The sequence below is a fragment of the Nuphar pumila genome, chromosome 8, assembly GCF_984573655.1.
Source record: "Nuphar pumila chromosome 8, dmNupPumi1.hap1.1, whole genome shotgun sequence".
Lineage (NCBI taxonomy): Eukaryota > Viridiplantae > Streptophyta > Magnoliopsida > Nymphaeales > Nymphaeaceae > Nuphar > Nuphar pumila.
In genome coordinates, this window is record NC_143256.1 from 113,579,467 (window position 1) to 113,718,534 (window position 139,068).

Genomic DNA, 139,068 nt, shown 5'->3' on the forward strand with positions numbered 1-139,068 from the left:
TGGATTTGGTAGGAGATCCAAATTAGCAATTTTGGATTTGAGTTAGATTAGAAAATACATTTTTCAAAATGTACCAACATCCATTTTGGTTCTTTTAAATTTGGATTGGATCTAGAAATAGATTTGGAAAAAAATGACCGGACCATATTTTGGACCCAACCCAAAGTCCTTATAGGATGCCAAATGTAGCATATAGGGGTCAATGGTTCACTCTCAGCCTAGTGGGGTGCCATGTGCCAATGTGGGGGCCCACAGGAGGTGTGAAGGTGATCAGGGGCATAGTGTCTTTTACACTCTCTTTACATTAAGTGGTGAGTCCATAATACGTAGAGATCTTTCAGGTGGGTCACATAACATTTAAGTTTAGAATAATTATCTAAATAAAGAGAATTAGGAGATTTAGCAAAATAGAGAAGTTACCAGAGTTTGGTAACTCTCTTTTTTACTGAGTAGGTAAATGAAATTTAAATTAATTAATTAAATAATTTTAATAGAGGATTCTAGAAGAGGGTGGGATGCCGCCCTAGTGGACCCCATATGGTAACTATGTTAATTACCTAGTTAATTAGGTTAGTGAGGGTTAAAAAATAAATAAGAGAGAAAATAGGGGGTTGACCCTAGTGGGGCCCCTAAGGATAGAGATGAGAAACCACCTCTCCCCTATTTTCTTGGGATTGAGCTAGATGCCCCTCCCTTGTAGGGCCCACATTGGAGAGAGAGGGAGGTGGTTAGGGAAACCACCTCTCTTTGTTAAGAGGGATCTCTCTCTAATCTCTCTCTTATCCCATCGCCCACCCATATCTTTTTCTCCTCATTTTCGAATTCACTCTCTTCTCCAGCCTTTCTCACACCTAGGTAGGTGTTCCAGCAGCCATTGAAGTTGCACCAAGGTGTCATGATGAGAGATGAAGGCCTCAACCTGACCAGAAAAATGAGAAATGTAGGATTCACTTTGCACTTAGACATAGATAAGGTATAAGTGCATAGATCATGTGTCTTATGGGTTCTTCAGAATGATCCATGGGTGGATCAGACCATGAACCTTAGGAAAGGAGTTTCAATAAATGTTTTAAACTATTATTATGTTTTTAAAGATTTTGAAAAAATCTATTTTCGGCGAAAGTATGCCCAAGTGCCCTATTTTAGGTAATCGGATAGCCAAAATTGCATAGTTTTAAATCCTACATAAGATCTGATTATTTTTTTGGTAGATCTTTGTATTTTTTAAGTATGTTAGGATGTTATGACTATTGTACAAGCCGTGTGACATGATTTAAGAGATCTAAAATATGTTTTAATTGTGTTTTACCATAAAAATTTGGTTTAAATGTAGTTTTAGAAAAAAAACATGCTTAGATCTATTGTCATATTTGCATTTGATGCTAGATTTTCATTAAAAGGGCATGTTTGTATGATTCTTTGATGAGTTAAGAATGTTTTTGATGTTCTTGCATGGTGAAAAATTAGACAAATATGTTATTATATGTGTTTTAATGTGAACCATGTGATATTGATGTAATTTATAATTAAATGTGGTTGCTTTTTGGGTTCTTCCTAACTGTACTATTTTGGTAGAAATATTATACCGCTCAAACGGATTGGCTTCTGATGAAACCCTTTGATGAAGACCTTGTAGACATATACAAGGTGTCCTAGTAATTACGGATACATCAAAAAAAGCACAGATTAAAGGCTATGGCTACTGTAACTCTGGACAAAAAATGTGTTAGGGATGCAAAGTTGTTTCTGGTAGTCTGTAGTGTGGAAAATACAATAAATTGGAGATTTAGTGTATCTGACGAATATTTAGATATGTTGTGATGGATATATGAATAGATTTATGAAAAATAATCTAAAAATTGTATTCTTTACCTGTGAATCTTGAAAGTTCACTCAAGATGAGTAAGTTTCTAGGTTCTATAGAAAATCTAGAATTGGACTTTCTCATACAAAGTTTGGTCCAAATATTTATAAAATTCATGGTGACGATTTTTTTAAAGAAAATAGGTTATTTTGAAAGCTAACACATGTAGCTATCACTCAAAAATTTGGGAGGCTAAAACTCCTCTTGAATTAAAGTTGGTGACAGTTTTTTTGAAGAACTGATTTCTGCCTTGTTCTGTCAGAGTAAAAAAATAGGTTTCAGTCCGTAATTTATTGTGATCAAATAAAAAGAGTCCTTAATGGTATGTCTTTGAACTTGAAAGCTAACACATGAGTGTGTGATCCTGATTTTTTGTAGGTTTGGTTCTATTCTGTGTACAAACCTACAATGTCATGATCAATAGATAAATTTTTGTTATATATAGTCCCTGGTTGGGACAAGTTTTCTTGTAAACTTGCATTTACTATTGCTTGCTTGTATTTTTGCAATAATATGCATGCGTTATCAACAAGTAAGCAAGTATGATGTATGATGTGCTATATTCAAGCATGGTTATGGTTGATACATGATGACATGATGAACTGCATGATTAGCCTAGGTGATTGGCATGATAGATGGACCATGTTAGTGTGCAAAAGCATACATGTATTGCTATTTGCTTCTATGGTTCATGTTATGTTATATGCATCATCTTAAGGGTGTTATATAGTATGATTTGGTATTGTAAGTCATGTAAGGCATGCATACACTACCTCACAGGTGAGCTTGAGTTTGGTGAGACCATTTGAGTGCAGTTGCACCATTGGTTATGAATAATGTTAAACATACTCAAATACACTTTTTTGCCTCAAAGAGACAATGCTCTTGGGTGATCCCTAAGGAAGAGTACATACCTTGAGTTGTTTGAATGGGCTATATCTAGTTGTACTTCAAAAAAGTTTAAAGATATGAGGTTTATGCCTTGTGAGGCAATATGTTAAGCTACCCAAAGCGAAGCTTAGGGCTAAGGAGCTCAATGTCGAGTTCACCCAATTTTGTAGTGAGATAGTGTCATAGCAGCTAGTAATCCATTTGAACCCAAATATACTTTAAAAAAAGTAGGAGGTACACACGACCAACTGACCTTATATTTTTTTGGAGGGCAAATGCATCTCCTTGATCTCCAGTTATTTGTCGTAGGTAGCCCAAACTGTCAAAGAGGCTTAGGTAGGCAAGTCTAGAATCTCTCAAGAGTAGAAATCAATTTTGCATAGACCACTATGAGTTCTCTAGATCATGGTCTCCTCTAGTGGATGTTTCACAGACTTTTTGAAAGCATGAGAAAATTAAAATATATGACATAATAAACTTGCTCATGTGATTGTTGAGTTGAAGTTAAGTTCTTGGGAGTATACCCTTACTGGACAGTGACAGAGTAACAATGTAATAATATATTAAATGAGGTTCACAAGTATTTAAGTGATAAATGTCAATGCATTGCATGTAGGGTTTGGATTATATGCATATGTTGGTGTAGTTATGATGTAATCTTGATTACTAATAGTGTGGATGCAAGTGTCTTACTTAAGGGTAAGGATGATATGCTATGAATGCTTGTATGATTATGATTAATATTATGGTAATCATGAACTTTATGATATTTGATTGCTATGTTAATACAAAGCTAGAAATTAATTTTTATTGGGAAGATGTATGCTTTGTGAGTTTGTATTCTTTCCATATTTATGTTGTAGGGTGCATCTTACTAGGACCATTGTTAATGATCCTACTTTTAGCATTTTCAGTAAGAAAGTATGTTGGCTAGTGATGGCAGGAGGCGCAGGGTGATGCCAAGAGTCATTTTTTTTCAGGCTTTTTTGGAAGGACTTGAGTTATTTTAGTAATTATGATTTAAGACAATGTTATTATTTTATAAAGTTTGATTAAGAAAGACTAGTGGTTTATGTTTACTTGAGTTAAATCATATGAACTAATTTAGTTAATTTTAGTCTTACACATGTGAGTTGAATATTGTAACCCGCCCAAGGCTTGAACTGTATTCAAAAGAGTCTTTCATTGTATCATTGAAAATTGTGTTAAGGGACCAAAAAAAAACCTAAATTTTTGGTTTCAATTATTGAGGCGTTACAAAAAAAATATTCCATTAAAACTAACCAAAGCCTGTAGACTATTAGGTCATAAAGAATTCAACCACTAGTGCTACAAACAACTGTAAAAGTTTTAAAAAAATAACATTTTCAATCTTAAAACATAAACATTCATTTGCCAAGAGAATGAAAAAGGATTTATAAAGAAGCAAATCACAAAGAAATGAAAAGCACATAAATATTTCTTTGTACAGATGCTACTTTTCAAAAAAAAGATAGAAAAAATCAAATTATTTTAGGAAACAAATGACTTCTCACACTCCCATTCAACATTTTAGAAAGAAAACACTTAGAATAGTGAGTTCTCAATCAACAACTATCTTAAATGGGAATGTAATCTATGAGTGATGTCTTTTTGTCTATTTTGTATGTAGAGATATGCACCTGCAAAGCATCAAGTCTTTCAATTGGTGCTTGTCCATTGTCTATTTGGTTACATCGAGATCTCATCCTTGGACATAGAATGCAAAGGATCCTATGCCAAACCTAGCCATCCAGCTGATGCATCTAGACCATTAGGATTAGTTCACATCCTGAAAATGTGAACCAATCGTAGCCATTAGTTGGACAACTACGATTGAATGTAGGTCATATGATGGGATTCTAATACATGTGTGGCAACTTTTCAGCCTACCTTCTCACATGTCTGTAAAATACTTACTCGGGTCTTTCAGTTTATGACTTGCATGAACCCATAATTTTGCAGAAAAGTAATGTCTTGGTAAATTTATGAATAAAAATATGAAATAGAAAGAATATGCTTATTGACTTAAAATCACAAAAAAATAAGAGTATATTATTGGTAGTAGATGATGAACTGGGTTTATCATAATGTTCATGCTTTATAATTGTTGCCTTAGATAATATTTGTTCTGATATTCTTCATATGTGTTTATTTTTCTTTACCTTAAATGTGCTTTGGTAGGGTTAAACATGCTCTCTCTCTATATCTCTCTCTCAGGTACATAACTAATGGTTCAAATATAGGCTCCATCACGGTTAATTCTAATTTATATGCAACAGGTCTAATAAGGAATTCAAAACCAAAATGAGATTTGGCTAAATCAGAATCCAAATATATATCATATTATCACATCCATTAAAAAAACAGACAAGAAATAGATGTGTTCATCATATTTCTTTTTTTATTTTATTTTATGATGAAGTTCCCCACACAAATGACAGGTTGTATCCAAAGATGGTTGATCAGGTGCAACAACACACTAGAAATGTGCAATCACATTGCACCTGATCCTCTATCATATTTTCAGGCGTGCCTAGAGCCTAGGGCTTCTAATACTTGGTATTTTAAAGAAATGTGGTTGCATGGCTCATTACTATGTCACATTAATGAGGAGCATAGCAAAAGAATCGGATCCACAATCTCCAATAGGATCCACTCTTTTAGTTTGAATATTATCATTTGTTTCAGGTCATGCAATGGGTATTGGATCTATGTAATAGATCCAAACCTAAATTTGGTAATTTATTAGATTAGGTTATTTCCTTAATTTGTGTCTATCGAAATAGGAAACGTAGGCTACTAAGGATTATATTCTTATCATCTATAAATGGGTGGGAGATTTATAGGGTTAGATAGAGTCTAGAAGATTGAAATAATTATCATTTTACTTTCAATTTATTTAACTTTCTAATTATTTTAGTTAATTTCTTTCATTTTCATGTCATTTTTTATTTTCTTGTAGATAGATTGTAGTTTGGTAGAATTTTTTCATAAATCCAATGACAAGTTTACATTAGTTGGTATCAAAGCAAGGATTCATCACCTCAATTCTATTCGAGGGATGATCCTATCGGTTTCATCAGTCACAAGTCATTCAACTCTGGGAATGAACCTTTATGTATGACTCTCTGATGAACCACTTAGATCAATGGCAACCCAAATCACCATCAAACTATATAATCTTCAAGCGACATTATTTGGCCTCCTAATCTTTTCATGCATCAATCCTTGGTGATCATTGTAATATATTAATCTAAGTCACTTGTAAAAGGAAAACTGAGATTAAAATCATCCAAAAATTATAGAAACGAATATTCTAAGCTTTAGATAAAAGTCAAACTTGGGTCTTGTAAAAAAATCAAACACATGATCATAATTATCCATGTACTTTTTGGTAAAAGTCAAAACATGGTAAAATCTAGGATCATAATTGTTCATATAGACTTTTTGATAAAATTCAAACCTAGGGTCATAATTGTTCATGTATACTTTTAGTAAAAGACATTGTCAATATATTGTAGGAGGGCATAAAGGAAAAATAACCAAAGGCTACAACAAATATAGATTTGGATTTGGGGTCCAATATGATTCAACCTGACCCATCACATGCCAACACAATAGAAAGGCACAAAGATGAATACCTAATTGACACCTCAGTTTATTAGGTGTAAACACATGAGGGCCAAGCAACTAGGAATAGACACCTCAAATAAGTGAGTGTTCATGACCATGCTTATACCAATTCAAACACATGGCAAGTCAGGTGTCCTCATCATAGTGGGTCTAGAAAACTATAGATAAAGGTGGGATAGAGACCCTTCCCCATCACTTGAGTCATCCCACCTAGAGAGAGAGAGATGAATATCAAAGTAAGTTCTATTTATCATTTTAAAATTATAGATATATTTTTATCAAAATTATATTTTAAATTAATAAATTTCAAAGTAAGTTAGGATTTACTGCCCTTAGTAAGAGTAAGTTTGGAATTAAGATTATATTTTAATTTTGACTTGTAATTGAAAATCTTCAAAGTTAGAATTTATCATTTGAAATTATAGTTTTGTTATAATTAGAGTTATATTTTGATATGCCATGCATATTTAGAGTAAGTTAAATTTTTATATTTATGATTAAATTATAAGTTGTTAATTGCAATTGGGAGTCAAATTTTGGTTTATTCATTGTGCCTTTTGCACAATTAGAATTATTCCTTCCGTTATGAATGTTTAAGGCAAGTTATAATAATAAGAAAAATTTTGATAGATTTTATTGTAAAGGTATTCTTTGAAAAAGCCTATACCACCTAAGGTTTTAGAAATAATTATTGTAAAGGATTGTTCATACTATGGATTCAAAAATAAAATATGTTGTTTTTTAAAGGATTGTTTATATCTATGTTTTCCGAAATGGATGTGTTTGGTTCAATAATTTGTTTATTAGAAAGATTTAGAGTTTATACTCATTGAATTATTGATTTAAAGTATACGTGATTTTTCAAGCAAAATGGTTTTCAATTTAAAGCATTTGAGAATTTAAGAATGTCCAATCACTTCTGTACTGCATATGTATCAAACTGCTAACTAATTAAATTGTTCATCGATGTATCTTCCGAAGAAGACCTCTGGTGTTGGGTATTAAATGTTATATGACCTATAAACTTACCATTAGAATTCTCTTAACCTGGTGGACTGGTCTCGAGTTGGATGAATACTTTGTCTAGTTAATGGGATTAAGTGTTACTCATTTTTTCGAAAAGAGTAGGATCTACGGTCCATTTCTCTTTCTTGGTTTTGGTTTATTTAAAATGCTTAAAAAATATGAACCTTTTAGCTTGCCTCTGTTTTGAAAATAGATGGGATCCTACACATACAAACTGAGTTCTTTCCTCCTCCATTGATGAGGGATAACTCCAACAAGGCTTGGGCTTTAAATCAAATTTGGATATTATTTGTGTGTCATATACCTCAAACTTTGAGTACCTGTGTGAGCCCTCAGTGGTACCATTGCTCAAAAATAGGAAAACATAAAAGAGTGCAAGCAATTAAATATCTATAATTAGAAAATATCAAACAAAAACTTAAAAATCAAAATCTTAGAGAAAATTAAAGTGTTTAAAATAAGAACTTGAAATATTTCAGAAGCCTAAGATCTCAAAAGATTTGAGAAATTTGGCAAAAAACATGTTTAAAAAGATCTAAGTACTATGAGCCGAATGGGAAACTTGGAAAATCCCAAAAGTTAGAACTTAAAGAATGCTATGGTATGAGCATAAAACAACTTGGGAACATATGAGCTGAAGATTTTACGAACAATGGTTAGGAAACCTAAGAAAAATCTCAAAATCCTAAAAAATTTAGAAAAGAAAGAAAATATCAAAACCTCAAAATGAGAACTTGAAAAATCCTAAACTAGATTTTAGAAAAACATGAAAGATCTTAGTGAGAACTTTTGAGTAAATTCAAAAAAGAGTGACAAAATCAAAGACTTTATAACTTAAAACTAAAGGAAAGCTTGAAAAGTGGTAAAGTGGTAGAAAATTAAGAACTTGAAAAATCTAGGATAATTAAGGAAAAAGTGCATGAAATAACATGAAAGTAGGAGAATAATAAGAGGAGAGCTCATCACGGGCTTAAGTAGCCCTAGGTTGATGATGGTGATGAGCACATGTTGAATCTGCGGAGTCTCGAACTCTTTTGATGCACCAGGATCATGATCCAAACAAAAGCAAAGTTTCTAGATTTTATACAGTTTTTTTTTCAGGGTTTTTGAAGAGCTTTTGAGGTGGAAAGAGGTGATGGCACACTAAAAAAACCCAAGGCTCAGATGCCCTTGGATGGGAGGTTCCAAGGCCTATTTATAGGCCTTGGGACCCCTCCCCCCAGCCTCCCAAGGAAGGGTGCACCGCTGCGGTATTGCACACCTTACCGCTGGGATGCTGATAAGGTATTGCGCATGCACCTTGCCGCTGCTCCAAAAAAAAGATAAGGGGTACTGATCATATTTGATTGCAGATAAGGGCATTGGAAAATTTTCAACATTTTTTCTCTCTTTTTTTTTCTCCTCCTTTTCTGATTTTTTCTTGTTTTATTTATTTATTTTCATTTTCATATATTGCACCCAGAAAGTGTCTCTTGCATTGTCTTCTTTTTTTTTTCACCATAGCCCCTTGATAGGATGAGAAAATATGATCAAGATAAAAGATGAGATGAATGAACAGGTTTTTGCTTTGTATGATGGTGTAACCAACTTAGTCCTTAGAAGCATAAGGTAGATAAACTCTTATGGCGGGGAAGACACAAAGTCAAAGTAGAAGGCAGCTTTGCCATCCTTCAATCAAAAGAGTTTTTTTTCTAAGTAGATCATCATGGTGTTATACTGAAAAAAATAAAATTACACCTACCCCTGTATGATTTATACTTTGTTATTTTTATGACTCACCTAGTGTTTATCTTTCCGTTCCTTTGCAAGTTTATTTATCTAATGTTTCTTTCTCATAAAGGGATCTACTTTCTAGCTTTATTTTCACAATAATGAAAAGAGACAAAATATTGCTAATTTTGCAATAGTGTGAGAAATGGTGCACCTGGGCTTCCCCTAAGTGCAACACCTTTCTAGCAAAAAAATAGTCTTCGTGGCAAAACTTGTAGCAAGAGGGGTAAAAAAAAGTGTTTTTAATTTTGCGATTTTTAGAGTCTTGATGTTTTCTATTTTTAACATTTTCAGTTTTCCTATTTTTTTAGAAATTTTGAGATTTTTTTGAAATTTTCGAGATTTTATATTTATTTTTTAATTTTAATATTTTTCATATTTTGGAATTTAAAAAATTTTAATTTTTAGGGATTTTGAATTTTTAATTTTTTCTAGACTTCAATTTTTTTTTGGAATTTTTTAAGTTTTCATTTGTTTTTGAAATTTTGAAGTTTTTTATTTTTTGAATTTTTAATTTTTTTGTGTGTTTTTTTCAAATAGTTATTTACAAAGACAGATTAAAACTTGACCCCCTCCCAGAAAAATGTGGGAATAATGAATGATTGAGCTTGCATTGTTGGGGGTAGAATACGCACCTGGCTTGAGTGAGTTTGCCATATACCTTCTTGAACTTCTGTTGGGCCAATGGGAAGGTTGGTTCTAGCAAACCTTTGCACTAGTGCACGCAAGATGGAGCCAGGATCCCATGGAAGCCGCTGCTTGACATCCTGATCTTGCAGAGAAAATAATGCTCTACTATTCTTTGGTGCACTCTTCATCAATAGGCTGGCCAAGATCATGAAGTTAACAAATTATTGGCCACAGTTTGCGAGCATTGTACTTTCAACGGTGAGACTCTGTAGCTGTGTGTGCATGGCTTAAAGTGAGCTCTAAGGGAGAACCACCATTGTCCATTCTTTTATCAAGTTGATTTGGCTGCCTTAGACACACTGTTTCAATTCTTGTTGAGATGTCCACCTTCATGCTACTGCCAATAGAACGATCAGGTTTGGCTATGCTCGGTGAGGGAAGAGTTGTATCACCTGAATTTTCATCATGCGTTTGCAACTGCTCTAGGCAATTTGTAGGAGGTGGAGGGGCTTTGTCAACTGATCCTTCAGCAAGGTAAATGAATGGTTCATGTTTCATTGAGACATCCATTTTCAGAGGAGGACAATCATCAGAAGCATCTGAGTATTCAAGATTTTCATCATCCTCGATTACTTTCGCATTGTCCAAGTAGGAGAGTTCTTTGATTGGTTGAGACAAACTCTCAGCTGCTATTTCAGGGATCTTGCCAAAATGTTCTAATTCTTTTTGACTCTTGTCCCTCAGGTTGAGATTCAGAGCCTTGTTCTTCATCAACAACCGCAACTGCATCTTCATCCTTGGATGTACTGAGAGCTTCCTGAGTTGGCTCGGTCATGATCAAGGATCCTATTTTTGGAGGCATGATCATCATTTTCTTCATTCTCGCTTTGATCCTCACACAAAGGAAGACTTTGAATGGGTAGTTCAGCATTTTTCACATCAAGAATCTCTTCTTTTGATTCGGGTACTACGATCACTTCCACTTCCAGAGATTCTATGGGAGTCATTTTTTGTTCCTTTTCTTTATTTTGAATTTCATCATGTTAAATCCGATTGTGGATTGGTTGAGAAGGCTTCCACATGTCGAGAATTTCTTTTTGATCATCCAGATCTACAATGACTGGCAGGATTATGAGGACCTTAGAGGAAAATTTTGTTTTGTGTGAGTTTGTTCATCTAGTTTGATGGTGTTTATTTGCATAGTATGAATTGGAATTTATTGAAAATGCTGTTCTATTTATGTGATTTTAGGATAAGAAAGCACTATTATCACATTACATGATTTTATGAGACTTTTAGAGTCTTTTTTTAATTTTATGCTCCAATCGGACAATAGTTCCATTGAAGTGTGGTTTTACACTCATATGTTTAAATTAGTAAATATTTTAAGAAAAAAAAGGTGCAACCCTTTTAATAAATAATAGAATTTTTATGTACAATGAAAACTTTTTTTTTTGTGTATATATATATATATATATATATATATATATATGGAGTCACTAGAATATGAGAACTAGAAACATGGACATTTTCAACACTTTTTTGCAAATCTAACCACGTGGATGTGCTTGGCATGGTGAATTTGCTAGGAATCAACCATTGGATAGTGTATTTTTGATGAAAAAGTGTGATTTTTGAATGCTCAAATATTTATGAAGATTATGAGTCATTGATTTTAAAGACTTAAAAGAATCTCGTTTATGCATCAAAATTGGATGATTTAAGAGCGGTTTCTAATAAAACCAAACATGTAGATCACATTCGTACGGTTAGATCCAATAGAAAAGAATAGTTCTCATATTCTAGTGATTCTATATATATGAACCCAATTAGTAAATATGGACGATATTAAGAATTTAAGGAAAAAAAGGTACAACCCCTTCAATAAATAATAGAATTTTTATGTATAATGAAAAAAAATTAGGGCCTCAACTTCTCTTGAGCTGCCCTTGCTCTTGCCTATCGAGGCACTAAAACTCCCATCGTGTACCAGATCACATTTCGTGAATCAAAAGGGGAAGCCATACCTAAGCTCTTCTCATGGATGCTAGGGCAATTCAAACATGTCGCCTTGAAGCAATGCCTTCCTCTTAGTAGATTCAACTCTTTGGACAAGAAAAAAACTTTTGAAAATGATCTACTGTACAGGTAATTTGTTGTGCTTCCCTAAAAAATGTTATAATTTTTTATATCCTCCCGATATCCAAATTCACAAATATCCAACATCATTAGAACCCTTTTACCCTTCATAATTATGAATTTAGGCATTTTTGTGATAAAATTGTATTGCCCATTGAATATGTCCAACATCCACTTAAATCCATAACTGTAGGTTTTTTTATGTGAATTTAGACCTCATGAACTCACATAAATTTATTTGTGAAATCACGGTGAAATTGAAACCACCAAAATTACAAATATCATACTCTTTTGCATATAATAAATATTTTTGAATAAAAATATTTGCAAAACATCTCCCACAAATAACATGCTTTTGCATATATCTTGAAATCACATAAATTTATGTGCAAAACACTTGCCATTAATTTCGTCAATAGCTTACTTTTTTGCATATATTGCATGCTCTTGCATGAAGTTATTTGTAAATATCCAAATATCATAAATATTGTACTTAAATATTTGTAAAACTATGACAAATATGTGATATTTTTTATTTTTTATGAATTTCTCAAATCATGTAGAAACCAATTGTGGTCCCCAATCTGCTTATTTCCTTATAATCTAGGGTTTTTTTTTATCTTTTCTCCCCAATCAATGGTCTACAACTTGCTTTCCTTTTGGCTACTAATTTCGGCAATTATTTCTAACTCATTTGCATATATCATACTTGTCTCATATATGTTCTGAAATCTCATAAAGTATATTTATGAAAATCCTACTGATCGAAAAAAATCAGACAGTTTTGTAAAACTGTTTCTCCATTAACAATTGCAAAAATCAAACAATCAATATGATTAACATAGAACTAAATATAGTTGGTTTGCTTGAAATCAGATAACTTGAAGTTTAATAATTATAAAGTTACATTCAATACATGGGCTTTATTACAAAGTTATAGTCAAACTTTAACTTGATCTATTCAATTATAAAGTTTAACTTGATCCATCTAGTTACAAATGTAAGTGTAACTTAATTTATTACAAAGATGCAAAATTGTCTACAACTCAGCTAGTCGAACAAACTCTTTTGGCACCTCTCTAACCAATGTCTTCACCTTTTCATTATCTTTTGTACCCTTGGAGGCCCTTTCCTTCATGTGCTTATAGAACTTGATCATATGATTCCTTATATCCGTGACATCTTTATGAAAATAACCCTTTATTAGCAAATAACTAACAACAACAAACATCTCAAACTAGTAAACAACTGACATATAAACACATACCTGTGTGAAGTTCAATCTTTAGTTTCTACACAAGTACTGCATATATTGTATGACAAATATACAACAATCATACCTATGAAATGAGAAAATACCAAGTGAAAAATATATACATGTACGAAATGAGTTAACCAACAAATGCAAAGTAATTAATCATTCTCTTGTTGAGGAATACCCTTCATCTTCTACGGTGTCTAATCTTTATAACAGTCGGACCCAAATTATGCTAAAAAAAATGAACCTTCAACAGATGCACGAAAAGGATATAACAAACATACACAAAAAGCGAGTATATTATTGAGTAAGTTATGTTATTATACTATTTGTTTAAGGTTTTTATCTACTAAATATGTGTTCGCCATCAAATTGTATAGCCCGATGTCTTTTTTATTCATGTTCATTTTTCAAAGAACCTAGTACTCATTGCCTTAGTTGAAAGGAATTAAAAGTTGCAACATAAATCCAATGTAACATCATCGTGCACATGAAAATTCATTTGTAAGTATGCAAAGTTGTGTAAAAACATACCTTATCAACATCAAGAAAATGATATGGCAAGTCATTGCTCTCCAAGTTGTCTGTTGCCCTACCTTGCTACCCTTTCGTTGTGACTATTTGTTGTAAACAAACAAGGTTTACAAGTTAGTTTTTAATAATCGGTAGTAAAACAATATAAACATCACTTTATAACTCACAAAGAAATACAGAGTAAGGTAAAGGGTCTTCGACATGTTGTCGCTTTCTTTGTCCTCATTGTGAGCCACTTGGATTCTTTTTATGAATTTTGCTAGATGCTAGATGCTACATAGTAAATCCAGTGTGGTAACAAAAGAACAAACAAAATTATATCCAAATGTAACAAAAAAATAAATAAATTAATGTGTAAAACTAACACTTACTTCACTTGCCAAGAGAGTTTATTTGCCAAACTCACACTCTTTCGGTTCTGGGGTGTTCTCTTCTATAGTTTTTCCTTTCTCATTAACATATTCTTAACAACAAAACAAATTGTATATGATTAATATCAAATATACACATGATTTGGGATATTGCTTATACCTCATGTACGATTGACTGTTCCTTATTCTTTGAAACTCAAGACTCTTTGAATCTCTTTCTTTTATAAGAACGTATATGGTCATACATTTCGAACTACCTAGATATACACATAAAGAAGCAACTAATTAAAAAATATTGAATATGCACATAAAAAAGCAATTAATTAAAAAACATTGGATATGTACACAAAGAAGCAATTAATTTAAAACTACTGGATATGCATACAAAGAAGTAATTCATTAAATAACACTGGATATATATACATATTGTTATTCGTGGTGCCGCTTGTTATGGCCAACCTCACCACATACACTGCACTTGTATGGCACAACATCCCCGTGTTCTATTCTTCGTTTATTAATCTTAGATCGCTCTGCTTTGCATATCACTTTTGATGGATAAACATCTATAAGAGTAGGTAGAGCGATGTGCGAGACACTATCCATTATAAAAAAAATAAATATTGATTTCAATAAGATTCAACTTTAAACTACTTGTCACAATAATTATCTGGTAGGTTGCCTTCATACAAAATGCATATGATTACATGTTCGTAAGGAATCCTGCTAACCTAATACTCTTTACAAGAACACAAGTGCTTCTGAAGATCAACATTATAACTGTGAGATTAGCCACATGCTTCATACTATTATCGAAATCAATGCACTACTTGTACACATATTTGTTTTGCCTTTTTCTTTAGTTCCTCTAGTTTTTCATTGACCTTCGGCACCACGTTACTTGTCATATGCTGCCCCATAATCTTTCTTTTCTCAAAAAGTTTCATCAACATGAGACGACACTTTTCAATAAGTAGAATTAAGGGCTTGTCACGTATGGTGAGAATCCATGAATTGAAGCTCTTCACTATATTAGATATTAAAAACTATATCTTTTTGCTTGAAAGTAATAGTTAGCCCAATGTTTCATATGCACGTTTGTGGCAATATAATTGTATGCACATGTGCTTTGTTTCTTAACTTTGTTAAGAAAATAATTGTATTATTGTTTCATGGTTGCTTAAGCTACACTCTACTAAAGTGCACTAAGTGGTGAACCAAATTTCTTTAAAAATTCTCTATCAAATGCTTCATGCAAAATACAATATGACATGTAGGCTATGTATGGGGGGACAACATACATTAAACATGAATTCCTATATGAGATAGTTGTCAATACTTCTCTCTCTCTAAATACATCGAAGTGTATGAATTTGTGGTTTAATACCTCTAAAAACCATGACCATGAATCTTTAGACTCCTTATCAACAACTGCAAATGCTACCAGAAACATTTCACTTATCATTACTATGGGTTGACAACAATATACTTGTGTATCTTCTTTTTAGGAATATGCCATTTGCCATAAGAACTAGAAGGCATCCTTTAAAAAACCCATCTATTCTTCACCGAAAGGATAGAATATGTACTTAAATCAATCTTTCTGATAAGTCTTAATATACCCTAGCGATCCTTGGTACTATTAGATGATCCAAATAGGCTTGAAGTATCTTGAAAGATTGTTCGAATGAACCATATAATGCAGCCTTAATGTGTTCTTGTCCACACCATGCTTGTTTGTAAGTAACCTCCACATCTTCCTTACAACTGATGTCATTCATGATTTCTTTTGAAGTTATCTTCGGGTTATTGTGCATGCATTTGTGAATCACACTTAAAATTCACTTGAAAATCAATTTTTCAACATTACAAGGTTGCCCAGTGATCCACCACATTTGTGTTCGCTATCATACCTCTTTACTTGAAAAAAACCTGCTCTATGTACATTTTTGCAATGGATCTTTAAGGGGCAATCAACCATCATATGAGTGTTCTTCTTCATGCATACGACACTGACTCCGTTATTGAAGCTCTTTAAGAATTTTGCTTTATAGTTATTTCTGATCACATGATCTTTCAAAAACTTGCATTAGTGATGGAGATCATTAAACCTTTTGCCCAAAACAATTTCTAGATCATTTAAGTGTATTGATAGCGATTGGAATTGTTGACAATTATTAAGTCTTTCATTACGCAATTGCTCATACAAATTAAATGTCTCTACTTTAATGATTTTTAATTGTTCTTCATTGTATGAGAACCCATTGAACAAGAACTAAGGGTTCATATTCTCCAATGTCATTGGTGCATTGCTTTCACCCTCTCCTATCAACATGATATATTCATTATCATTGATATCATCTGATTTTGCACTATAAGCATGATCACTACTATCACTAATTGATTGTTCGGTTTTACCACCATCAAAATTCATTGTATCTATCACTTCATTTACTTTCATGCATGCATTTTCAATATTCAAGATTAACCATTAAAATATTACATTCATCATCATACCTACATCTCAACCATAAATTATATCAAAATTATAACTTGTACCTAGTATTGTCGTATGCTCAGGAAGGCTACATGTCATTCAAATTACTGCAATGAAGTTCACTGACATTGGTTTGCCCATGTGGTTTCACATCCTTTATAGTGATTTGTTGATTAAGTATAATATCAATATTGTTCACGGTTTGGGACAGTTGGATAATCGACAAAGGACTTGGATCGATAAATGGTGCCTGAGACAGATGCACATTCTCCACGAGATTCACATCATTTCATTGATTAATTGCTCATTCATTAACTTTGCATACCTCTAAGTAAACATCACCATTAAATTACATCGATTCTACATCCTCCTCCTCAACATCTATCCACATTTCTTGGTTGTTTGAAGAATAACTATATCGGAGGGTCAAAGCCACATATCCAGTTTTACGAGACATCAAAGTCGCAAACTCTTTAAAAGTAATATTTTTGGATACCACTATAGATTTTCAATTAGTGTAATCAGACCTACGATAGTATACTTTAGTCCTTTCAGACACCATCATTGATGGCCTATAACAACTACGATAGTGTATTTTAGCCCTTTTAATGCTTGTGCACAGTGAACCCTAACTCTATTACACCAACACGAGAATAACAAATATTAATGAAATCAAATAATTTGAAGTACAACAATATATATTTCTATGAAAAAAATAGTAAATGTAGTAAACTCTAAATGAAAGTCGATCACAAGGATGATACCACAACCTTGTAGAAAATATGCACGAAGATACACATGTATATATTGTATGAAACTCACCTTTCGAAACTGTAGATGGGGAGGTCGATCACAAGGATGATACTACGACCTCCTCGAAATGCAGGAATCGTCGTAAGGGTTAGAAGTTTTCTACAGACACAAACGAGAAGAATAAACTCTAAAACAAAAATGAGTATATATATTATTCTACAAAATCACAACTATTAAGAAAAACTACATATAATAATTTTTTTGCAAATATGTAACATATTTGTGATTTTGTTGGTTCCCTTTAAGTGGAGTTTCACACATAAATTTATGTGATTTCAAGATATATGCAAAAATATGATATTTGCAAGAGATGTTACACAAATATTTGTATGCAAAAATATTTATTATATGTGAAAGAGTATGATATTTGCGATTTTGGTGGTTTTAGTGTCACCGAGCTTTTGCAAATAAATTTATGCGAGTTTGTGAGATCTAAATTCGCATAAAAAAACCCACAATTCTAGATTTAAGTGGGTATTGGATATATATATTCAATATGAAAGTATAATTTTATCACAAAAATGCCTAAATTTAAAATTATGAAGGGTAAAATAGGTTTTAATGATGTTGAGTATATGCGATTTTGAACATCTAGAGAATATAAGAAATTGTAAGGTTTTTAGGGAATCACAATAAATTATGTACAATTATTTTTTCAAAAAAAACTTTGAGCTCTCCGTACATACGAGGTGTATCAGAGGGAGGATGCCCTTGCTGCATTTATGGGTCCATCACAAATAAACTGCTTTCTCTGACGATAGAAAGGGGAAGCGGTGTTGTTACAAGAACAAAGAATAGACCCCCAACACACGCCTGCCCAGAAGTTTCCTTTTTTAAAACTCCTGATTGGCGAATCGATCAGGGGCCGGGATCGATCTGTGCTTCCCTCTATTTCACCACCTCTGAATGGCTATGCCGCACTTTAGGCACCGCAGGCCTGTCATGCCTTCAGAATGTCGACTCCACATAGCTGATCCATCCATCTATATTATAGCACTTCGCGCGGGGCCACCTAATGTAGTAGAGAGGGAGTCTTAAAGAATAAGGTGCACAAACTGTCTTGCCAACCTTGCTTACATGAGTAGCAGGTCTGAGCTGCAAGCGAATTACCTATCTTGTCTGCAGTACAAGGAAGATGACACAGTAAATCAACAGAATGCCTTGTTGATGGCAGGGATCAGATTTTGGGGAAAGAGCTACGCTTTGTGTCGTGATGGTCTCTTTTTCCATTGTTGTTAATGGCAGCCAAAAGAATTATTTCAATAATTTCAGTGTCAGGCAAGGAGACCTGTTTCAATTTTGTAGGTCTGATTCCAATACTATTAATGCTCTCAAAAAATAGTTTTAACAGCTTTCAATCTAGTGCAAGCATGTTGATCAGTGATTTGAAGTCCTCAGTGATTACATTCAACATCCATGATGGTTCTTCTATAACATATCTGCAACTTGTTAGGCTAGAAGAGATCTAACTATATGGGACTTCTTTGTTTAGTGTACGGTTGATGGCTGGCCTTCCTACTGAATTTATCTCAAAAATTCGTAAAAGGCTGGACTTCATGAAGACTTGTTACCTTTCTTATGCTGGGAGCAATCTGTCTTTTTCTTTCTTTTTTTTATGATGAAGGAAAATCACCAAGAACAGGATCACTTAAATGGGCCTGTCTCCCTACAAGGTAGAACTCCGGGTTGAAGACTGGCATATACCAATATATTGGTTGCTTGACTTTAGAATTTTCCATCTATGGCACGTTATACAAGATGCATTAGGGGGCTTTTTTGTTGTAAGATCCGGATGGGTCTCCAAAAACTCCATGCTATTAAATGGGCTGAGTTGTGCAAACGAAAATTGGAAGAAGGCATTGGGTTTAAGATGCATTCAAGAGGTGAACAGTTTTTTTTTTTTTCAAGAGGCAAGCTGGGTTTAGGCAGACTCCTACCAGTTATACAACTATACCATTGGGTTTTGAACCTGCAACGTCCCAACACAAGGTGACGTGCACTACTGCTCCTACCAGACAAGCGGAGCCCCCGTTGGTAAGAAGTAAACAGGGTTTGCCTTGCAAAGTTGGCTATCAATGTGTTGACCAACAGCTCACTTTGTTTTAAAGAAACAAGTATTTGCGTGCACGCTACTTACTTGGAGGCTCGCACTTGTGGAAAAGCATAGCCTGAGGTTGGAAAGGTATTGCTAACAAACTCAAGTGGAAAATCAGCAATGGATGGCTTGCCCCGATTCCAGACTGATCATCGGGGACGAGCCTCTTCTTTCATTCTTGAATCCTCTAGAGAGTAGGCTTCTTAAACAGTCTATGTGGCTTCCCACTTAGGATAGTTCGCAGAGGAAAGTCGCAAGACATGCAAACATGTGTCCTTTGCGCTCACAACATGAAAGGCCCAACCCAAGTGAAAGCCTGTCAATTGGATGGAGGATGAGGTGTAATGTGGTTGCACACTTTTAGTGTGCTGCTATACCGATCACCCACTATCTTTGTGATACAACCTGCCTACTGTGGGGCCCAACAGCAGATAGTGGGTGATCAAGCGCAGCATCAGGCTTAAAGTGTGCAATCACATTGCACCTGATCTCAAGCTCTTGGGGGTTATGACATCGGCATTCTTGTGAAGAAGAAATAGAAGGATAGGAGTATCAAAAGAATATGCTCTCATGTACCAATGATGTACTTTGGTTTTAAGTACCCTTGTATTATATGTATAACCAATATCTATTAAAATAATTCAAAACATATGACTGAAGCACATAATGCTAAACACCAAAGCAAGAAAAAGAAGTAACCCTCATTGTGAAGGGGCAGGGGCCGTTGGTGGCTAACAACTTCAACATGGCATGGGGGGTTGGGCTGTCTTTTGCATCCTCTTTTAGATTTGCTGCCATTGTCCCTCCCTGCTGCTCCTAGTCCTCTCCAAACCTCTAACGAGAGTTGAGAGAGAGAGAGAGAGCATCCAAATCCCTTTTCCTCCTTTGCTTTGATCCACGTTTCCATCACTCTCTCTCTCTCTCCCCATTTAATTCCCAATGAAAAGGAGGGCGTTTTTTCTATGTTTTTTCTTGTATAAATCTGGATGATTGATCCTCAAATTGCGGTTTTTTTTCCTACCCACCAAGTGTGGATTGTTGGATTCATGTAACGGGCGTTGTAGGCCCCCTGTTTGTTCATGAGGGAGAGTCTCTGGAAATGGGGAATCGAAAACGAGCCTCAAAATCGGAAGCCGTTAATGATAAGAATCGTGCCATTTCTCGTGAGTGTTTGATCTTGACCCAGTGTTTGATTTTTTTAATTTCCTTTTTGTAGTTCGTGGTATTATTTTTGCGTTTAATTTTTGTGATTTTATAGTTTCGATGTTGGTTATGTTTGGAAGCTAAGAAAATTGATGGGTTTTTCTCATTCTTTCTGTGGGGTCTTGGTTTGGCTTGTTTACCATTAGGCTTGACGTTTAGGAATTAAGGGACGGGCCAGGGCTTCCATCATGGAGGCTCTTAAGTGGTGGAAATGTTGCTTAAGCTAAATGGTCAATATGTGGAGGTTTTGCATTTTCAACTTGTACGTATGTTTGTGATCTATAAGTAATTGAGTCGAAAATAACATAAGATCATGGCCTGTGTTTGTCTTATTGATGGGATAGTAGTGAAAATTTGGTTTTGGGTTTCGTTGCAGATCTCAAAGAGTCATATGGGAGTCGGCAATTTATCTTTGAATTTAAAAAGCAGGCTCACCTACCTCCAGTCTTACACTAGCCACACTTATGGTACCCATTGTTTAATCTACTTTTTTGTTTTTTGATCTGTGGACATGGAAATTTCTATTAGATGCCTTGTCATTTCAGCTGGTGGTATTCATGTGACTATGATTGGGACCTTGTTATCAAGTGCTTCCTCTGACTATGATGAATTCATTAGCTTGCCTTAAATTTGCCGCAATGACTTAACAATTCACCAGCTATAAATTTTGTAGGTCAACAAGGACTTGATGTTGAACTTCGAATGCAATTTCTCCTAGGTAAAAAGAGCCTTTGATCAAATCTAAATCCATGTTCATGCTGGTCAAAAGTGCTCTCTTACCATTCTTTCATGTCAAAGATGCCTAAAAAGGTCATAATCTAAGACAGGTTTTTTACTATGTAGGTTGTAGAGATCACAAGTTCCACAGCAAACAGATAGTTCTGTACCATTTGTTAGATTCTGCTTCCCTGTCTTTGTGGCCATGTGCATCCATTTAAAGCCTTCATCCATCCCATAAATTGTTTAAGTTACCAAACAAAAGATGGCCATATCTTGATCACACCTCAATTACCATATGAGATGGAGGTTTCCATGGCAAACCTTGCATGATAATCTTCATGACCCCTGCAAGAGCCCTTTGAATATATTTAGGATTTTCGTTGCCTTGATTTCTTTATACTTAACCTTTTTAATAAAAGAAAAAATGATCAGTTCTTTCTTGATGAGGAGAAAATACAATAATATCTTTTAATTCTCTGCTTCTGTTTAGTTTTCACATTGGAAATAATTCATGCCCCTTTATGCATTCTTCAAGAATGAATGCTCTAGCTATGAATTCTAATTTGTGGAACATAACAATGACTATATATAACCTGGTCTTACATAAATGCTTGGTTTTTGCAGGACTGCATGACAGGCATCAGTTGGAGCTACAGAATTTGACTTTAATGTCACAGCCTTTCAAGACTTCGAAGTATTTTATTCTTTCTACTTTGCAATATCTTAAGCAATCTGCAGTATACATTGTAACAAAAGGAGGGTTGTTGCTGCTACTGGTAATCATTGTAGCTGTATCTGGGCTATATTTCATAACTGCAGATGGGCCTCATGAAAAGGTAAATTGTACCTCTTGTATTTATTTGGTGAGCTAGTCTGTTGTCTCTTGTATTTGTTTGGTGAGCTAGTCCATGATTCCAGTGATAGAATTTATAGTTTTGTGGATGTTACTTATTATTTGGCTAGGCGATAACAGTTGTTTCGAGAACCTCATTAATCATCTTATGATCAATGTAATCTTGTTTTCTTCTAGGATATGCATTAACAAAATCAAGAATGTTGCTTGCTGTAGATATTAAAGAACTTACTATATCATAAATTATCTGACTTGTTACTGACACTTATTTATTTGGTTGGAGTAAATTATGATTGCATTTGTGTAATGATTCTGCAGCTTGTTCAGGAGTTTCTATGCTATCTCAGATATGGAGTATGGTGGGTGGCACTTGGAGTTGCATCATCAATTGGATTGGGTGAATTGAGTTGTCTTTATCTAGTTTAACTATAACACTTATAGATTTTTTGGAACTCTTTGATATTGTTCTTGCTTATTTAAGAGCTTACTTTTTCATTCTAGATACTAAATATTCTTGGTGATTAAATGTAAAATTCTTTTATAGCATATATACTTGTCAGAATTACCACCAACACCACTAAGCACCAAAGCAAATGTTTGACAATTTTTTGGTTGGTGGTTAAGTTAGCAAACATTTTGCTTTGCATCATACTTGGACAGTATTTGAAAAATATGATATACAAACTACATATTGGAAATATGACCATGATATATGTATTTATGTACAAATGCCACTGAAGTCAGATTTTTTGATAGATTCATATGCATCTAATAGATGGTGTGCTTAAAATCAGACATTGCCAGAAACACTCCATTTTGTTGAATATTGGTGAAGAAGGATGGTTTGTCACATGTCAAAAACAAAGGACTTTCCATGACATGGGCTGTGATTGATCTTTTTAGTTGTTCCCTTGTGTTTTCGCTTTTTTTTACTCGTAAGTTTAGTCACTGGATTCATAACTTTGTTATGATCATCTATCCTTGTATATTAACTTAGTTTTCTTCATGTTAAAATAAAAAGTTGTCTTTTCCCATAAAAAGGAAATCTGTCTGTGCTCCATAGCTAAATTATAATCTTTAATTTTACTTATGCTTCTGGCTAGTGACAAGGTATGTTAAACTTGATTAAAAAGGTGAATATGTAAAAATTGTTTTTGTGAAGAAACAATTTCATGCTAAGAAGAGCCATATATAATTGGTCACTCGTTTGTGGCTTTAATCAATTAGTTGGCTGCTACATTGTTAGACACAGGTTCTCATTGTGGTGCTATGGAAGGCGAGAAAGATCAGTTGCATGCTTATGAATGACCTGCCTCATGATTGAGTAGATGAGAAAGAGAAGGATTTAAAATAGCAAATTTTGTTTGAGAATGGGGCTTCTCCATGATGAGAGGTGTTAGGCAGAGGATCCCCTCTCTGCATTTCTTTTGGGACCGAGCTTTGTTTGTGTCTTTACTGGTTTTTTGACCAGTGCTTAGATTCATTTTGATTATACCATGTCCAATGATGACCTTGGACTCTCATTAAGTCAATGGACCACAGCAAGGTTGATAAAAGTTTGTAACTAGGTCATGCCAAGCCTCTTTTTTTTCTCTTCTTTTTCTTTCTCCTTTTGACTCTCATCAAGTCAATGGACAACTTGGATTCTTGGAGTTTAACCTGATGAGGGATGATTTCGAGTTCTGAAGTGCCAGTCTTGAAACTATGGCCCTTTGTGATCAAGTGCATTGTACATGTGCTTGTTTCTTCTTCATTCTACATGGATTCAGATCCTGGAGATTTCGTGGGACCATGCGAAGAAGGTGCTTCTTTTGGATTTAACTAGCTGTGGCAGGGATATAGAAACAGCAGAATTTGGAGGAGAGTCAGCGAGTAAGAAATTAGTCTCTGTTGCATGACCTAACTATAAGCATAAAATCTTAATTGGGTAATATAGAAGTGATAATCACGTATCATCAGAGTATTTTTTCACATCACCTTGGCCTTTTGTGCTCTGGCTGGTGATGGTTGCCACTCTTTCCATATTATGTACTTGTTTTGTTAAATATCAATTAAATCTAATTTTCAAGGTTGTGAAAAAGAACAAATTCAAAAGATCTATGATAAACTTAGTAACAGAGTGATATCACATTCATCATCATAGTTTTGTAGATCAGTTTGCCATTTTGTGCTCTGGCTGGTGATGGTTGCTACTTCTTTTGTATTATGTACTGATTTCATTAATACCAATGAAATTCAATTTGAAGGTTATAAAATAATTAATTCAAAAGATTTATTGCATGCAGTTACTTTTCCATATATATGTTGATGATTTTAAGGTCATTCAAACCAAAAGAAAAGAAATATTTCTTTAAAGTCAAAACCTATCACAGATTCACATGTAATAATTTGATCCGTCGATTCAAGGTTTGTACCCTACTTCATAAGTCATCTTCTGTGGAGTTTCCAGTGGACCTATTGTTGACAATGGTAGCAATCATCCTATACAATACCATGTGCAGGTGGTTGGGTGGTCGTGCCTTCTAAGAGAACTCTAATGAGGGTTGTCCTGCCTTCATGGCCATAGATCTAAAGGAGATCCTATAGCTGGAATGTATGTCGTGTCAGTTTCTACAGCTGGCATGTCTTGAGTTAATTCAGATTACCTTCCCAAGAACTTAACTAAATTTAGTTACCAAAATTTCAAATAGAAAAAGGAAAAAAAAATCTCCTGCTCTCTTTCTTTGCCACCCTCCTATATAAAATTGATTTACCAGATGAAGAAAAGAAAGGATCTCCTCTCTTTTTCTTTGTCACCCTTCTATCTTTCTTCAATAACTATACATAATCTATAAGCATAAATTTAGGATTTTTTATGCATTTAAGTAGACATGTCGGGGGAAGCTTCAAAACAATAATTCTAAACCTATGTTCATAGTTGAATTGTTTGAAGTGTTGCTGACAAAAAATTCCAACAATCCCTAGGATAGCGGTGGACGTCAAGCTGGGGCTAGGTAAGATCCATCAGGCCATGTCCATGAAGAAACCATATAGGTGTTTTCACCCAGCCTGCTAAGTTGCTTGACTCAGACTAGGCTGCAAACCCAAAGCCTCTCTTTTTGGCCCATTTGTTATATAGGTCACATTGGGCCGTATTTGAGCTCAGTTGGACAGAGAAAGAAACAGAAAGAAGAAACTTTTTTTTGTGGATCATGTTCAGTTACATTCTATATTTAACTCCAAGAGCCCGCTAATGAGGCTGACTTGTCATAATAGTGTAGGATATTTTTCAAATTTATCACTGGGGAACATATGTATGTATGTATGCCTAGATTCATAAATACTTGCTGTGTGTTGAGATGCATGGTGACACTCCAAAGAACACCACCATCTTACCAAAGATGATTGGCAACAATGTGCAAGGGCAACACATGATCAAGAATTGTATGTCTTTCAAGTCACATAAAGCATTCAAATATTCAATGAGGCCTCTTGAAAAACAAGTTCATGAAAGCAAGCCCACTTCAAAACACTTAATTTGGTTGCCAATTGGAACATTCTATGAGTTATTAGAGCATTTGATGAACGAAAATATTTTCTGTCAACCAAAAAGATATGCGATGTCTTGCTAGTGTGTAATTGTTAGGGGCATTAAAGTGCTTTGGCTACTGAGGTGTGTTTTGATGTGTAGCTTAATGAAAAAAATTCTGTAACGCCCCCAAAATCCCGAACTTATAACTTTTTAGGAAAGTTTTGAAAGCCTTGTAATCATTCATTTATCAGAGTTTTAAATAGTAATTTAGCGGACTATGGTATTTTTAAAACTATAAGTCAACGAACATTGGGCGCATTACTTGCGAAACCGTTTCCTTTACACAACGGATTTGAAACACCATACATTCAAAACCAAATAGATTAAAAAATACAGTTTTAATAATTTAGAGTTTATACAAAAGAGGAATTTTCAAGGAAACCCATATGCAAAATTATAAAAATGTCCTCAGGAGCGAAACGTCAAAAAAATAGTCTCGTCTTGATCTCATCACGTTATCTTTTCATCACATGTTGTAGTGACCTAATCATCGATGACCTATACCCATAAGCTGGGTCAGTTTCATGAAAAACTGGTAGGTGCACAAGTATAATAATTTAGAACAAAACTAAAACATGCTTTATTTCATACATGATATGTAGTTCAGAATATGCAGAAATGAGCATACAAATATTATTTTTATATCGTTCCTGTATTATCAGATGTCTTTGAAGAGTGAGCAAAAATAACATAATTCAGTTACCAAACTAGTATATACATCATTCTTTTCGCGGTGTGCAAGTCAAAATAAGTAAAGTGAACATGATAACTTTATTTCGATATTAGCTGTCCTGCGGGTATGCACAAGCGCGAAACGTAGAAACAACTGAGACTAATCCGGAGGTTTATTATGCTATGTATTTTCGATACCCCGAGTAGCTAGCTGAGTCCTCTCCTAAGGGGACAACAAGTGACCGAGAAAGAATTCTCCAAAGGCATATGTACCAAGGGATGCATCCAACTTCTATAGAAGTCTATGAGATCTACCACAAGATAATTTTTGATAGTCCCGTCCCCTAACTCCGATGACTGGGGACATCGAGTCATTTGTCTGAGGGGTGGTTGTTAACAACCTGTCTATCAGAGTTTTTGTACCATCTCATCATCTCCCTTGACGAAAAACAGCTGGGAGAATGGGTGTGTCAGGTTTTATTTAACTGAAGACCCATTATACATGATCTGGTCTTTCAAACCAACTCGATCATCTTGCCTGTAAATGTGATCATCACCATTATGTGATTTTCACAATATGTTATTCGCACGTTTCAAGGTTACCCAAACCTCTTATCCAATCCTCGTAGTACTAACATGCTGTGCTTGTCTAAAAGTACAACTACAATGAGAGGGGTAACAGTTTCTCAAAAGAAACCACAACTCCATTGTTTTGTAAAAGAAACGATACAACTATATTATTTAGTTTGACATGATCCAGTCTTTGAAAACACTTGTACATCCTTGTGTAATTTGCACGATATAAGGTCGCCATGGATCTCTCATCCATTTATCGCAATATCAACATGTTGCACATGACTTGCGGTACTGTTTGCAACAAACGGGGTATGAGTTTTTCAGAGAGAAACCCCAACATTAATGTATTGTGAAAGAAACAATGTAATCATTTTAGTTTAATTTGACATGAATTGGTCTTTCAAAACACTTTTATATCATTGTGCACTTTACACGATACGAGGTTACCGTAAACCTCTCATCCAATCATCGTAGTACTAACATGTTGCGCATGTCTGATAATACCGCTACGATAAGAGGGGTATTGGTTTCTCAGAGAGAAACCCTAACTCTATTTAAAAAATCTCAATGTCCCGTACTCTTGGTTGGGGATATCCGAGTCATTATCAAATATCAAAACAAACGACCGTACGTAACTCTTAGGGTTTTGCGGGGTTGAGAGAAAGACTTAGTTGTGAAATGTGCAATTGCCAAAAGTTTGATTTTTCTTTTCAAAATAACAGATGTTTCAAATATTTGGATCTTGCATGAAATCTCCTTTTTTTAAAAGACTAGGCGAACATGCGCAAATCTGTGTCTTTAAGAGTAAGCAGAAGCCTGTGCACATTTTAGCGCGGCGACAAAGTAATTGACATAAAGAGAGACTCGATGTGTGAAACCACACAAGGAGCTAAATAAACTGTGTAAGCAATACACGATGTATGAAACCGTACATTGGCCAAATAAACTGCGTAAACAATATACGATGTACGAAACCGTACATCGGGCAAACAAACTGTGTAAGCAATGCACGATGTACGAAACCATACATCGGCCAAATAAACTGCGTAAGTAATAGCCTGTGCATAGCACGACGACAAAGTAAATGACATAAAGCGATACTCGATGTGTGAAACCGTACATCGAGCTAAATAAATTGCATAAGCAGTGCACGAGGTACAAAACCATACATCAGCTAAATAAATGCGTAAGTAGTAGCCTGTGCATGTAATAGCGCGACGATAAAGTAAATGACATAAAGGAAAGAGGATAAGGATCACAAAACTATGTTCTTGAATTAAATGGAATTAAATGCATATACGTATATATATATATGTATATATATATGTATATATATATGTATATGTATTATATATGTATATATATATATTTAATTCATGAGTTTTAAGATTTGTCCGTCCATTGTCTTTTGTGCAACTTTCTTCTACCTCGGATATTGTCAGATTCGCTGATGATTCTGAGCGTAGGTCTTCAAGGGCTCGTGCCTTTATGCGCATGCTGTATCCATTGCACCGATGGGGTGTGAAAAAGGTATTTATCGTACTGCAAAAAAGAACAGTGATTTTTTTTTAAATTACGCGTTGGTGCCACATTTAAGTAGCAAGGAGCTGAATCAGACCCTGGTTCGGGCCACCTAATTGGACCAAGTCCCGAATCGGGGTGAGTCGAGCTAGGACCCAAGGTTAGCCAGGTTCAGCTCGACTGGCCGCAGGTGGGGAAGGACCGAGCTTAACTCGGTTGAGTGGGCTAGGTAGGCCCCAACCGGAGTTGGACCCCCAACCAAGCCAGGCTCAATTCGACGAAAAGGAAAGCAGGAGGGGGGGGGGGCTCGACAACTCGGTCGATTCCGACCCCAGCTAGGGAAACACAAGGGGTGGGCTCAGCTGCCAGGCCGAGCCCTGGCCCCAACCTGAGAACACAAGGGATGGGGTGGGCTCAGCTACCAGGCCGAGCCTAGCCTCATCCAGGGAACACAAGGGATGGGGTGGGCTCAGCTACCAGGCCAAGCACGGCCCCATCCAGGTTACACAGGAACAGGAGGGGGGACAACGCCCCTTCTGTGTTGTGAAGAGGAACCCGGGAGGGGCATCGCCCCTCCTCTATTGTCAGAGGGAAAAAGAAGAAGAAGAAGCAGGGAGGGGCGATGCCCCTCCTTTGTTGTTAGAGAAAATTCGAAGGGAACCGACTACTAGACAGTTTGATTAGTCTTTCGCCCCTATACCCAAGTCAGACAAACGATTTGCACGTCAGTAATGCTACGGGCCTCCACGAGAGTTTCCTTTGGCTTTACCACGCTCAGGCATAGTTTATCATCTTACGGGACTTGACATGCATGCTCCCACTTGAACCCTTCTCAGAAGATCACTGTCGATCAACAGTGCACCCCCAAAGGGGATCTTGCCACTCAGCTACCTTTTGCCTTCCGGGTTTCGGGGGGATCTCGGCAAGGGGATCCGACAAGCAAAGAGAGAGGGGCGGAAGGGCAATGCCCTCCTGTGCCTATCAAAAGGGAGAGAAGAGAGAGCAAGGAAGGGCGAAGCCCCTCCCCTGCTAAACGAGAACACACACACACACACACACAGAGAGAGAGAGAGAGAGAGAGAGAGAGAGAGAGAGAGAGAGAGAGAGAGAGAGAGAGAGAGAGAGAGAGAGAGCTCACCTTAGGGAGGTCTTTTTCCAGCAAGGGGAGCGTCGGCTCCAACGAGAAGCTCTGGCTCCAGTGAAGGGAAGCTCGCCGAAGGGGGCTCTGGCTCCAGCGTGAGACAGGAGGGTCGAGGAGGAGATAGGAGTGTGCAAGGGGCTTCGGTCATGCCTCAGCCAGAGGGGGAAGAAGACGAAGAGGAAGGAGAGAACATTGAGCGGGGAGGGAGAGACATCGTGGGGAGGGGTTCTCACAGGGGGAGAGGTGGCCGGCGAGTCGGGGGTCTCCGGCAGGCGAGGCCGAGAGAGGGGAGTGGCCGGCGAGGGTCGCCGGTGTTGGGTGGTGGTCAGCTCCGACAGGGTGTCGGGGAGAGAGAAACGAGAGAGGGGGCTCTTGAGTGTAAGAAGGCCCCCCCCCCCCCCCCCCGTGCGGGGGGGGGGGTCTTACAAATTCTATGCTCATCAAAATTGTACATGTGCTTGTTTGAGCTGCCTTGTCAACACTGTTTATGCATTTTTCCTATTCACTTAGGATTTGACCAATATCCACCCCAAGGAGGCATCAAGTGCCATTTATGCTTAAGTGATGCACTTAAGCTACATAAGCCTCCACTAATGCAGCAAATTCTCCATGTGCGTTATGCATATTCATAAGTCCATGATAGCCTACTAGTTCACACAAATACTATTGCAATTTAGGGCTTATGATGAATTTTTACTAATTGCTCACTCTAAATGGACCAGGTCAAGTCATGTGTTGATAATACTTGACATAACCTTTTGACACATGACTGCATGCTGAAAATCCATGTCATATGTCACAAAAAGGTAAAGCCATGTGTAGTTCAAATTTCATGGGACTTTGTCAGCACACTTGTCAAAATATTGACATTTGATGTCCATTAATGTTTTTCATCATGTGATAGATTTCCTCCAAGCAAATCATACAAATGCATGCTCCTGTGTAGCTCTGGGAGGGTATCTTGCCGAACAATTCAAACAAGTGTCTCTAGTTTCTCTTTGGACCTCAAAGTATTTCACTATTTGATTACCTTAGCTTCATAAAGCTGCAGAAGCTGGTGTCTTAGTCCTCTCTAGGGTCTTGACTATTCATTACGGTTCTACTAGCTGTCAATTGCTGCAAGGGAATAAAATCGTTCATAAAAACATTTTTTGTTTCTATTGTTGTCTATATTCTTTTCTTGTTGTCAATCATGTACCATAGTGATAAAAGTTAAAAACGGCAAAATATTGGCAGCCAAAAACTCGCAAAAAATTGATTTTTTTTCTAAAATCTTGCATTTTTCTGGCAAAATCTCAGTAATAAAAAACAAATTAAAATTATAAAAAACTTATTTTTTTACTATCACATAGACACGGCAACCAGGCAGCTATACCCGTGTCAACACGGGTACTGGTACTGGATGCAGCATGGGTACGTGCTGATCAAGATCGGGTCGGGTCCAACCTTGACCCAACCTAATTTTTTTTGTTTGACTTCGGTGAAAGGCAGGGAGGAAGAAGAAGAAGAAAAAGAAAGAGAAAGAGGAAGAGGAGGAAGAAGAAAAAGAAAAAAAGAAACAGGGGAGAAGGTAGATGAAGATGAAAGGGGAAAAGGAAGAGAAGAAGGAAGAAGAGGACGGAAGTGGAAGAGGAGGATAAGGAAGAAGAAGATGAGAGAGAGAGAGAGAGAGAGAGAGAGAGAGAGAGCATACCGGATCCTCCTCCTCCGCTTCTTCTTCTTCAAATCTGCCACATAGAGAGAAAGAGAGATATTTCGTGCCCTTTTTATTAAAAAGAGAATTTTGTTCCCCCTCCCCCTTATTTTTAAAAGTTAGTCTCCCCCTTACAAACTTTTTCTTTAATTTCTGATATTCTCCTGCCCCTTTTTTCCAAAAAATTACAGTCACCTCCCTTACAGACTTTTTTTTTATTTTTGATATTTTCCTTATTATAGATCCAGACCCCAACTCTCTTTATCAACACACACACACACATACATATATATATATATATATATATATATATATATATATATATATATATATATATATATACCAGAGTTACCAGAAGCTTCTTAGGTAGGTGGGAAGCTCGCTTCCCGGAAACTCGCTTCGGAAGCGCGATACTCCTCGCTTCCAAAACTTCATGGGAATCTCGATTCCCCCACGCTTCTTCTATGCTTCCCACACACATGGTCTATGCTTCCTATATGCTTTTCTCGCGTTTCTTTTCAAGTTTTTCATGTATTTTTTCTCACGCTTTCACTCACTTTCCATATACTTTCTTTAAATTAGTAACCATCGTTGTTAGATTTTAACAAAAATTTAACTATTTTACTGAAAAATCATGAAATATAAGAATGATCAATTTTATTTTAGTTTTTATTTGTTTCTTGTTCGATTCCTATTCAATTACCATATTGCTTCATTTTTTTAATATTTCGCTTTTAAATTGATACTTCGCTTCCTGCTTCCTATAAATTTTAAAATGCCTCGCTTCCGCTTCCCGTATCGTTTCATGCTTCCGCTTCCTAGTTTGGCAACCTTGATATATACAGCCATGTCCATGTACCTTCATTTTTTTAAATTGCTGTCATACTCTCCATACCCGTACCCGTACCCATGTGACATAGATTTTTTATAAGGAAATATAAATAAAAATATTTAAAAATAAAAGCCACATGTTTTTTTCACAATAAATAGCCAATAAAGACATAAATATCGTGTTTAAAACATGATATTTTTGTTTTTGATGAAAACTCGTGAGAAATTACCATTTTTAACTTTCGGGTAATTTCTCGCGATATTTTTGCCAGATTTTCATAAATCTTGTGAGATTTGTCGCTATTCCTGTAACTCTACCCAACAAGCTCGGGATAAGGCATTAGAAGGCTTCTTGAAAGTGCTTAACTTGTATAATTTCTTGAAGATCAAAAGGTTAACAAGTTAATATTAGTTAATATTTTGACAGCCTACCAAATCTCTTCTGGTTGAGCATTAGGAAAATTTAGTTGATTGTTATCAGAATGATGACTTGATGGTGGTTGGTGTAGTGTGATTGAGATTCAAGAGCGATCATTATCAACTTGAAATTTTCTTGTTAACAAAGTAATCTGTTATGCAGGGTTATTCTTTATCATTCTAGTGAATAACACTGTTTTAGTGGCTTATTGCTCATATGACCTGTAAATATTTTTTGGTTTAGAAGGTTTGCTTCGAGTTTACCCATAGTTGTCTGTTATCATATTAAATTTACTGACCTGTTTGAGCTTACATACTGTGCAGGATCTGGACTACACACATTTGTTTTATATCTAGGCCCCCATATTGCTTTATTTACAATAAAGGCCATGCAGTGTGGTCGAGTTGACTTGAAAACTGCTCCATATGACACAATTCAATTAAAAAGAAGTCCTTCATGGCTTGAGAAGGATTGTTCTGAATTTGGGCCTCCTATGTTTCCATCATTGCCTGATACGCTTGTTAGGATTCCTGTCAGTAGCATCTTGCCCCATGTTCAAATAGAGGCTGTTCTGTGGGGGATTGGAACAGCACTCGGGGAGCTTCCTCCATATTTTATTTCCAGAGCAGGTACACACGCTACTTGTCTGTTGTATGAATATGCTGCTGTACGTCCTACAAATTATTGTTTCATAAACATAATGAAGTAGTTAAAATATTTCAATAAAAACAATGTACAATTTCTACAAACTACCACTTTAAAATAAGCATAGAACTTTTAGTTTGTCCAAGGAATAAAGTTAGGAATTGACCTATGCTCTTGGTGCTTGCATATGCTTTGATCTTTATTAAATCATCAAATCAAAAACTTAGTCACCGTATATTCTTATTTAAGATCAATTATTTGACTGGCATTGGAGTTTTTTATTTTAATGTTTGAATTTCTTTTGGTAATGAAAATGGTTTTATTAAGAGGGTTCCAGTGCAGTAGGATTACAATCACCTTCTTCCACTGATTGTCGACCTCTCTTCCAACCCCCTCACCTCGAAGGTTCTAATGAAACATGTAGCCAAAAGCACTAGTTGGTCCTTATGCAGGACTAGTTGGGACTAAAAAAAAGTTTAAAAAATAGAGATTTTATAATTAATTGCTAATAGCAACATGTATTCAACATAAAATTAATCAATAAGGTGATCATGAATAAAGCACAACATATCATAACACATTATAAAAGTTTAAATTTTTAATAACATAAAACTTAAAAGATTAAAAGCCAACAAAAAAATCTAGATAATTGTATGAATAAAGGCTATAAAGCTAAATAATGAAAAAACAATCTTAAGTCTTGACAATGTTAGCATTCAGGTTATTCCAAAATCTCGTAGTTCAGGACACAAAAGATTGCATCTAATATCTTAATGTTCTAATATCATGAAAAATCTAACTTTAAAGACCCTCAAATTAAACTACTTCCAAAATTATGAACAGTAGTTGATGCAGAGCGGGATCCATACCACGTGACCCAGGCGTGGTACGGACTCCCAATCCACCACAGGTGACAAACGATCAGACCGACGTGTCCAACCCAATCGCAGGTACGGTGCCACGATGCAGGGATGTGCCCCTGCGTACCTACTCCCGGCGTGGAAGAGTCCGGACGTCATAGATCCAGTAGCAGACTGAAGCCGACCCGGATCACGACTCGGGTCCAAGGCTGGACCCGCGACCCGGATCCAACAACAGCCTTTAAAAACCCTCTCCTAGGGTTGCGTGGGGCAGAGAGTATTGATTTTTGGCCGCAGCCGTATTATTTTCAGCAGATTCCTTTCTTTACCTATTGTTGGTTCCCTTTTTGCATTGCTTTATTCCGTTTTTTTATCATTCAGCCTATTGTTATTTGTTCATTTGAATTCACTATTGCAATAAAAGAAAATAGGCCCTATCGATTACTGGTGGGGCATTCTTCTCAATTTCTGCGCATCACACGACCGTAAGGGTTAGGTCACCACATTTAGCCGACAGGTGCTACGTAGCCAGCACTTCCACTGCATCAAAGTGGTATCAGAGTTAGCGCCTCCTCCTTCGTCAGCGATATGGTTTCAGAGGTGAGGGGCGATCCGACGACGAAAAGCGTCCAGGAGGATGCCGACAACGCAGACCCAATGCTGCGGATGATGGAAATGATGACAAAGATGCAAGAAAACATGTTGTGTATCAGTCGGGACGCGACGAGCATATCACGACGACTAGATGGGGTCGAAAATCGGGTTGCGATGATCGAGTCGCCGGTAGAGACACACACGGCGTCTACACAACAAATGAATATAGGAAGGAGCGATGGTGCTGTCGTCCTCGTTGAAGCTGCGATTGCTGATCCAACCCTACAAGTCTTTCAGTCTGCCGTGCCATTGGAAAACACAAGGAAGGATCTACGCAGGGACGCCGGCCTCGTGACGCCCCACCTAGGGGTACCGACATTGACCTGTGGCGCGACTGCCACTCGGGTGGGGGAAGGACTTCCCAGCGACAGTCTGGGTGCGCTGGCCTGGCACCGACCCACGCAGCAGGGGCTACAGGCCGGGCACGACCTGCGTGGTCCGAGTGTGATGCCGGATCAGGCAACCGGCGCGCCAGCCTCAACCTGAGCTGGGGTGGATCTGTCGACCTTCCCAGTGCCCGTGCGCGGGAGTGCCGTCGCAGCCCACTCGCAGGCTAAGGGAACTGATGCCCTATGGATCAGACCTGACCCCTCAGGGTTCGGTCGAGAGCCCACATTAATAGGGCCCATACCCAGTTACCGAGGACCACCCTTTGGCTTCTCGGGAGCGGGTCCGGGCCTAGCAACCCCATACCCAGCCTACCCAGTTGGGTTTGGTTCGCAGTTCACTCTGAATTCGACCCAACCCGTTATTTTTGAACCCCAAAATGGATCCTATACCGACCCAAACTTGTATCGGACCCGGACGGGAGCTTCAACTTGATTTTGAGCTGGGTCAAGGCCAGACCCATAATTATATGGATCATGGATCGAGTTCAAACCAAGCCTTTTATCCCCACAACTAGATCTCCAATCCAACCTATCCAAATCTGGATCCGACGAGTAGTTTAGGATTAGACCCGATCCATATCCAGTCGGGCGAATCACCCCAGTCCTATACCAATCCAACCTGATACCCGAACCCGAACCAACCCATTAACCCCTTACCGACCCAAAACCCAATACCTCACCCGATCCAACATCACTATTATAATCCAAACCCGTATTATCCCGTTCCTACCCACTTAGAGCCCGAGACCCAACAAACTCGTCCACCTTTAGTAGGACCTCCTTACATACCGGTGCAACAACGTCAGCCACAAATAGCCCCCACCTGCGGGCAAGCCAGACCACGTCAGAATCAGCAAGGACTGGCACGACTTGAGCACCGACCACCCATCGGTGGAGTTCGTCAGCACCAGTATCCAGGCGACCAATATCGCACCGAGGGTGATGAAGCAGTATGGGACGACAACGCTTTCTGGAATGAGTATCCTGCAGGAATGGTGGAGACTCGTCAGCAGAGAGCACCCCTCCACTTACGAGGTGAAGCTGGACCTTCCGGAGTTTGCGGGACGGTTCGGTGTGGAGCAGTTCTTCGATTGGTCTTATGCCGTGCAATTCTTTTTCGACTACCACACCGTCGCTGAGCACCATCGTGTCTCTCTAGCGTCCACTCGACTGAGAGGCCTAGCACAGACATGGTAGGTTGAGCTGTAGAGGCCGAGAGAGCGGCAGGGACTAGAGCGCGTACAGTTGTGGGAGGAGATGCAGAGATTGATGCAGTCAAAATTCGTGCCTTCAGATCACGCCAAGAGAGCCTATAAAGAGTACCTGATCCTGCGTCAAGGCACCTGAACTGTGACAGAGTACACTGCTGAGTTTCATCGTCTTTCCCTACATGTGCAGATCGAGGAAACTGCCCGCCAGCAGGTCACGAGGTACATTTCTGGTCTCCGTCTTGCTATTTTTGATGATTTTAGTTGTATCACAGTTGAGACATTAGATCAGGCAAGCAGTTATGCCATGAACGTCGACAAAAAGTTGAAAAGGAGGTAGGAATATAGAACCTCTCGTAGTGAACAATCCAGTCGACCTAAGTCAAGTTTTCCAACCAGGGGGGCAAGCTCCCCTAGGAAGGAGGACCTAAAGCCTAGAGCAGACCTTAGCAAACCCGATCAGTCAGGACCTGCATACAATACCCGGTCCAAAGCCAAACCTAGTGAGTCGACCATTCATTGTTTTAGGTGTCAAGAGTTAGGACATGTTACGTCTAAGTGTCCCACTGTGAGAAAGAACACCCATCTCGTCGAGGGTATTGTGAAGTCAGCATCTGAGAGTGAGAGTGAGTCATTCGATGAGGGCGAGGATGAGAGGGAAGTCGTAGAGTTCGACGGCAACGTAGAGAATTTATTGTCCATCCATCATGTTTTGACTGCACCCCGTGAGTCGACCCCTGCAAAATGGTTGCAGAACAACATTTTTAGAACCCGGTGCAACTGTGAGGGTCATGCATGTGATGTTATTATCGACACTGGTGCGTATGAGAATATGGTGTCCGAGAGTGTCGTATCTGTCGTATCTACCTTGAACCTGAAAACTGAAAAATTGTCCCAACCATACAAGATGGTGTGGTTCAAGAAAGGAAACGAGGTTCCCATCACCCAACATTGTTTAGTTTGGTTCTCCATGGGGGAGCATTACCACGATGAGGTGTGGTGTGATGTAGCCCCCATGAGTGCGTGTCACATTCTTTTGGGTCGTCTCTGGCAGTTTGATCGCAAAACAATTCACGATGGGTGCAAAAACATATACTCTTTTCTTTTTAAGGGTCATAAAATAGTCCTCCCTATTAAGGAGACCGGTTTTTCCACTATGGATAAGCCTGAGCGAGTCTCCAGGCTCGCGGGCCTCTCATACCGGTCCTTCTTGAGCCATTGTCAAGAAGATGGCTATTGTTATGCCCTGGTGGCTAAGCTGTTGATGAGTACGTCTTTGTCCGTTCCTGCGGACGTTGCCCCTCTTATTGAGGAGTTTCACGACATTATGCTGGATGACCTGCCTAATGGTTTGCCTTCGATGAGGGTGGTCCAGCACGCCATTGATTTTGTGCCGGGATCGAGTCTCCCTAACCTCCCCACATATCGCATAAACCCATTCGAGCATGCCGAGTTGTTGAGGCAGGTTCAGGAGTTACTGCAAAAGGGCTTTATTCGTGAGAGTGTGAGCCCTTGCGCAGTATCCGCCCTGCTCACTCCTAAGAAAGATGGGTCCATGCACATGTGTGTTGATAGTCGTGCGATGAATCACATCACAGTCAAATACCGTTTTCCCATCCCTCGTTTGGACGATATGTTTGATATGTTGTCTGGTGCCTCAATTTTCTCCAAAATAGATTTAAAAAGTGGGTATCACCAGATTCGTATCCGAGAGGGGGATGAGTGGAAGACGACATTCAAGACACGTGATGGGTTGTATGAGTGGTTAGTCATGCCATTTGGGTTATCTAATGCCCCCAAGTACTTTCATGAATATGATGACCCAAGTGTTGCGTCCCTGTATAACAAAGTTTGTCGTTGTGTATTTTGATGATATCTTAATTTATAGCTCATCTTTGTCTGACCATTTGAGCCACCTGCATTAGGCCCTGAAGATCTTAAGGAACGAAAAGTTATACGTCAATGCCAAAAAGTGTGAATTTATGACATCCAGTGTCGTGTTCCTAGGTTTTATTGTGTCTTCCGATGGAGTTAAGACAGATCCTGCGAAAGTCCGTGCGATCATAGATTGGCCTACCCCAAAGACTATTGGAGAGATCCGTAGTTTCCATGGGTTAGCCACTTTCTACCGCCGTTTTGTGCGAAATTTCAGTACCCTCATGGCCCCTATCACAGAATGCCTAAAGGGTACTAGTTTCCATTGGACGCCTGCCGCGGGAAAAGCCTTTACGACCATCAAAGAAAGGATGACTAGTGCCCCTATCCTAGCTCTTCCTGATTTCAGTGCAGTCTTTGAGGCTGAGTGCGATGCCTCGAAAGTGGGAATTGGCGTCGTCTTGAGTCAGAACCATCGACCTATTGCTTTCTTTAGTGAGAAGCTGACTCAGGCCAGGTGTTAGTATTCCACTTATGACGAGTTTTATGCCGTTGTACAAGCCCTTCGTTATTGGAGGTATTATCTCATTTATAAGGAGTTTGTCTTGTACACAGATCATGAGGCATTGAAGTACCTGAATAGTCAAAAGAAGCTAAGTGCTCGTCATGCCAAGTGGGTCAGCTTCTTGCAAGAGTACACATTTACGATTCGCCATCAGTCGGGTACTCTGAACAAGGTGGCTGACGTTCTTAGTAGGAAGAATAGCCTTCTGATGACTATGTCAGTGTAGGTCATTGGGTTCAAGCAGTGCAAGGAGCTGTACCCGACAGACCCGGGTTTCCAGCAGGTTTGGGAAATGTGCATCTCTCCTGATAGCACAACTGACACAGGATTTACTATCCATAACGGTTACCTTTTTTCGGGTAATGAGTTATGTGTGTCTGCCTTCTCCCTTAGACTATAATTGGTTTTCGAATTGCATGAAGGGGGACTAGCTGGTCATTTTGGACACGATAAGACGTTCGCACTGTTGGATGAACGATACTTTTGGCCCAAAATGTGTAAAGATGTCGTCAAGTTTGTTCAGAGTTGTCGAGTGTGTCAGGTGTCCAAGGGTCATCGTCAAAATAGTGGTCTGTATACTCCGTTGCCAATTCCTGAGCGACCTTGGGAGCATGTGTCCATGGATTTTATTGTGGGTCTTCCCAGAACCTCGCGTTTTGATTCCATCTTAGTTGTAGTTGACAAATTTTTCAAGATGGCTATCTTTGTCCCGTGTAAGCGGACCACTGATGCCTCATTAGTAGCCTTGTACTACTTCAAGGACGTGGCCCGTTTTCATGGATTGCCTCACACGATCACCTCAGATCGCGACACCCGTTTTATGAGCCTTTTTTGGAAATCGTTATGGGCCTTGTTGAAGACCGCACTTCAGTTCAGTAGTGCTTACCACCCTTAAACAGTTGGCCAAACCGAAGTTGTCAACCACACCTTGAAAACCTATTACGGAGTCTAGTGGGGGATAATGTCAAAACTTGGGACCTCGTATTGCCTCAAGCCGAGTTCGCATATAACAATTCCATCAACTCTACAGGCAAATTTCTGTTCCAAGTGGTTTATGGTCGGTCACCCACCCATGTCGTTGACCTAGCCCCTGTGTCTGATATCCCAGACCTAGCCCCTGACGCATTTGATGCCGTCGAATATATGCGTGATATCCGCAGACAGGTCCGAGCCAAACTTGTTGAAAGCTACGAGACCTACAAAGCTTTCGTAGATCAAAGGTGTCGAGATGTCCAGTTTCAAGTTGGTCAGCTAGTTTGGGTTTACTTGCGTCCCGAGCGTTTTCTCGTAGGCACCTATGGCAAGTTGAGTCCTAAGAAGTATGGTCTTTTTAAGATTCTTCGGCGAATGGGTCTGAATGCCTACCTCCTTGAGCTGCCCGACGATTGACACATTTCGCCTATTTTCAACATGTCTGATTTATATGCCTACTGTGGAGACAACAAGTCGTCAGAGCCGACTTCTTCCCAACCAGGGAAGAATGATGCAGAGGAGGACCCGATTGGATCCATACCACGTGACCCAGGCGTGGTACGGATGCCCGATCCACCACAGGTGACAAACGATCAGACCCACGTGTCCGACCCAATCGCAGGTACGGTGCCGCGACGCAGGGTCGTGCCCCTGTGTACCTACTCCCGGCGTGGAACAGTCCGGACGTCACAGATCCAGTAGCAGACTAAAGCCGACCCGGATCGCGACTCGGGTCCAAGGCTGGACCGTGACCCGGATCCAACAACAACCTTTAAAAACCCTCTCCTAGGGTTGCGTGGGGCAGAGAGTATTGATTTTTGGCAGCAGTCGTATTGTTTTCAACAGTTTCTTTCTTTACCTATTGTTGGTTCCCTTTTTGCATTGCTTTATTCAGTTTTTTTATCATTCAACTCATTGTTATTTGTTCATTTGAATTCACTATTGCAATAAAAGAAAACAGGCCCTATCAATTACCGGTGGGGCATTCTTCTTCATTTTTGCGCATCACACGACCGTAAGGGTCGGGTCACCGACAAGTGCTACGCAGCCAACACTTCCACTGCATCAGTAGATCTTCATTTCATTAACCGCCCGCTCCATTAATTCTTCATAAGTTTTAGAGCCTTTTTGGTTTCTGAAAATGACATTGGTGCTGCTGGTGGGTCATCTTTCTTTGACCCTTCATCTTTGGAATTAGGAATAATATCTAGCAGTGGTTGTGCAACTGCAGCACCTCATAGCTTTTTTTATCCATTTTTTCTTCTAAATTTGTCATAATTTGAGCATGAGCATCAATTGGAACATATGAAAAGTCGCATCACCATACAAAATTTTCACAAACTGAAACATGGCATTTAAATGCATACAATCCAATATTAATAGTATGCCTATAAAGACATCTCAATGATCTCCCATGCTCAGTTACTTCACAATATTTTCATGATCGGTCATTTTGGTGTCTTCAAGTTCCTGAAATTGATAGATCTATCATGACACTTCGTCAACTTCTTCTTCCTCTTCTTTAATGCTCATAATTTTCTTCCATTTTTTCTATGTTTTTTTCCTTTGCCTTTATTGGAATGAGTGCTTAGGCCCTCCCTATTCTCTAAAGCTCCAAATTCCCTATCACCATCAAACTGTGTGAGGGAATCATCATTATCATCATAGACCATGTTATCATCATTTTCACAACCTCCCTTAATATAATGGGGTTGAGGTTGATTACTTGATTGTTTCTCTTTGGCTCTTTTGTTCTTCATATCTTTGCCTCAATCTTTGACTATATTGCACAACCACCAAATCCTTCATTTTCTTGTGCAAAAGTCTATTCTTTTCATTGTATGGATTTACAGGGGAAAAACACTATAGTTAATGTATATAGTATAATATCTACTTTCACTAAAAGCATTAATAATTGATAAATAGTAGATAGTGGTTACTATAATGAAATAAGCGGAAGATAGAGAAGAGCCTATTAAGGGCATACAAAAGCACAATTGCAATGTGCATAGTCACAAGTCCATTAGGGACAATACAAAGAGTTTACAAGGGCTTACAACAAACATAAAAAATATAAGATTTTATTGATAATATGCTTAGCAAAAAGCATAACATGAATGGGGATAATGTGTCTCTATTTATACATAACACAAGAGACAAGAGGCCTTGGGAGCTATCCCTATTAGAATATGGATCGAATAAGGGTCCAGTAGAGAATCCATATCTGATACAGCTTCTTATACATGTATGTGTAATATGTATTTCTTGTAAAGGGCAGTTTTGTCCATGTAAAATTGTTTGTAGCCCTATTAATCTTAATGAAGGATTAGTGCAACATTAAGAAAAGAGTGGCTGCCGATTCCCAAAAGGCCTAGTTCTCTTTCCTCTCTCTCTCTCACCAATTCTTCGATTCTTTCAATAGTTTTATCATGGTATCAAAGCAGCGACATCTCTGGGCGTAGGAAGGTTCTTCATCGGGAACATGAAAAGCTGAGTCCTCCTCGTCATCAGGTCAAGTTTTCTTAATTTTATTCTTCCATTTCTTCCTTGTCGCACGCAAAAGCCGAGTCCTTTTCTATTTCACGCGACCCCTTCTGGTCACGTGAACCTCGTCTTGTCTCCCTCTACCGCGCGTTTTCCTGCTTCACGCATCTCGTCTGATCTAGATCACGCCTGTTCCTTCCTCATCTGTCCTCATCTCCCAGACCTGGTTGAATCAGATCTACTGCGCCCCCTTACACAGATCTACTGTTCCTTCCTTCTTGTAGTCTTTCTCTTCGTTTGCTTAAGCTTTGCTCAAGCACGTAACTCTTTCTCTTGAGTGAATGCTCAATAGCGATTTCCTGTGTTTCTATTAATCGTCAATAGCGATTTACTGTATTGCGATTTACTGTACTTTCTGTTTATCGTCAATAGCGATTTACTGTGTTTCTGTTTATCGTCAATAGCGATTTACTATTTATCGCCAATCGCGATTTACTGTGCTTTCTGTTTATCGCCAATAGCGATTTACTGTGTTCCTCATCTTCCTCTTACCTAATTATTTAAAGTTATGTCGGGACACAATTTTTCTTTCTTTTCTTTGTGTGCCAAGTTCTGTCATAAAGCTGCAGCTTTACGATATCAGTCCAATTTTTGTCGTAAGGCTGTTTTCTATCACAAACCTGCAAATGGATAGTTCAGTCAACTCAGGCCTTTCCTCCAATTTTCTTGGGCAGCTAGTTTCCGAAAAGTTAAACACAAATAATTATTTAACTTGGAAGAGGCAAATTACTCCTTTCATTCGTAGTCAAGACCTTTGAGGTCATTTGGACGACTCCACTCCACCAACTGCAGAATTCATCACACAAGAAGCAAAAGAGAATGAAGGTTTGTCAAACATCATTCGCAACCCTGCATTTGTTGGTTGGATGAAGCGCGATCAGGCTCTTGTCGCATACATCACTTCCACATTATCACAAGAAGTATTGGTTTCTATTCCTGATGATTGCACAGCCAAGGCATTGTTGGAGACTCTAGCTCAGACCTACTCTCAGATATCAGAGGCTAAGGTGTTATTTCTCACGCATGAATTTCAACTCTTAAAAAAGGGGACAATGACCATTATTGGTTTTTTAAATCAAGTCAAGAGTATCACAGATCAATTGGCCATTGTTGGATATCCAGTGTCAGATAAAGAAAAAGTGCAACAGACACTGAATGCCCTGGGATCAGAGTATCACGTTCTTGTGACTTCTTTATTATGCTTGCCGACGTTATCTAGTTTTGAAGATTTACGTGCTAAACTGTTCCAGTACGAGATGTCCTTGAAAAGCATCTCTGATGCCCCAGCAAGACAATCATCCATGCATGATGTTCTTTCCACTGGGATAACTGCTGATCATGCACGAGGAGGGCATGGCAGAGGTAGGGGAGCACAAGTTCAGGGTGGTTGTGGTTTGTTACCTACACCAAATGTCACTCCCAGCCCATCAAGGAATGTTCCCACGTGCTACCAGTGCAACAAACGTGGCCACATCAAAGCCAACTGCTGGTTCAATCTTCAAAATGCTCAAAACCGCAATAGAATACAAAATAATAGAAATGTTGCTGCATCAAGATCTGCGGGTACCTTTCAGGTCAGTGATGATACTAAGGATCTTCTATTGTCTACTTTGGCTAACTTGAACTTGAAACAAAATAATGATGAAATATAGTATATAGACTCAGGGGCAACAACTCATGTCACCTGCAATGTAGGTAAGTTCTCTACTTTGATCCCCTATTTTGGTAAATCTAATATTGTAACTGGAGATGGGACTCACCACCCTATTTCAAACGTAGGCAACGTTCTCATCCCTTTGTCTGAATCTTCATCCATTCCTCTATCTAATGTTGTCCATGCACCAAATATAAAGAAAAATATTGCTTCTGTTTCTAAGCTTGTTGATTCTACCAATTCTTTTGTTGAATTCACTCTTATTTCTATCTTTGTCAAGGACCTTCAAACGAAGAAGATGTTCGCTAAAGGAGAGCGACGTGAAAACATGTATATCTTCAATGAAGATCCTGCCTCCAGTGTTCTAAAGCCTCCCAAGTCCGATTACACCTCTAGAAGTATTTTAAGTATATCCCAATGTAATAAGCCAGAACTTTGGCATTCCCGTCTTGATCATTGTAGTCAAGTTTTTATTGAAAAACTAGTGTCCAATGGATTTCTTCCAGAGTCTGTTTCTTCTTCGTTGAAGAATAAAATGTGTTCCAATTGTCAGGTCTACAAAAGTCATGTACTTCCTTTTCATCAAATAAATAAAAAAAGCCTCCATGCCTTTTGAGATAATATGTTCTGATGTTTGGGGCGCAACCCCCAATTCTTCCTCTTCTGGAAGTAAATATTATGTATCTTTCATTGTCAGTTTTTCTTGCTTTACCTGGATATTCTTTATGAAACACAAATTAGAGTTTTTTCTCATCTTTCGTCATTTTTATGCCTACGTTAAAACCCAATTCTCTCAAAACATCCAAATTCTCCAATGTGATAGAGGTGGTGAGTATTCCTCCAAAGAATTTTTAGATTTTCTCCAAGATAATGGGATACATCGTAGAGTTTCTTACCCATACACTCCACAACAAAATGGAATTGCTGAACGTAAGCACAGACACATTGTGGAAAGTGCAATGAGCATGATGCATGGTTCTAATTGTAAAAGTATCTTCAACAAGATACTTTAGTTGATAACGCAATAACCTTGAGAACAAATGTGTGAACATACACACCCAAGAACACTTGTGCACAACAAGCACAACACACCGAATCACAAATGTGCAAATGCACTCATAAGATTCATAAACAACTAAAGAGGTTGGGCTATAATCCCAAATCCCTTAAGAAAATACAAGAGGAGCTGCCCATATATATAGGGCTTTGAGAAGGCCTTGGGAGGGGCTCCACATAGTCGTTGGAGCCCCTCCAACGGTCACAAATGTGACCGTTGGAGGGGTCCAACGACTAGTGGGTTGGGCCCCTCCCAATGCAAGTACAATGCATTAAATGTAAAAAGAAAAAGGAATAAAGAAAAAAGAAAAAGAAAATAAATACAAAAACATATTCTCGAAAAAGAATATGTGTAAAATTCCTAAACTACCCTTACTAGGAATATATATATTTTATATATATAATTGGTAAATACATATACATATACATATATTATATATATGTATATGTATTACCTTATATATATAAAATATATATGCGAAATTACAAGTTTGATTACATAATTTAACACCCCCCTCAAACTTAGGGCAAGATGACCGAAAGTTTGCCAAGAAGGAAGTTGAACCGCGGAGCGCACAATGCTTTAGTAAAGAAATCTGCCAACTGATATTCGGACGTGACATAAGGGAGATCAATAACTCCTCGGAGATATGCTTCACGAACATAGTGACAGTCCATTTCTATGTGTTTAGTCCGCTCATGAAAGGTGTGATTCTTTGCAATGTAGATTGCACTCTTGTTGTCGCAGCATAGCTTGGTGGGTCCTTCAATTTTGATCCCCATGTCTTCTAGCAGTTGGTGAATCCAAACAATCTCCATGGTAGTAGTTGCCATGGTACGATATTCTGCTTCAGTTGAGGAGAGCGACACTTTTTGTTGCTTCTTGCATCTCCACGAAATTAGTGAGTCTCCTAAGAACACACAGAAACCAGTGGTGGAGTGACGGTTATTTGGGTCACCTCCCCAATCTGAGTCAGTATAAGCAATCAATTTTAAGTCAGAAGAAGAGGACAGAAAAACTCCCTTATTTAGAGTACCCTTTATGTATCTTACAACTCATAAGATGACACTCATGTGAACGGATGTAGGCGCATGCTGAAACTGACTTGCAGTGTGGACTGCATGGGATATATCTGGTCTGGTAATACTCAGATACATTAGAGATCCTACAAGCTGTCTGTAGGGTGTATGATCCAGAAGGGGAACCCCATCATCAATTTTCATCTTTGCTCATACTACCACAGGAGTGTCACAAAGCTTCTCATCTGTAATACCTGACCTGTCAATGATCTCAGAAGCAAGCTTAGTTTGAGATAAGAAATATCCTCTAAGAGAGTATGCTACTTCAATTCCCCAAAAATAAGTTAGAAAACCCAAGTCAGACATTTCAAATTTATCTTTTAAGATAGATTTTATACGCTTAACCCCGTTAGAATCACTCCCAGTGATGAGCATGTCATCAACATACAACAACAACAACAACTATGCCTTCATCCCAAAACAATTGGGGTCAGCGATATGAACCAAAAAAGAAATTCATTTTGGGTCTTCCACATGAATCCTTTTCCTCCAATCATTTCTATCCAACGCCATGTCCTCGGTGAGGTTCAAAGCATTCATATCCTTTCCTATCATCTCCATCCAAGTCTTCCTAGGCCTACCCCGACCTCTTTTAACTAATATATTTTCCCATTTCTCCAACCTTCTAACTGGAGCATCATTAGGCCTTCGCCGAATATGTCCAAACCACCGTAAACGATTCTCTCGCATCTTATTTTCAATGGGTGCAACACCTACCTTCTTACGTATCTCTTCGTTCCGAATCTTATCTTTTATTGTATTTCCACACATCCATCTAAGCATCCGCATCTCAGCTACACTCATTTTTTGAATATGATGTCTCTTGGCAGCCCAACATTCCGTACCATATAGTAAAGCGGGTCTAATAGTCGTCCTATAAAACTTTCCCTTCAACCGCAATGGCATTCTACGATCGCACAGCACTCCAGTAGCACTTTTCCATTTCATCCACCCAACCTTTATCCTATGATTTACATCTCCATCAATTTCTCCATACTTTTGAATGATGGATCCCAAATATTTGAAATAATCATTCACCGGTATATCTTGCTCACCAAGCTTCACTACACTCCCATCACTACTTCGTTGCTTACTAAACCGACATTCCATATATTCAGTCTTACTCTTACTCAACTTAAAACCTCTAGCTTCCAATGTCTGTCTCCATAATTCTAACTTAGCATTAACCCCAGCTCTAGACTCATCAATCAAAACAATATCATCAGCAAACAACATACACCACGGTACATTTTCTTGAATTGATCTCGTAAGCTCATCCATCACTATCGCAAATAGGAAAGGGCTTAAAGCAGATCCTTGATGTAACCCAACCGTTATCGGGAAATTGGTTGTCACCCCTCCACAAGTGCGGACATTGGTTACTACTCCTTCATACATATCTTTAATTATACTAATGTACTTGAGAGAAACACCTTTCTTCATCATTGTCCACCAGAGAACGTCCCTAGGTACTCTATCGTATGCCTTCTCTAAATCAATAAAAACCATATGCAAATCTTTGTTCCTCTCTCTATATCTTTCAATAAGTTGTCTAAGAAGATGTATAGCTTCCATAGTTGATCTTCCAGGCATAAAACCAAATTGATTCTCCGATATCATGACAACCTTCCTCAACCTAGACTCAATCACCCTCTCCCAAAGTTTCATAGTATGACTCATGAGTTTTATACCACGATAGTTTGTGCAATCTTGTATATCACCCTTATTCTTATATAAAGGCACCAAAGTACTCTTCCTCCACTCATTAGGCATCTTATTTGTTCGCCAAATCAAGTTAAAAAGATTTGTCAACCATTCTAAACCTTTCTCTCCCAAGCATTTCCAAGCCTCGATAGGTATACCATCTGGGCCAACTGCCCTTCTTGATTTCATTTTCTTCAAAGCCTCTGCAATTTCTTTCTTTTGAATCTTGCGCATGAAGTCACGATTTATCTCATGAAAAGGAATGGAGAAGTCTCCAAGATCTTGAGCATGACTATCATTAAATAGCTTATCAAAATAATCTTTCCATCTCTCCTTAATCTCCTCATCTTTGACTAAAACCCTTTGCGTTTCATCTTTGATACATCTAACCATACCCAAATCCTTCGATTTCCTATCTCTCATCTTTGCAAGCCTATAAATATCCTTCTCGCCTTCTTTGGTATCCAACTTGTCATAAACCTCCTTATATACCTTAGCCCTCGCGTTTCGAACAACTTTTTTAGCTTCCTTCTTTGCTATCATATACTTCTCCAAATTCTCATTATCACGACTCTTACTTAGATTTCTATAACACTCTCTTTTAACCTTAATAGCTAATTTGACATCCTCGTTCCACCATGATGTATCCTTACCTAGTGGTGCACCGCCTTTAGACTCACCCAATACCTCCTTAGCTACTTTTCTCATACCACCCGCTATCTTATTCCACATTGATTCTGAATCCTCCTCGAGACACCAATCAACTTCCTTAACTACCTGCTCTACAAACATTCCTTGTTTAGCTCCTTTCAGTGCCCACCACTTAATTCTAGGATCTATCCTATGTCTATCCCTTTTGCGGCATTGTCTAATTCTAAGATCTAAAATTAAGACTCTATGTTGTGTAGCTACACTTTCTCCTGGTATAACCTTACAATCGATGCAACAACCCCTATCTCTCTTTCTAAGTAGGAAAAAATCTATCTGACTCGTATTAACCCCACTTTTAAATGTTACTAGGTGAGACTCCCTCTTCCTAAACCAAGTGTTTGCTAAGATCATATCATAGGACAAACAAAAATCTAAAATCCTTTCTCCACTTTCATTTCTTTCTCCTATACCATAGCCTCCATGGATATTCTCAAATCCATCCCTACTAATGCCTATATGTCCATTAAGGTCACCGCCGATGAAAAGCTTTTCTCCATAAGATGTCTCTTGTACTACTCCATCTAAATCTTCCCAAAATTGATGCTTAATGGAATCATCTAAACCTACTTGAGGTGCATAAACACTAATAATATTAATAATATCCGTACCTAGTTCTAATTTAATAAGTAAAATTCTATCACCCTTCCTACGGACCTCCACTACATTATCTATAAACTGACGACTCATAACAATCCCTACTCCATTCCTATTCCTATTTATTCCTGTATACCAAATCTTATATCCCCAAGGTTCTATCACTTTAGCTTTCTCACCTACCCATTTGGTCTCTTGAAGACATAAAATATCAATCTTTCTCCTACACATAACATCTACTAACTCTACCAACTTACCAGTTAAAGACCCTATGTTCCAAGTGGCTAACCTAATTTTATGGTCTTGGACTAACTTCTTTACCCCCACCCGTCCAACAAAGTGAGGGGACCCTTGCCTATTTGACACCACACCCGGGCGCCGGTGTGACGCGTCGCTTCTGGGCGACGACCTAGCAACCCTTGCACATTTATCACTGCCTCCGGGCCTAGAGAGTACAGCGCGTCGCTCAGTAGGGAACGCCCCAACGAAATTCTCATATTGGTTCATTTTCATAGGATATGACAAAGTTTTTATGCTGGCTGTCACAGGCCTACCGCAACCCTCCTCCTTTATCCGGGCTTGGGACCGGCAGTGTATAACTACACAGGCGGAGTTAGCATGTCATCAACATACAGAAGTAAAATTACAATCCCTGCATTGGATTTTCTAACAAATAGAGCAGTGTCAGTAAAACAAGAGGAAAAACCATTCTCAATCATAACAGAGTTAAATCTATCATACCAAGCCTTGGGAGCTTGTTTTAGGCCATAGAGTGCTTTCTGAAGACGAAACACATTTTCCTTAGGAGTCTCCATTCCAGGAGGAGCATCCATGTAAACTTCTTCACTTAAGTCGCCATTTAAGAAGGCATTTTTCACATCCATTTGATAGATGTTCCATTTGTTGATAGAGGCAACGGTTATAAGACATCGAACAGTGACCATACGAGCTACAGGAGCAAAAGTTTCTTCATAGTCAATACCATATTCTTGACTGTATCCTTTTGCAACCAAGCGAGCTTTATACCTTTCAAGGGATCCATCACTTTTAGTTTTTACTTTGAAGACCCATCTGCACCCTATTGTTTTCTTGCCTTTAGGAAGATTTTGGAATTCCCAGGTTTTGGCTTTTCTTAGAGCCTCAAGTTCATTGTCCATGGCATTAATCCATTCAGGGCACTTTCGTGCTTCTTCAAAATTTCTAGGTTCTATATAAGAGATGGCACTAAGGCAGACTCTATATCTCGGTGAAAAAGAGTCATAGGAAATGAACCTAGAAGGAGGCCTTCTACTTCTCTCAGTTCTACGAGGGATCACTTCATTCTGAGAGGCACTGGAACTGGCATCATTATATCTGTCACGAGCACTCCTAAAGTTGTTTTGATCTCTATGAGAGTAGGTGATAGGGTCTCTAGGTAATTCAATAGATTGATGTGACGAAGGAGGTAAGGAGATGTTTTCCTCGGTTTCAAATTCATTTGGGTTACTTTGATCTGACTCATTATCACTAGTATCATCGTCCTTATTCAGTAAATCAAATAAAAAAGAATAATCCATATTTTCATTATGGGAGTCACAACGTTCAAATCCACTAATATTTTCCAAAAAACTCACGTTTCTGGAAACATACAATTTGTCACTTTTGATATCATAACAACGAAACCCTTTTTGGGTTTCAGAATAGCCAAGAAAGGCACAAGAAATGGCTTTAGGAGAAAGTTTGTCATTCTTATCAGTGAGAACAAAACATTTACACCCAAAGACCCTTAACCTGCTATAATCAGGTTCCTTATCATACAGTTTTTCAAATGGAGAAATTTTGTTTAAATTTTTCGATGGGAGTCGGTTTATGAGATAGACAGAAGTAAGGGTTGCCTCAGCTCAAAGATTTTTTGGAATGTTTTGAGAAATGAACAAAGTCCTAGTTGTTTCAATGATATGCCTGTGCTTTCGTTCGGCTAACCCATTTTGTTGAGGGGTTTTCGGACAAGATTTTTGGTGAAGAATACCAAAATTTTCAAGATAACTCTTAAATTCATTTGAGAGGTATTCTCCTCCAGAGTCAGACCTAAAGATTTTTAAACATCCATTGAATTGATTTGAAATCATCATGTGAAAACTTTTAAAGGTTGAAAAAACTTCATGTTTATGTTTAAGGAAATAGATCCAACAAAACCTAGTATAGTCATCCACAAAGATCACATAATATGAAAATCCTCCTTTTGACATTACCGGAGCCGGTCCCCATACATCGGAATGGACAATTTCAAATGGTTTTGTCGTAAACATGGATCTTTGAGGAAAAGGCAAACATTTCATTTTCCCAAGAATGCATTCATTACACAAAAAATCACTTTTACAAAGATGTTTAACAAAGGGCAAATAGGAGATTTTAACTATATTGGGATGACCCAATCTCTTATGCCATACATGAATATCTTTGTTTTGGACGACGTTGCAAAATTGACTCTTGGGAACTTGAAGAAAATCTACGTAGTAGAGGTCTCCTCTTCTAGAGCCTTCCCCAATCAATCTCCCGGACTGGCGATCCTATATCCAACATTTATTAGAAGAAAATTTTATATCGCAACCATGGTCCGAGAGTTGGGAAACGGAAAGAAGATTTAGGTTAAGGTTTGGGATAAAACGAATTTTTGGAACAAAGAAGTCTTGTTTTTCAAAATTACCTATTCCTTTAATCTCAAGAGATGTTCCTTCCGCGGTTGATACAAAGGATGGAAAGAAATTTTTAGAAAAATTTGAAAGAGAGCAATAGCTAGGGGTCATGTGAAAGGATGCCCCGGAATCTAAAAGCCAAGATGACTTACCGGGGGAAGAGGATGACATAGCAGCTCCGGAAGTACCTCCCTTGAGAAGAGGTTGTAGGGCTTCTACGATTTGTTGAAGAGAAAAGGACTCACTTGATGAAGAAGGTCGTTCTTCAACTTGAGATGCCATAGCCGTTGCAATCAATTTCTTCCATTTAGGACACAAATGTTTGATATGTCCGGGTTCTTTACAATGATAGCAAGTCACTTTGCTATAGTCTCTTTTGCCATACCGATCATTTCCTCCTTGACCTTGATTCTTGAAATGAGGAGGTCTATAGGTCCTCATGTTATTTCCCGGTCTTGACACGGCATTAGCCATTTCACCATCTTCTTGAGTAGAGGAAGTAACAAGAATGCTAGGATTATTTTTGCCAATCCCCATACGGGTTTCTTCACCACTTAGCTTGGTGATAACATCTTCAAGTGAGGGGGATGTGAAGGCGGAGAGAAGAGAGGACCGAACTTGTTCAAATTCGGGTCTAAGGCCATTTAAAAAATTGAAGAACCGGTCTTTTTCAAGTTGTTTGTGCCTTAATTCGATTGCCTCACCACTCCATTTAGGTTCAAGGATTGCGAGCTCGTCCCAAATAGAGGATAATTCGGCAAAGTACTCCCGAATGGTCATGTCATTTTGTTGGAGAGTCAAAGCCCTCTTTTGGAGAAAGTACTTGTGGGATAGATCTCTTGAGGTGTGCATTTTCTCAAGATATACCCAAGCTTCGGAAGCCCTTTTAAATTTGATGATATTGGCGTTTATCTTGGTCTCAACGGATGAAAAAATCCAAGATAAGATCTTGAAGTTCTTCATTTCCCAATCATCATGTTTCTTAGAATACTCTTCAAGGGCCTTTTGTCTTTCATCCCCTTCAAGGATCTTAATATCCCCTCCTTCAATAATGGTAATTTTGGGTTCCGGTATGGATCCATGAACGTAACCCCAAAGCCCCTTTCCTTTAATATGGGCTTCCATATTACCGGCCCAAACATGATAGTTTGAGCCATTAAGCTTAAACCCAAGAGAGAAATGGGAGTCTTTTTTGCCCATTAGAGAGGAAAGAATGCAAGGGATAGTACGTACCTTAATTACTTTTCGCGTCTTTCTTGACAAGAGAGGCTCCTAAAATATTGCTCGAAGAAGGTGATCCTCTTTGATTTTAAAAAACTTGAAGGCACGCTTTTCGAGGAATGCAAGAGAAGGCGAATCACAATTCTTCTTCTTCAACGAGGCTCTGATACCATGTAAAAGTATCTTCAACAAGATACTTTAGTTGATAACGCAATAACCTTGAGAACAAATGTGTGAACATACACACCCAAGAACACTTGTGCACAACAAGCACAATACACCGAATCACAAATGTGCAAATGCACTCATAAGATTCATAAACAACTAAAGAAGTTGGGCTATAATCCCAAATCCCTTAAGAAAATACAAGAGGAGCTGCCCATATATATAGGGCTTTGAGAAGGCCTTGGGAGGGGCTCCACATAGTCGTTGGAGCCCCTCCAACGGTCACAAATGTGACCGTTGGAGGGGTCCAACGACTAGTGGGTTGGGCCCCTCCCAATGCAAGTACAATGCATTAAATGTAAAAAGAAAAAGGAATAAAGAAAAAAGAAAAAGAAAATAAATACAAAAACATATTCTCGAAAAAGAATATGTGTAAAATTCCTAAACTACCCTTACTAGGAATATATATATTTTATATATATAATTGGTAAATACATATACATATACATATATTATATATATGTATATGTATTACCTTATATATATAAAATATATATGCGAAATTACAAGTTTGATTACATAATTTAACACTAATGTGCCTATTAGTCTTTGGACAGAAGCTTTTCATACTGCCACTCATGTGATAAATCGTCTTCCTATGCCTATTCTTGAAAATCAGTCTCCCTATTATGTTCTCTTTGGTGACTATCCTGATTATGATGAGTTACGAGTTTTTTGATGCACATGTTATGTTCACATTGATAGATCCATGAGAACTAAATTTCAGGACACAACCTCTATATGCCAGTTTGTAGGTTATGCAGATGAACACAAGGGTTACAGGTGCTATGATCCTGCCAATAGAAAGATCAGAATTTTCAGAAATGTTTTTGATTAAAATAGGTTTCTGGGAAATAAAGCAGATCATAATCGTGAACATATTGACACCAATGATAATTGGTATGATCCGTGGCTTAGTGCTGAGCTTATTTCATAGGTTGGGGACTATAACTCCTGAAAGCACAAATGATGATACAGTTTCAGATGAGGCATCGAAGACAGAATGTCTGAGATACAAAGGAAATGTCTATACCAGGAGACTCAAAGAGTGAACAAATGTGCCTGCTGGAGAACACGTGGCATTGTCCAATAACAAAGAGTCACCAAGAAGATTAGGCAGGATAAGGCATCCCATTGAAAATTGGGTGAGTATTTTTCAATGGATTTTCAAGTTTTTCTATCCAAGATTGAGAAACACGAAGAACCACTTGGTTTTTGTCAAACCATTCACTCTAAGAAATTGATTGAAGCGATGAATAAGGAAATCGAAGCACTCCATGAGTGTCAAACATGGGAGATAGTTGGACGTCCTTCAGATAAAAATGTTGTTGGCTCAAAATGGGTTTATAAGATTAAATATAAACCAGATGGTAGCATTGAACGATATAAAGCGCATCTTGTTGCCAAAGGTTTTACTCAAGAATACGGTCAAGATTATGAGGAAACTTTTAGCCCAGTGGTGAAAATGGGAACTATTCGTATTATTCTTGGCCTGACAATTGAACATGTGTGGACCCTTAGTCAGCTTGATGTTAAAAATGCATTCCTGCATGGGGATTTAAAGGAAGAGGTCTACATGGAGCAGCCTCAAGGTTATGCAGAGGGAGATCCAAAGGAATATGTATGCAAATTAACCAGAGCATTGTATGGCTTAAAGCAAGCCTCCAGATCATGGTTCAAAAGTTTCTCCATAGAAATTCAGAACTACGGTTTCATCCGTTCCCATCTAGATCATTCTCTATTCATATACAAGGATGGTACCACTGTGGTTTTCTTACTTATATATGTTGATGATATTGTGATCACTGACAATGCTCCAGACCACATTCAGCGAATTAAGGTGCTTCTAAGTATGCGGTTCAAGATGAAAGACCTTGGAGAACTGAGATATTTTCTTGGCGTAGAGGTGGACAGGCATGATGAAAAAATGTCATTAACTCAACACAAATACACTCTTGATCTTTTAGCCAAAGCAGGAATGACAAATTGCAAACCTCTGCCTACACCTAGTGTTGTCAATCAAAATCGCAGTATAGTGGGCATGTTGCAGTACCTCACTTTTACCAGACCAGACATCATATACTATGTAAATCAAGTATCTCAATTCATGCATGAACCGAAAACTGGTCACATGAATGCCGTCAAACATATTCTTCGTTATCTAAAAAGCACGGTGGATGATGAACTCACATATGTTCAGTCTTCATGGGGGACACCAAAACATGATATATTGGCATACACAGATGCAGACTGGGCAGGGGACCCAGATGAAAGGAGATGTGTTTCAGGTTACTGTGTTTTTATTAGAAAAAATCTTGTCTCATGGAATAATAGAAAACAGAAGGTTGTAGCAAGATCTAGCACAGAAGCAGAGTATAGATCTATGGCAGCTGCTAGAGCTGAAGTGACCTGGATTAGGCATCTACTTATAGAAATGGCAGATCATGTCTCAAGTTCGACTCTTATGTGTGATAATAGAAGTGCCATACAAGTTGCGATCAACCCTGTTCATCACAGTCGAACTAAGCATATTGAGATCGACCAACACTTCATCAGACAAAAGATAGCAGACAAAGAGATTGAATTAGTTTATATGTCTTCAGAAGACCAAGTCGCTAATGCGTTCACAAAAGGTCTCACAAGTAACCGTAAAGGTCTCACAAGTAACTGTTTCTGGTATCTGAAGAACAAGTTGCACATGGTTTACTCCCATGCACAACTTGAGGGAGGGTATTAAAATATGGATCGAATAAGGGTCCAATAGAGAATCCATATCCGGTACAGCTTCTTATACATGTATGTGTAATATGTATTTCTTGTAAAAGGCAGTTTTATCCATGTAAAATTATTTGTAGCCCTATTAATTTTAATGAAGGATTAGTGCAACATTAAGAAAAGAGTGGCTGCCGATTCCCAAAAGGCCGAGTTCTCTCTCTCCTCTCTCTCACCAATTCTTCGATTCTTTCAATAGTTTTATCAATCCCAAAGACTCTATGACAGTTTACTATAGATCCCCTCAATACTAAAGTAATTACAATTATAAGAAAACAAAAAATAAAACTAACTAAATTGTCCCTATAGGGCAGACCTAGTTCCAAGAGGTGAAATGACCAAAATGCCTTTGTTGGGCATTACTTATTACAACAATATATATATATATATATATACTTTAACACCCCTCCTCAAACTTATGTGCAAACATCGAAAGTTTGTTAAGAAGAAAGATCAAACAAGGTGAAAAAAGCGCTTTAGTGAAGAAGTTGTAAGCTAGTACTCAGATGTAACATATGGTAGCTCGATAACTCCTCTCAGATATTCATTCTGCACATAATGACAGTCCATTTCAATGTGTGATATGGATCCATTGGTGATCCAATCCGTATCGACCATGGATGGAGCAGAGCAAGCAAAGATCCAACTCAATTTGGCATTGGGCGGACCAGAGCACGGAGCGGAGCAGCCAAGGTGAACCCGGAACCAAGGAGGGTCCATCTGGAGAGACCTAGAAGGGTGTGCAAGTGGATTAGGCATCTACTTATAGAAATGGCAGATCATGTCTCAAGTTCGACTCTTATGTGTGATAATAGAAGTGCCATACAAGTTGCGATCAACCCTGTTCATCACAGTCGAACTAAGCATATTGAGATCGACCAACACTTCATCAGACAAAAGATAGCAGACAAAGAGATTGAATTAGTTTATATGTCTTCAGAAGACCAAGTCGCTAATGCGTTCACAAAAGGTCTCACAAGTAACCGTAAAGGTCTCACAAGTAACTGTTTCTGGTATCTGAAGAACAAGTTGCACATGGTTTACTCCCATGCACAACTTGAGGGAGGGTATTAAAATATGGATCGAATAAGGGTCCAATAGAGAATCCATATCCGGTACAGCTTCTTATACATGTATGTGTAATATGTATTTCTTGTAAAAGGCAGTTTTATCCATGTAAAATTATTTGTAGCCCTATTAATTTTAATGAAGGATTAGTGCAACATTAAGAAAAGAGTGGCTGCCGATTCCCAAAAGGCCGAGTTCTCTCTCTCCTCTCTCTCACCAATTCTTCGATTCTTTCAATAGTTTTATCAATCCCAAAGACTCTATGACAGTTTACTATAGATCCCCTCAATACTAAAGTAATTACAATTATAAGAAAACAAAAAATAAAACTAACTAAATTGTCCCTATAGGGCAGACCTAGTTCCAAGAGGTGAAATGACCAAAATGCCTTTGTTGGGCATTACTTATTACAACAATATATATATATATATATATACTTTAACACCCCTCCTCAAACTTATGTGCAAACATCGAAAGTTTGTTAAGAAGAAAGATCAAACAAGGTGAAAAAAGCGCTTTAGTGAAGAAGTTGTAAGCTAGTACTCAGATGTAACATATGGTAGCTCGATAACTCCTCTCAGATATTCATTCTGCACATAATGACAGTCCATTTCAATGTGTGATATGGATCCATTGGTGATCCAATCCGTATCGACCATGGATGGAGCAGAGCAAGCAAAGATCCAACTCAATTTGGCATTGGGCGGACCAGAGCACGGAGCGGAGCAGCCAAGGTGAACCCGGAACCAAGGAGGGTCCATCTGGAGAGACCTAGAAGGGTGTGCAAGTGGTGAGACTCCAAAGAGTCTCTTGATTTTGGAAAAGGCTCTTTGGATTTCTCATTTTTTATTTAATTTTATTTATGATTTCTTGTAAAGGGTGTTGCCTTAATGATCCTCAACCTATATATAGAAGCTCTCTTGTGCTAAAAAAATAGCTAAGCATTTGGAATTGAAAAAGGTTTTCTTTTGAAAATCTCTCTCTCCCTCTCTCTTTTGAGCCCCTAGGTTTTCATCTATTCTCTCTCTCTTGGCCCTTAGGCCCTCATCACCTTGATCCCCTAAACTCCTAGTCGTCTCTTTCTTCTAGCCAAGTCTCTTTCTCTTGGCTCAACTTTTGGGTGTGCTCGATCCTTGTGGTCAAGCCCACTTAGTGGACCAAGGTGCTACCAAGGCCCACACAAGTAGTTTGTGCTCGTGCCAGTGTTCCTAGCCGTGTAGACCAAAACTTTTCCAGTACTTTACGACATCTCTCCTAGGCTCCAGTAAGTCAAACTCACCCTCATGTAGGCTCAAACCCACTTCTGAACCTTCTTGACCCAAACTGGATATAGTTAACCCAATTCATTTTGCATGCTGAGATTTACAAAATTTAGCTTGAATTCCTTAGGTCATATCTCCCTAACTAGAACGAGTTTGGTTCTCAAAATTTTAACCTTAACTCAATTCATATGTCCCCAGCCTACCATCCAAAAATGATCCCTAAACTTCCAACCAATTATAAGAACCACTCTGTTTACCAAAACCTGTCAAAACAAAAAACCAGTCCTGGGTAGATTTCTTGCGGTTTGATCAAGGACTCATAAATCCCCAACCGAGTGGAGTTTGACTTTGTGGTTTGTTGCAATGTCTTTCCTCACATCTGCCCTAGCTACCCTCCAAATTTAAGCCATTTTTGTTCAACCAATTAGAAGAAATTGTGTTTTTCCTAAAGTCTATCAGAAATTTCAGAACCTGTTTTTTGACCTAGACCCTATTTTGACTTAATCTACCTAAGCCGAGCCTAGTTTCAAATCCAGTTTCACCCTGAGCCCACTAGGAACGTAACAACTTGGTATCAGAGCGAAGATCCTTTAAACTGCCGTCGAAGAAGGAAAATACCGATACTCCTCCAGAGATGAACCTTGAGTTCATCCAAAAGCTTTTCGAGGAAATGCTTGCCCAAATGAACGATTTCGAAACAAGAGCAACCACCCGTCGAAACCAACATGCAAACCATCCAAGAGCAGCTGCAACAAATACGTGGACTCTTGCTAGCTAACTAATTCCAGAACTAAGAAGGTGGTAATGGAGCCCACGAGGAGGAGCGCAACGAAGGGAACGAAGTGCATGCGTCTGTTCTTGGACAATACTGGGAGGAGCTGCAAGATGGTTCACGAACCAACAACTTCGATAATTATCTCTCTTGCTCCCTCAAGATCCCATTCCTTACCTTTTCGAGAAAGAAACCACATGAGTGACTGTATAAAGCCAAGCAATTGTTTGTAACTCAAAATGTATTAAAGAAAAATAGATTAAGGTGTGTAGTTGCCCATCTTGAGAGTGAGGTCATTCGTTGGTACCATTGGCGCGAACAACGCCATGGAACACTGACTTGGTTCAAATTTGAGCGAGAAGTGCTCAAGCGCTTTGGATCATCTCCCTACGTTAACCATAACATAGAGATAAAGAACTTCATGCAAAAGGGTTCGTCCGAGATTATCAATCGGAGTTCGAAGACCTTTGCACCATGTACGGTGCTTATCCACATTGATTGGTGCTTTTGTGGGTGGACTTAAGGATGAGATTCGTATAAAATTAATGGCGCTGGACCCATAAACCCTTGAAGAATGTTATGTCAAGGCAAGGGTAATCAAAGAACACTTGAAAAAATCGGTTCATGTGAAGAGGTCCAACTGCCCCCCGAAGGTTATGTTAATCACAATTCGGGTAAAGATTGTTAAATTATGTATATATATATATATACATATACTTATATATATACATACGTATATATATAAGTATATATATACATATATGTATATATATACAGTTTTTCTTTTTCTTTCCTCAAAATACCCGATAGGGGTATTTTGGTAAAACCACATGTAATCTTTTTTCTTTTTATATTTTTTCTTTTCTTCCTTTTTCTTTTTTCTTTTTTCCTTTTTATTTTCAGCTTTTTGTAAGACCACAAGGGCCCCACCCATATAGTCGTTGGGGCCCCAACGGTCAGATTTATGACCGTTGGGGCTCCCAACGACTACATGGGAGCCCCTTGTGGTCCCCTTCTTATGACTCCCTCCTCTATAAATAGAGGAGGTTTTTCCTCTTGTAAGCAATGGGGTTTTCACCCTTCTCTTCCTTTCTTCAGTAATATTCAACTTATGACTTTAAGTCATTTTCTACTTTTGTGAGTTTTGTGTGTACACTTTAGTGTTTGTGTTCTTGGCTCTTGTGGTCACTCTTAAAGAGTGCTTTTGCTCTATTGGTGCTTCCGCCTCTTTTCATTACATGGTATCAGAGCTCGGTTGGTGATTGGGCTTCTCTTTGTTATCTTGGAACATGTGCCTCTCAAGCTTTTGAAGAAAAGAAGAATATTTGGTGCCGATGGAACGTGATTCTAAAGTTGAGCTTTCTTTTAAGCTCAATGGGTCCAACTATCTTATGTGGGCCTCCGTTATGGAAAATCATCTAAGAGGTAAGAAACTTTGGAGTTTTGTTATGGGAACTACTCCTGAACCCTCTCTTGTTCTCACTAAAATCGAAAATGAGGTTGAAAAAGCTTTAGATGGCGATGAGCGCATCAAAGCTATCAATGACCATCAATCCAAAGTTGAGGATTGGGAGAGTAACCATGCCAAAATTTTGGCATGGTTTATGAACAATGTAGACCTTAAAAATTGTGCTAATATTGCCAAATTTAGAAGGGCCAATGAGGCATGGTTTTTCCTTAAGGGTATGTATACCCAAAAGGATCTTGATCGTCAATTCTTTTGTCAGGAAAAAATCCGTTCCACCAAACAAATGGATATGAGTGTCCGGGACTACTTTAGCTCTCTAACCCCTCTTTGGGATGAACTTGCTCTTCTTGAGCCTAAATGGGTGGCTTCGGAAGATATTGAGTTAAGAAGGGAACAAATTGAAAAAGAGCATTTTTTCCAATTTTTTCATGGTCTTCGACCGGAATTTGAACAAGTTAGGGCATCCCTTCTCCATAGAAGCAAAGCCTTACCCATTGAAGACGTCCTTGCCGAAATATGCTAAGAGGAAACTCAACTTGACTTAAGCGTTAAGAGTGATGAAGTTTTGGCCGTTACTAGGCCCGGATCAAATGTAAAAGCATATAAACCTCCTCACTTTAACAAAAATAGTAATGGGCCTAGAAAGGGAGTGATATGTCATTATTGTAATGAACCGGGACACATTAGACCGGTTTGTCCAAAACTTAAGGGAAAAATAGCCGCGGTTGGAGAAAATTCTCCAAAGAAGGAAGAAGAAAGTGCCAAAGAAGGAGATATCAAAGAAACTCTTAATCATATCTCCGAAGTTCTCCAACATCTTCTCAAGACTTCTTCTTCAACATCCGGGGCCGCCATCGCCTATTCTTCATCACCTCCAGGTATGTGGATACTAGACTCCAGTGCTTCTTTTCATATGACATCTCATAAAACCTCTCTTTCAAATGTTTTTTCCGAACCCATATCCTCTTATGTTTCAGCGGCCGATAGAACATCTTTGAAAATTGAAAGTATTGGAACACTTGATTTTAAAAATTCTCAAAACTTTTTCGTTTCTAAAGTAAGAATCGCTCCAAAAATTAATCTAAATCTTTTTTCCGTTTCCCAAATCACCGATCATGGATGTTAAGTCTCTTTCTCACCTAAAGATTGCATCGTGCAAGATCTCCAGTCAGGGAAGCTGATTGGGCAAGGCCATAGAAGGGGTGATCTCTATTTTATGGATTTTTTGACTCTTCCATATAAGTCATCTTGCAATCTTGTAAAAGACAAAAGTATTGAAATTTGGCATGAGAGACTTGGTCATCCAAATTTTGTAAAAATGTCTCTTTTTCCTTTTTTGAACAATACTTGTAAAGACAATCAAATGACTTGTAAAGATTGCATTTTTGGGAAATCTAAAGCTACTCCATTTCCTCAAAGAAGTTACTTCACCACTCGGCCTTTTGAACTTGTTCATTCCGATGTGTGGGGACCTTCCCCTATTTTGTCTAAAGGAGGATTTTCGTACTATGTGGTCTTTATTGATAACTTCACTCGATTTACATGGATTTACTTCTTAAGTCGCAAATCCGAAGTTTTTTCCTTTAAAGAATTCCATGCGATGGTTAAAAATCAATTTTTGGGAAATCTATCTATTCTTAGGTCCGATTCGGGAGGCGAATATATGTCAAATGATTTTCAAAGCTATTTAAAAGAAAATGGAATTTGTCATCAACGTTCTTGTCCCAACACTCCGCAACAAAATGGTCTTGCGGAAAGAAAGCATAGACACATAATAGAAACCACAAGAACATTATTAATTTCAAAAAATATTCCAAAGTCCTTTTGGGCCGAAGCAGTTCTAACATCAACATACCTTATCAATAGAACCCCTTCATCTTCTTTGAAAAATCTTTCTCCATTTGAAAAACTTTACAATATGTCTCCCGATTATAAAAGACTAAGAATTTTTGGATGTAAATGCTTTGTTCTAACTCACAAAAATGATAAACTTTCTCCTAGGGCTATTGAATGTATTTTCTTAGGATATGGCGAAAAACAAAAAGGTTATCGATGTTTTGACATACTCAAAAACAAACTTTATATATCAAAAGATGTCACATTCCTAGAAGAAAAAAATGGTTTTTCGCACCAACCAAATGAAAATATTGATTATTCCTTTTTATTTGACTTGTTGCCTCAAGAAAACATCATAGATGATCATATTGATCCTAGTGAACCTCTTATTGAAGATCATTTTGAACATCCAAATGATGATCAAAATTTAGAAGAAAATGTTTCAAGACAAATACAAGTCTACTCTAGAAAGAATGAAAGAAATCCTCCTTGTGCCCTTCAAAAATTCTCTCAAAGTAAGTCGATCGAAGAAACCTCTCAAAGAAGATCAAATCGTATTTCCAAAGTACCAAATAGTTTTGTTTCTTATGATTCTTTTTCTCCAAACTTTCGAGCATGTCTACTTGCTCTTCACTCCTTTCATGAACCATCTCATTACAATGATGCTAAACAATATGCTCATTGGAATGAAGCTATGGAACTAGAACTTAATGCTCTTAAAAAGGCACAAACTTGGGAAATCATTGATCCTCCCAATGGCAAGAAACCCATTGGAAACTAAGAGTGATGGTTCATTAGAAAGATATAAGGCTAGGTTAGTAGCCAAAGGATATGCCCAAGAGTATGGGGTAGATTATGATGAAACTTTTGCCCCAGTTGTTCGAATGACTAGTGTTCGAGCTCTTATTGCTATAGCCTCTGTTAAAAAATGGCCAATCTTTCAACTTGATGTCAAAAATGCCTTTTTGAATGAAAATTTAAATGAAGAAGTTAATATGGAACCTTTTCCAGGTATGAATTTAAATGGAAAAATTTTGAAATTAAAAAAGGCCTTATATGGACTTAAGCAAACTCCTGAAGCTTGGTATGACAGGTTTAGTAATGTATTAATCAATTTAGGATTTTCTTCTTGCTATACTGACACTGCTCTTTTTGTTAAGAAGACAGGTGACTCCATTGTTATGCTTCTGCTATATGTTGATGATATGATCATCACTGGGAATAACAAAAAGGGGGTAAATGATGTAAAATCTATGTTAAAAGAAACTTTTGATATGTCTGATCTTAGATACTTGAAATATTTTTTAGGAATTGAAGTGGCTTATTCTGCGCGAGGATACATCCTATCTCAAATGAAATTAGCTGCAGAATTTTGTACCAAATCAGGAATATCTGATGAAAAGAAAGTTGAGACTCCTGAAGTTATCAATGCAAAACTGAGACTTGAAGATGGTGTTCTTCTTGAGGATTCAACCCCCTTCCGTCAATTAATTGGATCCCTCACCTATCTATCCATCACACGTCCAGATATAGCTCATGCGGTTCATGCAGCAAGTCAGTTTCAGCATGCACCTACTTCGGTTCATATGGAAGCCGTAATGAGAATTGTGCGATACATCAAAAAGACCATCTCCAAGGGACTCTTCTTATCCTCTTCCTCATCTCTTGAATTAACTGCTTTTACTGATGCTGACTGGGGAGGAAATCCCAATGATCGTATCTCAATTACTAGTCTTTGCATTTTTTAGGTGAATCCCTCATCTCGTGGAGATGTAAGAAGCAACAAAAGGTCTCTCTATCATCCACTGAAGCTGAATATCGGGCTATGGCAATGACAACAATGGAAATCGTGTGGCTCAGAGGACTTCTTGGGGACATGGGTGTCCTCATCTCCTCACCCACCAAGCTTTGCTGTGATAACAAAAGTGCAATCTACATTGCAAGCAATCATACGTTTCACGAACGGACCAAGCATATCGAGATGGATTGCCACTATGTTCGAGATGAATTCCTCAAAGGAACTATCACATTACCATACATCACTTCAGAATATCAACTAGCTGACTTCTTCACCAAAGCGCTCCCAACTCCATGATTTATGTTTCTTCTTGGCAAACTTTCGGTCTTCTCCTCGTAAAGCTTGAGGGGGCGTGTTAAATTATGTATATATATATACATATACTTATATATATACATACGTATATATACATATATGTATATATATACAAATTTTCTTTTTCTTTCCTCAAAATACCCGATAGGGGTATTTTGGTAAAACCACATGTAATCTTTTTTCTTTTTATATTTTTTCTTTTCTTCCTTTTTCTTTTTTCTTTTTTCCTTTTTATTTTCAGCTTTTTGTAAGACCACAAGGGCCCCACCCATGTAGTCGTTGGGGCCCCAACGGTCAGATTTATGACCGTTGGGACTCCCAACGACTACATGGGAGCCCCTTGTGGTCCCCTTCTTATGACTCCCTCCTCTATAAATAGAGGAGGTTTTTCCTCTTGTAAGCAATGGGGTTTTCACCCTTCTCTTCCTTTCTTCAATAATATTCAACTTATGACTTTAAGTCATTTTCTACTTTTGTGAGTTTTGTGTGTACACCTTTAGTGTTTGTGTTCTTGGCTCTTGTGGTCACTCTTAAATAGTGCTTTTGCTTTATTGGTGCTTCCGCCTCTTTTCATTACAAAGATGTTGGACCCAAATCTAAACTGGGTCTCAATGTCCAAACCGAGTTCATATCCAAGGCCCAAATGGCAGATCGGAGGAGCAAAGGGACTTGTCTAAAAGCCTTTAGACCCAAAGAAGTGGATGAAGTGGGTTCCGAGGAAGCCCTTAAGATGTTTAGAGAGACCCATGACGCTCTACTTTGTACCATCTCGATGAAGGAACCACAAGAAGAGGAAGGGTTGGAAGATGTGCATCCCGAGATACAAGAGATCCTTGATCAATTCAAGGAGGTTTTTTTCGAAATCACCGGCCTACCCCGCAAAAGGTCCCAAGACCATCACATCACTCTCAATCTGTGGGCTGGACCCGTGAGTGTTCGTCCTTACCATTATGCGCATTCTCAAAAGATTGACTTGTATGGATCCTTCTACAAGAACTGAAACTCTCTTTTCAATTACATCGCCTTTGCTTCTAAAATCTAAGAATATGTTTGGACCAGCTTGGTCCATAAATCTAGAGTTGTGCAATCATTAAGGATTCTGATCAATTCCTCTTGAGAGAGTAGAGGTAATGTAAGCCACTAATGCTTGATTTGGCTTCATCCAACTCACAAATTCTGAATTCTGAATTCTGAATTATCTTGGTTGACAGCACATACCCTTTGTCATCATTTTCTTCCTACAAAAGAAATTCTAGCGGGAGGGGAACGGAATCATCCAGATGACCACCAAGATCTTGACTCTTACTAAATGAGTGATCTGCCTCTTTCAGGTAAGAAAATTGGAGTTGTTGAGCTTCTTAGAAACTAGTTGATTTAGAAAGTTAGAAGAGATGGCAGACTGCGAGGAATTCGGGATCCATTAAAGAATAACAGATGGAGAAAGAAAATCACACAAATACAAGACCAAATATCACGGGCACGATGTGTAACTGCAGAATGCCAGAAACTAAATCCGGGAAGCCTGGGCACAAGCAGATCTGAATCCAGAAATCTCGGGCACAGACAGATAAAGTAACGCTCAAATGAAATTCACTCAATAATAGCAAATACAACAAGAATAAAAACAACTGAAACTGATCTGAGCTTTTTTCTTGCAGATAACTAGCACTCTCAAACAGGAGACAACATATCAAATGCTGTTCTCAGATCAAATCTTAACAGCAATAGACATCGATTACAACCCGTGAAGTCCAAATATCATAATAAGAGAGGACAATATTTTTGAAAACGATATCTCCAATAAGAAGGAAAATAGGAGAGAATAATACCCAAGCAATATGGAAAGAACCCAAAACATAATAACTGTTAAAATATGTAGTTTTGATATGCATATATATATGTATATGTATATATGTATACATATACATATGCTGTAAACCGAAATACCCATCAAGGGTATTTCAGTACTTTCACTGTAATAGGCGTCAGCCCAATAGGGGCTGACAACCCTTTTTTATCCCCTTTTTATTTTCTTTCATTCTTTTTTGTATTTTTTAAAGTTACTTTTTGGGTCATTGGGAGCAGCTCCAATATGACTGTCGGAGCTGTCAGAATTCTAACCGTTGGAATTCTGATTGTTGGGAGCAGCCCAATAGTCACATTGGGCTGCCCCAACAGCCCCCTCTTGTTCTATAAATTGGCCTTGAAGGCCTTGTATTTTTGTATCACTCTCTTGAGAGATTATATGCAATATTAATTTTGCTAGACCCTTGTGTGGGTGGTTCGGTGATTCAATCAAGCATTCCACTTGATTGAAAGTGTGTTCTTACATGTTCTTGCATGTGTATTGGATTCAATCCACTTCATTACATGGTATCAGAGCTTTGGTGTTCCAAAAGACGCTTGTTAGAAAGAAGGTCGTGATCAAAAGGAGGATCTTGGACTTGGGAAAATTTTGAGAGTTGCATTTGGAAGCGGACCATCTCCAAAAAGGCCTTGTATCACTTTCTTATTCTCTCTTCCACTCTTCCCCATCTTCTCTTGTTTTTTTATTCCCGCTTGTTGTATATGGAGAATGAAAGGGAAGTGATTGTCTCCATTCCCATACGCCTAAATGACACCAACTATGTGATGTGGGCATCCATAGTTAAACATAAGATATGGGAAAAAGGGCTTTGGGGGTTAGTTGACGGCACCGACAAGGAGCCTAAACTCATCCTAAAGTTGGAGAATGGAAAAGAAATTGCGCTTCAAGGAGAGGAAATGACTAAAGTCGTTTCCGAATATGAGAAAAAATGGAAAGAACAGAGGATGGGTCACTCCAAAATTATTGGATGACTCATCAATAGTGTGGACATTCACAAATGTTCTTGTTTGGCGAAGTTTGACTTCGCTAGTAATGCTTGAAAATACCTTAAAGACATGTATAGTCTTAAGGATATTGCGCATATATGTAATGTCCAAAATAAAGTAAGAACCATGATTCAAGGAAAGATGAGCATAAGAGAGTACAATGCTCTCTCTCTCCTTTGGGATGAATTGGCTCTTCTTGAGCCAAAGTGGCATTGCCCACAAGATGTTGAGCTCCGTGAAAATCAAATCAAAGCGGAGTATTTTTATCAATTCATAAATGGGCTTAGGCTCGAATTTGAAGGAACTAAGTCTGCTCTTCTTCATAGAGGAGGGGTCCCTTCCATAGTTGAGACACTTGAAGAATTAACTATCGGAAGAAAATAGGTTGAAAAGGCCATCCACTTTTAAGGATGAAGAATCTGTGCTTGCTATATCAAAGCCCGAAAACCATACGAAGAGTTATAAACCACCTCATTTTGCAAGAAATGAGAATGGAAGGAACCCCAACAACTATGCAAAGAGGAGTGATCATAAGTCGAAGAAATGTGGAAAAATTATTTGCTATCATTGCTATGAACCAGGACACATCAAACCTTTTTGTTCCAAAAGAAAGAAAGAGGATTATAAAGAAGACAAAAGAGTGGCTTCGGTGGAAAGCAATGTCATAGGGACTCGGCAAAGCAGGTGTCGCACCGGCGTCGACGCGGGTGCGCGTGCGGCACCAGGTGCGGTCAACACGACCCTGGGTGCAGTCAAAACACCTAGGGTCGTTTTCGTCCATATTTCTGGCGTTAAAAAAAAAACCGATGAAAAGGAGTGATTAGGGCAACTTTTTTTTTGCCCAAATCACTCCTCTCCTGCGCAGCCCTCTCCTCCCGACGCCCCGACACCACCTCCGAAGCTCCTCCTCTCCCTCGTTGCAGGTACGTCCCTCTCGCTCTTTGCTTGTGTCGGCATGGGAGGGGCTGAGCCCCCCTGCGCCCTCTCTTGCTCTCGTTGGGTCGGCAGGGGAGGGGCTGAGCCCCCCCTGCGACCTCTCTTTCTCTCATTGGGTCGGCAGGGGAGGGGCCGAGCCCCCCCTACGCCCTCTCTTTCTCTCGTTGGGTCGGCAGGGGAGGGGCCGAGCCCCCCCCCCCCCCCTACGCCCTCTCTTTCTCTCGTTGGGTCGGCAGGGGAGGGGCCGAGCCCCCTCTACGCCCTCTGTTGCTCTTGTTGGGTCGGCAGGGGAGGGGCCGAGTCCCCCCTGCGCCCTCTCTTTCTCTCGTTGGGTTGGCAGGGGAGGGGCCGAGCCCCCCCTGCTACCTTTGTTTTCGGCAGGGGAGGGGCCCAGCCCCCCCTCTCGCTCTCCTGTTAGGTCGACAGGGGAGGGGTTGAGCCCCCCCTGCTCCCTTTGTTTTCAGCAGGGGAGGGGCCGAGCCCCCCCCCCCCCCCTCTCGCTCTCTTGTTGGCTCAGCAGGGGAGGGGTTGAGCCCTCCCTGCTCCTTCTGTTTTCGACAGGGGAGGGGTCGAGCCCCCATCCTAGCTCTCTGTTTTTGGCAGGGGAGGGGCTGAGTCCCTCCTTGTTTTTGGCAGGGGAGGGGCAAATCCCCCCTCATTGGTGATTTTATATCAAGATAATGTCAGTCTGTATAATTGATTTGAAAATTTTAGTGTATTTTTTTTTTGTGTTTTCAGGATAAAAATGACGGATAAAGGGAAAGGACTTGCGTCATCCTCATCCCAACATGTGAGTTCTGCTGCTAGTTTTGCTCATAGTTGCAGTGGGATTGATGATGTGGGGCCACTATGGGTACATGTAGATAAACTTGCAAAAATTGGAGGAGGTGGTGGAAACAAGAGATTTCGATGCAAGCTCTGCGAAAGAGATTTTGTTGGGTCTTACAAAAGAGTGAAGGCTCATTTGTTGAAGATACCAGGACATGGCATTTCAGCTTGCAGAAAAGTTGATGAGGCAATGCGAAGACAATACAAGAAAATACAAGAAGAATATAAGAAGAGAAAGGCAATGGCCGATTCTTATGCAGTCAGTGTGTCATTTGCAAGCCACCAAGAAGATGCTGAAAAAAAAGAAAAGTCAATGTAGGAGGTAGAGGAACGATACAAACAACATTCAATACATATGGAAGAGAAGAATTAGATAGAAAAGTTGGGAGGTATTTTTATTCTGGTTCACTCCCATTTAATGCGGCTAGAAATCCTTATTGGAAGGATTTAGTAACATCCTTGGCAAATTGTAATTTGAGTGGTTATGTGCCTCCAAGTTCAGAAAAAATACGAACCACACTTCTTGCAGAAGAGAGGGCAAATGTGGAGAGGTTGCTAGAGATTAAAAAATATTCATGGGAGCAAAATGGAGTTTCCATTGTGTTTGATGGATGGGCAAATATTCAAAGGCGTCCATTAATCAATTTCATTGCTTGTTCGCTTAGTGGCCCAATATTCTTGAAAGCAGTTGATGCATCTGGGGAATATAAAAATGCAGAGTATTTGAAGGAATTGTTTATAGAAGTGATAAAAGAAATGGGTGATCAGAAAGCGGTACAAATCATTACAGACAACACTCTAGTTTGTAAAAGTGCAGCGTTGAGTTTGGAGAGTGAGTACCCTCATATTTTTTGGACTCCCTGTGTAACACACAGCTTAAATCTAGCCCTAAAGAGCATTTGCAACCCCAAAGAAAAAGAAAATTCACAAGCATATGCTTTATGTTCATGGATTGAAGATTTAGAAAGAAATGTCAAAAGCATTAGGAATTTTGTTGTTAACCACCATCGTGCTAATGCTATATTTAATAGGCATTCTGATTTGAAATTGTTGAAGGTCGCTGAAACACGTTTTGCGTCCATCATTGTGATGATGAAGTGAATTAAAAATGTGAAGAATGCTTTAATTAACATGGTGACTGATGAAAATTGGACATTCTATCGTGTTGATGATGATATCAAGGCTCAAGAAATTAAGAAATTCATTCTTGATGATGAGTTTTGGGACAGAGTGGTATACTTCCTTCAATTTACGTAACCTATTTGGGAAATGTTAAGAGAAGTTAATAAGGATGAGCCCATGCTTTACAGAGTTTATGAAATGTGGGATAATATGATTGAAAAAATACAAGTTATAGTTTTCAAGCATGAAGAAAAAAATCCTGCATTGGATGATTCAGATTTTTTTAATCATATTCATTCAATTTTAGTCAGAAGATGGTATAAAAGCAACACTCCTTTGCATTGCATGACACATTCTCTTAATCCAAAATATTATACAAATAAATGGCGGGCTGGTGGTATTGGTCGTGTCCCTCCAAATTTAGAACCAGAGCTATCAAGACATAGAAATATGTGTATGAAAAGACTTTTTCCATAAGCATATCTTCTACATCAAGTCACACAAGAGTTTGAAAAATTTTCATCTTCGAGATTATATGGACCGACATTATTCGTGAGAGAAGAAGATAATATAGATCCTATCACATGGTGGTCAACATTTGGATCAGAAATACCTCTTCTCCAACGTCTTGCATTAAGATTGCTATCGCAGTCTGCTAGTTCATCTTGTTGTGAAAGAAATTGGAGCACATATTCTCAAATCTACAACATGAAGAGAAACAAACTCACCAGCAAGCGTGCAGAGGATTTAGTATATGTTCATTCAAATCTTCGATTACTTTCGCGAAGCAATGATGAATACAAGTACTAATTTGCTCTCTTAGTTATTTGATTATTTCTTAGTTTTTCATTTAAATATACTTGTATTATATTTAACATTTTCAAATTGGGTTTGTAACGCAGACAAGGAACATCCAAATTTTGGTATGTAAACCCAGAAAAGTGTGACTTCGAGGGAGAGCATGATTTCAACATAACAAACATGGATTTAGCTGAGCCCAATATTCTTTCTAATAATGCATTTGATGATGAAGAAGAAAATTATTAACATCCATTACTTCATCAGGATATACTTTGGTATGTAATTTAGTTCTTTTATGCTTTACTTATTTGATTGATATTTAGGTTGATTTATGTAATTGCTTTACTTATTTGATTGATAATTTGATATTTAGGTTGATATACTGCATGCATGATGAATGATATTATGACAATGTTAACTGTTAAATGTTAAACTGTTAAAACTTCAAAATTATATATATATATATATATATATATATATATATATTTCATTTTTGCCCCTGCCGCACCCCCGTACCCGGGTTTTTTGGAAGTGCCGCATCCTCGCACCCGCACCCGCACCCGCACCCATGTGACATAGGTGGAAAGGAATGAAGTAGACGACTCCAAATGCATTGGTTCACTATCCTTGGCTCAATTGATGGAAGCATTGCAACCTATGTTTAAAGCTCAATCTCCCTCTTATTCGGGAGCGGCCGTATCGACAAGTGACAACCATGGTAAGACCTTTTGGATCTTAGATTCCGGTGCTTCATTTCATATGACTCCTAATGAGTCTATATTGTCCGAATGCAAGTTTAACTCAAATGATTCTTGTGTTTCTACTGCCGATGGCACCTCTTTAAAAATCAAAAGTTTTAGCATTTATCGAAAAACACCTATATTTCACATACCAAATATTAGAGTAGTACCAAAATTAAATTTAAACCTCTTATCGGTTTCTCAAATTGCGGACTATGGTTGCAAAATTGTTTTCTCATCTAATGATTGCCTAATACATGATCTCTAGTTCGGGAAGCCGATTGAGCAAGGCCATAGAAGAGGAGATCTCTATGTTATGGACAATCTTGAATTGCCAATTTTTTTTTTTTAATTTTGTGGAAAAGAAAGATGTAGGAATTTGGCACAAAAGACTAGGACATCCTGACCAAATTACAATTATTTTCATTTCTTTCAAATTGTACAACAACAAACAACAACAACAACAACTACGCCTTCATCCCAAAACAATTGGGGTCAGCGATATGAACCAAAAAAGAAATTCATTTTGGGTCTTCCACATGAATCCTTTTCCTCCAATCATTTCTATCCAATGCCATGTCCTCGGTGAGGTTCAAAGCATTCATATCCTTTCCTATCATCTCCATCCAAGTCTTCCTAGGCCTACCCCGACCTCTTTTAACTAATATATTTTCCCATTTCTCCAACCTTCTAACTGGAGCATCATTAGGCCTTCGCCGAATATGTCCAAACCACCGTAAACGATTCTCTCGCATCTTATTTTCAATGGGTGCAACACCTACCTTCTTACGTATCTCTTCGTTCCGAATCTTATCTTTTATTGTATTTCCACACATCCATCTAAGCATCCGCATCTCAGCTACACTCATTTTTTGAATATGATGTCTCTTGGCAGCCCAACATTCCGTACCATATAGTAAAGCGGGTCTAATAGTCGTCCTATAAAACTTTCCCTTCAACCGCAATGGCATTCTACGATCGCACAGCACTCCAGTAGCACTTTTCCATTTCATCCACCCAACCTTTATCCTATGATTTACATCTCCATCAATTTCTCCATACTTTTGAATGATGGATCCCAAATATTTGAAATAATCATTCACCGGTATTTCTTGCTCACCAAGCTTCGCTACACTCCCATCACTACTTCGTTGCTTACTAAACCGACATTCCATATATTCAGTCTTACTCTTACTCAACTTAAAACCTCTAGCTTCCAATGTCTATCTCCATAATTCTAACTTAGCATTAACCCCAGCTCTAGACTCATCAATCAAAACAATATCATCAGCAAACAACATACACCACAGTACATTTTCTTGAATTGATCTCGTAAGCTCATCCATCACTATCGCAAATAGGAAAGGGCTTAAAGCAGATCCTTGATGTAACCCAACCGTTATCGGAAAATTGGTTGTCACCCCTCCACAAGTGCAGACATTGGTTACTACTCCTTCATACATATCTTTAATTATACTAATGTACTTGAGAGAAACACCTTTCTTCATCATTGTCCACCAGAGAACGTCCCTAGGTACTCTATCGTATGCCTTCTCTAAATCAATAAAAACCATATGCAAATCTTTGTTCCTCTCTCTATATCTTTCAATAAGTTGTCTAAGAAGATGTATAGCTTCCATAGTTGATCTTCCAGGCATAAAACCAAATTGATTCTCCGATATCATGACAACCTTCCTCAACCTAGACTCAATCACCCTCTCCCAAAGTTTCATAGTATGACTCATGAGTTTTATACCACGATAGTTTGTGCAATCTTGTATATCACCCTTATTCTTATATAAAGGCACCAAAGTACTCTTCCTCCACTCATTAGGCATCTTATTTGTTCGCCAAATCAAGTTAAAAAGATTTGTCAACCATTCTAAACCTTTCTCTCCCAAGCATTTCCAAGCCTCGATAGGTATACCATCTGGGGCAACTGTCCTTCTTGATTTCATTTTCTTCAAAGCCTCTGCAATTTCTTTCTTTTGAATCTTGCGCATGAAGTCACGATTTATCTCATGAAAAGGATTGGAGAAGTCTCCAAGATCTTAAGCATGACTATCATTAAATAGCTTATCAAAATAATCTTTCCATCTCTCCTTAATCTCCTCATCTTTGACTAAAACCCTTTGCGTTTCATCTTTGATACATCTAACCATACCCAAATCCCTTGATTTCCTATCTCTCATCTTTACAAGCCTATAAATATCCTTCTCGCCTTCTTTGGTATCCAACTTGTCATAAACCTCCTTATATACCTTAGCCCTCGCGTTTCAAACTATTTTTTTAGCTTCTTTATTTGCTATCATATACTTCTCCAAATTCTCATTATCACGACTCTTAGATTTCTATAACACTCTCTTTTAACCTTAATAGCTAATTTGACATCCTCGTTCCACCATGATGTATCCTTACCTAGTGGTGCACCGCCTTTAGACTCACCCAATACCTCCTTAGCCACTTTTCTCATGCTACCCGCTATCTTATTCCACATTAATTCTGAATCCTCCTCGAGACACCAATCAACTTCCTTAACTACCTGCTCTACAAACATTCATTGTTTAGCTCCTTTCAGTGCCCACCACTTAATTCTAGGATCTATCCTATGTCTATCCCTTTTGCGGCATTGTTTAATTCTAAGATCTAAAATTAAGACTCTATGTTGTGTAGCTACACTTTCTCCCGGTATAACCTTACAATCGATGCAACAACCCCTATCTCTCTTTCTAAGTAGGAAAAAATCTATCTGACTCGTATTAACCCCACTTTTAAATGTTACTAGGTGAGACTCCCTCTTCCTAAACCAAGTGTTTGCTAAGATCATATCATAGGACAAACAAAAATCTAAAATCCTTTCTCCACTTTCATTTCTTTCTCCTATACCATAGCCTCCATGGATACTCTCAAATCCATCCCTACTAATGCTTACATGTCCATTAAGGTCACCGCCGATGAAAAGCTTTTCTCCATAAGATATCCTTTGTACTACTCCATCTAAATCTTCCCAAAATTGATGCTTAATGGAATCATCTAAACCTACTTGAGGTGCATAAACACTAATAATATTAATAATATCCGTAACTGATACTAATTTAATAAGTAAAATTCTATCACCCTTCCTACGGACCTCAACTACATTATCTATAAACTGACGACTCATAACAATCCCTACTCTATTCCTATTTCTATTTATTCCTATATACCAAATCTTATATCCCCAAGGTTCTATCACTTTTGCTTTCTCGCCTACCCATTTGGTCTCTTGTAGACATAAAATATCAATCTTTCTCCTACACATAACATCTACTAACTCTACCAACTTACCAGTTAAAGACCCTATGTTCTAAGTGGCTAACCTAATTTTATGTTCTTGGACTAACTTCTTTACCCCCACCCGTCCAACAAAGTGAGGAAACCCTTGCCTATTTGACACCACACCCGGGCGCAGGTGTGACGCGTCGCTTCTGGGCGACGACCTAGCAACCCTTGCCCATTTATCACTGCCTCCGGGCCTAGAGAGTACAACGCGTCGCTCAGTAGGGAACGCCCCAACGAAATTCTCATATTGGTTCATTTTCATAGGGTATGACTAAGTTTTTAAGTTGGCTATCACAGGCCTACCACAACCCTCCTCCTTTATCCGGGCTTGGGACCGGCACTGTATAACTAAACAGTTCTACACAGGCGGAGTTATTTCTTTCAAATTGTAAAAGGGAAAATTTTGTATGTGAAGATTGCATTCTTGGCAAAATGAAGTCTTTACCTTTTGAAACAAGACATCTTATAACTAAGAATCCATTTGAACTTGTGCATTCAGATGTATGGGGACCTGCACCAGTCATATCCAAAGGAGGCGTTTCTTACTATGTTGTGTTTGTGGACGATTTTAGCAGACACTCCAGGATATTCTTTTTAAAACACAAATAAAAAGTATTTGATTGTTTTAAAAAAATTCATAGTTATATACAAAATCAATTTAAAACCAATATCCAATTTTTTAGAACTGATTTTGGGAGAAAATTTGTGTCAAGAGAATTTAAAAATTATCTTGATACAAATGAGATTGTTCATAAAAAATCATATCCCTATACCCCTCAACAAAATGGTCTTGCCGAAAGAAAGCATAAACACATTATTGAAACCACTAGAACTCTTTTAGTATCTAGAAATGTTCCAAAAAAATTTTGGGCTGAAGTTGCCCTTACGGCAGTCTACTTGATAAATAAAATGCCTTCAAAAAATATTGAAAACATTTCTCCTATTGAAAAACTTTGTAAAATGTCTCCCGATTATAAAAGATTAAGGGTTTTCGGGAGCAAATACTTTGTTCTTACCAACAAAAATGATAAACTTTCCCCAAAAGCCATTCCTTGTGTGTTTTTGGGCTATGCCGAAAACCAAAAAGGATATAGGTGTTATGACATTAAAAGAAACAAGTTATATGTTTCTAGAAATGTTACGTTTCTTGAAAAATGAAAGCGGGTTTACCAAAGATAATATCCAAGAGAGTTGTGATTATTTGTTCCTATTTGACCTAGTCAATGACAAGAGTGAATGTATTCATGAGAGTCAAAACATTTATGAGGCAAATGAGAATGAGTAGGAGTCTTGACAATGTGGACCCACCTCACGATAATTTACAAACCTATGCTCGTCGTACTGAAGATCACCCACAAAGTCCTTTAGAAAGATACTCCCAATGAAAAGAAGAAGATTCTTCCAACCTTAGAAAATCCATAAGAATTTCGAAAGCTCCTAGTAGATTTGTATCATATGATTCCTTTGAACCTAAGTTTAGATCCTGCCTAATGGCCATTCACTCGTATTCTGAACCTCAATCATATCATGAGGCTAAACACCGGCATGAATGGATTAAGGCCATGAATGACGAGTTGGAAGCATTAGAAAAAGCAAAAACTTGGGAGATCCAAACATTACTCAAAGGAAGAAAAACTATAGGATGCAGATGGCTTTACAAGGTAAAAACCAAGTACGACGGAACATTAGAAAGATATAAGGCTAGGTTAAAAAAAATGATTGAGAAGGAAGATATAAAGTCATGATTTCAAGACAAGAATAGCTATAGCAAAATCGATTGGGAATCACAGTCTTAGCAAGAACGCTAATCGGAATCAAGAGAGGAAGAAAGATAAAAGGATTCTTAAACAAGATAGATGAGAAAGAAAGGAGAAATAAGAAAGCAAGAGGACTACCTTAGAAAGAGACAGGCGCATCGATCTTGATGGTCATAAAGATGTCACGATCACCAAAACCCTGGATTTCACTCTCTGATACAATGAGAATTCTACAAATTTTTTTTCGTTAAGAAACCGCTCCAGGCACAGAGACCTAACTGCCCTGGCTTAACCTGCCATACTTACGGTCTTTGTCCATGTCAGCGTAAAACTTTGAGGGCTTACCCCTCGACCCCAGGGAGTCACCAAGCTTCGGCTTACGCAGGGGAGGGATGACCATGGGATTTGAACCTAGACTGCCCGTCAAACAGTCTAGGCCCCATCCCACTGCGCCAAACCCCTTGGGTCTAGAAATCTACAGATTTACCATAAAATATTTGCAGAAATAGAGGATGACACAAGCAATATGGGGCTGTGACATGCACAATTCCCAATGAGGGAGGTCGTGCCCTATTGCTCTTCATTTTATATTAGAAACTGAACATTTTACATGACAATAATACCCTGTTTAATATACATGCAAACTGTCACATATATAGGGGTATATAACCTAAACAAATAAAATGCAAATATGGATTGGTGGACCGGTTATGAACCCAGACCCAAATCACGTCACATCCCAATACCATCTACTGAAATTTTTTGGATCTTGACAATTCATTGCCTCTCTCTCTCTCTCTCATATTTGTGTGTTTGTCTACTTGGAATTTTAAGGAGAGCTATATGAGATTTCAACAACCCAAAGAAAGTTTCTTGTTATATATATGTACCCTTGTTTGCATTGATCTAGCCACCAAATGGTAAATCTAACCGTACATGTGTTTAACATGATTTATTTACTATATTAGAATGTTTTATCATGTTTAATACATCATAAAGATTTTATTTTTGAGATGGTGAAAATCAGTGGCTCACAATTCATGGAAATACTGTTCACAATATATATGCGCGCATGTGTGTGTGTGTGTTTTCTAATTGAATGGAGCCTCAGCTGTTTCAAGTTCTACAGTAAAGAACATTTGCTTGTGCAGTTGACAAGAAAAACTGCAGTTGCACTGTCTGGAAATGACCACACTTTCAGCCAACAGGGGCTCTGCATGGTTGGTAGGAGATGTCAGTGCACGTCTCCCTGTGGTGGGACGTCGCAGGTTCAAAACCCCAGTGGTAGGTTGAATAATAACTGGTGGGGGTCTACCTAACCCCAGCTTGCCTTTCAAAAAAAATGACCACACTTTCAAGCCAACAGCCTCAAATTGACAATCCTGTATAAAAATGCTAATATTCATGGTTAGTCAAAATAAAATTGAAGAGAAGAATATGCGTCCCTACTTACTGCTTATGTCATGATGTTTCTTTGTTACAAGTTGCCTTTCCATTTATCTGTTATGTACCATTTACTTACATTATGTGTCAGAATCTTATCTATCTCTGGAAGATGGATCATCTCATAACTTATTTAACTGCAGCACGAATTTCAGGCAGCAACAAATTGGAAGCCATGGAAGACTGGGATTCTTCTTATAAAGAAACTGATGGATTTTTATCTAGTTGCCTGAAGAAAATCAAACGATGGTTCCTTTCACGTTCTCAGCATTTGAACTTCTTTACTATATTAGGCCTAGCTTCGGTTAGTTTCTCTGCCTTTGGTGTCAGAAATGGCTCCAGAAGAATTCCATATTGTTCTTTGTCACAGTTCGTCAGACTTGCCAGTCTGTTCTGTGGCATTCTTTGATGTTTCACATTACTTTTTTTCTCTATGCACACATTTGCACAATATGTGAAACGTGATGTAGAAACATGGGGGGACTTCACAAAACGTAGTCCTGTTTCTACTATGAACAAAAATGTTGGAGTTTAAGACCAGGTTTATTGACTCCAGCATTTCAACTTCGAGCAGGAAATTACCCTCTTTGTACTGTATTTTCTGATCTAGCTCAAGGAATCATGCAATTGTTGACACTGGAGACCTTTTTCTTTCACAGGTGCCAAATCCATTGTTTGACCTTGCTGGCATCATGTGTGGACAATTTGCTATCCCATTTTGGAAGTTCTTTCTTGCAACTTTGGCAGGGAAGGCAATCATCAAAACTTACATACAGGTAATATTGAATTTGTTACTCCTGGCATCTCAGAGGTTTAAATAGTGATTTCTCAACATCTTCCCCTAGCATTCATTTAAGTCCCAGTTTTGGGCCTTTTATGTCAGTTCTCTGCAACTTTCACAAAAAAAAATTGCGCTGCTGATTGCATGCGACAGCGGTGCATACAAGTTCAACTTTGCGTCGAACTTTTTGGGTGTTCAACAATACAGCTACTTCTTATCTCGAGAGGGACACTCAAAATAAATTGCTTCTTCCTAGGTCACTGATATACATGACTAAAGATGGGCCATTGGAACCATTTTTGGAGTATGTGACCAAAATTGTGAAAATGGGTTAATATAACTTTAGATGCCATTTTTTATGCAGTGGTGCTCCATGCTTAGCATGCAGCTCCACCACGGCTGACCATCCATCTCTACATTTCTTGAGATGGACAAGGAACCCATCTCGAGAAATGCAAAGCTAGATGATTGTCAATAGGGGTATCAACAGGTCAGGTTTGGTTCGGACCCAGGTGGAACCATATTTGGACCCGATTTTCGGGTATAGTATCATGTCCGGACCCGGGTCTAATCGGGTTCACTATAAGAAAAACCATACCCAGTAAAACCACAATTTTTATCATTTTTACATTGAAAAATTGCGGGTCTTAATCGGAACTCGGGTCGGGTCGGGTCCGGGTCTGGTATAAAATTTCACAAACTATACCCGCATACATGTATTAATTAGACCTTCAGGTTCGGACCTGGGTCTTAATCAGGTCTTATTATTTATCACCATACCCGGACCTGGGTGTTACAAGTGTTTCCCTCATGGTTCACTTTAGTACTTGAACATATTTGGTGGACATGTTTGTCCACTTAGATCTTTGGTGGACATGTGTTTTCTTGATTAAAGACTTTTGATTATTACATCTTATTTATAAAGATACAAATTTTTATATTGTGCCCTTAGTGCCTTAAATCTATCACTTGCATATATGCTTAAATTTTTTTCTATGCATGTCTTGTGTATAAGATATGTGACTTTAAGTTATTTGGATTATTGCATATACATGAGCTCTTTTAATTTCTGTGAGTAACCATGATTAGTTGTACCTATGTATGCACTTGGTTTCTATATGGTTCTTTAAGAATCTTTATATATGTTTTGGTCTTCTTTAATGTTATATGGTATTGATTGTGCATATGATTGCACTATGTTCAGTCTAAGTTTTCCATCCACCATTATAAAATTTGATTTGAAACTTTATTTTTTTCAAATCGGCTCTTATATTTGAACTCATTTATTTGGAAAATGATTTTCATGAGTATTTATTGCCTTCTTATGGTATTTGTTGTGTCCATCACAGAATTTTACATGATGTATCATTTCTCTTGGCCTTGTTATTGTTGAACCAAATTTGTAGGGGTGAATTGTGTGCACCTCGGTTATGTCAATTTAGATTGCCAACTTATAGTTTAACTCTAATTAACAGTTGTTTGATCTCTAGTTTTATGAGTGAGTTGTATCACTTATTTGTTTATTTGGCCATTATTATGTTGGATGCTCATAATTATGTTTATCTATGAAGGATATCTATTTTTTAAACCATGGTGTTTTAAAAGATTATACAAATTGATGACATTTGTTTGTTTTCATTACAAGGTCTCTTACCTTTTGTGTTTCCTCCTATTATGCCTTTTGTTTTAAGTGTCATTATATGTAGACAAGAGATGTTTGTTCACACATTCGTGTGTGTGTTTTTTTTAGCCCATTATTGGCATTGTGATTATACTTTTGATCTAGTCACTGATACACTTGATTTTTTATTGTCATTATATGTAAAGTCCGCAAAATTTTTCGTGTTTATCATAGTATTTTATGAAAATTCATCGACCATGAATAAATCGATGAATTTTTTGATGTTAAAAAGATGAAAACTTCTCTTTTAAGGTTGTTTTTTATTTAGACCTTTGAAAGATCCAAATCCAAAATACTATTTTTGGCTTTATATATATAATAGAGGATTGAGTTGGGTCCTACTAGACCCAGCCCAATCCAAATTTTGGGTCTCAAACCCAATGCATTGGGTCGGATCCAAGTTGGATTCGAGCAGGGATGTCGACATCCCCCCCTCTTGCCTCCCTATTTAAACCCCCTACTAGGGGGTTTTCTTTTTAAATTGCATGCCCTCCTCTCTTGGCTTACATAACGACCACAACTCATAACCGTTAAAAGTGGCAATTTTTTTTTACCATTTGCGGAAACATTCTCAGAGGCCCGGAGCCTTTACAGTCATAACCAATCCACAACCATAAGAGATCTTGCACTACCATCATTCAAACCAAACCAACTTTATTAATTAAAAACATAAAGTCTGAGAACATATGCAAGTAAATATAAATAGTCCAAAAATGTAGAGTCACTCTATCCCTAAGTAAAGTTGTTAAGCAGTCGTGTAACCCTCATAGTAGTAGGTTCCCTCACTAGGTCTCAGAGGTTGTGAAAAACACAAAAGTGAGGGTGTCAGAATCAAAGATCTTATGTACGTGTCCCTCTAATTTAATCAAATAAGTAAAAAAAACATAAATAAGATTCATGAAAGATTTTAGAGAGATGCAAATATAACAAATTCATAATTCAATTAATTTTTCATGTATTACAGAACTGTCACTGAGCAAGAGAGAATAATTATTAAACAATAGAGACCATCAATTAAGCAACAAAGAACATTTATCATGCAGTAGGGAGCAAATATTATGAAATCATTAATTTAGCATAAGTGAACAATTATATATGTATGATCTAATGTATAACAGGAATATGCATGATTTCAATGCATAGACATGAATAAATTATTATCTTTTATCAGAGTTTTATTTTATATACATGTTCCTATTAAATACACACAATTTTAGTTTATCTTTTTATTACCATTGTGCACGGATACTAAAAATGGGTAAAAAATTTTTGAGATCATGTTAGGTCCCTAGTTGTAGCTTAATACACAACTTGTGTTTTATTATTGGGTTTCACACCTAGCCCTCGACGGATATTAAGAATCAACACCATCCATCGGAACATTAGAAATCAACATATAATGCTCGGACATTATGAAAATCAACATCCACTAATGTCACTCTTGGTATACTAAAAACAACACTTGTGACTACACATCACTCCAAGGCAAAGTGGCAAAATCTCTCTAAAACCGTGGTCGGGGTGGTGAACCACCTAGTTGGGTTTCAGTTGTACAAACGCATACAGAGTTTTAGTATCCTTACGGCTCCCCAAAACCGCAGTCTAGGATTTTCACACTAAAGAAAAGACATATAGGAAAATCGTGAATTACATACATTGTTCTTTTTTTTTATCTTTTTATTAAAAGAATAATTTATTTCAATCTTTTATTTTGCAAATCAACATGCAAAACACCACAACATATGTTTCGCAAATCATGTGAAACTCAGCACGGGACTGCAACCCGTAACACATGGAACACTGTAATTAATTCAAGAATCATTAAGTTGATTTTTGTGATGTATAAGAAAAACTAAATATGGAGCAATACCTGATCGAGGCCCACACGACCTACACTGATCCACTTTTGACCACCGATGCATCTAATGCAAAAATCATCAAGAGCATGCTACTTATTGAATCATTCAACATGCTCTCAAATGCACATTCATATACACTAATAAGCTTGTGCAAAAATAACATGTTTTATATGCATTTGATCACACGATTGCAAAATACATCTTTCTTTACATGACTCATCTCATGCTTGAGATGCAAACATTCATCTGATCATGCAAGTGCAACAACAAAACCCAAATTTCAGGATTCACATTTTCATTTCATGAATATGTACGTAAACAACACTTTAATTGTCAAAAACATGCATAACTGAAATTTCTTGTCATTTTGGCAAGCTCGGGTTACAATACACGCACCCACCGAGTCCAACCCATGTTGCCCGCACGCGGGACAGCATTGATAGACTCACAAAAATAGTCCAATGCTCGTATGCCAACATGCTTAATAGTCTATCTACAAACATGTAACACACGTGCATAAGTCCTTACATTCCTATGCATAAAGCTAAACTTTTTAATACCTGTAATTCTGGAAACAGCATGAGCACTTTACATATAGAAAAGTGGTCATAATCATATGTATATCACATATACAATTCTGAACATACATAATGTGGAAAAATCTGGACATTCATCATCGGTAAATATTAACACATCTTAGCTAGTATGAACAACAAAACTTGCCCAGTTTCCGACCCATTGTTATCATTTTAATTCTGCCCACATTTGGAGGGGGGGGGGTCTGACAGCATGTACGCCCGAGATTCTTCTTATTTTTTTTTTTGAATAGGCTGCACAGTTGCCCAGCCGAACCCAGGTTGTTCAGAAAATACAATTCTCAGTGTGGATATCTTGATGTTGTTAGCAGAAGGTGAAAGCTTATAAACCTTTTCAAGTGTAGTGAATAACAACAAAGCATGTAAAGAAATTTACATGATTTACATAGCTTGTTATTACTAAGAAGCTTTAATACCTCAAGCATTTTTAGGTAGCATGCTATTGCAGAGAGTACTACTTATCCCTTGAAATCAAACTGAAGGCTTAGTAATCTTTTATTAGAGAAAAAGACAGGTTTAACTGATTTGAATCAGAACACACTTAAGCGGCTGCTATATGATAAACTCATACAATCTCATATTATAAACTCAACATGCTTGGCAGACCCTATGCCTGCCCAGCCGACCTGGCAGCGCATAAGCATGCCCAGCCAAACCCAGACCGGCTGGGCTGCATACTGACCCAACACAGAAACAACTATATATATATATATATATATATATATATATATATATATATATATATATATATATATATATATATATATATATATATATATATATATATATATATTTGTTACTAAGTAGTCAGGCACATGGCCCAGGCTGGGTCTGTACCCTACTAAAACCCACCTAGCGGACACCGTCGACTGGGTCAGACCCCCTGCCCAGCCGACCCAGTCAGCTCGGGGCTGATCTGGCCAACTGCCCCGCCAATCTAGGGAGTCAGCTGGGCCTAGTATTATATACATAAAAAAAAGTCTTATATATATATATATATATTGAGCAATCTGCCCAGCCGAATCAGTCGGTTGGGCTCTGCCATTCAGTTGGCAGCCCAGCTTACTGTCGGCTGGGCTTGCCAACCGAGTGGCAGCCTAAAACAGAAGTCAAAAAAGAAATTTTCTTTTTCTCTGTTTGTTATTATTATTATTTTTTTGTTAACAGGTTCATATCTGAGCCCAGCCGACCCAGTTGGCTGGTGCTCCTGTCCTGCCCAGTATTATATAAAAAGAAATTAACATAACAATATATATTGTCCACCTTTTGTATTTCTAAATTCTTGTTTTCTGGTTTTTTTTTAATACTGAATGCCTGCCCAGCCGAACCAGGTTGGTGGGCTGGGTGTGGCAAGGCCTGCACCTACCCAGCTGAGTTGACTGGGCCTGGTAGGACCTGCGCCTGCCCAGCCGAACCCAGTTAGGCTGGGCTGCCAGCCAACCCAACTAAATCCATTTTTTTTTCTGAGCAAAACTAATTTTTTTTATTCAACATAATCAGATCTGAGCCCAGCCGATCCAGTCAGCTAGGGCTCAGATTCTGCCCTGACAGAGCCCAGCCGACCCAGTCGGCTGGTGCTCCTATCCTGCCCAGCCCGACCCAGTCAGCTGGGCCTGGTCTAGGCCCACTGCTAGTAAAGAGTAAAATTTTATATATGTTTTTTTTTTTGCAACTATATGAAAAACTTTCTTGTAAAGCAGGGACCCAGTCCCAGCCTATGCAGTCCGGCTGGGACTGGACAGCAGATTGTCCTGTCCCGGCCAACTGCATCAGCTGGGATTGGACAGTTGTTCATCCCGGCCCTGACAATAATAACATCAAGTCTGATTTTTTTTTTCTTTTCTTTAAACAGATATATAAAAAAAATCTCATGTTCATATTCAAATTTCAAGATTCGCAGTCCCTTGTTAACCTGTCCTGATCTGTCCACTAGTCCAGTGGGCAAATCTGTCCAAAATGGACAGTACAGACAAAGGTTCAGATCTGTCTGCTTATCATGTGAGACAGATCAGTCCAGATCTGTCCAAAATATCAATATATATATATATATATATATATATATATATATATATATATATATATATATATATATATTGTAAAACACGAACACATGCAGAAATAAACGTAGAAATCAAAATACACATATTCTAGACATACCTACATTGATTTTCATGGATTAAAAGATGAAAAACTAGAATAAAATCCATGGTTTCCTATAAAAATATTGCCTAAAGCTTATTTAAGCTCTTTTTTTCATCTGAAACAAGAGAAAACACCTGTACCTTTTTTATGTTCAAAAAGAGGGATAAAAGAAATGTTGGATGTTCGGAGAGGACGATGGTCTCCTCTTCTACCTTCTTCTTCCTTCTCCTCCTCCTCCTCTCTCTCTCTCTCATTCTCTTTCTTTTTTTTTCTCTACTTTTTTTAGTATATATAAAAAAATAGGTGACCACCCCCCCCCCCCCTCTTATCCTTCCAACCCCTTTTAATAGTGGCTGGACATTGGACTTCCCATGTGGGAGTCCATCTCCAACCTTACTTTCTAATTTTTTTGAACTCTTATCATGTTGACTTTTCCACCTTCTTTCCTAAATCATAAAGTAATTATTTTTTCTAGATTATTTTTTACTTCAAGTCTTTCTTAAACTTTTAAGTACTCTTCTATGGAGTCCAATAAGTTAATTATTTCTGAAATTCAGAATTAATTATAATTTAATAATAAATAAATAAATTATTATTTAATTATTAATAATTAAATATCTAGAAGCTTCTAGAGGGTGCCTTATCCCTCTGGGAGTCTTTTTAACTCTAAATATTTTTAATTTAAACCTATATATTGAATTTAAAGTTGTATTTTCATTGGCTATGGATTTTGGATCCAGATCCAAATCCATATCCCAAATCTATTTGGATTCTGGGTTGGATCTGTAACGCCCTAAAATTTCAAACCTACGAACCATTCAGAAAACAGGCAAGAAACTAGAAAAAATCTCTTTCCTTTCAGAGTTTATTTATGTAATCAGTGGAAGATAATTCTTTTGTTGAATTTAGAAAGGCAAGCTGACAACTTTTGGCACGTTAGCTAAAAGAACTAAAACTCACTACACATGTTACTTACAAAACACTTGGAAAAGCCACTTTCATTTAAAGAAGTTCCCAAATAGTACAAAATTCGGATATCCCAAGGAAAATCTGTGACAAAACCCAAAAACGTCCAGGACGCGAGCTAAGAGTAGAAAAAAGAAACCTTGAAGCCATCTTGCAATCACTTCATCGCTTGTGGTGTACCTAATCATCACCTGTACTTATAGAATGGGTTAGTTTCGCGAAAAACTAGTAGGTGCACAAGAGAGACTACAGGAAACTGAATTAAGAGCATTTAATTCAGCATACTAAGCAGTTTAAAGCATATCAGCAGTTAAACAGGTAAGCAGTTCAAAGCAAGCAGTGCAACTGTCAAACACAGCATGACGATTCATTTGATCGTAAGTTGTGAACTACCACGCAACTAGTAAGTCTTATGACCCATCAACCAGTGTGAATAGACTTAGTTTCGATATTACTGGCCTGCGGGTACGCGCAAACGAATCGTAGAAACAACTGAGACTAGTTCGGGTGTCTGTTATTATATGTATCTTCAATAACCCAAATAGCTAGTTGAGTCCGCTCGCTCCTAAGGGGACGCCTTTCAACCGAGAGAGGATTCCCCAAAGGCAGTTACTTGGCAACAGATGTATCCAACTTCTACAGAAGTCCATGGGATCTACCACCTAGGATAATGTTTGGTAGTCTCTTCCCCTAACTCCAATGCCTGGGGAGGTCGGATCTTTGCCCGTGGGGTCGTTGTTAACAACCTTTTCATTGGAGTTTTTGTACCGATCCATCCTCTCCCTTGATAGAGACCAAAGGGCGAATGGGTGCATTAGGCATTGCTTAACTAACGACCCATTCTACATGTTGTGGTCTTTCAACCACTCGAGCATCTTGCCTGTAAAGGCAATGCCATTTTTATGTGTTTACAACATTGTGCATTTAACACTGTTCGAGGTCGCACGACCGTCTCATCCGATCATCGCAGTACTCGCGTGCAGTGCACGACTACAAGTACTCTAGGATGAAAGGGATATAATTTCTCAATAGAAACCTCAACAGAAGTGTTTCACAAAGATGTAATGTTTCTCAAACTTTACTTTTGACATTCTTTAACTTTTGAAACAGCCAACATTTGGCATGCGATTTTCTAAAATCTCATCCGCTATCATGGTATTTACATGCCTCGCATGACTCGATACTGGCCTTGATAAACGGGATACGGGTTTCTCTACAGAACCCCCGCTAGGAAGTTCGCTCAAGCCCCTATTCGGGGTTACCCGAGATATGTTGGAAAGACGAACAGAACCAGCCAATCACATCCTTCTAAATACTTCGATTTGGGCAGTCTTTGATGCTTTTGCGCAACTCCCTAAATTCTCAAGTCTATTTTGCAGGACTGCTCACTCGAAAAGCCAGGATCCCTTGCTACGGATCCCTCTCCTTAGACGAGGATGCATCGTTAAGCCCCCGACTCAACACTAATCACAAGAGGGAGAGCGGTAAATGCCCCTTGCATTCTCCACGAGGATGCCTTTATAGCACATGCAATAAGCGAAAACTTGAGCGTCATCTGCAATGGCAAGGCAATAATGAAACATTTCAAAAGCAGGAGCCTGGGCGCAAAGCGCGATGGCAAAGGAAAGACTGTAAGCAAGAGTACAAACGTAAAGCATGAGTGCAAAGCGCGACGACAAAGAAAAGACTGAAAGCAAGAATGCGTAAGCGAAGCCTAGGCGCAAAGCGCGGCGACAAACGAAAGACATGATAAAAAGTAAAGGACAAGGATCGCGAAACTGCGTCCTTGAGTTAAATGCGTACTCGTATAAATATATATATATATATATATATATTTAATTATCCTTTTTAGTTAATTGAACTCAATTCAATTGTCCAAGTCCTCCGTGCAATCTTTTCCTACCTTGGGGAGTTGCGAAATTGCTGGCGTCTGCGGGTGTAAGCGATTGACGGCTCGGGTCACGGGGCACGAGCGAGATCCGTCGTACGAGCTGTAAAAACGAGACGTCAACATGCTATCTCAATCAGAAAGGTAGAGAGGACAGGGGTGTTGCCGCTGTCCTGATGTGAAAGAAGCATAGGCAGGGGCATCGTGCCCCTGCGAACCTGCTAAATGCGAAAAACGGGAAAGCATGGGGGTTGCACCCTTGCCTAACGATGGTTCATACAGAGGCAGGGGTTGCGCCCCTACCTTCCGAAAGCGAGAGTAGGCAGGGGTTGTGCCCCTGCCTGACAAGGTGGAAGAGAGGCAGGGGTAACGCCCCTGCCTAACAAAAACAAGGGAGGCAGGGGGCTTCACCCCTGCCTGCCGAAGGAGCAAGGAGGCATGGGCGAGGCCCCTGCCTGTCAATCACAAAGGGGGAGGCAGGGGGCTTCACCCCTGCCTGCCGAAGTTAGTGGAGGCAGGGGCGAGGCCCCTGCCTACTAGAAGAAGAAGGCGCAAGGAGGGGTCTCGGCCCCTCCCCCGCCAAACTGAGGGTGCAGGGAGGGGCTTGGTCCCATCCCTGCCAAAGGGTACGCAGGGAAGGGGCTCAGGCCCTCCCTTGCATACAGGGGTACAGGGAGGGGGCTGGGCCCCTCCCCTGCTAAAGGTGGTGCAGGGAGGGGGTTCGACCCCTCCCTTGGCCGCAGGGAGCACAGGGAGGGCTCGGCCCCTCCCCTGCCGAAAGGAGACGCAGGGAGGGGGCTCGGCCCCTCCCTTGCCTACAAGGGTGCAGGGAGGGGCTCGACCCCTCCCCTGCAAACAGAGGCCACCGTGAGGGGGCTCGGCCCCTCACTTTCAAAATACGACACAGGGAGGGGCTCGGCCCCTCCCTCGCTAAAAGGAGTTGCAGGGAGGGGGCTCTGCCCCTCCCCTGCGATTTAGGGCAGCAGGGAGGCGGCACGTACCTGGAGGGTTGTCGGAGGGAAGGTCGCCGGCGTGCGAGCGTTGCCGAAGACCGCTGCTCGGCAAACGCAAGGAGAGTGGGAGAGGGGGTCGGGTACCGAGAGAGATACGAGCAGAGTTACCAGAAGCGCCTAGGTAAAAGGGGAAGCGCGCTTCCGAAGCGTGAGGGGAAGCGTCCCCCTTTTTTGGGATGCACGCTTCCCATTTATGGGAAATGCGCTTCCCATTTATGGGAAGCGCGCTTCCCCACGCTTCCCTATTTTTTTCATTTTTTTCGCTTCCGGTTCGCTTCCGAGACGGTTCCGAATTTTTTTCTAAGTGGTCCCCCGCTTCCTAAATTTTCGAAAGTGCCTCACTTCCCGCTCCCGCTTCCCTTATCGCTTCCTGCTCCCGCTTCCTCGACTGGTAACTCTGGATACGAGAGAGCGAGAGGCGGTGGCAAGGGTGCAGAGAGAGAGAGAGAATGGGAGAACAAAGGGGAAGGAGGTTTCGAGAAACTTCCACCCCTTGCCGCTGCGTGCTTTTATATACACGTATCCGACTAACACCTGACGGATCCGGGTCCGGATTTGGCCCGGGTCCAAATAAAAAAAATTTTATTGTTTTGTGGGTTTTACAGGATTAATTCCTAATTAATATGGGTCTTGGACTGAGTCCAGATCCATATTAATCTGGGTCATATGTATTGGATCCAGTCTGATCCAAATCTGAACTCGGCTCGTCGAGGCAGACCTTTTTTGAAAAATTGTGATTTTCGGGCCAACTGTAGCCCGAATCCAAAAAAGTAAAATATCGTTGGACTCAGAATTTTGAGGCGCATCTAACGGTATATAATTTGAATTTCACCTTCAAAATTTGCCTGAATTTCGCTTGAATTTAAAGGTCAAAAATAAAACTTTTTATCATTCCTTGTTTGACTCGTTTAGGTCTTGTCAATGAGACCTGGGCAAAGCCCAGACTCAATTATCACATTCCTTTTATCGAAAGTTCATCGATTTTCCTTCAACACTTAGACAAATTTTCAAAGTCTCTAAATTTAACTAAGTATAAAAATACATGATATTGCAGCTGACTTTCTCCCTCTCCCTGGTTTCCTTGCCCCCTCTCGCTTCACCCTCACTGCCTCTCTCCCCCTCGTTGGAACCCCCTCTCTCTCTCTCTCTCACCTCCTTATGATTTCCAGCAGGAGGGTGCCGCCCTCCTGCCCCTCTCTCTCCTCTATGATATCGGCCCTCCTGTCTCACTCTTTTTTCAGCAGGAGGGTGCCACCCTTCTGCCCCTCTCTTCTTCCCAACAACTCGTGGGCAAACTAGAGCCACCGGTAGTGGTGGCCCTGGCTTGTTATCTAAGAGGATGCCTAGCACCCTCTCCTGTGAGATCCCTCATTTCAGCAGGTTGTAGGCTGTTGCTACGACTTTTCGAGGGTCGATCGAAAAGGAGTGGCTTAGGCTACTCCCCTGTCGTCGCCCCCTTTTTTCCTCTTTCTTTCTCTCTGCCTCCACCGGGCTGACTTGTCAGGAACTGTTGAGCTTAGCTCGGCTAGTACCAAGCCCAACTCAGTTCCCCTTGGCCTAAGCCCAACTTGGTCTTCTTAAACCAAGCTCGGCTCGGTCAAGCGGCAACATCAAGTTGCCTCTTTCCTGGCTCAGCTAACTTGAGTTCGACAAAGGCCGAACTCAGCTCGATCAATTTTTTGGTACCGAGCCTGGCTCGGTCAAACTTAGTCAACACAGTTTGTTACCGAACTTAACCGACTCTTTTTATGCCTCGTTTGCCCATCTCGGTCCGATCGGCTCGAACTAGGTTCAGGTTCGACCCCTACGTCACGATCATTGCTTATTCCACTAATATAAAAACTTAACGTAATTCCTTATGCAATGCGATAAAAACCTTTTTTAGTGTACCATATCAAACGCAATGAACGAGACTCCGTACCTTTGACACACATACCGAGGCACAGACAAATTGATAACCTACGTTCGGAATCGTCAAAGATTCAAACCATCTCCAAGGTAGAGAAAAGTTGCATACAATAACGACGATGAAACCTTTCTAATATATATGTATTATATTTATGTCAAGTTGCGCTTGTGTATTAGAATGATTTTCTTTGTTGGTTCATATCGCCGACCCCAATTGTTTTGGGATGAAGGCGTAGTTGTTGTTGTTGTTGTTGTTGTTGTATTTACGTCAAATATATATATGTACGCTTTTAACTCAAGGATGTAGTTTTGCATGTTCTTGTCTCATTCAAATTATATTATTTACTTTGTCATCGCAATGTAATATGCACAAGCTCCTTGCTTATACAATTTACTTAACCCGATGTACGGTTTCATACACCGGGCCTTGCTTACGCAATTTACTTAGCCCGATGTATAATTTTGTACACCGGACCTTGCTTACGCCGATGTACGATTTCGTGCACCGGGCCGTGCTTATACAATTTATTTAACCTGATGCGTAGTTTCACACACCGGGCCCTGCTCTATGCTATTTACTTTGTCATCACACTGTTATGTGCACAAGCTTCTGCTTTAATATATATGTATCCTATATACATATATAATTATATAAGCTACGCAGTTTTGCGTACTCTTGCTCTATTTCAATTAGGCACGTATTTATTTAGAGTACACAGTTTTTCGTACTCCTGCTTACTTTAAAATTTCGCAAGTATTTATTTAAATATGAAAATTTGTGCATCCTTGCTTTAAAACTTCAAAAGAATTTTCATCTGAGATTTCAAGTTTGCATACTTCGATGTCTCGTAAAATAAAACAAGTGTTTTACGTTTGCTTGTTCATGATATTCAGCATGCACATGTGCTGCTTATCCTACAAATAGAATAAGGCTCATATGCTCTCTCATGCATCAAGGTTGTTGTATTCTATCCTTATCGAAAAATTATGATTTTTAGTATTGTGATTGGGGGTCCTTTCTGAGAAACCAATATCTTTCTCATCATGGTAGTACTATCAGACATTCACGACATGCTCGTACGACGATGAATGGATTAGAGGTTTATGACAAACCTTGTTGTGCGACAATGCACCATTCTATGGAAAAATCACATAAACAGAGATGATTGCCTTCATAGGCAAAATGCTTGATTTGGTTTAAAAGACCAAAGCATATTGAATGGGTTGTCAGATAAAATAAGACCTGACACACCCATTTATCCTTTGCATCTGTCAAGAGAGAGGATAGGAGGTACAAACTCCGATGGACAAGATGTTAACAACTATGCTCCTTGACTGGCAATGGCTCGGCATCCCCGGTCATCGAAGTTAGGGGACTGGGCTACTAAATATTATCGTAGGTGGTATATCCCATTGACTTCTACAGAAGTTCGGATACATCTCTCAGTTGTTCTCGCCTCTAGGGAATTTTATCTCGGTATTTGAAATCGTCCCCATTGGAGAGGACTCTGCTAGTCGTTCGGGTTATAATTTACATAAAATAATAAACCCCCGAACGGTCTCAGTTGTTTCTATGTATTATCATGTGAGTACCCATAGATCGTTAATTATCGAAACAAGATTAACATGTTCACTTTGCTTCTCTTGAAACTGAATATTATGAAATATGATAATGCATATGTTGGTTTTGTCTGATATTGATGTTCCTACCAGGCTTTCATGAGTCTGACCCGTTTGATGGGATACAGGTGATGTATTACGTTTTGTACTCTATTAATTTCTTTGTGCCTCTAGTCGGGTGGGTGTCGGCCAGTCTTTCGGCCAGATCCCCCTAAAAACCATACGTGCTGGTCTCCCCGCATGCATCTCACACCATCCAAGGTGGCTCAACATTCATTCACAAATCTTGTAGTGAAATTGAGACTACTCGGCTCGTCACTACTTTGATGCACAAAAATGCATTTCAATAGTGCCTCACAAAGCCTGATGCTTCTAACGAAAAAAGCCTAAAGCACTCGCAAAGCTACATGAATAATGAAAGTGTAGTAAGTATATATTGAACAAAGTGGAAACGATCTTGCCGCCGAAGGTTGACCAATCAGTGACTAAGATGTTTCGACTCTCCTTCTATAGAGTGGTTCTTTCTACTTATTATGGAAAAGAAGTCGTCCCCTTTTTAGAGCTACTTATATGATATAATACAATACGGATAGGGACTCTTACTAGATAACGGCAATAATCATTTAATCATTTGTCCTATACTCTAAGAACTCTGTATGACTAGGCAGAAAGGAAAGTGGGTGAGTTTAGAGCCCCAAAGAAATAAGGCATGAAACCTCTGATTCAAGCATTCATTAGCTCTTGTTCATTAATCAATCAATCGAGATTGATGATGCAGGCGATGATGCGATGGCACAATGATATCAAGAATCCACTTTCTCCTTTAGTCTTTTGAGCATATTTTTGTAATTTTGTATAAGTGTTTTTTTGTAATAACTCTTTCTATATAAAACCTTGTTTTTTATCTTTACGGATTTGAATGAATGTATGGAGATACGGACCCAATTTGTTAGATGAGACTTTCGCCTGTAATCCGCCCAAGGTTTGCCGACTTGTTCTTTCCGAACTTTTTATTTCGCTAAATTATAGTTTTCAACTCTGAAAAGGGATTGATTGTTAAAATTTCAAAATTTTCTTAAACTTTACAAGTTCATGATTTTGGGGCGTTACATTATATGTAAACAATAGATGTTTATTCACACCTTCGTGTGTGATTTTAGCCCATTATTGGCATTATACTCTTGATCTAATTGCTGATATACTTGATTTTTTAGTGTCATTATATATAGACAAGAGATGTTTATTCACGCATTCGTGTGTGATTTTATCCCATCATTGGCATTATGCTCTTGTTTTAGTTGTTAATACACTTGTTTTTAAGTATTATTACATGTAGACAAGAGATGTTTATACACACCTTCGTGTGTGTCTTTGGCCCTTTAGTAGCATGATGATTATGCTCTTGTTCTAGTCGTTGGTATACTTGATGTTTGAGGTTTGAAGGCCTAGTGAGGTGATTGCTCGTGTTGGTCAAACTTTTGTTAAAATTTGCAAAATATCACTTCTTGATATTTGTGAGAATTTAAATCTCTTCATATTTTTCGCAAATTAGTGTTGATTTGTAAATAACATTCTCTTTGTTATGTGTTTTTTTTTTTAAATCTCTCCTTAAAATTTCTAATCTTTTACTACTTATTGTTCCTTGTATGCAAGACTTTTATGGATAAAATTTCAAGCATTTTTGCATACTTGTGATGTTTAATAAAATCGTATTTTTTTTATTGTGAGTCTTCTTGCGTGTGCCCCTTTGTGGGTATTGTGAATGTGTTCCTTAGGAAAACACTTGTTTGTTGTCCACTTGATATTGGTATACACTTGTGTTCGTGATTGAAGGCCTTTTGATTATTTACCTTAAAATCATGCATTTTATGTGCATGTTACTGATAAAGGTGGTTATTTTTATTGTCGTCTTATGTGTATTAAATATGTTTTAATTATGTGTTGAATATATATATATATATACATATATTCAACATGCATGTTTTTCTTATATAAATTGATGATTTATTTTAATTGAAGAGTTTTTCTAAAAATTGGGAATATTATTAATAGTTTATCTTTTTTTTATAATGGATATGTTTTTTTTTGTGATTAAGTTCCCTTATGATCAATATTTATGATTTCTTGAAAAATATGTTGATTTTGGGTTTATGATTGTCTAAATTTGATTTCATAAAAAATTCTTTCGAGGTATGCTTTTCCTATCTTTCTTAATGGTTGCCTAATATTTCTAAACATTATCACTACTTTGTTTAAAGTTTTTTTTCCTTGAGTATTATTCTTGTTCAAAATATATGTATTTGTTTTGAAACTTTATAACTATTTGGTTAAAATACCTTTTTTTTGTAATTGAGACTTTTGTTTTGTTTTCTCCACGGGTTCATAAAGATGCGATGGATTGAGAAAGAAATATCTTTGATCCATCATGAAGATAGAGATAGCCGATGAAAGCGATTGGGAATGATCACCAATAAAAGACATTTGAAAACTTGTAATTGCAAAACTCTCTAATATATCATAAAGATGTTGATTTTCATTGAAGACACTTGAAGGCTTGGATCCTTTTCATTGAATCTTTATTGTATTTCCAAACTTTCGGTCTTACCGTAAGTTTGAGGAAGTTTGAGGGTAGTGTTAAGTTATATATGTATATAATGATGTAATAGGTAAATACCCTCTAGGGGTATTTTCATCATTTTACTCGTTTAATAGTATTGTTCATTAGGAACAGTTTTTCTCTTACTTTTTTTGTAAAGAGCATGGGCTCTATGGTCAAAAGACCATAGAGTTGTTGGGGGCTCCCCAACAGTCACATTCGTAACCGTTGGGAGCTCCCAACGACTCTATTGGGCGCTTCTCAATAGAGTTTATTGCTATGCCTTTGTGTATAAATAGGGGTTGGACTCCTCTCTTGTAATTAATGCTTCTTTTAAGCATTTATGCTCAATAAAGATGAATATTTTTTATATTTTGTTTTTTTATTTAGTTTTTTAATGTGTTGTATGCACTTAGTGCTTGTGTTGCCTCTTGATGGCTATTGTTTTATCTTATAGTGGACTTGTGCTTGTGCACTTTGTGATTGTGATCTTGTAAGCCCTTAGTGACATTGGTTTGTGCTTATGCACTTTTGTGATCATGATCTTGTAAAGCCCTTAGTGGCATTGTTTTTGTATTTTCCATTATTTCATTTGAGTTCCCTATATATGTATTGCCTTATAGTGGTAGAACAATGTGTGTATAAGTTGAATTTTTATGAATCAAGATTTGTTCTGCAGATTCCTTTGATTTGCTCTACTTCATTATCAAGATTTTAGTCCTGAAAATCTGCTCATTGCAATTTCTACAGTTCGATATCTTAGCATTTTCACTGTTCATACTTTTTGCAGACGCTTTTTATTATAGTAGTTTTCAACAATCAACTTCTAGAAATTGTAGAGAATGAGCTGATCTGGATATTAGGTCTTGTACCTGGATTATCTTATGCCTCTTCCAGCCTGAACGCCACCTTGCAAAATATAAAGGATAAGTATTTGACGAAGCAAGTGCCATCAAATACAAAGGTCTGCTGCTCTCGCTTATCTCAGATAATTGCTTTACTTGCTCTCTGCAATCTGTGTTACTAGTTAGCGATCATGCCTTCTGGTCTGTTTATCCATTCAGGGGAAGCAGTGGAACTTTTCGTTTAGTGCCATCTGGAATGCTTTCATATGGCTGATGCTTATTAACTTCTTTAATAAAATAGTATCATCAACTGCCCAGAAGTTCCTCAAGAGGCATCAGGACAGAGAGATGGCTGCTTTGATGGCATCACAATCCATTGGACTGGCTGACTGAGCTTGTCAACTTTAGTTTGGGGATTTTAGTTTTTGTTTCCCCTAACTAACATAATGCTTGTTAATAATCGCCAATTGTTGGCAGGCAGCATAGCTTTGCTGCAGTGCCATTTGCATTTGTTTGCCATCTTCATGGTAAAAAGAAGAAAGGAACACCTCTAGTAAGTGGAAAATGGGGGAAAAGGAAAGTAGTAGTTTTCACCTGGAAGGAAAAATAGGGCATATTTCTAAAGGTGGTAATAACAAAAAAGGGCCACAGTGTGTTGGGGAGAGGCATATTCGGGTCGATGTTAACCTTCTGCTCTCTTTCAAGAAGCAGCTGCCTTTAGGGCTTGAATTTGCATCTCCTTCCTGTCAGCCCGAGCACTTACCGTTGCACCAAGAATGGCCTTATATGAAGGCGGAATTGAGCTCTTGAATATGTAGTGCTTGAAATTGATTCTTGGGCAATTTGATATACAACATTTTGATGTGTAAATTACTGCAATTCCACTCTTTGTTATAGCTGAGAGAGTGATCATGTGAGTGCACTTGCATTACGCTTCTTTTTTTCACGGTTTATTGGAAAGTTCATAATTATTATTTACTGACAAATCAGCCTATAGTCTTCCATCAAGCTCTGATAATCTTCTAAAAATGTGAATAGGTAAGTGCCAAGGTCCAGCATAGGCCCTGGGGGTGAGGGTCTTAACATAAAGTTTTAAACCTCTAGGCTGACGACCATAGGTATGGCAGGCTGAGCCAGCGCTACCAGGTCCTCAAGCCCAAACACTTTCTTCAGGTGATAAATAAAAAAAAAAAGTGCCCCACGTTGGTTTCTGTCTTCAGCTTTGTCTTTGGTCTCAATTATCTCTATCATAGGGATCTTGCCTGATGATGACATGTTGCTTTCCAAAGATGTGCCGATGATAAATGGTGCTGCACAACCTATGGGTGGCTGTTGAAAATGATTACCTCTTTTTCATTTAGCAGCCATCTTCCCTTGGTAGGGTGCTGGTATATTTTTATGAGTAGGGTGCTCGTATATACGTAGCTTGTTATCTTTTTCTTTAGCAGGCTTAAAAAATCATCCATCTTAAGATGTTTCTTCTACACTACATATGGGTTTCCGTTATCTTGTTTTCGTTTTGATTGGCAGTCTTTTGAAAAATCTCTTTGTGGAGTCCAAAGCTCTCCGGGAAAGTTTAGAATTTTGCACATTAGATAGACTTTGTGTTTGCTTTGGTCAACAATGGCCTCCACAAGGGCTTTCCGGTCCTCCTCTCTCTCTCTCTCTCTCTCTCTCTCTCTCTCTCTCTCTCTCTCTCTCTCTCTCTTAGCGTTGATCTTTTTCTCTTCGAACATTGGCCTCTCTTTTTCTCTCTCTCCCAATGTTGATATTTTTTTCTCTCAATGTTGGCCTCTCCTTTTTTTTCTCTCTCTCTCTTTCAACGTAGTGCATAGGGAAGGAAGGAGACTTAACTCATTAAATAGAGGGGTTGGGTTTGTTCCCTTGCGACTTGCATTGTAAAGTTGCGCTTAGAGTTTATTTTGCTTTTGTTGAGTCTGATGTAAGCTGCTCGGTTTACGTGAATCAATACCCTAAGAGGCAGTTCGTATATTTGAACTGTAATAGCCCTCGGGCAAAATTATGAATGAATTAAATGCGTTGAGCTTTCTTTTGTTCACCTTCATTGTGATTGCAATTCTTCTCCTTCTATTCTCTCTTGCTCTTTGATTATAAGCTTTCGTGATTCGTAAGCGAGCTGACAAGTAGGCTTGCGGCGGTAAGGAAGGATCGTCATGCCCTGTTGGCCTATTGAAGGAAATGGGCTCATGACAAGTAGTACTAGAGCCCGTTTTCGTGCTGGAGAAGAGACTCCAAAGTCAGTGTCGATAGATACGTCGACAGGCTGCGATTTGTGAGCAAGACATCGTGGCGCTTTATCAAAACTTGCGCAACACCAAAGGCAAGGCAACTGCCGAAGCTGAGGAGATAGGTTTGCCTTAGGGCCAAGAGGAGTTGACTGCAACTGTCAGCATGTTGGTGGAGGATGTGACTTTGTACGATGAAGCAATTTCATGCACAGTTTAATCATTTGGTGGACTGAATGATATGGTGGTGAGCCTGCAAGAACAAGTAATCTTGTTGGTTGAACAGGTCACTTCATTGACGACAACAATGATCGACTTGCAGACTGAAGTAGGGGAGTTTTAGTTGAAGAACCGCACGTTGCAGTAGACAGTGACCCTTAATGGCGGAAATGGTGAGAGGCCATCAAGGATTGATATGCCAAGACTAGCAAAATTCAATGGTTCTCTTGACAACAAGGCCATTGAGAATTTCTTGTTTCAAGTAGAAGACTACTTGGATATTCAGAATATGATCATTGAAGATTTGAGGATTAAGGCTGCAACAGCTCTACTTGATGGAGATCCTATCGCTTGGTGGAGGCGGAAGCGCAGTGACATGGAGAGGGGTCTGCGTGAGACACCTTTGACGACTTCAAAATAGAGCTGTATAATTATTTCATGCCGAAGAATGCATAGAGGCAGGCATACCGGATGGTTGGCGAGCTTAAACATACTGGTTCGTTGCAAGACTATGTCAAAATGTTTCGGAAGTTTATGCTGGAGGTGCCTAACATGCCAGAAGATAACAAGCTCAACTGGTTCATTGTGGGACTTCAGTCATGGGCACAATCTGAAGTGGAAATGAGCAACCCTCGTATTTTGGAAGATGCGTATGTGGCGGTCGAGCGCTTAGTTGACACTCAACGCAAGCCTTTCACCTCATCAACCAAAGCCGGGAAGAAGCTTGACCACGAAGGCAAGGATGAGCGACACGACAATAAAGGTGAGGCATCGACATGCCATCAATCCGACAAGAAATAGAACTACCCAAAGTATAACAGCAGCAAGGGTACAATTGTGACATGCTGGTTCTGTAGAGATAGGCATATCGTCAGACAGTGCCTAAAGCACCTCGTGAAGGATGATTGGTAAGCCAACGCTGCACAGGCAGAATGCAGCGACACTGAGACTATGCAACCACAGATGGGAGTCATGCGGTCGATCAATGCAGCTAGAAGTTGCGCAGTTGAGAACATGCAGGTTAGCAAAAAATTGATGTATCTCGAAGTCATTATGAATGAAAAGTCTACTTCAGCTATGGTAGACTCCGGGGCCACACACAACTTTGTCTCACAGGAAGAGGCAGAGTGGTTGTGCTTGAAGCCCAGGCCAAAGCAGAGGACCATCAAAACGGTAAATTCTGAGGCTAAGCCCATCCTTGGTGAAGCAAAAGATGTGGCTATCCAAGTGGGGAGTTGGGCCGACAAAGCCAACTTCTATGTGGTGCCCTTGGACGATTTCAAGATGATTCTGGGTATGAAGTTTCTGCAGAGCCAGAATGTTATGATGTTGTCAAAGTTTAATACGTTAATGATTATGGGGCCAAACCCGTCTCATGCAGTGCAGTGCCTTACACAGAAAGACAAGTCTTTAGTGTTATCGGCGATGCAGTTGAAGAAGGGTGTCAAGCATAGGGAGCAGGCATTCTTAGTTGTTGTGCGTGCAAAAAAAGGGAAGGTAGAAACAATAGTGTCGCCGACCCTAGCCCCATTGTTGGAGGAGTTTCGGGGGGTGATGCCTCCGGAATTGCCAAAGTGTTTTCCACCAAGACGTGAGGTCGACCACAAGATTGAGTTGACCCCAGGAGCGAAGCCTCCTGCAATGGTTTTATGCCGCATGGGGCCAGCTGAGCTGAAGAAGCTGTGTAGGCAGTTAGATGAGATATTGGACGCATGCATTATTCATCCATCGAAATCTCCATTTGGTGCCCCTATCATTTTTTAGATGAAACATGATGGCTCCAAACGGTTATGTGTGGATTACCATGCTTTGAACAAGGTCACAGTGAAGAACAAGTACTCATTGCCACTGATAGCAGACTTATTCGATCAGCTAGGCAGTGCTCGTATCTTTTCCAAGTTAGATCTGCGATCAGGTTACTGACAGGTGATGAGTCGGAGACAACTAGCGTCACCTGTTATGATGCTTACGAATTTTTAGTAATGTCATTCGGGTTGACAAATGCTCCAGTCATGTTCACGACTTTAATGAACCAAATCTTCTATCCTTAGACAAGTTTGTGGTAGTTTACTTGGATGATATCGTGATCTACAACAGCAACATGGAGGAATATGTCGAGCACTTGCGAATAATGTTTCAGGTACTGAAGGAGAATGACCTCTGTGCCAAATGAGAGAAGTGTCTCTTCGGGTAGGAGGAGATTAGCTTCCTTGGTCACGTTGTGGGGCATGGTGTGCTGCGTATGGATGGGCAAAAGATAAGGGTCATCTAGGAATGGGTTTCACCAAGCAAAGTGCAAGAGTTACGGTCATTCCTTGGTTTGACGAACTACTATCGGTGTTTCATCGAAGGCTATTCCCTCGTTGTTGCGCCCCTCACAGATTTGTTAAAGAAGAATCGGGTATGGCTCTGGATATGAGCGTGTCAAGATGCCTTTGATGGCTTGAAGAAAGCCTTAGTGAGGGATCCAGTGTTGCGACTACCTGATCACTCAAAACCCTTTGAGGCCCACACAGACGCCTCAGACTTTGTCATCGGTGGAGTTATTATACAGGAGGATCATCCAATTGCATATGAGAGTCGAAAGCTGAAAGATGTAGAGAGGTGTTACATGGTGCAAGAACGTAAGATAACTGTCATTGTGTATTGCCTTAGGACCTGGTGGCACTACCTTCTAGGTGTCGAGTTCATCGTCAAGATGGACAATATGGCAACGAGCTATTTTCAGACACAGAAGAAGCTGACACCTAAACAATCTCAGTGGCAGATGTTTTTGGATGAGTTTGACTTTGCCTTGGAGTACAAGGTTGGAAAGACCAATGTTGTTGCGGATGCTCTGAATCGCAGGGCTAAACTAGCAGTTGCACGCGCAGAGCCTTCCGAAGTGCATTTGGAGAGCGCATTGTTGAGTCGCATCTATGAAGGGACGCAACAGGATCCGACAACACAATACCTTGTTTATCTGGCACAGGTAGTAAAGATTCAGCGATTTTAGCTACAAGACGGCCTCCTCATGACAAAAGGGGGACGCGTCTTCGTGCTGCGTTGGAGAAGCTTCTGTCGAAAACTGCTTAAGGAGTTCCATGATATACTATGGGCCGGCCATCCTGGTCAGGAGCGGACCTTAGCACTCCTTCAGCGCGGCTACTATTGACCGCATATGAGGGACGATGTTAAGGGGTATGTGCGAACATGCCTCGTCTGCCAGCAAGATAAGGGGACAAACCAGAAGGTTGTCAGTCTCCTTGAGCCTCTACCAATTCCAGAACGTCCTTGGGATAATATCTCCATGGACTTCATTGTTAGTCTGCCAAAGGTAGAGGGCCTCAGTTTCATCCTCGTTGTGGTGGATCGTTTCTCAAAGTATGCCACCTTTATCCCAACTTCAAAGGAGTGTCATGCAGAGAAGACTGCAAAGTTGTTTGTAAAGCATGTGATGAAGCACTGGGGCATACCAAAGAGCATTGTGAGTGATCGCGATGCTCGCTTCATGGGCAAGTTCTGATGTGAAGTATTTCAACTACTTGACTCTGATTTGCTGTTTTCAACAAGCTTTCATCCGCAGACAGATGGGCAGACAGAGCGCATCAATGGGATACTTGAGCAGTACCTTAGGTACTTTGTTAGTGTCAATCAGAAAAATTGGGTGAAGCTCCTTGACGTGGTGCAGTTTTGTTACAATCTGCAGAAGAGCGAGTCTTTAGGCCACAACCCATTTGAGATAGCCATGGGGCAACAGTCACTGACCCCGCACACTCTTGCTGCATAAGAAAAGTGAAGGTCATCATTCGCCTATCAGTTTGTTCGCGACTGGCACAAGCAGAATGAGTTGACGAAGGCATTCTTACACAAGACGACAAAAAGAATGAAGAAGTGAGCGGACAAGCATCGTTGGCCCGCTGGGTTTCAAGTTGGGGACCAAGTGTTGGTGAAGTTATATCTAGGGCACACAGACATCTTCCGCGGGCGGCACCCCGGACTGCTCAAAAAGTATGAAGGACCCTTCACCATCATAAAGAAGGTGGGCAAGCTGGAGTTGCCCCCAAACTTCAAGGTGCACCCGGTGTTCCATGTGTGCAACCTCAAGCAATTTCATCCAGACGATAAAGATCTGGAACGCAACGTGCCACAACATACTCCCATCGTGCAGAGGGCCCCGACAGCACAACGGGTTGAGAAGCACCTCAGTAAGATCCTTCGTCATAAGGTCAACTACTTGGATGAAGCGAAGAAATACCTAGTGCAGTGGGAGGAACCAACAGAACCAATGTGGGAGCCTGCATTCAGAATGAATAGCCGTTACCCGGCTGAAGTCAGGGCTTACCATGAAACAGGTGGCGTCGAGGATGGCGCATGATTTGAAGAGACGAGCATGTTCCCTTCTGACTTACATTGTAAAGTTGCGCTTAGAGTCTATTTTGCTTTTGTTGAGTCTGATGTAAGTTGCCCGGTTCAAGTGAATCAATACCCCGAAGGGGCAGCCCGTATACTTGAACTGTAATAACCCTCAGACAAAATTGTGAATGAATTAAATGCGTTGAGCTTTCTTTTATTCACCCTCGTTGTGATTGCTTCTTGTGATTGTAATTCTTCTCCCTCTATTCTCTTTTGCACTCTGATTACAAGCTTCTGCGACTCGCAAGCGAGCTGACAAGTAGGCTTGCGGCGGTAAGGAAGGGTCGTCGTGTTGCGCTGGCCTATTGAAGAAAATAGGCCCGTGATAGGGTTTCCTATTCATATTTCACTTCCTCGGTGACGTCCCCTCTTAGAGTTCTCAAAAAAAAATTAAACTAATACTCATAATCTTGGTTTACCTCTTCTCACCTAACACATCTTAAAATTTTAGACTCCTCAAATTGTTTAATGCATGGATTATGGATCTTCTTCATTAGGGTTCATGATCCAACCTAAGATCTAACCTATAATATTAATCTTTTTTTAATTAAATAATAATTAATCTTTTGTAATAAAAGTATTTACATCAAAATCTTATTAATTCAAATAAAATTCTCATTAATTAAAATTTTCATATTTTAAAAAATGCTTAGTATTACAAGTGGGGGCCCCATTGGTAATTTGCAATCACCATTAAACTCATGAAAGTGCTCTGATTGCAATCACCAGAAGCTGAGAAAATCCAAGAATCTCTGGAAGGAAAAGAATTGACTTGAGTCAGTCAAAGATTCAAAATCATATCATGAGAGAGATTCCCTTGAGATTTTGAGTCACTTGGCAAATTGCTAGCAAACGTGCCCTTCAGATTTCACAAAGTAAGAAGGAAATGGTAGTCTTAGATAACGTGGATACCAAGAGTGAAAACAAAAGTGACATTCATTCACTTCTTATATTGTAAAAGAACGGCAAGATATCTGAACCATTCTCAGATGAAAAGGTAGCTTCTTCTACTTCCACACATCATGCACTCCAACATCTAATTTTGAGGCTTTAATCGATGTGAGCTGTTTTTTTTTCGATAGGCAAACTGAGGTTAGGCAGACCCCTACCTGTATATTGATCAACAGGTAGTCTGTACAACAAAATTGGAGCCTGTTTACATATGCTCTTTAGAAGGATGCCAATCTGGAGGACGGTCCTTCCAATTACATTCAAGAGAAGAAAATGCCAATCTAGCCCTATTGCTGTTACATGGCATAAAACTGAACTTGATTGTGTCTAACCTGTATACTTTTGTTTCCAAAAGGAAAATGACCTCTGGCCTATGAGATTTAATGGTTTGGCAATCTGTTTACGAGCCCGTCTATGCCCTAGCCCCACGCAAGGCACTTCATGGGGAAATCATTTGGTAGAGAAATCATTGTGGAGGCCCAGTTGGGATCTCCATAGCCTTGACTCTGGGAGTTGCCATGGCTCAGATCTTCCATTTGGTTCCCGTTCTTTCTCGTTTGAAGGATTCTCTGCAGACTTTCTGAGGAGGCCAACCTGGTATTGATTTCCTGCAGAACCTGCCTGCGGTGATGGTTAGGTTTCGCCATATTGCTGATTCGTATTTTCACTGGAGAAACCCTATTGCTGATTGGTTAGGTCTTGGCCTCCTCGAGACTTTCACCATCTTCCATCCATCCTCCGAACCGGGCATTTGTGGGTTGTTGGGCTTTACTTCAGCACTGCACATCTGAGTGGGTAGTGGCACCGGGGTTGAAACCGAGTGGAACTTCTACACAAAGTCTAGCAAACACCATTCGACTCTTTGCGAGTATCAATCTACATACATCGATGAGGTTACCCTTTTAAGGCTTTTGCAATTTCCTGAAAAACATCTCAATTCCATAAGTCCGCTGGAAGATCTGGGAGTCGGATCCACAACGGTACCCCCACCGATTCATCAAGCTAATTAAAGCTTCTTCCCTGCCTGCCAGCCCACCCTCCAACCTCCTTTTTTCATCACTAGTCACAATCAGCATGTCCTCGTTACAAACCCATACAAGGAAAAATCACCCGTTTGAGGGCCGAGAATCACACCTCTTTAACCGAAGGCCATAGAGTCCTACCGGCGACCAAAAGTATACTGGTATTCCAGGTGCATGTTGTTCAGCCCTCCCGAGAACCCTGCAATAAGTGTCCATTTAAATGCGTTGCTTTAATGCAGATTCCTCAACCTCTAGGTGGACTGGTGGAACATTCTCTGATGGCCTTTGATCCTCCATCACGTTAGCCCAAGTCCTCTTCATACCATGGTCTGATTGGCATCCCTCACCTCCATCTGCATTCACCCGCATCAAGTTTTTAGGGCTTGAGTGCATGGCAGGTTCGAACTGCATAGCCGATTCCATAGGTGAAGCAAGCCCCTTGACTACAGTCGTGGGGTCTGGAGGTTCCATAGATGTGAAACCCCTCCTGAGGGCAGCTGGCAGTCGCCAGAGAGCCGCTCGTCTTCCATTCAGAGAAGGGCGGCAGGAAAGGGCTCAGTTCGTTCCCTCCAAAGGCATTAGGCCTGATCAAATGGCATCCCTACCTGCAATTGAAGTAGCTTGCATCTATAGGTTTTATTTCTTTTACATGAGAGCCATTTGCTCACTCTTATATGTGAGGTTTTAGTTCATCAGGACACGTAATTTTTGTAAGGGCACAACCAAGCCCTTTCATTCTGGACATTTCTAGTAGTTACATCCTGCAGGCAAGGCTACCTCGTATCAATTATCACAGCCAAGAAACATGCACCAGTCAGCTTAGAAAGATTTTGAATCACACAAACTTCCACTCTATCCAGAAAAAAAGGTGATATGAGAGCAAATGGACATCACAACATGAATTGGTGTAAGCCAATTGTTAGCAGCTCGTTCCTACTGAATGCATGAGTTCAATGATACCTGCTGCTCTAGCAACTCCAACATCAGGCAAGGATGCACACAAGTTGACAAACCAGCAATGTTATTACAAGTGTGCCTCGTTTCAAGGCGAGGGGCGTGCAGCCCTAAAGGATAAAGGGGCCGAGGCATGCACCTCATAGACCTCAAGGTGTATGCCCTCACTATGAGGCACGCGGTCAAATGGGGATCTTAAAAAAAAATTAAAAGAAAAGGGGGGAAGTAGCTGATGGGTTAGGTCTCTCTCTCTCTCTCTCTCTCTCTCTCTCTCTCTCTCTCTTGAAAAGGAGGAAAGAGGATTGCAACCCCTACACCTAGGTAGATACTCTTCTTCCCTTATTTTTTCTGGAAATTGATTATGGATCGGCTGTGGAGTCTGAGGATAGTTTTCAAGAATCTTATCTATGTTGTATTCTTGTGAGAAATTCTTTGTATGCATGCATATATGATTCTACTTCAATTTTCTTTCCTTTTTCCTTTTTTTCACCCTTGGGACCAGGATGTTAGGATCTGTTGATGCAAGTTTGTGTTTTATCTTTTTCCTTTTCCTTTTTCAATGTACACTCTTTTCTACTCTAAGTGTTTGGCTGTTTTAATTTGTGCTTCTGTTTCCTCTTCTTGTCATTGACCTATTATGTATGCAAAAGAAATGTAAAAGTGTTGGTATTTGTGACACGAGTTATATATATTTACATTTATTAAAAGTTACAAATTTTTGTATTTACACAGCAAAATTGCACTTGTGTGTATTTTATACCTACTTTCTTTCTTAAAATTATGATATTTACTTCAGAATATCATAATTTTCAGAAAGGAAGTAGCTAAATTGACTTTTGGTTGTTAAATGATATTGAGGAATTTGGTTATTATTTTGTTACTTAATTTTTCATTGGATGCTCATATTTTATTTGTTATTTACTTAGTTAGATCAAGTTGCTTCATTAATGTTATTTTTACATTTTATTCTCATATCTTTTGGTATTTATTTGAGATTTCTGATTTCTTATTGCTTGTTGCTTCATCAAGACAGCATTTCTTTTATTTATTTGTATTTTTAAATAGTTTTTAAGTTTTTAAAAATATGTTTTTGAGGCTTACGCTTTACGCCTCGATTCATCTTTTGTGGAGCGCTTCACTACACCTCAACACTTTTCACAACATTGCAAACCAGAGACAAAGTTGTAGATCTTTCAGTTTAAAAATGACTCGAGTCAAAAAATGAATAGCATGATTGCACTATACAATTGTATATGAAGTAGACAGCTTAAGTGTTCCCATATAAACATCAGGATAAATAATGAATACAAAAGCAATCATCCTAACATTGAAAGTAACATCCATATTATGTCCATTGGTTTTTGTGTTGTATGACTGCATTGCTTTATAACTACCACTGTAGCAACTCAAGCATAAAAGCAATCTGAAAATAAGATAACAGTCTACAGGTGAAGTTTTTCAGCTATAATGAATACTATTTGTGCAAGAAGTTGGTAAAACTATGGAACAGTTAAACTTTCACTAAAAGCAAGCATCTCCCTTCAAAGCTTGCACCAAAGATAAGCAAGCTAGCAGTGAAACTAATTCCCTTCCTTTTAAAAAAAAATAAAATGGAACCGAGGGTTGAAACATGTTTACCATTTTCTTATCAGCCAGAATTCACAAGTATCAAAACAACATAACCCATGAGAAGTAGTTCTTGATTTGGGAATAATTACAATTTCATTGTGAAGAAATGAGTTTCGAGTGTCTGTTCAGAATATAAGGATGTATACATAACTGCCACAAAGCATATGGTCCTATGAAATTAACCTGTTGGAGATATAGTTCTAGGCATTTGGAAAAAAATCCAAGTCCCCTAACAATGTGGCATTCAAGAGGTCATTGTGATTGACAACCACCAACCTTATGTCTCCAGCTAGGGAACCCGTGCTTCTGGAAACTGATTCTCCCATCTGAGATCATCTGAATACAATGAAACTGCAGCCCTAGGATCACCATCGGAAATAGATAAATAGTATTGAACTGCTCCATCATCTGCTTGTAGACTTCTCTTCATTGAGTCAACTATCTTCCTCTTTCCACACTCGGTCATGCTCCTATTAACCAAATTATTGCTTCTTCCTTCTGGAGCACCTTCTAGATACAAAACTGCCACTTCCCTTTTGGCATAATTATCCAACTCTATGTAGCAGGTCCTATCACGTAGTACTTCTGGATCACTTACAGGGATTAGAAGCCTTTCCCTTGAGTGTATGCCATGGTCACTCATCATATTGTTCAGGCGTTTGATTTCCATCACCTGCACAAAGAAACAATGAAGCTCTCCAATCTGAAGGCATAACTGCATAGATTACTCTAGGAAGTAATAAAGCAAATGAAGAATATTTGTGTGATATTAAAATTAGGTCCATCGTATACACCACTACAGAAAAATCTCCACCTTGGCCTCTTATACAGAAGAAATTGATAACATGTCCATGCATGGTGCACAAACTAATATTGTAGCAAAGAAGAATTGCGTAAAATCAAGATAGCCCACTGGACAACGCCTGATGTTTTAGTTACAAATGTCTAAACAGAAAAAAAATGCTCTGCACCCACTCCTAAACAAATTAGTGTTGAAACTACCATGCCGTGAAACTATGATTTTTCATAGGGCACAGTATAACACAAATCTAGCAACAACCATCAAAGGAAGCATCACCACAAGAATGCTATCAAGTATGATTTAGTTTCCACTAATCAATTTCATAAAATGAAACAGATTCTTTCTTAATGGAACTATTTAGTTTGCTTCCTACATTCCCTTAGACACTATTTTAAAGAGATGCAAGAACGAAAAGAAGTAAAAACTACCGAACATTGAAACACGGAATGAACCCGCCGTATTTCAAATTAACAAAATATGAATCAAAAGAAACAGTCGCTACAGATTATGAACTGAGATCAATAACGGATTGTTTGTTACAAACCATAAAGGGGAATTTTTAAAATGAATATTTGCTTTCAAGCAATAAAATTGAGCTTAAATTCTATTATAAGAACCATCCTCCGACCAACATACAATAAATCTGGATAGCTGCAAGACAGATTACTAAGATCTCACTAGTTCCAATTCAAAAGAAAGCCCTACAGTAAAGCCTAGCATACAACTGAAAATCCGAAAAACGAAAATCCCAACCTAAAACCCAGTATTCCTAAACTAAAAACCTAAAAACATGCAAAATGTTCGGAACAAAAACACAATTCGCAAAAAACAAACAAATCAAAGCAAAAGATAAGAACGGGAGTCCCGATCTGACCTGAACCCGATATTTCACGGCGAGACTGGCGATGGTGTCGCTGCGCTGGAGGCGGTGCGAGACGGCGAAGCGGCGTAGCCGGTTGTCCCGCCAGAAGGCGCCGGAGGACGGGCTCCCGACGATCTCCTTCAGCTTCCAGGGGGATAGGAACGACCGGGTCAGGATCTCGCGATCGGATGCAATATCGCGCCAGAGTCGGCAGACGCAGGCAGCCCGCGCGAGGTCGGCAAGGGGAAGGCGCTCAAGGATGCTCCGAAGGACGTCCGGCGAGGTTAGGGCGGCGAAATTGGAGTTCATCTGAGAGATGACAGCGGAGGACTCACCGGAATCCGTAACTCCGGAGAGACCCGTCGGAGACGAGGCGCTTGTGGAGCTCATCGTCGTCGCCTTCTCTTTCGCTACAGTATCCCATGGAGGGAACAGAAGGATGCCCAAGGTGGGTCACCTCTGAGGGTTTTTAATAGTCGCAGGAAATCATAGTGAAAGTACCGAAATGCCACTCGTTTCTAGATAAGGATAGATGGGGATTCGTTGACTGTTGGTTATCGGATCGTCTCAAATGCTGGGTGGGGTTTGGTTCTGACTCAGGTAGAATCAGCATCGATTTTTGGGTGTGGTATCGGTCCATATCAGGGTCTAATCAGACTTACCATAAAAAAAAAAACCATACTCGGACCCGATAAAAACCAGACCTGGGCTATACTCGGTAAAATAATATTTTTTATCATTTTTCCATTAAAAAATTGAGGGTCTTAACGAAACTCGAGTAGGGCTCGAGTCTGATATAAAATTTCAGAAACTATACCCAGATCTATGTATTAATTGGACCTTCAAGTCTGAACCCCAATGGCGTTCAGCGAAGTAGCGGACACTATCCAACAAAAAATACAAATAGAAAAGGATGGAGGGTGAAAGGCGCTCAGCCTTGTTCTTCTGAACAGCTCTCAACCAACATATCCAAAAAGGAACTGTTGGAGGAAATAGAGAGAGGCTTAGGATGAAGTCTCACCATGTGAAAGACTGACAGCAGAACTTGCAGGTCAGGGATCAAAAGTTTGAACGAGACTTGTTGTGCACCAGCGAGCAAGTAATGGCCAAAAGCAGATCTGAGTGAAAAGGCAATTCGAGTACTGGATAGCGCCAGGCGGTTGGTGCCAAACTGTACTCAATTCAACAAAAAGCAAGGATTGCTGGCCCCATGAAAGCATGAGTATATTAGCCGAACAAGTACTCCAAGCCATGGTTGCCAAGAGACAGGGGAGGTACTTTCAAAATTTTAGGAAGCGGGAAGACGACTTAGGAGCGAATTAGGAATCGTCTCGAAAGCGACTTAAGATGCCAACCATAAGCAACCTAGGAAGCGAGGTAGAAGCGAGAGGGAAGTGAAAAAAGAGAAAAAAATCAAAAAAATATATAAAAAAATTTTTTAAAAAAAATAAGGGAAGCAAAGAAAAAAAGTGGAGAAGCAAGGGGGGAAGCGAGGGAAAAGTGCGCTTTTCCAAAAAAAATAACACTTCTCCGTGCATTTTGAAAGTGCGACGTTTCGTGCTTTCGAAGCGTGCTTTCCCACTTACCTAGGTATTTTTGGTAATTTTGCTCCAAACCTCATTTGCAATTGATGGGATGGTGCAGCATGCTTGATCATGAGAAGTATTGTTGTGAACAAACCAGATCTTATGGATAAGAATATGAAAATTTTGGTGCAAACTGCGTCGAAACCAAGAGAGAAAAATTAACAGAAAACCAACACTGAAGTTCCTGAGGGATATCAGCTCCTTCTGAACTTGGAGATGATTATCTTCCAAATGGTCACAACCATAGGACAGTTAATGAATAGGTGTTGCACAGATTTCTATTCCTCTAGACTTTTACACAAATAGCAACCATTTGGTAAATGAAACCCCAGACGCTTCAAGTAGTCTTAGTGAGAAGGAGATTGCAGCAAGCAAGGTAAGGAGTCAATGCATGAAAGATTAGGATGATGGAAACGAACTTCGTCCCAAATAAGCCTACGTGAGATGGATATGGAATTGTTGCCTTTCCAACGAAGTGCATCCTTGCTATCAGAAATTAAGGACCAGTTGGTCGAAAGAAGCAAATGCAGGAATCAATGAGCGAAACTGATCGAAAATGATTATAGAAATAGATAGCATCCTTCACCGAAAAGTGAAAGTGTGTAGAATTTTGACCATAGGCAAAAATGTCAACTTGTGGCAGCAAAATACTTGATGACCATGGATCTAGCCAAAATTTAATCAGTTCACCATCACCCAATGATCAGATACAACAGAATCTATAGTGTGCCAACCTTAAAAGAATGATCTTCCAAGCCCACGAGCCACGAACATAAGGATCCATATGACCACATGCTTCTGAAAGTGAGGTACTTTGGATCTCATAAAAGTAGCCCAAGAAGAGTAGCTGACTAAAACTTGGCAAGTTAAATAGGCCAGAAATGTGATGTTAATATCTGTTAAATGCTTAATACCAACACCACCCTCCAGCTTCTGACAACAAAGGGTACCCCACTTAAGTGCAAATGTTTACATTGATCTGAGCTTGACCATAGAAAATTACGTTGTAAAAGAATGCGCTTAGGTATCTTGAATGAAAGTAGCCAATGTAAAGCTAAACGTGCAAGGACATGCTTAATTAAACAGAGATTGCCTGCATAAGAAAAGAGCTTGGACTTCCAGCCTTGAAGACGTTGATCCACTTTAGAGCGAAGCAGGTTATATGTCCCCCCCCCCGAACAGGGCAGTTAGCTCCATCTTATGTTCGGGGGTCCCAAAGAGCACCACGTATGTAAGCATGTGTGTCTTGTATCCTCATGTTTGTCAGCATTAATTAGCGTTGGAGTTTGATGCGATTGAAAAGACTTAAGTACCCTCTCCTCCATTGGTGCAAAAAAAAATGACGATTCTTGAAAATGAGTGGTTGTAAAGACTTAAGTGCCCCGAAGATGATTATTTAAGACCCAGTCTCTGCACTGCAGGATGGTGTTGACTCTTCAAAGTCTTCTTCTTCTTTCTCCGTTCAAAAAAAGGACAAACATGTCCTTCATCCAGAAAGTCGAGGATAATGTTGACTCTTCAAAGTCTTCTTTTTCTTTCTCCGTAAAACACTGTAAAACCCTCTCTCTCTCTAGAGAAGAAATCAAGGGAGGCAAAGAGTTCTCCCTGGAGAAGACCATGAACATCAACTCTCTCACTCTCTCTCCCTTCTCTCTCTACTTCTGTGCACATCCAACAGACAATCCTACATTGCTCCATCAAACACCGACTGACTTGCACACTGACTGTAGCATCGTTCAACTTGAAGAGTTGTGGAGTCTGATTCAGAGTTTTTGCCCTTACAGGAGAAGGGTTTGGGGGCTCCTCTTAGCGTGGGTAGCATCGTTCAACTTAATTCATTGTGGAGCCTGATTTAGAGTTTTTGCCCTTATAGAAGGGGGCTCCCCCCCGGCGCGGATCCCGCTACAAATTTTTTTGGAGCCTTCCAACAGCGATTTATAGTGTTATCGGGCTTTCCTACAGCGATTTGTAGTATTTTTAGGTCTCCAACGAGCCCCACAACGATTTATAGTGTTATCCAGCTTTTCAACAGCGATTTGTAGTGTCTTCTGCAAATCGCTATAGCGATTTATAATGTTTTTGAATCTCACTATAGCGATTTGTAGTATCTTTCGCAAATCGCTATAGCGATTTATAGTGTTTTTGAATCTCACTATAGCGATTTGTAGTGTCTTCCGCAAATCGCTATAGCGATTTATAATGTTTTTGAATCTCACTATAGCGATTTGTAGTGTCTTTCGCAAATCGCTATAGCGATTTATAGTGTTATTCAGTAAGCAAATCGCTACCCGAATTAGGACCAACTTGTCAGGGTCATATCTCCTTAACCGGAGGTCATATTCCAAATCCGTAAAAAATGGTGTCTTCGTTATTGAGTCTAGTTTATTCCTGTAAATTTTAAGCAATTTCTATTGTCATTTTATTCTCCATTTTAACTAAAAACCAGACCCTTATTATTTTGTGTTATTTGAGTTGCACAACACCATTCTCGCTTGACATCCACATCTTGATTCTGGCATGCTCCCTGTTGGATTTTCCATTGATTTCTTCCAACCTTGCTTGGAACAAACATATGTCTTTCTCACCATGACACCCTTTGCATTTTTTGACCACGACACCCGGGACCCGTGCCGAGGGGAAGCCCCCAGACCCCCCTCCTGTAAGGGAAAAAACTCTAAATCAGGCTCCACAACGAATCAAGTTGAACGATGCTACCCACGTTGGGAGGAGCCCCCAAACCCTTCTCCTGTAAGGGCAAAAACTCTGAATCAGGCTCCACAATGAATCAAGTTGAACAATGCTATCCACGTTGGGAGGAGCCCCCAAACCCTCCTTCTATAAGGGTAAAAACTCTGAATCAGACTCCACAACTCATCAAGTTGAATGATGCTACCCACACTGGGAGGAGCCCTCAGACCCCCCTTCTGTAAGGGTAAAAACTCTGAATCAGACTCCACAACTCTTCAAGTTGAATGATGCTACCCACGCTGAGAGGAGCCCTCAGGACCCTTCTCCTGTAAGGGCAAAAACTCTGAATCAGACTCCACAACTCTTCAAGTTGAACGATGCTACAGTCAGAAAGAAGAAGAAGACTTTGAAGAGTCAACATCATCCTCGACTTTCTGGATGGAGGACATGTTTGTCCTTTTTTTGAATTGTTTGTTTTTTCTTTTTTGAATGAAGGGCATTTTTGTCATTTTCTCAAACCATCACTTTATGAGAAAAATAGCAAGAAAGGGTACTTAAGTCTTTGCAACAACACCAGAGTCCGATGCAAAGTTATGTCAACATACACGGAAATACGAGCCCCATGTGCTTGTATACGTGGTGCTCATTCAAAGCCCTGAACACAGACGTGGGATTCAGTGAATCATCCGGGGGGAACATACACCACCCTCTCACTTTCGAGTAATATTTCCTGGCAGTGGAGAGATTTGAGTTTGGTAGAGAATAAAGGCAGCCCAACAGTGTGCCTAAAGGACAATTAAGAATGCCTTGAAGATGGAGGTTAAGAGGCTGGGGTGTGTTAATTGGGATAATAAGAGACTTGGTGGGGTTAATCTTCATCCATGAACATACTTTTTGCAGCAGCATAAAGCTTTTTTTTCATGAGAAATAGTATTTCTCCCAAAAATTATCTTTTGACTAGAAATGTTATTTCTCGCGAAAATATTGTTGGCCTTTTGCTTCATTTTTTCCAATAGAAGATGTTGTTGCCCCCCCCCGGCCGCCCCCCCACCCTCTTCCGGCTAGGGATGGCAGTGGACTTGGGGGAAACAGGGCCCCACCTCGCCCCCGTTTGGACGGGGGATGGAGGACATGAAATGGGGGTGGAGGTTAAAATCAAAATCCATGCGGGGATAGAGGCGGAGATCAAAGTTAAAATTAAAACCCGTGCGGAAATGGACTTACTCTTACCCTTGCCCCGTCTTACCCTTGCCCCCACCCCGTCCCTGTCCTTATACCCCACCCACCCCGCCCCCAATCCTTCTTTATGGATGGCAATGGACCGAGGGGAAGCGGGGCCCTGCCCCGCCTTGTCCCGTTTGGGTTAGGGATGGAGGACATGAAACGGGGATGGAGGTTAAAATCAAAACTCGTGCGAGGATGGAGGTGGGGGAAGGAGGGCAGGATTTTGAGACGGGGCGGGGGTGTAGACCTTGTCCCCTGCCTCCGCCCTGGTCCACTGCCATCCCTACTTCCAGCCCAGAACGATAGCATGAGGCGTGACCATTTTTTTCTCTCTCTGTTGTTTGGAGCACCAGCAGCTATAAGGTCAGGCCCTCTTTTTTTTGGAGGGGTGATCTCTTCTTTTTCTAGGGGAGAGCTTTCAGTGGATCATTTGATGACCGGGTCTGGGTTTTCTCTTTGCTTGTTTTAGAGGAGGCTAATCAAGAGAATCTTGCGTCAAATATGCGAGGAGGACCCAGTAAATTTGTCGGAGGAAGCTGGTGATTCTTCCTTTTCTTTTTTTGTCTGCATCAATTGCTTCTGTTTGTTCGATTTTTGTGGACAGAGTTCTTAATGGTTTGTGAGGATCAGGAAATTATACTAATGCTTTGTATTTTGTGTGGTTCTACACGTAGATGTAATGATTGATTCTGTGTTCAAAGAATTGGTAGTTGTGTATTTTGGATATTGACCATGGCACCTTTCTTGTGTCAAACTAAATGGAATTTTGTGAGAAGGTGGTTGGATTGCAATGGAAAGGGACTGGCTGTTGGTGATTGGATTCTGTGTTCAAAGAGTTGCAATGGAAAGGGATTTGTAACTTCCAAAGATTTCTTTGATCATGCCATTTTTTAGGAATACTGAGGAAGAGTTTCATTTTGTGAATTCGTGAGACTCAGAAACTGGAAGAGAGGAAAAGTTCGAGTATCTCTTATTAAGAAAGTACATACACAGTTTCCCTGAAATGCTTGTTTTCATAGGGAACTCGACTGGCTTGGCCCCTAGTAGCCCTCTTTCATCCAAGATGTCAAAGAGCATATTTTCTTTTAAGTCGAATATATATTTGTTTTAGACCATGAAACCTAAATTCCCAAGAAATACTTAAACGGTCCCAGATCTTTCATATGACATTTCTGACTCAAATATTCTTTTAACTCTACTAAGGTTATGTTATCATTTTCTGCTATCACAAGGTCATCAACATAGACCAATACTGCAACACAAATATTTCCTTTGACATACGTGAATAGTAAGTAATCAGCCTTTGACTGTGAGAACCCATATTGAACCAAAGGGGTGGAGAATTTTGAAAACCAATTTTTAGGGTTTTGTTTAAGTTCATACAATGACTTGTTTAATTTGCATACTAAGTTCTTCCCAACTCCATATACACATCTTTATCAAAGTCTCCATAGAGGAAAGCATTGAGAACATCCATTTGGTGAAGAAACTAATTATTGATTGCAACTAGGGCAAGAAGACATCTGACAGAGACCAACTTAGCCACAGAGGCAAAGGTCTCTCATGATATTCGAGTCTTTATTGTTGGGAATAACCCTTCACCACAAACTTGGCCTTATACCGTTCAATAGATCCATTAGACTTATATTTTACTTTGTATATCTACTTGCAACCTACTGGTTTGACACCTTCAAAAAGAGGGGTAACAAGCTAGGTGTTATTCTCTTTCAGAGCTTGTATTTTTGCACTCATGGCATCACACCAGCAAGCCTACTGAACAACTTGATGAAAAGATATGGGCTCACTGATGGTGAAAATGGCTAACAAAACTTTGGTGGGAAGGTGAGAGTTTTTTAAATGAAACACAATTGATTAGAGGAAAGTGTATACCTTTTGGTCCTTGATTAGAAAAGACGACTAAATTGGATTTGGATTGAGTGGTTGTACAGTAAAAGTCTCATAACAAAACTGACGGTATTTTCTCTTTAATAGATCGCCGCAAGGTACTCTCGAGAACGGTTGGTTCAGTATTAAGAGAAGTTGAAGTGACTAGAATTGGATCAGGTGAGTTGTGATTTTCAAGATCTTGTTTAGAAAGGGGTTCATGCATAGATACAGGGATTGACACCACAATGTTGTCTGTCTGCTCCCTCATTTATCATATGATATGGGGAAATGGACTCATGAAAAACCACATCTAGATTGAAAAACACTGAATTAGTTTCCAAATCAAATGCCTTATCAGCCTTTTGTCTAAATGAATATCCAATAAAAACATTCTTTTTTGCTCTTGGATCAGATTTGGATTTGTGGTATGTGTTAATAGCCTAGCACAGACACCCAAAAACTTAAAGGTGCTTAAAAGATGGTTTCCAATTGAACAAAATCTCATAAGAGATTTTTTCTCCAAGTCATGGTGTAGGAGTTCGGTTTATGAGATACATTGTGGTCAGCATACATTCGCCCCAAAATTTAAATAGTAATTTGGATTGAAACATGGGTGCCCTTGATATTTCTAACAAGTGCCTATGTTTTCATTACAAAACTCTTTTTTTGTTGAGGAGCTATGTTGATGATGAACTTTATTTTCTTAAAAAAATGTTGAACATCATGTGAAAAGAACTTTGACTCATTGTCGGACCGAATCGCCTTTACCTGACACTAAAAGTGACTTTAGACCATGTGAAAATAATTTTTTATCAGATATTTTATTTTGCTTTTGTAACGCATCAAATAAATCCAAACACTTTATGAAAAATAATCCACTGTAGTAAGAAAATAATGACCACCACTCAAGGAACTTTGAGAATATGGTCCTCATATATCAGTAGGAATAAATTCAAATACTTTATTAGTGGATATTTCACTAGATCCAAAAGGCAATCAAGTTTTCTTAGCATGATGACATGCATCACAATAGCATAAATTTTTAGCAAAAAAATTTAGTCATATTTCAAAAATAATTTCATACGAACTGATGACGGATGACCCCGTCGTTGATGCCAAAAGTCGGTTTGAGCCTCTGGAGAAGATAACGATGCATCAACAGGATTTGAGACTCTTAGCATGTACAAACCATCTCGTTTGTCACCTATTCCAATCCTTGTCTTTGATGCAAAGTCTTGAATGATACATGAATTGGAAAGAAAAGTAATTGAACAATTCAAAGATTTAGTTAATAAGATTGAATTTAAACGAAGGAATGCACAAGACATTTTAAATTGAAATTGCATCTAAAATTTGCACCGATGTACTATAGCACATTGAATTTGATAAATTTGTGGGGCTATGCTTTGATAAAAGAGTTTACTTACTATTTGCCAAATCCTTGAAAATAGAGTTTAGCAACCATGATAGAATCTCACCCATTTAGGATAATCGGGTGATTCATGGGTTTTTGGACAAAACCATCTATAAATCCAGTTTTGTTTTTGGCACTTAAGGTCATGATCATGGCTCGACTCCATGTAGCATAGTTGTCTCTACCTAATAGTTAAGACACAAGAACGGCTCCAAGACTAAATAATGCAAGTAAAAGCCGACTTGCAAACTCGTCCAATGCAACCGAGGTGACATTGGGCAGAACCTTCCATGGGAACCTCAGAAAACTTAAAGGAAACACGATCAGATGAGTACTTAGCTCTTGATCGGAATGACTGGATGCTAGTGAGTCGCTGATCTGGACTTTACGTCTGCTGAGTCTGATTTGATCCGATGAAATGAAGGGGCAGCAACTTGCACAACACCTCTGGATGATACCGTGTGCAGCAGTTTGCTGTTTGTTCACACTCAGAGTAATGAGAGCAGACCTCAAGATGCTGCAGGCTCTGGTACCATGACAATTCGTAAGACTCAGAGAGAGAGAGAGAGAGCGAGAGCGGAAAGTAATTCAACATTACCACTCATGAAGATCAACAAAATGTTGAACCCATGAACTGAACAAGAGCAAAAGCCAAAACGAATAAAGAAAGCACAAGAGAAAAGAACATCAGACAGATAAAATGGGCTCACGCCGGGCTTGCCCAGATTGCGACAAAGGATAGGTAGCATCAGCAGGAGAGAGAGAGAGGAAGAAAAGTTTGAAGATCTCTTATTAGGCACTGAGTACATATACACGATTTCCCTGGAATGTAGGGATTATGAAGATTGGGATCTCATTTGGAAACTTTCCAATGTACATTTGGCTGAGGCGATCTTATCGAGATCCATGATAACTCATGAACTTTTTATCTCAACACATTTTACTCTTTATCCTTATCATTTTAAATCATGTCTTTATGTTTTATTCAGCAATGAACCTTTCCAAAATGCTGCTCAAATATCGCCCCTAGGACAAAGCAGCTAAGTAGAGGCTTTTGCCCCAAGGGTGGGTGCACACCCTCTGCACAAGCCAACGCATAGCATAAACCTCGGGGGCAAGGGTCCAAGCCTTGGAGTTTTACGCTGTCAGCACGATGACTGTAGGTATGGCAGGCTGAGCCAGCGACCAGGTCTTCGTGTCCGGTGCAATTTCTTCATGTTATAAATCCAAAAGAAGAGGATTTTGGAAAGGGCCCGAGTAGAAGCTGAAGGGAAACCTGTGGAGGTAAAGAAACCTATTGTTGTAAAATATAGCATAATCACATTAATTACCCAACCAATTGAGCAAGCAAGCTTACAACCTTTCCTAGTGTTAATGATTGCTTCTATTCAATGCATCAAATCTATTATTGATTCTCATTATTTCATTTATGTGCAGAACAAGGCCTAATTGGTGGATATAGCTCATGATGTGGACCCGATTGAGCTTCATGTTTGGCTGCTTGCTTTCAGCTGAAAAATGAAAATTTTATATGCCACTGTGAAAGGCAAAGCATGTCTGGTATGGTAATCACTTATTTTACTTAGTTGCAGTGACATGTTTGATGTTTAAATGGTGCATGCTTAGTAAGGCTGATTCTTTCCTTGTTTGCCAAATTGTCTGAAAAAAAAACTGCTGCTGCTGGTTTGTGTCTCACTTTAGCGAAGAATGACGATAAGCTGGAGTTTAGCAAGATTATTGAAGCAGTCGTGGTAATATGAAAACTACAATTATGGTGGTATAAAATTCTTAAGATCTATTGTTGGCCAAAAGTTTCAACTGTTTGTGCAAATACAACTAAATCATTTGGTGCTGTCTAACTTCAGCAAGTATGACGAGCACCAGAAGATGGGGTGGTGGCATCATGGGTTTCAAGTTCAAGCAAAGACCAAAGCCAAGGAAAAGCTTTTGGCAAAAGAAGAGGCCGAGTTAGGAAGAATACATTGGAGAGTGGATGTCTTTAGGAATTTTAGTAACAATTATTTGCTAGGAGGGAGATAGCTCATTGACTTCAATTTTTTTTCTTTTTTTTCGTTTTAATTTTCTTTCTACTCTTGTAGTGCATGATTCAAATAATTTCTTTTCAAATGGCCCTCTTTAGCTTTTATTGTAGTGGATTAAGAAGAATATCATAACAGTAAAACTTTCTCAAGACAATTTCTTTCTTGAATATTGATGTTAGTATTTCTGAGGCTTGATTCCTTTGAACTAATATCATTTTAACGAGGAATGCTTGCACATGGGTGGTCTTAATGCATAACCCGTCAGAAAATTGTTGGTGTTGAGACCAATATCCCAGATTTGGCATTAAGATTTTTTCGATAAGGGAAATATCTCACAATAAATCAAAGGTCTTTGAGAAAATTCTGGAAGCTATTGGTAGGCTTATATATGAAAATTTCAGTAAAACAAATAAAAACATAAAATATAAAATTGAAAAGAAAAGATTCTTAACAGCGTGCAAAGTATTGAAGTGCATGTATTTAAATGTTTTTGCAAATATATAACATAAAGAATTAGCTGGTATATAGATGGCAAATGTGGTTGAACCTAGCCAACTTGGAAATGCTTCATGCTGCCATGACCATGCAATATAAATCTTGATTGAAACAAAAGAACTTGCATGTTGAACACATCTACCAGGTTAGTTGAGACAAAAGAACTTGCATCATGAGATTCCAACTACATTGCACCTCCAATTGACTGTATTAAATCTAAACCATATATATATATATATATATATATATATATATATATATATATATATATATATATGACATCTGCAAGAAAAGTGCAAGTTTTATTTCATCAAATTCGATCGACAAATGATTTGACATGGTCGATTTACTAGGGCATGCATTTTCAAACAAGTAGTTTCAATGTAGAAACATGAATTTCTCAATGGTGAAACTTTTACACATTGTGAAGTAAACACGCTATAAGACAGTGCCAGAGAATGCAATGCAATTTATAGCAGTCAAATAAAGAAGGTCAAGAGCATAAGGAAAAGGAATTAAAATTGAAAAAGAATGCAAAAGCAAGGAAAACGCCAGTCTGTAAGAAACCAAGGAAAACGCCAGTCTGTACTGTAATTTAATCTCCCATGGATAGACTAAATAAACACTCTTCTTTAAAGTGAAACTAGACCATTTTTTGATACAAACAAAGACCACCTCTTCAATGTGGTCTCTTGCTCCCCTCTGCCATATCCTTGATATCAGCTCCAACGTCCATGTCCAAGACCATAATCATTGGGGTAACCAGTTTCATGACTATGATGATAATGGTCATGTTCATCATGGACATGTTTATGAACATCACTGGCTTCATCCACCGTTTTGCGATTATGATCCAGTAAAGGAGGTTCTTCTACTCTCCTGAAAGATTTTGGCAATGACCATACAAATTGAGCAATTGCGTCTGCCACTGAATCTGCTGCATCTTCCTGCAACCATGAGAAGAAAATCATTGTATAAGCCAGCCAGAGTTCCAGTGTTTGCATCAAACAAATCCTCAAGTTGAGTCTGAGATCATAACTAGACTTGAGTTGTTTCAATCCTTTGTAAGTAATTGACAACACTTGAAATAAAAAGACAGCGTGAACTGCTCAAGTCTGCTGTTATATCTGCAAGCATCAATCAGGCTTAAATTTTTGGTCCCCATTCAGTTTGGCTGTCATAAAAGTCCCTGACCAGTTTATACAATGCAAGTGAAAGGCATTAGGAAAAGATAAAGACCATTGAAGACTTGAAAGGAGGCGTTAAGGGAAGGTCTGAAGGTTAGTAAGGTGAGAAAATTGTAGCTCTAAACAAAAAGAAATTGAGATATAAGACTCATGAAACCCACCCCAGGTAGTTGGGACAAGCCTTGATAATGAAGATGATGATGAAGTCCTTGAGCAGTTTCTCAGCTTGTTCAATTAAAACTGATCTCTCTCTCTCTCTCTCTCTCTCTCTCTCTCTCTCTCTCTCTCTCTCTCTCTCTCTCTCTATATATATATATATATATATATATATATATATATATATGCAGAGGCGTTGAAGAAAATGAAATCAAGAAGGGCAGTTGGCTCAAATGGTATACCTATAGAGGCTTGGAAATGCTTGGAGGAGAAAGGTTTAGAATGGTTGACAAATCTTTTTAACAAGATTTGGCGGACAAATAAGATGCCTAATGAGTGGATGAAGAGTATTTTGGTGCCTCTATATAAGAATAAGGGTGATATACAAGATTGCACAAACTATCGTGGTATAAAACTCACGAGTCATACTATGAAAATTTTGGAGAGAGTGATTGAGTCTAGGTTGAGGAAGGTTGTTATGATATCAGAGAATCAATTTGGTTTTATGCCTGGAAGATCAACTATGGAAGGTATACATCTTCTTATACAACTTATTGAGAGAAATAGAGAGAGGAACAAAGATTTGCATATGGTTTTAATTGATTTGGAGAAGGCATACGATAGAATACCTAGGGACGTTCTCTGGTGGACAATGATGAAGAAAGATGTTTCTCTCAAGTACATTAGTATAATTAAAGATATGTATGAAGGAGTAGTAACCAATGTTCGCACTTGTGGAGGGGTGACAACCAATTTTCCTATTACAGTTGGGTTACATCAAGGATCTGCTTTAAGCCCTTTCCTATTTGCTATAGTGATGGATGAGCTTACGAGATCAATTCAAGAAAATGTGTCGTGGTGTATGTTGTTTGCTGATGATATTGTTTTGATTGATGAGTCTAGAGCTAGGGTTAATGCTAAGTTAGAATTATGGAGACAGACATTGAAAGCAAGAGGTTTTAAGTTGAGTAAGAGTAAGACAGAATACATGGAATGTCGATTTAGTAAGCAACGAAGTAGTGATGGAAGTGTAGTGAAGCTTGGTGAGCACGAAATACCGGTGGATGATTCTTTCAAATATTTGGGATCTATCATTCAAAAGTATGGAGAAATTGATGGAGATGTAAATCATAGGATAAAGGTTGGGTAGATGAAATGGAAGAGTGCAACTGGAGTGTTGTGCGATCGTAGAATGCCATTGCGGTTGAAGGGAAAGTTTTATAAGACGACTATTAGGCCCGCTTTACTATATGGTACGGAATGTTGGGCTGCCAAGAGACATCATATTCAAAAAATGAGTGTAGTTGAGATGCGTATGCTGAGATGGATGTGTGGAAATACAATAAAAGATAAGATTCGGAACGAGGAGATACGTAAGAAGGTAGGTGTTGCACCCATTGAAAATAAGATGAGAGAGAATCGTTTACAGTGGTTTGGACCTATTCGGCGAAGGCCTAATGATGCTCCAGTTAGAAGGATGGAGAAATGGGAAAATATATTAGTTAAAAGAGGTCGGGGTAGGCCTAGGAAGACATGGATGGAGGTGATAGGAAAGGATATGAATGCTTTGAACCTCACCGAGGACATGGCATTGGATAGAAATGATTGGAGGAGAAGGATTCATGTGGAAGACCCAGAATGATTTTCTTTGTTGGTTCATATCGCCGACCTCAATTGTTTTGGGATGAAGGCGTAGTTGTTGTTGTATATATATATATATATATATATATATATATATATATATATATATATATATATATATATATATATATATATATATATATATATATATATAGAGAGAGAGAGAGAGAGAGAGCTGATGCCTATAAAATGAAACATGTAGATCGCATTTGTATGGTCAGCACTATCAGAAAAACCTCAAAAATCCTGCTCTCATATTATCATCACCCCCCCCCACACACACACACACACATATATATGTGTGTGTGTGTATCAAGTAAACATTTTAAGACTTCTCAAATGTAACAAATGCCTGTGAAGGATGGATCCTAATGTGACTTTCTCAAACCACAAGGAAAGAAAAAAAGAACTTATCTGCTTAGTCCATTATTAAGTAGAAAAAAGCAAACCTATTCTCTCTATTGGCCATCTGTCACTCTCAGCCTCGAACCAATTTAAATATTCATCCATTGCTAAATCAGAATATCTAAGTTTGATCTACGATATTAATGAAATAAGATAATTCAGATTCATCCATGCAAGCTAACCTTGTCATCATAAAGGGAAGTGTTTTTTCACTTAGAAAAATAATTCGTAAGTTAGCAGATTTATGTAAACACCTACTCCTATCATCAAAAAAGGTTGGCCGTTAAGAAAAGGATATTTAGTTCATTTCCGAAATAGGCAGGAAAAAGTACTCCATTCAACATCAGAAAGAGAGCGCACCGACACTGTGTGGGTTTCATAATGAAAGGATTGATCCAAATTCCCAGAGTTCCACTCTCTCTTCATACCACATTTAGCTGATGCTATCCACGACACAATAGCAGTGTGGCAAAAGCTTGAGCTCCAAGTTCATGTCTTGAGCTAAAGGGTCATTCTCTGAAGATTGATGGTTTATAAAGCTAATCAAGTCATATTTACCCTAAGTCATAGAAGGACAAGAAAACCATTCTGCAGTAATGTGATGGAAGCTAGAGAAGGGGCACATCTGCCACCACGATATGATGTGAAATTCAAAACTCTCCATGAATTCATCTGACCATTCAGTGTCCTGACAGGTAAAGTCAAATAATATGAAACTGATAGGCAACTAAGTCCTAAGTTTTGAACATCATCAAAATACTTGTTTAATTTAAACCAGAGGCTGGTCATCCAGTTCCCAACTGCTGCAGCTATTATTGGCTGGTTGTAAACAGAGAGGTCTGCTGCCATAGTGACTCTGCCTACTGAATTTGGGTGTCTCCAAGATGCCTTTTTGGGAGCCTTGAATCGGAGGTGTGTTGTGGTTTCCCCCATTTCTCTCATGCTCTCTACTGCTTGGAGCAGTGGTGTTGCCAAAACACTTTACTGAGAGTGGAGTTGGTAGCCCCAAGTCCAACACCACATTTCATACCATTTACAACTGGATGTTTTTGGCAACTCCATCTTCAACACAACATTTTGGCAAAACCATATTTTGGAAACACATGGAAACGGTGTTTCCATCTCAATGCAAAGCTCCCAAACAGCACCTTATAGAGTGATAACACAGCAAAACACTGTACGAAGAAGGCTAAGTTCAACAGAACACATCGGGAAAATCAAATCTTCCATTGGTTCAAAGATTGATAAACTCACCTGAGGCCATCTTCCGCCAGAGTGGGCAAGAAATTCAGAATGAGGAAATGCAGCAGCCACTCTGCGCCCTTCTTCGGTCCAATCCTCCGACCACTTGCTCGACCACAGTATCCTAACAGGTACCCCACTGATCACCTCCGAATTCGACCATTCCGCCAGGTTGAAGCTCGAATCCATCTGCCTCCCCATCTCCGCGACCGCCTTTGCACCAGCTCTACTCTTCAGAAGAATTCTGTGATCATTTCCAGCTGACATTGACATCGATCTGGAACAACATTGCCTAAGAAGAGCAGTGTAAATCCGCTCTGAACCTAGTAACACCTCTCTCACTCCAACCACATCCAAAACCCACAAAGGAAAAGCTGTTCTCTTCTGGTTTGTTACACCATCAACGATTGTCATGCTACGAATCGATCCAGAGCCCACCGAACGTAACAACCCGCTGATTGATATCGCGGCCGAATCGTGAAGAACTAAATGCACCGGCGCTAGACCCATCGAATCGATGACCTGCTCAATGACACTCCCAATACCCATTGAATCCAATCGAATTGGGCTAATTCTCTTTGAAAGCCTAACCTTTGTTTTCTTCTCCTGGTAGGGAAGGCCCCCTGTTTCAACGAGCTGATCAAACCCCCAAAAGAGACCCTTCTCCTTGATATCATCATAAACGTCCCGGAATGAATCAAAGAACCGCGGCCATTGATCTTCCACGGTTTCTTGGATGGATTTACCAGAGAAGCCCGAGCCGGGGAGGTCGATTGCCACGGCGCGGATACCACGAGAGGCGAGGAATTGCACGACGTGACGGAAGGAGAAAGAGTTGCAGGCCGAGCCGTGGATCAGAAGCACGGTTTCGGCGTCCCTCGGGCCGTCTTCGACGACGAAGAGCTCTACGGCCTGCTGGTTCTCGTGACCAACATAGGCTTTGACCATCTTTCCTCTGGAGAAATGCGAGCGGAGGGAAGGGGTGAGCGAGAGAAACCAGGATTTGTCGTCGTCGGACGGCTGCTTGAAGGAAAAGAAGGCAACCATGAGGGACACGAAGAGTGTGAGGTACGCCCCGAAGGCAAAGATGGACATGGAGGGATTGGCCGTGGTGGTGGGGGTGGTTGTTTTGGGGGGTCTCTTGTTGGTATGTTCCTTCTTCTTCTCGAGAAGGGGCGCCTCATCTTCCTTGATTTCTCCCATCTCTCTCTCTCTTAGGAAGAGAAGATCATGAAACACCCTTAGCTGCTATTTGCCTCTCTCTCTCTCTCTCTCTCTCTCTCTCTCTCTCTCTCTCTCTCAGAGCACTCACTGTGCCGAGTAGAAAAAAGTAGAGGAAGGAGGAAAGCTCTGAGGCCTCAGGCCTTCACAGAAAGGGCGGTGTCTGAATCAACTCGCCCCTCCTTTTTGGGGTAACCTGCTTTTTCCTCCCCTTTTTTTCACTACCCTTTTCAAGCGTGGTAGTGGTGTCTGCTCCAGTGGCCAACAGAACCCTGCTGAACACACCAACGGGGGCTCCGCTTGTCTGCTAGGAGCAGCTAGTGCACGCCACCTTGTGTTGGGACGTTGCAAGTTCGAATCCCAAGGATATCACTGGTAGGAGTCTGCCTAACCGGCTAACCCCAGCTTGCCTTTCAAAAAACAAGAACCCTGCTGAACAGGCTCAGCGCTTGGTTAACTGCTGAGCCCGAGTCATCCGACCCGGTTTCGTTGATGGTGAGTGTGCAATTGAGCTCCATGGTAAACACTGAACAGAAAAGGTTGATACGGGGTCTTATGGGTAGGGAAAATGGATCGGATCAGTTGGACCTCTGATCCAAGTTTGATACATTTTTCTCAGATATGGATCATAAAAATAGAATGCTGAGTTGCTGACCGCTTTTTGGATTGGATTCGGGTTAGATTTACTGCTTAAGATTCAGATCAACCATGCTCTGAAACTGCGTGCAGTCCTCTTGCATCTCCACCTATGGGCCCTGTGCTTTTCTGGTGCTTGCGTGCCAGTGGGTTAGGCCACAGACAAAGCAACCGACGAGTAGAAGAAATCAATAAAAGACTATCGGGTGTACCTACAGATATTATAAAATCTAATGAGTGTGAATGATGGCATTATTGCTGGATATGGAGTACTTAAACCATGGTATATAATAGATCTAACAGGAGAGATGTCTTTAGCATGGTTTATTTAATGTGTTATATGGCTTTACGTTGCAAGAGCGGAGCATGGTCAACCGGGTTTAGGATCCGTTTGTGTTCCTTTATGTCTTTTAAGATTTTTTTATATTTAAATTGAATATTAGAAATCATATTGGTTTTGTTTTATAGTTATGTATCAGATCCATCTTGAATTATAAATATTTTTGTCGATGTTGTCAGAATGAATTATTAAGGATTTTCTTTGTTTTTTTGCTCATTTTCTATAAAATTCAAAGTTTAGCGTAGATTAAGATATCATATCAGAGTTTTCAATGAATCGGGTAACTGAATTGCATAAATCGGTATTAAAGCAAGTTTTCATCATGGACAGAGAGTATGAAAAGGGATTAGACGATCGTGAAGATCAATGGTGGTTTTGATCAATTTCATATTGAGTTAAAATGTATAGATCATATTGAAAATGGGATGCATGAAGGATTCACTAGGTTGGGATAATATGGTCAAGGTCCTGCCAGCTAGGGATGGCAGTGGACCGGGGGAAAGCGGGGGCCCGCCCTGCCTCGCCCCGTTTGGACCGGGGATGAAGAGTATGAAACAGGGTAGAGGCGGGGACGAAGGTTAAAATCCATCCCCGTTCGGGGATGGACCTACACTTTTCCCGTCCCCGCCACGATCCCCGCTTCGTCCCCGTTCCCACCACTTTTCCCCACAATAGCCCCACCCCGCCCCGCCTCATCCCCGTTTGAACCGGGGATGGAGGACATGAAACGGGGATGAAGGGTGGGGTAGAGGTTAAAATCCATCTCCGTCGGGGATGGAGGTTCTAATCTTGAGGTGGGGCGGGGGTGGAGACCTTGTCCCCCGCCCCGCCCCACTGCCATCCCTACTGCCAGCCTATCAAGGTTGGCGACACTCCTCATAGGTTATCGGGGCAAAGGAGGATATGGGGTTCCCTAACCCTAAGTCATCCACTCTCCTCTTGAGAGGGAGAGGGAGGGCTGCTCAATGACTCTAGCCGAACCAGTTCAGACCCACTTATCCCAACCAATTGGCTCCTGGGCCAACCCAGGGAACCGGTCCTCATTTGGTGATGGGCCCTATAACCCTGTTGTGGACCATCTTTCTCAAAACCCACAGAACCAAATATCTGTGAACCCTTGTTAAACCCTCCTAGACTCATTCAAACTAAACCACCTCACACTAATCCATATCTAAATCTCGCCTTTTCCATTTGAACCATATCCTACTTTAAACCCCATTAAAGACTTGAATCCAGTTATAGCATATCTGTTTCCACTTAAACTTAATTGAACCCAAAAGCATTTTCATGTGGACTTTCCTTGCTCGACCCAAATATCATGTGTCAGTCCATCTGAGACCCTTCTACATCTATCAATAAAAAATAGGGTTAACATACCACTCCTGTTTGGGTCATGTGTGAAGTGGATCTTACCACCATCGGTCCCACCTGGTCTACTTGTAGCAGATCTGCATTTTCAAAGAGTATTTTTTATTTATTGCTTTTTAAAAGTTTAATGTAATTGGAGGAAGTGTAAGAGAGATCAACCCAAGGCAAGTCTTCTCCAACTTGGAGAGAATAATGATGCAGTTGCATAGCATGGCCAACCGGGTGTAGGATATGTTTGGGTCCTTTTATTTTTTTTAGGATTTTATTATATTTAAATTGAATATTGGTTATAGATTGGCTTTTGTTTTATAGTTAGGTATTGGATCCATCTCGTATTAGAATTAAAGTTTTTGTGTTTTTCTCTATAAATGTTTCTTGCTTATTTTTTTATTTTCACATATGAAATGAATTGTGAGCAATTTTCTTTGATTTTCTGCTTAGTTTATATAGATCCATAGCTTAGCATAGATTAAGATTACATATATGTAGACCATAGCATAGTTTTCCATGACTCAGGCAACCGATTTGCATCACTTTATCATGTCTAATACACCATAAGATGCATTTTTGAGATGACAAAAAATCAAAGGCTCACAATTCATAGAAACAATGGTATAAAATATCCTATTTAAGTCAAATTTAACACATGAAAATAATATATGAAACATGTTAAACATCATTCAAAGATTAAATTTTTACTTTTGGAGCTTAAATTTATGTAAATCAAGTGTGTTCCACCATAAGTTATGGTGGTAAGTGTCGTCATCCAAGCACCCACATACACACGTGTGTGTGTGTGTGTTTATATCCAGCATAATTTATGGTGTTACAAACTTGATTTAAATGAATCTGATTTCCCAAAGTAATTTTCAAATAACCACTACACTTTTCCTTCTATCTAATACAACTACCAAAGGTTTTTTTGCTTTTTAAATGTATGCCAAATTATTTTTACCATTAAACAAATATACCCAATTGTCAACCAACAGTAGCTTAACCATGAGTCTACATTAACTCATGGGTTGAAATTTTCATTTTTACCCATAAAAATTATTGCATCTCATTGCCCTTATCTAGGGCTGGGAAACAAGATCGTTCATACTCGGCTCGTAAAGAGCCTGTTCAAACTCGTAAAATAGGCTTGGCAAGCTGAATATGAACAACAGGTACCCGGCTCAACTTAACTCATAGGATCTTGTTAGGTAGTGAGAAATATTTTAGATATATTTTATAAATTATATATATATATATATAATCTTATTTCTCCACACTCGAAAACAATGTATTTTTCTACAAACAAGACAACTAGAACTTGGCTTATTTAACTCGGACTCATTACTAGCTCAAACTCGGCTTAGTTCGCCAAAAGAAATTGCCAAGTTTGAACACCTTGGGCTAAGTTCTTTCAGCTTGTTGCATGTGATATGACCTCGACCCACAACTCCATGAGTGCGCCTCAGGTGCGCAAAAGGACCATCACGGATGCACCTGCAGCATCCTCATATGTGCTGAGTTCACTTGTGACAGCATGCACGCACATGGTGTAAAACCCATAATTTTTAAGGATTACTAATAAATAAAAAACTCATTTTTTATCTCCAAATTAGAAATATGTCTCTAGCTTTTGAATTTTATTTATTTATTTATTACATATTCATTTGTTCATTCAAATCAATAAGGGTATAATTTGCATTTATAGAACTATTTTGGGTTATAAATCACTATTTATATATATACATATATATATATATATATTATTTAAATATGTTTTTTATGGAGTTTGTAAATTATTAAAGTATATTTGTGTGTTATTTGACTCTTAGTAATGATTTATAGGGTAATTTGCTATTTTTGGCTAATCTTTTTATAATTGATATTTTTTTAGTTTTTGGCATTTGCGATCGCACACGAAGGGTTTGTTGTATTACTTGAGTAGTGGTCTTTGCAGACTTTAAAACTCCTCGATCTTTTGAGTTTCGATTCATTGTTCTTCACATTATTAAGGTAAAATACCTTAACTGAACTTATAGAGAGCATGTTTAGGTACTAATTGTGTAGCATGATGTTGCACTGAATATCTAAATGAATTGCAAATACAAGTTATGCTCATACACTTCACTTAGTTGTGGATATCTAGGACTCTTGCGATTGTAGTTCGGAGATCATGATTGTCATGATTGTAGTTAGCGGAATATGGAGTGTGTTTATTGTAGGTACATCTGTGTGGGTTTGAATGCCTATGCACTTATGAATTTATAATATGTACGCAATGTATGTCATCATACTTTGGTTTGCGCATACTATGTTGCTTTGTGTGTTTGTATGAATTTGATACATGGTGCACATATAACTACTATGGACATGTATAAGTCGTGTTCGATGCATATTGTGAATGTTATATATATTATTCTGTCATATGATGAACTCATTTATTCTTGTATATAAGAAAGCATGTGAATGTTATAAATTGTTTTGAACTTGTATGTCTTGTTTGCTTGAGAAATATATGTGTATGATGTACGGTAAGATGGTCAATGAGATTTTGACCAACCCTTACACAATTATATCTAAGGTGATATATCGATTCATGTGGTAAAAAATGCATATGACTTTTATCGTGTGTGCAAATCTCAAACTACGTAGGAGTTATGTATGTTGAGGTTTAGTTGCTTTGTATTATGAAATATGCATGTTCACGTATGCATGCATAGAACTCATATTTTATTTATGCATGCTTCGAGGTTCAATTTACGGAGTGCAATGTTCTTTGTAGCGATGATATGATGCGTAGGATAATATGCTTATGTGTGATATAATTTAAATGCCACGTGAAATGAAATTATGAATGCATGTGATAAATGTTTAAGTTCAATAGTAAACTTTGGTTCATGAAGCCTTATTGGTTAAATGTGTGATTTTATAATTTTAATGTCATATGAAGTGATGAATGGTGTGATGCTTTGATTGTATACATGCTTATGCCCGTGTTGATGGCTATCGACCCTGAGAGTGGTCAATTATATTGATGCATGTATCACAATAGTTTTCACTGGATATGGTATCCGTTGAGAAACTGTTCTCAAAGGATTCTCTATGAGGGTGTGCATGACCTGATCAGGTAATCCGGCTAGAGTAGTAAGTCTCTGTGAGGAAGTACATTGTCCAAGAGCGGGTAGCCCGCGAAGACGGTATATTCCTGTGAGGAAGTGCATTGTCCAAGACTAGACAGACCATCCGTTTAGGGCGGTAACTCCTTGTGAGGGTGTACATTTCCCAGACCAGGTGATCCGACGTAGATTTTGTAAATCTTTATTATGAATAAATGAAATGTTATGATGAATTGTGATGATCTTCTGAGTTGATTGAGATAGCCAGTTATGAATTTATAGATTTGACTTTTCTATTATAGCATGATTATATATTGAACTCAGATATGATAATCAGATTCTTATTGATTTTAGATCTTGATATGAGGTTATGATTGTGACGCTTATGTTAGCGTATAGGTGAATGACACATCACGCCTATAAATGACTAGTTTTGACTTATTAGGTGAATGATACATCACGCCTACATAGTTTCATTGCAAATGATTGCATTATGATTGTCTGAGTAAATATATCACACTTATGTATCATGAATATCTAACTAAATTACTTATAAAGTATGTGCATGTGTTTCACGTTAGAATGGTCAAATGTGATTTGACTTATCGTTTATAAGAATTATGAATGTATACAAAAATGATGCAATGATCTGAATGTCTTAGATGCATATATATATATATATATATATATATATATATATATATATATATATATATATATATATATATATATATTTATGAGATGGCTTGTATGACTTGAATGCATATAAACTATGCTTTATTACATGAGTTAAGGTTGAATAAAATATTAAGTGATGAAATGCTTTTAAATGTTTTATATTTGAATGCTTGAAATGAATGACTCATAGGACGTTGTTCCATTGTCTATCACTTGAAGATGGATGAATAATATATCTTTGTCTTTAAATTCTTGATATGTTTTCTTTAAGTTTGAGTTTGAGTTGTTTTACCAGACTTTAGCGAGTCTGACCCCATTTTATGGCGGACAGGTAATGCAGGTAAAGTATGATGAGTAGTTGGAGCGAAGGGTTGGTCGAGCTGCATCCTTGAGGGTCCACTCTTACCTTGCGATCTTGGTATTCATGATCTTTTCGTTTTAAGTACTTGATCATGTAAAGACTGAAGTATTTTTTCATACTCTTATTTGAAATAAAATAAAAGTCTTCATATTTCAGTCTTATATTGTACGTGGTTTGAAATGTGTATATCTTGTACATTTTGATTTGATTGTTATCTTTAGTGTAACCGCACCCAAAGTCTTAACTGTTTTTAAAAATCGTTTCCGCATTATAAGATCTGATTTACTCATACTTATAAAAAAATGGTTTCAAAATTTTAATATTTAAACTATAATAAGGTTAAAATTTATGGGGCGTTACATATGGTGCGCAGTCTTTTCAGCTCATACATCAGCTGGGTCTGAGCACAACGGCCTAGCTAACTCTTGTGGATGCACACCAGTGAGTGTGCAACCACTCCCATGTCGTGTGTACACAGCCACATGACACTTGATGGAGGTTATTAGAAGTAGTTCAATTTTATTTTTAAGTGTTAGGGTTTGAATATTGGATCTAGAGATCCAATTGTATCGATCCAAGTGCAGCCTTTATAAGGAGCACTTCACGCATTTTGTATTGACCCTTTTTGAAAATTTGAGAATTAAAGGAAACGAATTCCTCCTCTCCTCTTTCTTCCCTATTTCTGAACCTTCTTTTTCAAGTTCGTAGAACCAGAGAGATCATCTCTCAAACTCCGCTGAAATGATTGTCGAAATCTGGCAATTGCTCAAACTTGGGCCAGCGATGGATCATGATAGAATCCATGGTTGGAGTAGGCACACATCTGGCGATTCAGACGGTAGAACCTTCATCTACACTGAGGATGTGTTAAAGGAGGTGGATTGATCGACATCTAATCGTTGTTTGAAAGAATGCACAGAGACTAAATCGCTGTTTGAAAGAATGCACAGAGACTAGGGAGGGAGAAAATGATGTTTTTGATATTATCACTTGCTTGATACATTGCACATTTTATACAATATTGAAAAAGATATGAACTAGGACACCGTGTGAAATGGTTAGGATATTATCTCAAAAAATAAGGAAGGAGATCAACTTTACCTCATCTCCATTTGATGTTATCATATCCAGACGTGATCTTCATTTGGGAAAATGTCTGGATAAAATAATTTCTTGTCATAACCATCGTCTGGATAGTCCTTATCCTAACAAATAGTTGGATAGGATAAGGACTTTCCTAACACTCCCCCTAAGGTGGGGCATGTGGGTTCAACAGCCCAAACTTACTCTTAAGCCAATGAAAGGGATCATGTGCCAATGGATTGATGAAGATATCTCCACATTGTAAAATAGATGAAACAAACTGAGTACATAAGTCACCACACTCGATCTTGTCATGAATGATGTGGCAATCAATGTCAATGTGTTTCGTCCACTCATGAAACATTGGATTAGCCGCAATATGTAGGGCATCTTGATTATCACAATATAATGTCATGGGTTGTGAATAACGAATGCCAAGATCAATAAATAGTAATTTTAGCCAAGTTAATTCACAGCACGCCAAGGTCATGACTCGATACTCTGCTTTAGCTGAGGACCGAACGACTATAGTTTGCTTATTCATTTTCATGAGATGGAACTTTCTCTAAGAAGAATGAAATAACCTGATGTGGAGCGTCGAGTCATCGGGCAGGAGGCCCAATGTAACGCCCCAAAATTTTGACTTGTGGTTTCGAAAACCTTATCGAAAAACCTTTTAAAGATTTAAAGTTTTAACTTTTAAAAACTACAACGGAAGACATTTAGAAAGGAACACAAGTCAACAATCTTGGGTACGTTAGCTGAAAAACCATCATTCACATGTACAACAACTTACAGGAATTTAAGAAGTAAGGCAATAGATTAAAATCTGCAGTTTATTACAAAATGAGCATTTTATTCCAAAGTTCAATAAATCTAAAGAAAACTCCAAAAAGACCCAGAGCCAAGCCGCCAGCAGAAAGAAGATGAATCTTGATCCATGTTGCACCACGCCATCGGCCGCCAGTGAAGTCCTACTTCTCACCTGCCCATGAAATGGGTCAGTTTCATAACAAACCAGTAGGTGCACGAACAGATAAGTAGAATGAAAATAAAACAAGACATTCATGAAATAAGCAGTTATGATATTTAAGCAATCAAAGAAGTTGTAGTCTATTTTAACAAATGTAATAAGTGCAAAGAGCTGTTAGTTGAAGCAGTGTAAGTCTCAGTCATCTACAACTATTCATAAATATATTCTTTAAGTTCTGATATTAACTGGCATGTGGGTACGCACAGACGCGAAACGTAGAAACAGTCGAGACCGATCCGGGGGTTTATTATGTCAGGTGTTTTCATTAACCCAGATGACTGACTGAGTCCGCTCCTAAGATGACGGTCAGTGACCAAGAGAGTAAATCCCCAAAGGCATTCGTGGCCCATGGATGCATCCAACTTCTGCAGAAGTGCCTGGGAGTTACCACCTAGGATAATTTATGGTAATCCCAATTCTCCTAACTCTGATGACTGGGGAAAACCGAGTCTTTTGCCCGTGGGGTGGTTGTTAACAACCTGTCCATTGGAGTCTTTATATCATCCATCCTCTCCCTTGATGAACCGTGAAGATCGGATGGGTACGACGGGGGTTTCTTAACTGCCGCCCCATCCTACATGCTCTGGTCCCTTAGACCCACTCGAGCATCCTGCCTGTGAAGGCGAATGGTCACCATTTATGTGATCTCAGCATTGTGCTAATTGCACTCATCGAGGTTGCTACAACCTCATCATCCCACCATCGTAACCTACATGGGACGTACTTGTCCAAAAGTACGATCGTACCTTCCTAGAGGTACAACTACGATGAGAGGGCGACATAATGTTTTATGATTCTTTTGGTTCCTACATGACATGTTTTGCTTTTCTGAGCAATTGGCCTGTGGAGGCCGATATTACCACCTCAAACTCAATGTAAATTTCACACTTCAATACACTCCATGATCTTACATAAAATTCATACCGTACTTGCCTTAAGGTTCGGTTACAATAGCAATTGCAGTGGTTTTGAGTCTATTCACAAAGTCTATCTTAAGTATGCAGTTTCAAAGGAATAAGCATGCATAATAGACAATTATGAGTTAAGCAATCCTACACGTAAACAGGCATGCCAAGTAAACTACTTGATGCTTTCTAGAATGAGTCTACCCAAAGAATTTACATTATGCAATTTCAAAAGAATCACAAAGAGTAAAACTTTGACCAACCAATACTTCTTCAGATACGCAAGTATGCAAAATAACTATTCTATCTCAGAAGTCTTATTTTATTTTGTTCATACATACTATTTGTGCGACTTTCCCCTACCTCGGGATGTCGTGCAGCTGCGTGCGTCTACGCGTGTAGATGATACGAGGCTCGGGCCGCGGAGCCAGAGCGGGGGGTCCGATGCGAGATCTGCAACAGTGCTACGTTTACTTATTATGCGGAGAAAAGAGAAGAAAACAAGCCTGCCTACAGGGAAAGAGAGAGGCAGCAGGGGTGTGCCCCTGCTGGCCGAAATCAGAAAAACGACAAGAGCGAGCCCTTGCCTGCAGACAGTCGTGGGGTGACAGGGTTGAGCCCTCTGTCAAAAACACCAAGGCAGCAGGGGGGTCAGCCCCTGCCAAACGCAAAGAAGCGGCAGGGGCTGAGCCCCTGCCGGCAAAATAAATGTGGCACAAGAATGCTAAAGTGGCAGGGCTGAGCCTCTGCCAGAACAATCAAGTGGCAGAGGCTGAGCCCCTGCCCGCAACAGCCAAGTGGCAGAGGCTGAGCCCCTGCCAGCAAAAATGAATGTGGCAGGGGTTGAGCCCTTGCCAGAACAGCCAAAGTGGCAGGGTCACGACCCCCTGCACAGCGAATACGAAATGGCAGGGGTCTCGGCTCCTGCCTGCTACAAAAAAGAATGGTAAGGGCCTTGGCCCTTACCTGACGAGAATGGGGAAATGGCAGGGGCCCCAGCCCCTGCCTGTCGAAAAAGTGGAGAATGGCAGGGCCCCAGCCTCTGCCTGAAGAATTAAGGGACAGCAGGGGCCTCGGCCCCTGCCAAAAACACCTACGAATGGCAGGGGTCTCGACCCCTGCCTGGCAAAAAAATCATGGAGCCGCAGGGGTGTCTGGCCCCCTGCGTGCCGAGGGTCAAGAGCAGCAGGGGGGGTATTCTCTGCCCTCCTAGAGGCCAAGAGGCGGCAGGGGAAAGCCCCTGCCTGCCGGAGAATAGAAAACGGCAGGGGCATTGCCCCTGCCTACCGGAGACCGAGAGGCGGCAGGGGCTAACCCCTGCCAGAGAGAGAGAGTGCTCGGGGTGACAGGGGGCAGCCGACCTCCTGTCGGATTCCCTATCACCCCCGGAGGTGGGGGGAGTGTCGCAGAGCCATTAGTGCCCTGCCGGCACTCCGGCGCACCCCCAGAGGGAAGAGGGGACGACAGGGGCCTTGCAGGCCACCTGTCGGCCCTCCGATGATTACCAGAGAGGCAGGAGGGCACGGCAGGGGCTGTGCGCCGCCTGAAGGCCTCCCGGCGAGGTGATAGAGAGGGGGGAGAAGGAAGAGATGAGGGAGGAGAAGAGAAGAGGGAGGATGGCGTACCTGGGAGCGGTGGCCGGAGGTGGCGACGTGCGCAGCAGGGGAGGAGACCGGCACGAGGGGGAGGAAGCTCGAGAGGGGAGGGGAGGCGTGCCTCTCCTCGCCCTCCTGTAATGCTCTTAAAGAGCTCGGGGGGGTGCGATGAAAGGGGAAACCTCGGTGGGTTTCCCCAATCAACTCGAAAACGAAGGGGGAGAAGAGGGGGGGTTGCGGCTCCCGAAAGCTCGAGTGAGCTCGGGTTATGTAAAACCCTAATAAAAAAGGGGCCCGGGTCAGGTCCGGACCCGACCCGGCCCGGGTCCAAACAATTTTTTTTTTTTAAATGGGGTTTTACACCCAATCTGAATCATAGCAACCAATCAAATGAATCTGCGAAGAAGGAGTATACCTTGGTCAAGCATCCCTTTATGGTATTTTAACACACGAAGGGTTGCTTACATATAAGGGACTTTGAGTTGATTCATGAATTGGTTGAGAATATGCACTGAATAAACAATGTTGGGCCCGGTGATGGTGAGATAAATAAGTCACCCAACAAGTCATTGATATGTGGTGGCATCATGCAAAACGTTGTCATGCTCATGCTCATGCTCATGCTCATGCTCATGCTCATGCTCATGCTCATTGTCGAGTTTAGTATATGGATCCATTGGTGTGTCTAGTGGTTTCACTCTAAGATAACCACTATCAGTGAGGATATCCAAAAGATATTTTTGTAGAGAGAGGAAAATACCTTGTTTGGACTGTGCCACCTCAAGTCCCAGAAAGTATTTTACCTTCCCAAGATCCTTAATGTAGAATAAATTGTTCAAGGTTCTTTTGAGGCTCTCAATATACGCAATATCATCACCGACGATAATGATATCATCAACATAAACAAAGATGAACACACGACCAACTTGGGTGTTTTTGAAAAACACTGAGTAGTCTACCTTTGATTATGTGAAACTAAGATTTTGAGAAATGATAAAAACTTCACAAACCAATTGTGTGAAGATTTCTTGAGTCAATAAATAGACTTGTTCAAGCGACAAACTTTCGTCTCTCCTTGACTCGAAAATCCTGGAAGAAGACTCATATATACTTCCTCCTCTAAATCACCATGCAGGAATACATTGTTGATATCAAATTAGTAGGTAGCCCATTTGAATATGGGAACAAGGGCTAGGAAGCATCGTATAGTGACAAGTTTAGCAACTGGTGCAAAAGTCTCGTTGTAATTGAGCCCTTCAATCTGAGTGTAACCTTTTACGACTAAGCGAGCTTTATATCACTCAATGGATCCATCTGAACGATATTTAACTTTA

General features: G+C 39.3%; 3 protein-coding genes and 1 pseudogene across 4 annotated transcripts; 2 read left to right on the plus strand and 2 right to left on the minus strand.

The window, feature by feature from the left end:
* Positions 1-20,320: 20,320 nt before the first annotated feature.
* On the plus strand, positions 20,321-97,349 carry LOC149830277 (vacuole membrane protein KMS1-like). 2 transcript variants are annotated; one of them, XM_090016412.1, is made up of 8 exons: positions 20,321-20,705; positions 22,090-22,301; positions 22,637-22,715; positions 33,065-33,370; positions 78,609-78,769; positions 79,125-79,241; positions 96,306-96,479; positions 96,580-97,349. In XM_090016412.1, the coding sequence occupies exons 1-8, from the start codon at positions 20,642-20,644 to the stop codon at positions 96,751-96,753; spliced, it is 1,287 nt and encodes a 428-aa protein (XP_089872538.1). In that variant the 5' UTR covers positions 20,321-20,641; the 3' UTR covers positions 96,754-97,349. The 2 variants fall into 2 exon arrangements, with proteins under 2 accessions (XP_089872538.1, XP_089872537.1); XM_090016411.1 differs by lacking the exon at positions 20,321-20,705 and adding an exon at positions 21,133-21,212.
* Positions 97,350-107,826: 10,477 nt separating this feature from the next.
* Positions 107,827-110,002, minus strand: LOC149830278 (F-box protein At1g55000-like). Its single transcript, XM_090015768.1, has 2 exons — positions 109,453-110,002; positions 107,827-108,449 (listed from the first exon to the last, which is right to left on the minus strand). Exons 1-2 carry the CDS (start codon positions 109,828-109,830, stop codon positions 108,066-108,068), a joined length of 762 nt encoding a protein of 253 aa, XP_089871894.1. The 5' UTR covers positions 109,831-110,002; the 3' UTR covers positions 107,827-108,065.
* A 7,913-nt stretch (positions 110,003-117,915) lies between these two features.
* Positions 117,916-120,682, plus strand: LOC149830279 (large ribosomal subunit protein eL8y-like; annotated as a pseudogene).
* A 552-nt stretch (positions 120,683-121,234) lies between these two features.
* LOC149830280 (protein AUXIN RESPONSE 4-like) lies at positions 121,235-126,934 on the minus strand. Its single transcript, XM_090016413.1, has 2 exons — positions 125,420-126,934; positions 121,235-121,723 (listed from the first exon to the last, which is right to left on the minus strand). Exons 1-2 carry the CDS (start codon positions 126,608-126,610, stop codon positions 121,496-121,498), a joined length of 1,419 nt encoding a protein of 472 aa, XP_089872539.1. The 5' UTR covers positions 126,611-126,934; the 3' UTR covers positions 121,235-121,495.
* Positions 126,935-139,068: the final 12,134 nt, after the last annotated feature.

Excerpts from the sequence above, each read along its gene's own strand:
- LOC149830277 (XM_090016411.1), top strand. The coding sequence starts at position 21,137 with ATGGGAGTCGGCAATTTATCTTTGAATTTAAAAAGCAGGCTCACCTAC. Across the intron at positions 22,302-22,636 it reads CAGATGGGCCTCATGAAAAG|CTTGTTCAGGAGTTTCTATG; the intron begins GTAAATTGTACC and ends ATGATTCTGCAG. Across the intron at positions 78,770-79,124 it reads CTATATTAGGCCTAGCTTCG|GTGCCAAATCCATTGTTTGA; the intron begins GTTAGTTTCTCT and ends TTTCTTTCACAG.
- LOC149830278 (XM_090015768.1), bottom strand. The coding sequence starts at position 109,830 with ATGAGCTCCACAAGCGCCTCGTCTCCGACGGGTCTCTCCGGAGTTACG. Across the intron at positions 108,450-109,452 it reads CCGTGAAATATCGGGTTCAG|GTGATGGAAATCAAACGCCT; the intron begins GTCAGATCGGGA and ends TTCTTTGTGCAG.
- LOC149830280 (XM_090016413.1), bottom strand. The coding sequence starts at position 126,610 with ATGGGAGAAATCAAGGAAGATGAGGCGCCCCTTCTCGAGAAGAAGAAG. Across the intron at positions 121,724-125,419 it reads CTGGCGGAAGATGGCCTCAG|GAAGATGCAGCAGATTCAGT; the intron begins GTGAGTTTATCA and ends TCATGGTTGCAG.